General features: G+C 41.2%; 1 protein-coding gene across 1 annotated transcript; it reads right to left on the reverse strand.

Moving 5' to 3' along the window:
- Nucleotides 1-11,465: 11,465 nt before the first annotated feature.
- Nucleotides 11,466-117,259, reverse strand: LOC128745131 (echinoderm microtubule-associated protein-like CG42247). Its single transcript, XM_053842125.1, has 9 exons — nt 115,862-117,259; nt 34,241-34,435; nt 14,003-14,514; nt 13,781-13,930; nt 13,442-13,709; nt 12,888-13,025; nt 12,559-12,819; nt 12,084-12,504; nt 11,466-12,019 (listed from the first exon to the last, which is right to left on the reverse strand). Exons 1-9 carry the CDS (start codon nt 117,257-117,259, stop codon nt 11,466-11,468), a joined length of 3,897 nt encoding a protein of 1,298 aa, XP_053698100.1.
- Nucleotides 117,260-144,179: the final 26,920 nt, after the last annotated feature.

A 144,179-nucleotide genomic window follows, 5' to 3' on the forward strand; every position in this document is an offset into this window, starting at 1 on the left:
CTAGGTCCGAAAAGACTCGATTTTGCTTTATTTTCTTCTGAAGAACACATTAAACATCAATATGCATCCATAAACAATGGAAGCTGGTTCGTTCCGAAAACAATACCAAGCAACTATTTCGCGACTAACGCTTGAAAAGGACCAATAAATCAACGGTAAACAAATTGAGCGGGAGCTCGTTGCTTGACTAGGTTAGTCCAGCAAAAAATCCAGCTTTTTACGAGCCATAATAAGGTTTTGCAAGGTGACGTCACGAATGAACCGGAATGAACGCAATTCACCCATCTGACATCCACTCGAGGTTTGTTTACTATTTGTTATGCGAAAGCGATATGCATAAATTGGAGTTAAACGTATTAAAAGCGTAGGGTAACCAACCTATTTTGGACCCCATCAGCAGCTGTACATAATTTGGACACTTCCATTTGATTTTGCTGTAAGTGTCCAAATTATGTACAGCTGCTAAAGGGGTCCAAAATACGTTGGTTACCCTATTATCCAGCAGTGTCGCCCTCAAAACTACTCGGAATGGCAGCTTTGTGCTTTTCCGACTGCCGTTAAGACCTTTAAGCAATATTCAGTTTCAATATGTCAACCCATGTTCTAAGTCCATGTAAACAAACCACTGATAGACGTCAAAGAAGTGAGGTTATGCTCGCCCGTGCAAAACCTTATGGTGGACGTGTCCGTAATATTTGAACAGAATTTTTGACATTTCCCTAATAGATCATTACACGGGAGCTCCTAACCACACTTTTTCGACAGCACTTGGTGGTTTGTTTACATGGTGTTAAAGTTTGAATTGAATTTTCTATCTTTGTCCGGCAGATAATGATCAAGAATTATAGTTTTTATTTATGAGAAAGCACCTTACATGCATTTTAAAGCAACTGATGCAGTAATCCTTCACGAAATTTTAAATCGAAACTGCTGGATGTAACAAAAAACATGTAAACAAACCACCAAGTGGTGTCATTTGACGGCAAAATGACGTCATCGCAAAATGATCTATACGACGAACGTTTTCTTTCCGCGCGTTCACGGTAAAACTAAAGGAATGTACGGAAAGAAAACGTGCGATGAACTAGGGAAATGTCAAAGATGCTGTTTAAATATTACGAACTCGTCCGCCATTATGGCTCGTAAAAAGATGGATAACTCTCGGTCAGTTTGTTTACATTTGTCGCATTTGACTGATCGAGATGATTTGACAGTAAAAACGGTAGAAACAACAAATTTTCCTCAACAATTCTGTCGATTACGAAGCATTTAGCTTTAAATTTTGAAGCAATCTAGTTGCCTGGTATTATATTAGAATATTGATGTTTAAGTTAATTGCGATGTGTTTTCTTTTTTTCTGTTCTGTTTATTCGGATGGTGTCAGTTTAGAGAAGGAAAAATGAGAAAATGTATTGCAGCTTATCCGCTCAAAGTTGGTTGTCAATTTACACTAAAAATGTACCCGACTCAGAGTTCGCCTTGTTCACAACTATGCAAACAAAAAAAAAAACAAAAAAAAAATTATAAAGCGTCCAATTTTTGTTAAATTTTTTACCACAAACGACAATTAGGTTAAATTTTTACCGAGTAGACAACAAATATATCACTAGGTCTGGTTCGACAATTGTTAAGAATTGCTTTGATTTCAACTTTTTTGAATGTTGCGGCTTGAAAAATTTCTGCGGTAGAACTGTAACCACTGTTCGCCCCTCAAACTATACTACAGACTACTAGGTAAATTATCTATAAAAGAAGTGAATCTTTTCTTCTTCTGTGAATAAGTGCCCGTGTGAGAGTGCTTTGGTTTTAGAAAAATCGCTTTACATTGTTATGTTTTCTCATGTATACAACGATAACGCCCATTTTGATTAGCTTTTCGCAGGAAGAGGCTAGGATGCGTTTATCACTGTGCGTATCATTATGTGTCATTTTTGACAAGCTAGCTGTCAAAAGGGGCACAACAGATGCATTGTTATGTATCGGTTTTGCATAACTACAAATTCAAAACGAAGAGTCCAGAACGGCAAACGAATCAGGCAAGAGGACGGCGTATTCAACGGCGCCCTCTTCATCTTCCAAGGGCGAAGCAGGAAATGGTTCCACGGCTGTCACCGAGCGAACACTGGGAGGAGCCCGGCGCGACGAGCGAGACCGTAGGCGCCGGGGACGTTCATACAGCTGGTGATGCTGCATGTGATGGGGCCCAGTTGCATCCTCGCCGTCCGATTCATTTTCTCCCTCATCATCGCCCTCGTGTTCCAGTTCCTGCTCCTCGTTATCATCATCATCCTCCTCGGTACCAGCGGCTGATTCCTGGTGCTGCCGGTTTATGGTGACAGAATAGATCCCGGTTGGGTTTAGAAACGGTTGGGGACGATTAGTATGTTGTAACATTGGTGGCAATGAACTGTTGGATTCAGATTCTATCAACTCTGCCAGAGTAGAAGACGAATTCAACAGATGCAGTTGACACCATTTAGAGTAAAGGTTTTAATAAGATGAGAGCATGGCGATAAGAAGCGTGGTGAAAACGGTGGAAAGCGAATTTGGTAACTGTGTTGATAATATGGTATCGAATAATTATTGTAGAAAAGTTTTCCAGCTTTCTGGATCCCAAAACCGAGAGAAGGCTATCCATTAAATAAAAAGAAACATTTTGTGGTTGACTGTTTGAATCTCGATATTGATTGTGGTTTACAGAAAGCTGGACGTAATTTATTGTTTGTGAAGCCTTTGGTAAATCTAATTCAAGTTGGATAGTCACAGCTGAGTTATTGAATTTTAGTTTTCATTCCTTTTTTTAGCAATTGCCAAGAATAGACCAGGCAATTTTTCACAGCTGTTACCATCCAAAATTATGATACTACTAAGTCCAATATGTTATTCGATCTGAATATGATGGATGATTCAAATCTACGTTGCGGTTGCATCTGTATCGGATCGTTGTAGCTCGTGGTCGATCTATCAAAATTCGGCGTGGATTTTCGCAGTACAGCTCAATCAGGTATATACTAAATCATGCCAATCATTCCATAGTTTTATATCATTCTCGTGTATTGTAATACGGTAGATAAAAAGATGAAAAATATGATGCTGAGTTGTCAGTTATAAGGACATTCAGAACGCGAGGTAAATAAGGTTAAAACAATTATAAGTGAAATGTGGAAGAAAATAGATGGAAAGTGAAAAAACAACCTATAATAACCGTGGTTGAAACTATAGAAAACAGGCATGCTTAAAACACCGAATCGATTTTGCACGGAAAGCACATTTGCCTACAGACACGCAACCAAAAACAATTCCATATTACCCTTTTACATCAGTGTCTATTGGCAAATCAATGACCCGGTAATATTTTTAACCCCGGTGCTTAATGGCTTCCTCAAACACTGGAGATGAGTGTTTCCTGTTTTTTCAATACTTAACTTTGGTGTTGAAACAAGGACATGGAGGGATGCTTGGTACCTGGAATTTCAGATCACAGATCCCTAAATTTCGTGGGTTGCGACAAGATACTGCTCGATCAGTTAGAACCCCGAATGTTTGGCATCGTGGCATTGTATCTGTCGCAAAAACGAGAAGGTGTTGAGGATCCGTGGCGGCTAGGCTCAATTTTACCGGAGTGGTGGAGCGACCAACGGTTCGCGTAATTAACTGGAAGGCGAGCAACGAGAGCATGTGTATGTTGAGGATAACATCCTATGTGCAGCTGGAGGCAGTGTTCTGCACGGGACATCAAGATCGTCATCGGGGATATGAACACTCGGATCGGCAGGGAAGCAATTAACGGCTTTTAACGAGCCATAATGGCGGACGTGTTCGTAATATTTGAACAGCATTTTTGATATTTCAGTAATACATCGTACGTTTCTTTCCGCAAGTTCCTTTGGCTTTGTCATGAACACCCGGAAACAAAACGTGCGATGTATTACTGAAATGTTATTGCTCTTTGCATTGAAAGTTGGATTTTGAACACACTTGTCCAGTCACACATTTTGTAGGTGAGAAATGTTGCCAAAATTTCGTGGGAAAAAAACCATGAATATCTTGGTTGATTTCTATTTAAATTCTAATGCTTACGTAGAGTTGTTATCGACGCTAAGAATAATATAAAAATAGTTTCTAAATACATAATTCCACTCATAATTTATAACTTGAATAAATATACAGCATATATGTAATAAATGAAAAATTAAATACTATTTGCTATTCCTACAACTGGTACTGGCGCCAGTGCTAAATCAAATGTCAGCTCAGATGGGAGAGTTGTAATGATGGGAAATGTCGGTCAAAATCTATAACGATTATTGATAAAGTTTTGTTATCGTTAATAATTAATAACGATAATATGGCAGTATAAGCAAAAATACGTAAGAAATAGAACAAAAATGTTAAAATATCAACAAGCCAAGAAGAAGATTTCACTTTAAACCCTCCAATTTTCGATATTCTTCCGTGACGATAAAGTTTGAGGGTATTATCGATATAAGATTACTAGCGATATTATCAGTAGCACACTTTTCATCACAGTTTTGAAGGTTGCACTTAATAACTGTGCAGTCCAATTGAGTGTGAAGAGCGCAATAAATATTACGAACACGTCCGCCATTCTGGCTCGTGAAAAGTCTGCACACCGATACTAACCTATAAACATAAACTTTGCAGTTTCCCAAGACCTGGTGATCCGAAGTACTATTTTCCCGCAAAGATATCCTCAAACCCACCCGAAGATCACCTGACCAACGAACAACGAACGAAATCAACTATCCAGCTTTTTCCGAGCCATAATGGCGGAAGGCATAATCCGTGTTCGTATTATTTTAATATAGTCTTTTTGACATTTCTGATTACATCGCACCTCGCACAATTCCTTCCCCCACGTTCTTAAGGCAAAACTAAAGGAATGTTGGTAAAGAAAATGTACGATGTGAATAGCAATGTCAAAAGGTGTGTTAAAATATTGCTAATTGCAAGCAAAATTGTCCAATCAATAAGTGTCAATAAGTAAAAGGGCTATTTTAGCTTAAATCGTTTCGGTCCCTTTGGCGCACTTATCCAGCTTTTTACGAGCCATAATGGCGGACGTGTTCGTAATATTTGAACAGCATTTTTGACATTTTCCTAATACATCGCACGTTTTCTTTCCGCGCGTTCACGGTAAAACTAAAGGAATGTACGGAAAAAAAACGTGCGATGTATTAGAGAAATGTCAAATATGCTGTTCAAATATTATGAACACGTCCGCCATTATGACTCGTAAAAAGCTGGATTGCTTGGAATGTAACGAAAAAGTGCGCCGAAGATACCGAAACGATTTACTGTAAAATAGCACTTTTACTATTTGAGCGAAATCGCACTTTCGAGGCTACAATTTTCCTTGTAATCAGCAATAATACGAACATGGATTATGCTTTCAGCCATTATGGCTCGTAAAATGCATTTTCACCTGAACTAGGGCTGTGCATTTGGCAACATGTGAGCGAAGTCGCGTCGTTCAGTTGGCTGCGAAGTCTGTCGGTAGAGAATGGTCAAGTCTTAAAACCATTATGCCCGAGGCTTTAACTTTTTTCTATCATTCTCTCTTACCCAATTTTCCGCTCTTGCCCTTCATGTCTTGTCCCTCCTTGAGATACTATCAACACCTTTGTTACACCACTTTCTTTCATCATTCTCTCCGTCCATTGAAATTGTAAACTTTATTAAAAGGTCAAAACAACAAACATGAGGGTTTTTTTGTTTATTAGAGATGTTTTAAACCAAAACGGTTCATTCGCTTGTAATCTTCTATCCAGCTTTTTACGAGCCATAATGGCGGACGTGTTCGTAATATTTGAACATCATTTTTGACATTTCCCCAAAACATCGCACGTTTTTTTTCAGCGCGTTCACGGTAAAACTAAAGGAATGTACGGAAAGAAAACGTGCGATGTATTAGGGAAATGTCAAAGCATTTTTGACATTTCCCCAATACATCGCACGTTTTCTTTCCGCGCGTTCACGGTAAAACTAAAGGAATGTACGGAAAGAAAATGTGCGATGTATTGAGGAAATGTCAAAAATGTTGTTTAAGTATTACGAACGCGTCCACCATTATGGCTCGTAAAAAGCTGGATAAAAAAGGATTTCTGTCTGTCTGTCTGTCTGTCCGTATGTTCCTTATAGAATCGAAAACTACTGAACCAATCGGCGTGAAAATCTGAATGTAGAGGTTTTTGGGGCCAGGAAAGGTTTTAGTGATGGTTAGAGACCCCTCCCCTCACTAAGAGGGGGGGCTCCCATACAAATGAAACACAAATTCAATCAAGCAAATAGAACAAAATTTGGCATCTGGGTGTTTTCGGTGACAAGAATTTATTCTATGGTAAATTGAGACCCCTCCCCTCTTTATAAGGAGAATTATAACTCCTCTCCCCTTTAAGAGGGGGAGATTTCTATGATAAATTGGGACTCCTACTCTCTTTAGGAGGGGGGGCTCCCATACAAATGAAATTCAAATTTCCTCATAACTCGAGAATTAATCAGGCAAATGGAACCAAATTTGGCATGTGAAAGTTTTCGAGGGCAAGAATATTTTCTATGGTGAATTAGAACCCCTTCCCACTTTAAGAGGGGGGGGGCTCCTATACAAACGAAATACAAATTTCCCCATAACTCGAGAACTAATCAAGCAAATGGAACCAAATTTGGCACGTGGGTGTTTTTGGAGACAAAAATTTTTTCTATGAGGAATTGGATCCCCTCCCCACTTTAAGAGGGTGGGCTTCCATACAAATGAAATGCAAATTTCCTCTTATCTCGAGAACTAATCAAGCAAATGGAACAAAATTTGGCATGTGGGAGTTTTAGATGGCAGAAATTTTTTCTATGGTGAATTACGACCCCTTCCCCTTTTAAGAGGGGGGCTTCCATACAAATGCAATTCAAATTTCCTTATAACTTGAGAACTAATCAAGCAAATGGAACCAAATTCGGCATGTGGGAGATTTTGGAGTCTTGAATTTATTTTACGATAGTTAGAGACCTCTCACCCCTGTGGTAGGGGGATATGGACTCTCATGCAAATAAAACAGAAATTTTTGCGTAACTCAAAAACTAATCGAACTCGAGAAATTTTAGACTTTTTCATAAAACATTAGTCAATAACATTAGATAATTCAACGCGAGACGGCCGCAGGCCGCGAGTGTTGCCGGCGGTAGAGATCGCTTCTATCTAGGTTTATTTATTTTCCTAGATCTACTGACCTCTATTACTTTCCTTCAGTTAGATCACCCGTGCGAAATAGCACTTTCTACGAAAAGATTTTCCGTGAAATGGTACATCCCACGTAAGGTTTTTCGCGAAATGGTATTCTGCGAAACTCTATATTCGCGTTATAGTCAACCGAGAATTGGTGTTCCGCAAAATGGTTTGTAATGATGGCGAATATTTAAATGCTATCCGCTTTATTTTATCAGGCTGAGCCATGGGGGTAGTTGGTTTTCTACTTTACTGTGAGGAAAATTTGTATATTAAAACACCTCTCCTCAGAAACTTGCAAAACTCGAGATTGTAACAAAGGTCATCCGAGATTCACGATTTCTGTACAACACAGTTTAATTTGTGGCAATCCAGCTTTTTACGAGCCATAATGGCGGACGTGTTCGTAATATTTGAACAGCATTTTTGACATTTCCCTAATACATCGCACGTTTTCTTTCCGTACATTCCTTTAGTTTTACCGTGAACGCGCGGAAAGAAAACGTGCGATGTTTTGGGGAAATGTCAAAAATGCTGTTCAATTATTACGAACACGTGTTGCGTGATGTACATTGGCGCTACTTAAGTAAATTTACTTTGGAATGATCCATATGCAAAGCGAACTACTATGAGAAGGTAAAATAAGCATTAAGAGTATTGATGAAATGTTATTTTTAACCAATTTACTGAGCGATCGTGCAAGTGGAACAAAAGTAGCACAATGTTATATGACAAACAAAAACTACATGGCTGGAAATTATGCACAGTTGAACAAAATTCACTTCATGTGAAACTCACTTCTTTAGGTAAGTTTTGCAAGATCAATAGCTCGGCAATTCAGAAAACACTGATTTTATACAACATGTGAGAAAAACCTCGTTTGTTAAACGGCAGGCTAATGCATACCGTCGGTGTTTCGCGTATTCAGCTTTTTACGAGCCATAATGGCGAACGCGTTCGTAATATTTGAACAGCGTTTTTCACATTGCCCTAATACATCGTACGTTTTCTTTCCGCGCGTTCACGGTAAAACTAAAGGAATGTACGGAAGGAAAACGTGTGATGTACTAGGGAAATGTCATGCTGCTCAAATATTACGAACACGTCCGCCATTATGGTTCGTAAAAAGTTGGATAGGCCCCAAAGTGGTTCTCAATCTCTTATCCAGCAGCTGCAATCCCAATCTTTGCGTGGTATCATTCGGTATCCAACTTTTTTCGAGCCATAATGGCGGATGGCATAATCCGTGTTCGTAATCTTTGAACAGCATTTTTGACATTTCTCTAATACATCCCACGTTTTCTTTCCGCACATTCCTGGTGGGGTGGATTACGGCTAAAGGTGTTGGCAATTTAGTCTTCATCGATGGCATAATGGATCAAAATGTCTGTTTGGACATTTTAAAGCAAAATTTGAAGTCAAGTGCCCACAAAATGAGATTTAGTCAGTGGTTCAAGTTTTTTTTCCTGTGTGGACTCATCACTGCGACCAGTATAGTTGATCTATTGTGATAACGCCCGGGTGTTTGCTATATAACCTGCACTGCATTTCTTTTTGCTATAATCGCTATTGAATGAGCGATATGCTTATTAAATTTTATGCGTGCTTGTGTGTATTGGGGTTTACCCTTCCTTCAAAGCTTGATCTACCTTACCCACCTATTCCTCACTGCCAGTACTATCCCATATTATAGCCGTCCCTGGCGAGGGCTCATTCGTTCCTCTGACACTTAACTATAGGAGGGACTTTTGCACTGTCAAGAGGCTTCAGTGGGAAAATATAGAATTCAGTATGAAGGAAGGGTAAACGAGGGGGGCCTGAGAATAAACCCATGCTAAAGTCACTTGATATCGAATGGCTTGATTCTACTAAGATTCAAGTTGGTTCAAGTTTTACTGAGACAATGACCCAAAGCACAAAGCGCTTAAGAAACGCACATGGTTACTTTACAACAGCTCAAAACTTATTGATACTCCACCACAATATCTCCAGACAATAAACTTTTGGGATATTTCGACAAGAAAGTTATAAACCATCCAATTTTTAACAAAAATGATTTTAGAAAGCACTTGATGGACGAATGGGACCAAATTTCCACCTTATACACGAAAAAACTTGCATAATTCCGTACGAATAGGGAATTGTATCACTGTACGCTCCCAATGGGATACCACATTGACTCAAATCAATACATACTACCGGTACATGTGTGTTCAAAACTATCGACGGCTTCTAAAACGTTGTACAACCATGTTTTCTCTATCCCTTTCGCTATTCTTTATTTTGAATCATATGGAAGATCCGGAATAAGTATATCCTCTATAATCAACCATTTCAGCGTATTTAAGCACAAGTTTAGGTACCTTTGGGACCACTAAACGATGAAGGAGGAAATAAAGCGTTTGGAAAAACTAACAAAGTACTGTTACAATACTTGTTGTATTCTTCTCATCAAATTCCAGGCTCGTCGGCCCGATTTCCCGCTTGAATGCGCCGCTGGGTCTCTAGCGTTGTAGTCCGTGGTTACCAGCGATCCCAAAAACACGAACTCATCTACCACAACTTTAGTTCGTTTCCGTCAACGGTTACTCGTCAGAATCACGCGTAAGAATAGATACTGAGAGCTCAGCTGCTTTCATGACGTTAGATGGACTGAAGTGAAGCAAGGGGATGCACTCTCTAGCCTACTATTCAACATTGTCTTGGAAGGTGCAATATGAAGAATAAATGTCGATAGGAACGGGCCTATCACCACGAAATATCATGCTTGGTTTTACAGATGACGCCGATATCACCGCAATCAACCTTAGAGCAGTGGAAGAGACTTTTAAGCTTTTGAAATTGGAAGTAGCGCGATTTATTATTAACGAAGTACATGGTTCTTGACAGGGATTATAGAAGTCAAAATGGTGTTGGTGCCGAGGTGGAGCCGGATGGGGAACGGTATGAATTAGTGGCTCATGACATGTGGCAACGAAGTAAGAGGATGAAGTACAGCTGCGAATCGGGCTTTCTACGGATTACGTAGTCAGTTGAAATTCCGTAGTTTGCAAATTCGCATTAAACTGGAGCTTTACATAACACTTATCCTCCCGGTGGCCCTTTTTGGACATGAATCATGGACGCTAAAGGATGATGAACGACGAGCTCTTGGGGTTTTTTGAGCGTAAAGTTTTGCGATGGAGTGTAGCGCAGACGCATGAACCACGAGCTGTATCAAGTACACAAATATGCTGATATAGGGACGGTAGTACAATGTGACAGGCTGCGGTGGGCTGGGTACGTGGCCTGATTGCTCTATGAAAGAGTAACCAAAACTATTTTTAGCAAAAAACCATGAATAGGCCGCAGTTCTCTCAATAAATTCAATAAATGTGCGCTGTCGAAGACGATTCACGTTCTGCTGGTGTTAGAAGCGATTGGAGAACGACAGCCCATGGCCGACAGTACTGGAGGACCATAATTCGTTCGGTGCAGGATCAGTAACGGTAAATCAGGTTTGTTTTTTTTTTATTGTCCAATTCGATTCAAAATTTCGTGTGAAATGTGACTACATTTTATTAAATAGATTACCAAGCTTTGAGAAACACAAGAAGCGAATTGTGAATGCGCTAATCATGCAGCGGTTAAAAGATGAAAACAAACAGGCATAAATTAGCCGTCTGGATATGAATCTAGAGAGAGTTAAAATAGAAAGATACTAAGTGATATGTGACGGTGGCTGCTAGTCTAGCGAGCAGAAAACCAAAACAGTATACACAGGAATGGATCAACGGATATACTGAGATAAACTGGCTGAACGCGTCACGTTCTGGCTTAGTTAACTTTTGGTTTTTGGTTCTTATTTCATAAATACCCATTGATCAGCTGTACCGTTTGCAGTATCCGCAGCTGCAGCATTTGCCGGAGTAGAAGATACGTTGCTGGACTGCTGCTCGTCGGCCGGTCCGACGGCGGCTACACTTGCTGGCGTTTCATGATGTTGTTGTTGTGGTTGTTGAAGTGAAGTTGATGGTTGATTTGGAATAGGATTATTACTAGCGCTTGGATCGTTATTATCGCGACTGAGAGGATTTTTACTAATTATCGGTGAAGTGGCGGTGATGTGATTTTTTGGGACTTTCTTATTAACCTTTTGATGATTGAGAGCTACAAGGCTAGTGTTAGAAGGATTACCTGGTGACGGGGACAGTGGCGCGGCACCTGAACGCCACGGTGGCCACAGTGGCTATTCTTCGGTGAGTTCCCAGATCATGAGGGAAGCGTCGGTGCCACCGACCGTGACCAAGCTATGATTGCCGTGCAAGAATTTCACACATGCCAGCGTACCGGAGTATACCTTAGCTTCGGTAAACTCGGCTCGCGGAGTAATACACGGGTAGCGGAACAAACGCAGATAACCGTCACCGTCGCCGCTAACAATGAGATCCTGAGCGGCGTTTCGCGATGTGGTCGTAATGATGGTATTGGATGGCGATGCGTAGTAACGGTTGTTCCACATTCCAGCCACCATGAAGCCAACCGTATTGTTGTTGGTCATCCATTTGACATCTTTCATGGCGATTGGACTCTTTTCCGGCGAGAGGGATTTCACGTCCCAGAAGAGCAAATCGAAATCCACAGTTACCGACTGGAGGAAGTTACCTTCCGAGCTCCAGTCGAGATGCGTTAGCGGTTGCGAACCACGGATCTTGTTGATCTTCTTGTACGAGAATCCGTCACGCGACACGCGGAACAGATAGATGCTACCGTTCTGCGATCCAATGGCAATCATGTCACCCACTGAAAACGAAATGTCATTGTTCACGGGGTTTATCGGTATTAGTAAGGATGAATGAAAAACTACCTTGATTGAATTCCACACAGTTCAACGGGGACCCGCACACGCGAATCGTCAGCATGGTTGCTCCATTTTCTGCGTTGATCACAATCAAATGACCTTCGGAGCTTCCCGCTGCCAGAGCTGCACCATAAGGATGGAAAGCTAGCGAAATAATCTCGTAGCCCACCGACGATGTCCAGATCAGTTTGTGCCTTCGCCACATCGCGACGTATTTATCGTGACCTCCCGTTGCGAAGACCTCATCATCGGGATGAGCAGCCAACGCCCACAGTTGTTTGCCGTGACCGAAGATGACCTGGTTGAAGCGACGCTGTAGTGACCCCTCCAGGATGTTGTTTCGTGTTGTGCCAACGTAAACATTTCCATCGTTACGACCGGGACGCTGCGGGTAAATGGTGCGCACTCCACCGGCTGTTTCTGGAAGCTGTGGTAACGTGATTAGTGGAAGAGAGTTTCAAAACAATTTTGTATCGTGTACCTTGATATCGGTTATCCTCTTGTAGTTCTGCAGGGAGTCCCACGCCGCAATTTTACGATCCTTTTCTCCTCCGGATATTAAAGTACCCTCGGAAAGCATCACCAAGCAGGAGATGGCCTTGCTGTGTGCCTCAAATTCCATTCTAACAAAGTAGGCCCCATCTGCATCTACGCTGTAGATTGTAATGAAACCATCACTGTCTGCGGTTATGACGTCACCGTCTGGTTCAAACTGCACACACGTAACGAATGTTTTCGATGGCTTTAGAGGAAAATGATGTTAAAAAGTTAGAAGTTTCCGGTTGTAGAAAGGCTGCAGAAGACACTTACCGGTTTGATGATGTCCGTCTTTTCGAAAAATCCATCCTTCCGGCGATGCCAGAATGCCAAGTGCCCTTTGCCATGTGTGATCAATAGGTTGTCGTCCAGTGGGTGGAATGTTGCACCCCAGATTCCTTCTTGCAGTGTCTATTTTTCGCGTTCCGTTCCGGTGGAGGAAAGAAGAAATGAAAATTAACACATGAACATTATTTAGTTTGAAACGTTTTCGCTGCAATGTAATGTTTGGCGCCCAAGAAAAGCGAAGAATGAAATGTGAAACTTTTGAGTACTTCCGTCCCACGGAACCGTCTGTTTTGCGTCATTGCATGACTGTAAGGCGTTATCGTCCGAAAAAGTTTTACTATAGTGATAGTTTGTTTTGCCACCAGCTTTCTTCGTCATGTGTACGCTTGTCATCAAGTAGGGTGGTTGTGGTCAAACTTTGCACATTTGTTAACAAACATTGTGGTATTAATTTAAATCCAGAACCACAGAACTAGGGCAGTAGTTTTTCGTTTCTATTCGAATGTAATGTTCGATAAACATAACCAACGTGTACTTACCGCCACTTTTCCTAATAGATGGCCCCACTGCCATTGCCACACGGACAGTATGCTTTCACGACCGGCATCTACGGCCAGAATGTAACTGCCACCGTTAAGTTGCGAAAAGGCTACAGCTATGACACCAGAATCCAGCTCTCCCATACCGAACACGTACAGCGTCTGCAGCGATTCTGTACTCCAGATGCGTACGTGAGCTTGAGACTTACGATCACGGCCACCTCGCTGGCCAGAACCGACCAATTCTCGCGAGGGGTGAACTTCCATGCTAAACAGAAAACAAACAAAGAATTTCAGAATATTTTAAAACGAATCTCCAAAGTAAGTAATGGCACTGACCATGTAATATCTTCCGTATGTCCGGTGTAGTGTCGCTGAGCTTCCTCCTCTCGATCGTATAGAACGGCGACAGCGGCCACATAGTACAAAAGCTCTCCCGAAGGCAATACCCAAAGGTTCCGTTTGGAGTCGATTCCACGATAACCGTGCCTAAGAAACGGTAAGTCGAATGATATTTTGTTCAAGAGCAAAACCTTTTATGAATTCAAAAGGAATACTTACACCCAGAAAAGCGTCAACTTCTTATCCGGTGGTGCATTGTCTACCGGCGGGTGATGCATTGGTGGATAGAACGTTCGACGCAGTCCTCGTATGGTGATACGAGTTGGTTCCTCCTTCATCGCGTCCAATAGCGGATAATCGGAAGACGCACGCACCAGTTCGTTTTCCGGAGCATACAGAGCGCGTGGTCTGCTTTTGCTGCGCGCACGCTGACGGGCAGTGGTCTTCGAGAGATCATCCGGGACGGAGCCCCCCAGCCGGGAACGGGAACGACGCGCTGGCGACGGTGGAATCACACCGGGACCGAGGGCCCCGATCGGCAGGCTGGGAGTGTTGCTCAGGTAGAACGTGTCTACCTCTGCGAACTCGTTGCGCAGCTGGGAGAAACTGCGCACCTCCTGGCCGTGGTTGGTATACATCTTTTTGGCGCCGATCATCTTCAACACCTGTCCGAGGTCCTCGAGAACCTCTTCGAATGGTTGCGATGTACGTAGGTTTAGCAATACGCGGCACTGTAGATTTAACACAAAAATGGGTATTACTTCAAATTTGCTTTAATGTAAATAGAACTGGGACTCATCTCGAATAGGGATTGAGTTTATCTTATATTGTTTGTTTAAGAAATAAATGAAATTAATTTCCTTTCTTAGCGTTCTTAATTTTTCTTATGACAATCTTAGCGTTTTTTACAGATCTTAATGTTCGTGCCTGATTGGCAAATGATTGTATTCATGTAATTAGAGTTTTTACTTAATGTAATGAAAACCTCCACCTCCAACTGACAGTCCAGTTGTTACAATAAGTCATCGACAAATTTCACGACTGCTGCAAACGCAACTTCTTGGTGATTAGCGTGGCGAAATGCTCAGTAATCACTTTTACAAGAAAAAACACCCGATTCAATGGACGTACATGATAGGAAACGAACACGTAGATAGAATAAACGTAGTTCGTGACCTTGGGGTTATGCTAGACTTTGAATGGAACTTTTAGGAGCATTACAGTCGCATCATTGCCAAATCCCGAAGAAAGCTTGCGTTCATCCTCCGCGTCTCAGTTGAGTTTCGTGATCCATACTGCTTGCGCGCGTTTTACTTCAGCCTGGTTCGATCAGTCTTGGAAACAGCAGCTATTGAATGGCTGGTAAACGGCTTGGTAATGCGTACCATCGGTGCCTTGTGCACTGGGCATAAAATAGACCCCACAGTGATCCACAGCCTCCTACCTAGCAACTCCTACCCCTACCTCCTTGTGGTACCAGCCGGGATACGAGCAACCTCGGTGGAGATCGGGTAACCAACCCCGGTAGAAACCAAGGTCGTATGCTGACAGGGGAGGAGGGCTCCTTCGAGCTACGTTGGCCCTCCGGCGATACTGTGGGGTTGGTTGCGGGCTTTGCAAGCCTGAACCACTAAAAAAACCAAAGCAATGGACTCCGTAAGTAATAATAATAACTCTAATCGGAACAATCGGCAAAGACCCAGGCGACGAAAACGGACTAATGATTGGAAATTAGGAACATGGAATTGTCGGTCTATAAATTTCCTCGGAATTACCCACGTGCTTTCTAAAGAAGTGAAGAGCTGCAAGTTCGACATCGTAGCGCTGCAGGAGGTATGCTGGAAAGGAACGATGGTACGTACGTATAGAGATTGCCATACTATCTACTAGAGCTGCGGCAATACACACGAGCTGGGCACAGCTTTTATAGTGATGGGCGAGATGCAGAAGCGGGTGATCGGGTGGTGGCCGATCAACCCCCGAATGTGCAGATTAAGAATCAAGGGCCGATTCATCAATATAAGCATAATTAACGTGCACAGCCCTCACCTCGGAAGTACCGATGATGACAAAGACGAATTCTACGCGCAGTTGGAGCGTGAATACGACCGCTGCCCAAGACATGATGTCAAAATTATCATCGGGGACTGTAATGCACGGGTTGGTCAGAAGGAGGAATTCAAACCGGTGATTGGACGGATCAGCGCCCACCCGCAAACGAACGAAAACGGCCCAAGACTTGTCGACTTCGCCGCCTCCAAGAACATGGCCTTACGTAGCACCTTCTTCCAGCATAACCATCGGTACACCTGGAGATCAGCCAACCAGACAGAATCACAAATCGACCACGTTCTGATAGATGGTCGGCACTTTTCAGACATTATCGACGTCAGAACCTATCCGGACGCTAACATTGATTCGGATCACTACCTAGTGATAGTAAGGATACGTCAAAAACTATCTGTTGATACCTACAACATATGATACCGGCGCCTGCAACGGTATAATCTAGCGCGATTGAAGCAACCAGAGGTCGCCAAAAACTACGCGTTATCTCTCGAAACCGCGCTGCTGGAAGAGGGTGAGCTGGATGAAGAGGGGCTCTTGAGGACTGTTGGAATGCCGTGAAAACAGCCATTAACAGCATAGCGGAGAACGTCCTAGGCAGTGTGGCACCGAATCGACGTAACGAATGGTTTGACGAGGAATGCCAGCAGATATCGGCTGAGAAGAACGCAGCGCGGGTACAAATGCTTCGTAGAGCCACCCGTCAGAATGTGGAGCGATACAAACAGAAGCAGAGGCAGCAAACCCGACTCTTCAAGGAGAAGAAGCGCCACCAAGAGGAGAAGGAGTGCGAAGAACTCGAACAGCTGTACCGCTTTCATGGCACACGGAAGTTCTATCAGAGACTCAACGGATCTCGCAAAGGCTTCGTGCCGCGGGCCGAAATGTGCAGAGATAAAGATGGAGGTATCTTGACTTACGACCGTGCGGTGATCGAAAGGTGGAAGCAGCACTACGATGAACACCTTAATAGCGTGCAGGCGGAAGACCATGATAGCGGAGGAAGTGACCACATTGGTGTAGCAAGCAACGAAGATGTGCCAACCCCATCGATAAGGAAAGTTAAAGAAGCCATCCAGCGGCAGAAGAACCACAAAGCAGCGGGAAAGGATGGCATTGGAGTGGAACTTATTAAAATGGGCCCAGACAAGTTGGTCGGCTGTCTGCATCAACTGATTGTCAAGATTTGGGATACAGAACGACTACCGGAGGAGTGGAAAGACGGGGTTATCTGCCCTATCTAGAAAAAAGGTGATAAGCTGGATTGTGAGAACTACCGAGCAATCACTATCCTGAATGCCGCCTACAAAGTGCTGTCCCAAGTCACCTTCCATCGACTATCGCCAATAGATAAAAGATTTGTGAGAAGTTACCAGGCCGCCTTCATGGAGGGTCGGTCTACAACGGACCAAATCTTCACCCTGCGGCAGATCCTCCAGAAGTGCCGCGAATTCCGAGTCCCCACGCAGCACCTGTTCATCGATTTCAAAGCCGCATATGATAGCGTAAACCGACAAGGGCTATGGAAAATTTTGGACGAAAACGGCTTTCAGGGTAAGCTTACTAGACTTATCATGGCTACGATGGATGGGATCCAGTGCTGTATGAGAATCTCGGGTGGATTGTCGGACCCATTCGAATCTCGCAGGGGACTTCGACAAGGAGATTGCCTTTCCTGCCTGCTATTCAACATTGCGCTTGAAGCTGTTATAAGGCGAGCGGCGATTGAAATGCGGGGCACGATTTTCAATAAATCTAGTCAATTTATCTGCTTTGCTGACGACGTGGATGCTGTCGGCAGAACATTTGAGGCGGTGGAAGATTAGTACACCAAAACGCAAATCAGAGAAGATTGGATTAAACATGAATACGTCTAAAACGAAGTACATGCTGGCGGCTGGGACTGAGCGCGACAGGGTTCGCTTAGACAGCTTACCGTGGTAATCCACGGGGATGAGTTTAGGGTAGTCGACGAGTTCGTATACTTTGGCTCACTGGCAACAGAGGACAACAATACCAGCCGTGAGATTAAAAGACGTATTATCAGCGGAAGTCGGGCCTACTACGGACTCCACAAACACCTGCGGTCGAACAATTTGAGCCCCCGTACAAAGTGCACATTGTACAGTGTAACGCTAATTAGACCGGTTGTCCTCTACGGGCACTCTACTGCTAGAAGAGGACCTACGAGCACTCGGAGTTTTCAAACGGCGAGTGCTAAGAACCATCTTTGGCGAAGTGCAAGAGAACGGTGTATGGAGGCGAAGAATGAACCACGAGCTCGCACGTCTCTACGACGAACCAAGTATTTAGAAAGTGGTTAAAGCTGGACGGATACGTTGGGCAGGACATGTTGCTAGAATGCCGGACAACTATCCTGCAAAAATGGTATTCGCATCAAATTCGGTAGGAACATGACGAAGAGGGGTATAGCGAGCGAGGAGGCAAGACCAGGTGGAGCGAGATCTGGCGAGCACTGGGTGCCCGCGGAACTGGAGATCAGTTACCATGAACCGAAACAGATGGAGAAATTATACTGCGCAGGCCTTGTCGTAAGACGTTAGGCCAATTAACATAACATAACATAACATGAATGGAGCCCGTTCCGTAGTGTTTGGACAACTAGAATCTAAAAGATCCAATCACGGTTCATAAAACTTGCCTTCAGATTCCTTCCATGGCGAAACCCAGATGAGCTACCGCCCTTTGAAACACGGTGCCGTTCCTGGAAATGGACACCCTTGAAAAGCGGCGAAACATTCAAAGGACGACCTTCGTCGGCAAAGTTCTACTGGGAGAAATCGATGCACCTTATATCCTTGCCAGAATAAACCTCAATGTACAGCTACGCCATCTCCGACATTGGAATATTATGTGAGACTACAACAACACAGAACAGAAAGAGCGCTCTTTTTGCTACCAAGCGGGTAGCAGCCTTATAGCGCCATAAATACAAAATGCACAGTAATGCTTACTTCAGCAATATTATAGATTAAAACAAGTTCTACAAACGCCCCATACATCACTTTTTCAAATTTTGCTTGGGTGAGGAGCAGTAATCAAAAGAGCAACATCAAAGCGAAAAGTGTATGCCAAGCCTGAGTGGCGGTATCCAAAAGTATCATTGCCCCAGTGAGCAAGCGCACTGAAGATGATTTAATACGAATAAATAAGCGAATAATACTGAAAAATAGCTTGGAAATTGAAACAAATCAGTGCTATTATCAGAGGGGCGCACCGTGAGATGAAACCCAAATCTAGATGGACAAAAGTAATTACGCTTAAACCATTAGTCGTTTGAGTAGTTTTTACGTTATTGACATTTGAAAAATGCATATTTTTTTTAGAAAAAATGTCTATAGCTACGGAACCGAAGGAGATAGCGACTTGATTCCTTCAAACATCATGCGCGTTTTCATTGGATGTGCAAGTGCTCTGAAGACAAGATTTGTGAGAAATAAACACGAAAGGAGATATTAAGAAAAAACTCCGTCCAAAAAACTTTAAATTGCTCCATTCTATCAACCATAAGAGATAGGACTTTTATTTCTTTAGCAAAGTAATTCAAAATTTAATGTTTAATTTGCTGAACATTTTATTCAGCTAACTTAAGCCATAAAAAAGTTTATGTTTTGCACTCGCTTACTATGGCGGTCACGTGGGTTAAAGCTGGTGCAGCGAAATTGATTATTACATGGAAGGATCCTAATGTTGGAAGGAAAATCTTAAAACCCCGGAATGCGCACAAGTGTCTCTGCTTGTGGGTCCGCCAAACCCCTTTTGGTCCTTCTATAACAGCATTAATGTGATATTCATTTGATAATCAAATTTGGATCTACTGTAAGTCTACCCACATACACTGGCAAGTCCTTGAAATGATGGTGGATTTCCCTCTTACTACTACTGCACTCGCTTACTATGGCGGTCACCCTAATATCAAATACACTAAAAAATGCGGAAGTTGAAATAATAAATTTTCTCCGAAGATACTATATACCTAGGACTAACGGTTTTAGCGTAATTACTTTTGTCCACTTAGATTTGGGTTTCATCCCACGATGGGGCGCTCCCCAACGGATCAACTGTTTGTCTTACGACCGATTCTCGGTAATTCTTGAGATATCCGTTTATACGTTTCAAGGCAGCATATGATTCTATTATTTAGTAGTAATATATGTGTGCTTATAACTATCGACGCTATACTATTCGCGACAAAGCCATTCTCCTCGACTAACAGTTTTTGGCCTTTGGGCAACTCGTATAAGCTGCCGAGAGTGACGCGTACCGGCTGGATGAAACAACTACCTTCCTTTGTGGAGTTAGTTGATGAGGATGAGGTAGTGTATTCTCAATTGCGTGGTAGTAAACGTGGCGCTAAGTTAGGGCGCGAGCTGCGATGCTTGCTACAAACACAGGATGTCTTGTCAGGGGTCTGGTTCTCGTTACACACATAATAAGGCACTTATAGTATTAGATAAGTAGAGTTTTCAAAGGCGTAAATGTAAATAAAAAAATTAGAATGTTCAGAAAATTTTAGACCATATTCTTAAGTTTGACGTCTAGAAGGGTGTGCCTGTCTGAATTGGGATGGTCTCAAAAATTGTTATTTGGGCCAAATTTTCTTCCATTACAAATTCATAACTTTTGAACCACTGAACCGGTTTTAATGATTTCTATATAAAAGGATACGCATTACCGGAAAAATTCGGGTTGAAGCATTTATTCAATTTTTTCACCTACACACGCAATGAATTTAATTTTTTTACATTACACCACGGTAGAGCATACACTTCCTATTCGTAAAAAAAAGTAGCTAACTAAAAAGTAGCTGATTGATCATTTGGCCATTGAAGCCACCGAAGGAAATGAATGAAAATTTCCTCTCGCCTCGTCGGTCACTTCCTATTAATCGCTCAGTCCAGCAAACGTAAAACGCCAGTATACAACAAAGAAAAATGTGGTCAGGTGCAGTACCGGAAGCATTCAATCAAGAAATTTGCATGTCGACGCGTCTCCTTATTAGCTATTCAAACATTATTCCAGTGAGTAGCGGCCATAGGCCTCAGCAGCATGGCATTCTACTGCATGAACTGAAAGCAGAGCAGGGTTTCGAGCGTATCGATCGATTTAATCACTGAGCCGCCGGTGCCACCAAATGGTCAGTCATGTTCGGTAGTAGTTTGTACGATGCTGCAGCATGTTTGAAACAACCGGTCAGTGATAGGCTTTCTCCGCCATGTCAGAAATTCGACCAGTCGTGAAAAACTTTTGAGGTAATTTATTACCACTTTTGAAAGGCACCAATTGGTTACGCTCCTTCTCAATCGCAGCAGCGCAGCGCAGGGGCCGAGCCTTTTCCTGCCACACGCCACAAGTTCGGTCATATCCTGGCGGAACTTGCCGACTTGTGTGCTGACCTTGAACTGTCGTCTTTACACATGCACACACGACACGTCCCGAGTAAAATGAAATGTACCAAAGATAGCTATAGGACTACTGTAGCGAATGAATTCTGACAATAAATAAAAACAAATCTTGCTTTGTTCACACGTTCCGCAGTGCACGTGCAAGCAATTAAGATAGGCACTAAAGACTTGTGTGTGATAGAGATTGACTAGAATAAATCTAAAAATTGAGTGAACTTAGTAGTTCAGAGCTGTTAGGTGGTTTAATCCGCTGCTTCCCAACGCCCCCCATGCAGCATGAATTCTCTTAATTAGATAAATTTCGTTGAATATTTTAACTGTCAGTAATTCGCGTTCAAATGGGCGAATTCATGAGATCTTCGAATATTGAAATTTTTGTGCTTGATTGGTTAAAAATTATTAAACACTTATAATTACACTTCCAGAAGAGCTGTCCGGTATTCCAGCAACATGTTCTGCCCAACGTATCCGTCCAGTTTTAGCCACTTTCAGAATTCTTAGTTCGCCGTATAGACGCGCTTGTTCGTGGTTCATTCTCCGTCTCCATAAATCGTTCTCTTGCTTGCCGCCAAACCCGCCGTTCGATAACTTCAAGTACTCGTAGATCCTCTTCTAGCATTGTCCACGTTTGGTGCCCGTAGAGGACAACCGGTCTAATTAGCGTTTTGTACAGTGTGCACTTTGTACAGGGTCTCAGATTGTTCGACCGCAAGTGTTTGTGGAGTTCATGGTAGGCACGACTCCCACTAATAATACGCCTTTCAATCTCACGGCTGATATTGTTGTCCTCTATTGCCAGTGAGCCAAGGTATACAAACTCGTCGACTACTTCAAATTCATCCCCATTAAAAACCATGGTAGTGCCCGTCAGTGAAGTTTAGCTGTAGCCGTATTTATCATCAACCCAATCTCTGCTTCACGTTTTAATGTAGTTTACTGATCTTCCACCGGCTGAAATATTCTGCCGACAGCATTTACGGCGCTACAGCTAACCTCGAACCTAAATGAGCCAACTGCGAAGGAAACCTTCGCGCCAGCAGCGCGATTGTAGTTCAAACAGATTTGACCACAAGCATCAGCAAACAACCAGCCTAGTCGCAGGTGCACTGATCGCCGACCTCCGGTCATAACGGATACCCAGTTTTCTGTTCTTCAGCTTCGTCGGTAGATCCCAATCCCAAACCTCCTTCAACCAACCAACGAATCATAGCCACGAATCCAGCAGCTCTTCAAACGGCCTCCAACTCCCGTTCAGTCTAGCACCGCAGCTACCAGATCTAGGTTCTATCCCTGCGTCTGGTCTGTGTATTGCCTTCGATGCGCCCGCCGGTGCCCCCCCACCGACGGATGAGCTAGTCCAACTCATCTTGGAAGCTATCACCGTTAAGCGTTCCTGTAAAACCTTAGCTGACGCATTCTCCATAGTTAAGCATTGCATTGTTTTTGAGGAGCAAGCATATCGAGCTGCTCGAATCCCTCAACGTGAAGAACCTACCTACCAACGCTCCTCAAGCCAAAGATTAGCATCCACCGTTCCGATTTTAGACTTTTGAGACTCGATCGAACAAGTGCAGGAGGTGGGGGTGTAGCTATTGCTGTGAGACGCAACATAAAATGTGCCGTGTTTCAACCTGAAAGTCATCGAGGACACAGGGATCAGCACGTTATCGTAATAGAGGCCCACTGTCCTAAACAAACCAGAACCCGGGACGGTACTGCCGCTCATTTACGGTCCGATTTGGGCGAACTAATTCGGCGGCGAAAAAAGTACGTCATTGCCGGTGACCACAATGCTCGACATTATGTGTGGGGCAATCGAAGGACAGATCAGAATGGGACCATTTTCGTGGAAAATTTTGAGGCCGGCCATTACAGCATCTTGGCACCTGACAATCCGACTAGAATCTGCAGGTAGGGTCATCGAAGAACTATCTTACGACCACTACCCTGTGATGTTAAAGCTTGCTGTCTCTACCGATATTGTGGACTGACTTTGGCTGTCCTACTTAACCGATCGATCAGCCTTTTTCAGCGTCAGATGTCCCTCAGGGCTCCCATCTTGGGTGCTTAATTTTTATTCTCTTCGTTAACGATCTGTGCAGCAGACTGCGTTCTTCTAGTTTTATGTTCGCAAACGATTTGAAGGTATTTCGTTAAAGCAAAACCTTACTTGACTGTTGTGCCTTCCAGGAATATATCCATTCTCTTTTACGCTGCACAGTGGCGCCGAATCGCAAAAATGCGATCATTAGCATTTGCGTAAAACCGCGTATGTTTTGAAGAGTGGTATCTTTGAAGAAGGTTATTAATAGATATAGCGTATCTTTTTGCACTGATTAATGTGATTCCACTCACTATTCATAAAAAATTTCAAACTGAGGTCCAAGGTTGGGACAAACCAAACAATTGTTGGAGAAAAGTACTATGTCTACAAAAAAACTTCAACCAACAGCATTCCTCCACCAAATTTAGGTCAATCCTCGAAAATACAGGGTGTTCAATAAGTTCGAATACAACTTTTCATCGCTGTGTAAGTGCGCATCATGTGTATTCTGTGTATTGGTATTGGTGTCAGATTAAGCCTTATATATAGGCTAACCGACGCGCAAGGTGTCGACTTGATGTCATTTGTTATTTGTTTACCGCGCGCGATGAAGCAGTATCGCAACGTCGTAGTAAAGTTGTTTGCGATGGGTGAGCGACCCGGCGACATATTGCGGCGGTTGAAATCCCACGGGGTGGTCTATAACACCATCCGTCGGTACCGGGAGACGGGCTCGGCCAAGGACCGTCTTAGATCCGGGTGGCCGCGTTCGGCGAGGACGCCAACAGCCATCAAGGTGGTGAGGGAGCGGGTTCGTCGAACAATGAACCGCTCGATCTGGAAGACCGCTGTTGACCTGGATGTGTCGATCGGGACTGCCCACACCATCATGGCGAAGGACCTGGGCTGCAAGCCGTACAAGAAACGCAAGGTTCACGGGGTAACGGAGGCTACAACGAAGAAGAGGCTGGCCAAAGCAAAACTGATACTTTCGCGGCACGCTGGTCAGGAGTTCGTGTTTTCTGATGAGAAACTCTTCATCTTGCAACAGCCGCACAATGTCCAAAATGATCGGCTGTGGGCGCCGACGTTGGCCAGCATTCCCCCGTCCCACATAAACATCCCGCGGTTCCAGAGCGCCGCGTCGGTGATGGTTTGGGGGGCTGTATCCAGGCGTGGGAAGCTTCCACTGGTGGTTATCGAGAAAAACATTAAAATCAACGCCACGTACTAACGGGTGACAACTAAAATTTTGGATTTTTTTTCTCAAGCTGTCAAAAAAAGAAGATCTGGTTTACCGAAATTAAAGATACCTTATCCATTGTAAAAAAAATAAGTGTACATTTGAAAACGGTCCGTAATCGGCTGTTCGGCGAAGCTTTCGTTTGTTGTCCGAACAGGAGCGTTGTACGGCCGTCATGTCAACTTTTCGAATGCATCCCTAGATTCTACCAATCAACTATTTGCAATTCGTGGCTCTCCAGTTATTTTTGTACACCAAGGAGCTCATAATCCCGAAGAAATCTTCGATTGAGCACACTGAGACAGATTTGTCGGATTGTGGTTTTTGGGTAAAAATGGGATCGAATGGGTATTCAGGAACGATTGTGTTTTTTGGCGTAATGCGACGATGCTCTATCCGGCCAAAACACGTATTGTCTATGTGCATGATCAAGCATGGAAAAAATCATATCAAACAGCATTCATTTTGAAATCATCGACGAACCTGCTCATCGTAAGGTTTCAATCGCACTGACCATCTCTGTACAAAATTGCACACTCCTACGAACGAAGAAGAACCAGCAAAGCAAAGGAAAATATGCGACAGCGTTCGTTGGTGGTTTTGTTCACGCGATGGATCTTTCGTGCGGTGTGTTAATTGCACTACGAACGCTCGGCAAAAGATTCATTTTTGAATGCATTCACTCAGTCGCAAAGAATGTTCACAAAACAATCATTTGAATCTTTCTTGCGCGATCGTTCGAATGTTTCTTGAGCGTTCGTTATTAACCCCTCTATGCGGTCGGCGCAGTGCGGTCAATGAAATAATCGTAATTTTTCATGGTTTCCAATATTGTTTCACCAAATTTAGAAATATTCTCTTCATAATCCCTACAGATCGTGACCATATGTCATTCGGTTCTGGATAGGGTTGGGATAGCGGCCGTACCGGAACCGGGAAAACCGCTAATACCGGCTGATTTTCCAATACCGAATACCGGTACCGGCACGGGAGAATACAGATTGTTTCGGCACCGACCAATAATGCAATTTTTCTAACATTCGCCCACAAAACCGAAGTGGTCGAACATGAGGAACGGGATTGGCGAAGTTATTAGTAAGGCACCGCCGAGCGTTGGTTATGCGAGTAGAACTGAAGGAGAAATTTGAAAGGACTGTAGAAGTACAAGGCAGTGGCAACTTGAAGGGGCTCGATTAGTCCCGTATTCCAAAAAAATTTGGCTATATGAATTGACTTACTTCGAAACTAGACGTTTGAAGGCAAGTATTTGACTATGCTTATGATATACTGTGTACAGTCTGTCCTACGATGATAGATTTCGAGAGGAGATTTTGGGTGTCGAGCAATTTTGTTACAAAGGCTTATTGCCACATGGAGAATTTGAAATGCATTGAATATTATGTGCAGCTTAAAGTCGAATTTTGAAACCGCTAATTTGATAAAGAGCCTGTTATCTTATCTAAACCGGTACCTTAGTATTATTTCCGGACACTGTGCTGTTAACTTTACCTAGAGTTAGTAGAACATTTTCATTTTCTTCAATTTTTCCATGAAATAAGTTCATATAGGCTATCGAAACTATGTATTCTGAAGAGTATTAAATTGTTTTTATAACCAGGTGGTTCCATCTGTACCGGAGGTACAGTGAAGTTTCGAATTTGGCATGGTTCGATTTTAGCATGCCTTGATTTTGGCAACACAAAATATTTCCCTTACAAAAATATGCTTATATATCAGTCAGTTTCCGCACACATGCTTCAAATGACGCAAAAATGATGTCCTCAGAATGTTCATGAAAAAAAGATTGCTGCTATAGAATGTTTCGAATAATATTTTTATTGCCGTAGGACTACGTCTTACCGCAGGTTACCAAAAACTTACTTGCACCGGACAGATTACTCTTGGCAGACTTTTCAAACATAAAACTGTTGCAATCGTTGATTAATAATATTTACTCAATTTCTAACGCATTTACATTCAATTTTTTCATATCAAAAAAGGGTCTCGATTTTGGCACCGCTTCGATTTTGGTTTCGATTGCCCAACATAGGCGACACGCATTTGTTGCCAAATTCGAAATCCCACTTAACGAATGAGGAACGCTAACTTTATCTCGGTATGTTGGAATTCAGGCAATAGAAAACGTTACTGTTTTCAGCAAAATTAATCAGTAGAGCAAGATCTTAAGATCGGTGGACAAAGTTTTATAAATTTGTCACCAGGCAACATTATTATTTGCGTGGATTATGCGAGCATGTCCGTTAATCGAAGTTGGTATGTGTATCGAAAGGTTGAAAACTCTTGGGTACCGGTATTACTAGTATTATTGATGTTTCCAGTACCGAAATACCGGTTTTCGAAAAATACTGTCGGCACTCCCAACCCTAATCAGCACTCAGTCCAGGTTTGAACCGCATTGAACATCTCTTGAAATATGATTTAAAGGCAAAGTTTTCTGTTTTGTTTTGCTACATAACTAAAAACCTAGATAATATCATATCTATAATGAGAAATCAGTCGGTTTGTAATCAAAATGACTTAACGAGAAATGAACAGTCATTAACTTTTCGTTAGAAAGCCCAATTTCGGAAGCAGTTTTTGGGCCAAAAACAGGAGTTTGTTTCTTAAAACTATATTTACTGCATTTTTCTTGCCAATCGGAACATAGAAATATATTTTCATGAACAAAATTTTTGTTTCAAACAAAAAACTGCTTTTGAAATTTACAGAATCAACGACAGCTCGTTTCACCGAGCTCTTGTATAAATAGGGTCAGCAATTCACACAGCAATATTTGAGAAATTGGTTAAACGGACTGATATGACGACAGTCATATGATTTGTTCAATGATTTGTTTAAAAAAAAAAAATGTTTCTAGCAAATTTTAGAAATTCGACAAAAAATCGTTAAAAGCTACATGTTAACGATCATCTGAATAATTCTGGGCCGAATAGCATGTGGCTTAGGTCTGCAGGAAAAATGCAATTAGGAAAAGCATTTCAAAAAAAATTCCCAAAATGAGTAAAAAGTTTTGAAAAATTAAACTCTTGTACCGGAAAGTTGTCTCTATGGTTTGATACAGGCATGCTTAATGATTTTTGTAAACATGCTAAAAAAGCGCAAAATCAGGTTGAATTTAAGGAGAAATGACTCGTCATTGATCCTGTAAATTTCAAAAGCTTTTTATTTGAAACAAAAATTCGCTGTGTTCAGATTGGCAAGAAGAATACAGTGAATATGTTTCTATAAACAGAACCCCGCTTTTGGGCCCAAAAACTGCTTCCAAAATTGGGCTCTCCGATTATTTTTAATGACTTTTAGGATTACTTAGAGAAGTTAATATTTCGAAAAACTACAAGGTATACAGCCCTAAGGGTTGTACGAAAGGGTGACGTAGGACTATATCAGATCATCAGATCAAAGACTAATGTAAACTGTATTTCTAGCATATGTATGTTTACAAGAATCTGTGAGTGCCATTGTTTAAGTGAATGTTTAAAAGAGAAGAGCGAAATATTCAGATTCAATTCTTCATTGAATGCAATGGTGGCTTACAAAATACGTGGACGGGGTTTCATAAGTACAATGCAGGAAACCTTTCTGACGCAGAGATCAAAAAATCACTTGTGTACATCATAAAGGTTGAAATGGTAATGATCACTGTCTTTTGCTCCGAGAAGGTTTTACTAGTTTACTTTCACAGCTTACCGCTTGTTACATAGCAGAAAATATGGCGCATACACAAAAATTTCTGTTTTATTTGTATGAGGGTCCTTATCCTCCTACCACAGGGGTGAGGGGTCTCAAACCATCATAAAATAAATAAATTCATGGCTCTAAAAAACCCCACATGCCAAATTTGTTACCATTTGCTTGATTAGTTCTCGAGTTCTGAGGAAATTTTTGTTTCCTTTGTATTGGAGCCCCCCTCCTTACGCCCTCCTTAAAATTGCTCTCTTACCGCCCTATAAAATTGCTGGTTATTTTATCTATCCAACGACATATAAGTTGTTCAGTTTCGTTCAGTAGTTTAGTAGTTATTACCATTTGAAATCTTTCATTCAAACGTTATACTTCTATTTTCATTTTCACAAAGTGCTACCCAGCCCCAGTATAGTAAACAAAAAAGTTAATCGACCCGATCGCCAATTAATTAACCGTTCCGAGAGTCTACTGTACATCTAACCATCACTGTTATTCAGCAAAAATCACTTTGAAAATTGTTTTACTTGATGCCATACGTGACCAACATCGTTAACATGATAAAACATGAAATAAAATCATTTAATGGACAGATCGGTCACACAAAGCCTGCACGACCAATTTACATCATTTCATTTTTATTGAGCCTGTTAATAATGAGCGATACCTAAATACATAAAACAAAAATGGCAGGATTATTCCGTCAATACCATTACAAAATCTGCTAAAATATAAGTTTCAGTCAGTGCCTTAGTTTAAAAACTACATTGAATATTCCTTGCATAGCTACGCATTGGGCGGTTTGCGCTTTACCAACCCAGCAGCAAAGATTCTTTTATTTCGTTCAGTAAGAAGATCGTTGAACGCAATCATTTGGATTCACAATCATGGTTCGCAGATGATTCTTTCCAACACAATCTTTTGATTCAAACGATTCTAAATGAACCTCGATACAACAGTTCCGATCTTGTTTGAATCATTCGCATTCTCTCTGCTGTTGGTCGGCAATTCATCGGTGAATTCACTTTGTAGGGTTCTGTTCGAGAGCTTGCATGTGAGCGAGAATGATTGAAAGCAATACTTCGAAGCAAGCAATATATTCACCAAAAATAATGTGAGTGAATGAATTTTTCCATGCTTGTGCATGATGTTTTTGTAGAAACTGGATGAAAATTTTGTTCAAACATTCGTCTGACACATCTTAATTGATAGCCAAACCAGAGGGCTTGTTTTTGAAGGCTCGAGAAAGAGAATGATGTCCTTTTGCGTCCATAATTTTGGCTGGTCTTCCACTACCTTGCTTGCGAATAGTCTTTGGGCATCTTAGGATATGGTAAACAGTCGAAGCCGCAACATATTCGCTTTATAAATGATGTACCGTATACTTTTTGCCGAGACTTCTGTGGCAGTTCGTAGAAGTGTACAACGTGCTCCCGAAATGCTTCTTATTTCGACGTCGTTTTAAGCAAAACGAGCATAAACAAAACAAAAATATTGACAAAAAGAGGAGATAGAGAGAGAGAGAGAGAGAGAGAGAGAGAGAGAGAGAGCGAGAGAGAGAGAGAGAGAGAGAGAGAGAGAGAGAGAGAGAGAGAGAGAGAGAGAGAGAGAGAGAGAGAGAGAGAGAGCTAACACATACATACTCTCATTTCTCTCTGAGCTCGTTTATTGTTAAGTATAGGAGCCTCGAAAAAATTCCAAAATTTTAATTGTCACTCGTTATAAGACCGAGGTGCTGGAGAAGGTTGTGGCCCCGGCACTTGGTGACCTCTCCGGGAAAGATCATTACGTCTTTCAACAGGGACGGCGCACCGGCCCACATGGCGAATATCGTCCAAGCGTGGTGTCGGAAGAATTTGACTGATTTTCTCGATAAGACTTTGTAGCCTCCCAACTCCCCGGATCTTAATTCCCTGAACTTTTATGTATAGTCGTACTTGCTGGCCAAGCAGAGCGAATATAAAGTAAGCACTATAGACCAATTTAAGAAGCTCATTTCCACGATCTGGGAAGATATGCCCATGGACCAGGTGCGTGCCGCGTGTGATTCTTTTGAGGAACGTCTCAAGCTCGTCATAAAGCACAAAGGAGGGCTGCTTCTACCAAGTATGTCGTAAAGGTTCTCAATAAACACTGCTTCAATAAAAATTGACTCACAAAAGAATATCTTGTATTTTCATTTTTTAAACACATTTTTAAAGTGTATTCGAACTTATTGAACACCCTGAATAACGGGCGGCAGTAGTTTAGTGAGTAAAACATTCGGTTACCAGCCGAAAGAACGTGGGTGCGATCCCGCATATATTATTGGTCTATTTTTGGCCGCTTTTAACGATTTTGCTAACTAAATGTGCGAGTAGTTAAGTTTAAGTCTTGCTTGGACGCCATTTTGATAACTGTAGAGTAAATGTCCAAATTAAAATAACGATTTTATTCACGCACGCATCAACGATGTGAAGAAATAGGTTGTGAGTGATGATACAGAATTGCCGCGTTATTAAGTCTGATGATGGCCGACGGAAAATTGTAGGCAGAAACGTCACATCAAATCAACAGTTTTTGATTTTCACCGAAAAGAATCAACAAGTTCTAATAATAAATATGAAGAAATAGGTGTTTAATTTGTTTGTTATTTACTTACTTACTTAATTAGCCTAACGTCTTACAACAAGGCCTGTGCAGTATAATTTCTCCATCTATTTCAGTCCACGGCAGCTGGTGTCCAGTTCCGCGGGCACCCAGTGCTCGCCAGATCTCGTTCCACCTGGTTATGCCACCTCGCTCGCTGTGCCCCTCTTCGTCTTATTCCAACCGGATTCGATGCGAACGCCAGTATTGCAGGATAGTTGTCCGGCATTCTAGCAACATGTCCTACCCAGCGTATCCATCCAGCTTTAACCACTTTCTGAGTACTGGGTTCGCCGTAGTGACGTCCGAGCTCGTGGTTCATTCTTCGCCTCCATACACCGTGCACTCCGCCAAAGATGGTTCTTAGCACCCACCGTTCGAAAACTCCGAGTGCTCGTAGGTCCTCTTCTAGCAACGTCCACGTTACGGACAACCGAAACCGGTAGAGGACAACCGGTCTAATTAGCGTTTTGTACAGTATGCACTTTGTACGGGGGCACAGATTTTCCACCGCAAGTGTTTATGGAGTCCGTAGTAGGCCCGACTTCCGCTGATAATACGCCTTTTAATCTCACGCCTGGTATTGTTGTCCTCTGTTACCAGTGAGCCAAGGTACGAACTCGTCGACTACCTCGAACTCATCGATTACCACGGTACTGTCCAAGCGGGCCCTGTCGCGATCGGTCCCGCCCGCCAGCATATACTTCGTTTCAGACGTATTTATCTTCAATCCAATCTTCTCTGCTTCGCGTTTTAGTCTGGTGTACTGATCTTCCATCGCCTCAAATGTTCTACCGACTGCATCCACGTCGTCAGCAAAGCAGATAAATTGACTGGATTTATTGAAAATCGTGCCCCGCATTTCGATCGCCGCTCGTGTTATAACACCTTCAAGTGCAATGTTGAATAGCATGCAGGAAAGACCATCTCCTTGTCGATGTCCCCTGCGAGATTCGAATAGGTCCGACATTCCACCCGTCCAACATTTTCCATAGCTCTTGTCGGTCTACGCTATCATATGCGGCTTTGAAATCGATGAACAGGTGATGCGTGGGGACTCGGAATTCGCGGCATTTCTGGAGGATCTGCCGCAGGGTGAAGATTTGGTCCGTTGTAGACCGACCCTCCATGAAGCCGGCCTGGTAACTTCCCACAAATCTATTGGTCATTGGCGATAGTAGATGGAAGATGACTTGGGACAGCACTTCGTAGGTGGTATTCAGGATAGTGGTCGCTCGGTAGTTCTCACAATCCAGCTTGTCGCCTTTCTTGTAGATAGGGCAGATAACCCCGGCTTTCCACTCCATCGATAGTCGTTTCATATCCCAAATCTTGACAATCAGTTGGTGCAGAACTTCCGTGTGTCGTGAAAGCGGTACAGCTGCTCGAGTTCTTCACACTCCTTCTCCTCTTGGTGGCGCTACTTCTCCTTGAAGATTCGGGTTTGCTGTCTCTGTTCGGGCTTCTGTTTGTGTCGCTCCACATTCTGACGGCTGGCTCTACGCAGCATTGGTATACCCGCGCTGCGTTCTTCTCAGCCAATATCTGCTGGCATTCCTCGTTGAACCATTCGTTACGTCGATTCGGTGCCACACGACCTAGGACGTTCTCCGCAACGCTGTTAATGGTTGGTTTCCAGCCATTCCAACAGTCCTCAAGAGGGGCTTCATCCAGCTCACCTTCCTCCGGCAGCACGGTTTCGAGAGATAACGCGTAGTTTGTTTGTTATTTATTTATTTTATTTTTTATTTATCTCTTTTCAAGTGGCTTCAGTGAACTTAGTTAAACAGAATTAAAATTAAATATAGAACCAGGAGTATGTTAAAATATTTAATCTAGTTTTCACAGTTTGTAGAACAGAAGTGCGCGGAATGATTGGTTAGCAATCATCGACGTTGTTTATACATTCAACAGTTTCCGCTTTGGAAATTTCGGTGATCATCAAGGGTAACCCAGCGGGGGTGAAAAACATCAGAAAACGTCTCTTGACTAACCTTGTATAGAACATTGTTGCCTATATATTCGGTATATGCAGAAACAAGAAGGCGATTCCTAGATGCCTTTTCCAGTTCCCCCAGTCTTCGCATCAGACACTTCATCCCTTTCCAAAATAGTTTCCATCATGACCGCGTATAGTCATATATGAGTAAATAAAACCTCAGTCAGTCAGGCATCCAACAGCTTCCTGGGCAGAAATTTTATACAGCAACCGAAAGAGGAAAGGTGCCCGGCATTTTTAAGCATATGAAACTATCGAAGTTCGCTTAGAAATATTGCCATTTCTGTCGAAAACTGAACTAAGCGACGTGCGACATTCGATTTATTCCTACGCTGTAGACCGCTGTATTTGTACCTGTAGCTTTAAAAACTCATTGCAACCGGGAACGAGGATCTGGTAAAACGTCTGCCAACTTTCTGCTCGTTTGTTCCGAGCTGTTTTAGTCGGATTTGGTAACTGGTCATTACGGAATGAAGGCAATAGAGTGATTTGCGGTCAACAACGTGCAGCTGGTGGCCAAGGACAAGGACCATCCCAACTCACCAGAGATCCACTTACTGTTGGAAGCGACGAAAACTGGCGTTCTATGGCTTTATAGAATCTGACGGTCGGAATTGTTCCAGCAATTCCAGCAACGTTGGAACGAATGTTCCAGCAAGACGTACTCAGTTAACCGGAAGCTTATTTAAACGTTTTTCTGTATTTTCTACTAATAGGACACCGCCTCTAGTTTCTGATTATAAATAACAGAAGTTGGCGCAAGTCGCAAACATATCAGCTCATGGCTCTCGGTCAGGCTTTTCATAAAGCCCTATAAATGTATCTTTATAGGGCTTTAGCTTTTCAGGGCTCTCGGATGACTGGTAGTAAGATGCTATGGAGAGGTATAGGAAATGTTGGTTTTTTATCAAAATTAGGCAGAAGTCATGAACATTAAGTATAACAGAGTAACTGTAGTACAAATAAAATATGATTAGTGATTGTTTTTCAGGTAGGTAAACATAAATGAGTGAGCAATTGATTTTACTACCACTAGAAAAGCGCCATCTTTTGAAAAGCAACGGTTCGTATGGTGTCCTATTGAACTTTAAAAGGAAAAATAATTTGATGTTAAAAAAATCAATCAATTTAATCCGTCCGACTCGCATTTTTGTTTCAATAAATTTTGATCGTAACACACTTTACAGCACAGAATCAGAATATTTTGGCTGAAAACAAAAAATCAGTAAACGATAATAACTAACCTCGTGAATGATTGGTAGGTATGTTTCGACTACCACCAACTCCCTTTTCATGAAATTCTAATATGATTTCTTATTGGAGATTGCAATACACAGAACGCACTTACCTGAACACTGTGATCGTGACTGTTGATAATCCGGATGACCCGACCGGCGCTCGGTTTCAAGCTTCCCGTCGGCATGTTGTCCACCTCGGTTACAGATGGTTTGCGGCTAAGGCGGCTGCCACCACCACCGCCGCCCCAGCCTTGGTTTCCGGGCGAAGCGTACCAGACGCCGTTTTTCTTACCATAGCTAGCGGGCTGCGTCCGTCCGTCAAGCGATTACGAGTTGCAACATTTCGAAAGGAAAATAAATCGTACATTAGTTAGTTGCTGGCAGTTTTCGTGCGAATATTGACGGATACGAAAAAAATTAACCGTTAAGGACCACACACACGGACAAACAAACCTGCATATTGAACCACGCTCGTCATCGGTGGCAACCCTGAGAAAAGTGACTGATTGCTAACAAAGTTGCTCTTGAAACTGAGCGCTCACGCCAGACCACGGTATCAAGTGGTGTAAAATTGGGTGCCTTATAGCACCACGCACGCAACCTTTGTGCGGCTCGGTTACGTTAACACGAACGGAATCTCCGAAACACCATAATTGGGCATGATGTGGCCGTTGCAGACGATTGTTCATTCAGCAATATTGGACAAATTGTTAGCCATTCAAAACTGGCAAAATCATCGACCAGCAATCAAGTTCGATTGAAACACTTTGCCAGTTGCGAGGAAAAGTATGTACCAAAAAAAAAGTTTTGTAAATGTCAACTGGAAACTGGAACACCGATTTAGTTTCAGCATGGAATACGCTTTTTTGTGTCATTTCGCTCCTCTTCAGCTTTCGGGAAACAAGCACGGAATGTCCACCTACTGGTAGCAGCTGTGCCCCAACCAATGTAAGCGGCAGCAAGCAAACGCGAATAGTTTAGTACCTCTTGGGGGTATTAAACAACGACTTTTTCCTATGTCGTTTAGTGAGCTGAAGAAAAGAAAAAATTGGAGCACTTCCATGTCACTTGTGCTACATGCTGCTTGGTAAAACGGTAGAGCTCGTGGCTCGCGACCTAACTGACCTGCCTGCGGCGTGGAAAATTTGTACCTCCGCCCGAGGTAATATTTTATACCGGCCGACTATGTGGTCCGTCCGTCCGCACGGGTTTGAAAGTTTCAACTGAGAAAACTGCGGTAACAGTTTCAACAGCAATAACAAAAAAAAAAACGCCAAGCTCCTTCTGCTGCCTTGTGGTAGAGTTTCCATTACAAACAAAATGAGCTGAAAATCCTAATCAAACAGAGGCACAACAGCCCATCGCCGGCGACGGCGGCAGGAGACAAAGCGAAGAGGAAATAATTAGTGCCACGCTCTCTATGTGTTCGGTCGGAAATGTTAATGAGAACGCCTGTCTGATTGCCTTCGCCCCGGAGAGGCGTGGCGCGTTCCACGTTCGAAACTGAAAGTGACTTGGCGGCTTTTTCGAGGAAATGGGTGTTTTCGGTAATTTCAATCTAACGGGGTCTACAGAAACAATTATGTACATACTATGGGTGCAATTTGATACTTTTAAACGATGCGTCCCCATTTTGGGTTGTCAAAGTGGCGCTGACGCATGGTGCTTTGTTAGAGCGAGGTTCTCTGCTTTTTCAGGTCAGCACCTTTTGGTAGCGGAAGTGGCTACTTTCAGTGTGCTTCATGCAAAACTGCTCAATTTATAAAACTGTGCGATCTGTCGAAGGTTACTAGAAGATTTTTAAAGCACTAATACGCTAGATGCACTAGCTTTATGATTTAGAATTATGTAGGGTAGTTGATCCAATAGTTGTGGTAGTACCAATAGTTGCGCTACTATTCATTATTAATGCATATTTTCGTCACCGCAGCATTTTAGATAAAATAATTACATTCATTATATAAAACAGGCTTTTAGAAGTATTGGTAGTTAAACTACACCATTTAAAATTAAAGCATTATTTGCTAAAATGCCAATTTTCCAAAATCAAACGCGCAGGTGGAGCGCACAACTATAGGCGCTCATCTATAGTTTTGCTACGATGTTTTTTCACTTAGCAACCTAGCAATGTATATGGAATAACGCAATTAAAGGAACATCAAACTTAATTAAGGAAACATTAGCGCAACTGTTGGTACAATATAATTGAATCGGAAAATTCATTTTTTCTTTATAAGGCTTCTCGTACAACGAAAGCAATTGTCTTGCCTTGTGACAAATACCTTGTATTTGATAAATTTATATCCCACAAGCACTAATTGAAGCATATATCTCAATAAACAAGCAAATGAAGTTATATTGTGCTTAGTGGCGCAACTAATGGATCATCTACCCTAGTTACAACCTTTCTGTGAATTTTGAGCTGAAAAAACAAAAATCTTAAAAAATCTCGAGGATATTTTGTTTTCAGTGGGTTCTAGTATCAAATCTATGAAAATATTCAGTATAAATTACTAGTTTTCCAAAGTATTTGTGAATTCCTAGGGATGGTACCGTTGAGAAATAGAATTCTACAACTATAAAATTGAAATATAGAACCTAGGGTAAGTAACGGATTAATCAGTGGCCGCCTATTTTAATCAGTTGAACATAAATGAGCTTAAAATGCAAGATTTTGTTCATATGTTCAGAACATTTTGATAAGAATGTCAACTTGAATCACTTAACCATAGATGTAATTTATACAAACACAATTTTCTGTGTTTTCCACAAGAAATAAGACGAATCATTTTTTTCCAAAAAATTTGCTTGTTTAGCTGCTGACGCGAATTGCCACCTCGTTTCCGCTGAAAAGGATCTCCACCTCGCTACTTTGAGCACTGATTACAGCATTTCTAAAGGTCAAGCACTCAATTTTAACATACTATGTAATAGAAATGTGAGCGCTTGCGTTATTTGTACAGAGACTATAGGTTACAGAGACGTCGAGGCACTCAAAATCCGCTAAATTTTGAATCAAAACGGAGAGTTACCTTTATATGTGGTGGTACTCTTCGTTTGGAATAAAAATTGAGCGGATTTTGAGTGCCTCGTCGCCTCTGTAATCTATAGTGTCTATAGTTATTTGATGCCATGGTCATAAGCTTATAACAGAAATAATTTAGGAAAAGTCAGTAAACTGCTTAAGCAAGTCAGTACTGCTTAAGCAAAATCACATGGTGACTAAAACGCATTCGGGCTGAATGAAATTGGTTCCAGCGCCTCTATTTTATATAACAACTAGCTGACCCGACAAACTTCGTATTGCCACAAATTAACCTGTGTCGTACATAAATCATGAATCTCGGATGATCTTTGTCACAATCTCGAGTTTTGCAAGCCCCCCAGTGGGCGGCGCTTCCGACGGCGGGTCACCGCCAACACTCGTGACCGTGTCGTCCTGAATGATCTAGTGTTACTATAGATAGTTTTTGTGGTCTTGTATTGACTGATGTTTTATGGAAGAGTCTCGAATTTCTCGAGTTCGATTAGTTTTTGAGTTTCGCAAAAATTTCTGTTTTATTTTTATGAGAGTCCATATCCCTCTACCACAGGGGTGAGAGGTCTCTAACTATCGTAAAATAAATTCAAGACTCCAAAATCTCCCACATGCCAAATTTGGTTCCATTTGCTTGATTAGTTCTCAAGTTATAAGGAAATTTGAATTTCATTTGTATGGGAGCTCCCCTCTTAAAAGGGGAAGGGGTCGTAATTCACCATAGAAAAAATTTCTGCCATGTAAAACTCCCACATGCCAAATTTGGTTCCATTTGATTGATTGGTTCTCGAGATAAGAGGAAATTTGCATTTCATTTGTATGGCAGCCCACCCTCTTAAAGGGGAGATGGGCCATAACTCGCTTTTTAAAGAAGAGAGGGGTCTCAATTCACCATAGAAAAAAATCTTGCGTCCAAAACCACCTACATGTCAAATTTGGTTCCATTTGCTTGATTAGTTCTCGAGTTATGAGGAAATTTGTTTTTCATTTGTATAGGAGCCCCCCCTCTTATAGTGGGGAGGGGTTCTAATTCACCATAGAAAATATTCATGCCCTAGAAAACTTTCACATGCCAAATATGGTTCCATTTGCTTGATTAATTCTCGAGTTATGAGGAAATTTGCATTTTATTTGTATAGGAGCCCCCCTTCCTAAAGTGGGGAGGGGTCCCAATTCATCATAGAAAAAAATTTTGTCTCCAAAAACACCCACGTGCCAAATTTTGTTTCATTTGCTTGATTAGTTCTCGAGTTATGAGGTAATTTGTATTTCGTTTGTATAGGAGCCCCCCCCTTTTAAAGTGGGGAGGGGTCCTAATTCACCATAGAAAATATTCTTGCCCTCGAAAACTTTCACATGCCAAATTTTGTTCCATTTGCTTGATTAGTTCTTCAGTTATGAGGAAATTTGTATTTCATGTGTATAGGATCCCCCCCTCCTAAAGTGAGGAGGGGTCCCAGTTCATCATAGAAAAAGTTTTTGTCTCCAAAAACACCCACGTGCCAAATTTGGTTCCATTTGCTTAATTACTTCTCGAGTTATGAGGAAAATTGTGTTTCTTTGGTACAGGAGCCCCCCCTCTTAAAGTGGGGAGGGGTCCTAATTTACTATAGAAAATATTCTTGCCCTCGAAAACCTTCACATGCCAAATTTGGTTCCATTTGCTTGATTAGTTCTCGAGTTATGAGGAAATTTGTATGGAAGCCCCCCCTTTTAAAGAGGAGAGGAGTTATAATTCCCCTTATAAAGAGGAGAGGGGTCTCAATTTACCATAGAATAACTTCTTGTCACCGAAGACACCCACATGCCAAATTTTGTGCTATTTGCTTGATTAGTTGTCTTGTTATGCAGAAATTTGTGTTTCATTTGTATGGGAGCCCCTCCTCTTAGTGGGGGGAGGGGTTTCTAACCATCACTAAAACCTTTCCTGGCCCCAAAAAACCTCTACATGCATATTTTCATGCCGATTGGTTCAGTAGTTTTCGATTCTATAAGGAACATACGGACAGACAGACAGACAGACAGACAGAAATCCTTCTTTATAGGTATAGATTAAAGCACAGTACAGAGGTAAAGCAAAGTAAAAAAGTCAAGCAAAGTAATCACTTTAAGCAAAATAAAAACAGTAAAGTATAGTACCATGCTGCATCAAAATCCGGACGGTACCAATATCCGGACACCTTCACTAATTTATCCTTATTAAGTAATAATAAATGAAATTTATGAGGTGTAGCTATGTGGATTACTTTGCAAATATATCTAAGATCGTTTAAACATAATCGGTGGTTAAGTAGGCTGCGCGAAATAACTTAAATAAATCCAAACGTAACGTTGGTGTCAAACAGTGTCTTTTTTCGGCGAGTTTTTTCTGATTATTAATAGGTAGTGCTTTCGCGATTTAAGGTTTTCGGAACATATTATTATAAAGAAACCAACTTTTTAGGCTTAGTATCAACAAAGAAGGTTAGTTTTAATTAATTGAGACGATGTCATTCATTAATGTGTTGAAATAAAGTGTATTTCTATAAATAATTACGCTGTCCGGATTCAAAACCATGTTTCGAAATCCGGACATGTTTGACTGACTACCTAATGTTTTTCTTAGAAAATGCGAAAGGACACGTTGAATCAGGCAGAATGTGTGGTAAGAGAAGGAGTCTCGATCCATGGAACCGTCAAGATATTTGGAAATCCAAAATACTTTAAGGCATTTAATGTAGAAGTACTTAATCATTTTCGTTCTCTGGTTAGGTAAGTGGAACAGTGTAGCACTTAACTAAAATCGTACCGTTAATGACGACAAAGTGGCATTAAAAGTAAAAAATATACAGAGAGCTGATTATTTAATACTACATTTTACAAATGATAAGTTGTTTACTTAAAGGCATACATTTCTTAGACAAAATTCGAGAAAGTTTTGCCTGTCCGGAAAACGGTTCAAAAGTGTCCGGATATTGATTCACTGAGATGTGAGGTGTCCGGATTTATGAACAAGACAAGCCTGTTTATTTCTTTTATTTTAATGTATTTTTTTGAGTGTTCATTATATAATTGACGTGTTATTGCAAATTTAAGCTTTATATTTGATTACAGTACAAAGCAATTACTAGAATGCTGCGAAATTATTGTTTACGGAGCATATTAAACATATGACCTGCTTAAGTGTCCGGATACTGATGCAGCATGGTAACAATAGTAAAATAAAATAAAAAATTAAAGAAAAAAGTAAAGTAGAATAATAATATAAAATAATAAACTGATACGTAAAATGAACAAGTAAAGTAAAAAGTATGGCATAAAAAGGAAAACAAAATAGTAAAGTGAAAAGATCTTGTGAATACAGTAAAAAAGTAAAGTAAAAAGGCAAAGTAAAACTGTAAAGTAACAAGCCAAAGTTTAAAAGTAAAGCAAAAAAGAAATGTATAAGAATATAGTAAAAAACTACAAGGTATACAGCCCTAAGGGTTGTACGAAAGGGTGACGTAGGACTATATCAGATCATTAGATCAAAGACTGCATCAAAACTGCATTTCAGGCATATGTATGTTTATAAGAATCTGTGAGTGCCATTAAGAGCAAAAGTGAAATATTCAGATTCAATTTTTCATTGAATGCAATGGTGGCTTTGACAATACGTGGACGGGGGTTCATAAGTACAACGACTGCAACCATTGAGATATAGAAATTTCTTTTAAAAATCACTTGTGTGCATCATAAAGGTTGAAATAGTAATGAATTACCAGCCCACAGATTATTGTATTAAATATGATTATGCGTAGCTTGACATGTTTCAATAATCTTACTTTAATTCCCTTGTGGTCTTTAAAAGGGCCATTGATTACAAGTAACATTAAAGCCAAAGCACGTTCATCGTGAATATGACGTGCCATTCGAATGTCCTTTTCTTTTAACATGAATGGCAACAGACACGTAAGTTAGCTGCGTCGATTCACTATCTTTTACTTCGAGAAGGTTTAACTAGCTTACTTTCACACCTTACCGCTTGTTACATAGCAGAAAATATGGCACATACGCAAAAATTTCTATTTCATTTGTATGAGAGTCCTTATCATCCTAGCACAGGGGTGAGGGGTCTCAAACCATCATAAAATAAATTCATGTCTCCAAAAACCCCCACATGCCAAATTTGGTTGATTAGTTCTAGAGTTATGAGAAAATTTGTGCTTAATAAGTTGTAGAGTTATGATCTTTCATTCAAACGATACACTTCTATTTTCGTTTTCACAAAGTGCTAGCCAGTCCCAGTATAGTAAACAAAGACGTAGTCCTACGTCAAAAGTCAAATAGAATAGAGCTAGAGCTAACGCTGCCAGTAGCGGACCTTTGCTGATGAACTGCACCGTGTGGCTTCATAAAAAAAAAAGAGTTAACAGATGATGGGGGATCCGGACCCGAGCTGTTTGTCACAAGCCAGGATAAAGGAGGAGTGTTGAAATTCAACTCTCGGCATGCAGCTCCGAGTGAGTCCATGAACTATGTGTGGTGGATCCATCCGAAGCCACTCTTCGAGTCTCTTCCGCGTCAAGTCTTGTGTAAGTAAAATAAATAAGTAAAGTAATAAGCAAAGTGAAAATGTAAAGTAAAAGAGTAAAGTAAAGTAAAGAGGTGAAGGTTAAAAATAAAGTAGAAAGTAAAGCAAAAAAGTAAAGTAAAACATCGAAGTAGTGACATACGGTAGAGTAGAGTAGAGTAGAGTAGAGTAGAGTAGAGTAGAGTAGAGTAGAGTAGAGTAGAGTAGAGTTGTGTAGAATAGAGTAGAGTAGAGTAGAGTAGACGCTGAACTCTAAAATCTTAGATCTAGGATCTAAAGTCTAAAACCTAGTTTGAAGTCTTAAATCAAAAGTCCAAAGTCTTAAGTCCAAAATCTATAGTCGAATGTCATAAAACTAAAATCTAAGGTCGAAAGTGTTAAGTCTGAATGATAAAGTCTAAAGTTTACGTGATACGGTCTGAAGTCGAAATATAAAGTTTAAAATTTAAAGTGTGTAAAGTCAAAGGCGTAAAATCCAAAATTTTCAATCTAGGACTGAATTCCAAATTCTAAAGTCTAATGTTTAACCTCGAAGAAAAATTAGAAAGTCAAAAAGTCCAAAAACCAAAATATCGAAAAGCTAAAAAGTCAGAGTCAAAAAGACCGCACCGCATAAAGACAAGAAGTCGAAAAGTCAAAAAGTTAAAGAGTAAAAAGTGCAACAGTGACAAAGTCAAAAAGTTAAAATGGACAAAAAAGTCGAAACATTCAAAAAGTCAAGTCAAAAAGAATCAAAATTAAAAAGAACCAGAAAGTCAACAATCAAAATTCAGATTTACGAACTACTTTTTTTATTTCAATTTTAAACAAGAAAATTTCAAATTAGAAATTTGGTTTTTAAAACAGGATTTTTAAAATTAATCTATACCTATAAAAATGGATTTCTGTTTGTCTGTCTGTCGGTATGTTCCTTATAGAATCAAAAACTCGGTTCAGTATCGGGGTGAAAATTTGCATGTAGGGGTTTTTGGGGCCAGGGAAGGTTCTTATGATGGTTAGAGACCCCTCCCTCCACTAAGCGGGGGGGCTCCCATACAAATGAAATGCAAATTTCCTCATAACTCGAGCACTAATCAAGGAAATGGCACCAAATTTAGCATTTGAAGGTTTTTGGAGGCAAGAATTTTTTTATGGTGAATTAGGACCCCTCCCTATTTAGAAGGGGGATCCTTTACATATGAAATACAAATTTCCTCATAACTAGAGAACTTGGAACTAAATTTAGCATGTGGTGGGTTTCGAAGGCAGGAATATTTTTATGATGGTTTGAGACTCCTCACCCCTGTGGGGATAAGCACTCTCATAAAAATAAAATAGAAATTTTGGCGTAACTTAAAAACTAATCGAACTCGAGAAATTGTGGACTCTTTCATAAAATATTAGTCAATAACAAGACCACCAAAAACCATCAATAGTAACATTAGATGATTCAGGGCGAAACGGCCGCAGGCCGCGAGTGTCACAGTGCCATCCACAGCGGGGGGGAGCAACCCCCCCCGTAGAGATCACCTCTATCTAGGCTTATTTATTTTCCTAGATCTACTGACCTCTATTACTTTCCTTCAGTTGGGTCACCCCTGCGAAATCTTTCCACGAAAAGATTTTCCGTGAAATGGTACATCCCGCGTAAGGTTTTTCGCGAAATGGTATTCAGTGAAACTCTATATCCTGCGTTATGGTCAACCGAGAATTGGTGTTCCGCAAAATGGTATACGGCGAAATGGTTTGTAATGATGGCGAATATATAAATGCTATCCGCTTTATTTTATCAGGCTAAGCAATGGGGCGAGTTGTTTTCTACTTTACTGTGAGGAAAATTTGTATATTAAAACACCCATGAATATCTCAGAAACTTGCAAAACCCGAGATTGTGACAAAGGTCATCCAAGATTCACGATTTATGTACAACACAGTTTAGTTTGTGGCAATACGAAGTTTGTCGGGTCTGCTAGTTCCCAAATAAATTATTATCTATCAATATGAGAAGCGCTTGGTACGAGAGGTCCACGCCTTCTTCCTTCCTTTTAATTTCAAGGAGTTTAGTGGAATCAGGTAGGTATTATTCCAGGTTCTTCATGATTTCATGGAATTTTCTCTGCGGTCCACGCTGCGCAATTGACTTGGCCGTTGACAAGAAAAATGTTTGATTCAAGTAGTCGTCATTTTCCAGAATGCTTTCTAAGAATCGGCTGCGTTAGTGTGAGATTAGATTAGATTAGACAAGAAGTCAGAATTCGAAGAAAAAACCAAAATTCAAAAAGACAAAACAAGCAAAAAAGTCGAAAAATCATATAGGTAAAAAGTCAAGAATCAAAAGTCACAAGGACAAGAAGTTGAAAAGTTGAAAAACAAAAAGATAAAAAGTCACAATTCTGAATTTGTCGAAAAGTCATAAAGACAAGTAGTTGAGAAACACGAAAAATCCAAAAGTCAAAAATTCAAGGAGTCAGGGAGTCAAAAAGTTGAAAAATCGATGAGTCAAAAATATTTAAAGGCCATAAAAACAAGAAATCAAAAAAGTCAAAAAATCAAAAAACCGAAGTGTCGGTAGGTGGAAAAATTAAAGAGTCAAAAAGTTAAAATGTCTAAAAGCCAGAAAATCAAAAACGCAAAAAGTTACAAATTCAAAAAGTTAAAAAGTCGAAGTCGAAAAATCACAAAGTCAAAAAAGGCAAAAAATTCGAAATGTCAAGAGTAAAAACAGTCAAGAATCAAAATTAAATTAAAATTCTGAATTACTTTTTTTCAATTTTCTAACATGTAAATTTCAAAATAGAAATTTGGGTTTGTAAGCAAGATATTAAAACTTAGAGTTATTAAATGTTTCTAATCATAAATGTGTAATAACTTCATCGCAAAGAACTTCAAAGAAGGTGATTTGGTGTTGCGCAAAGTAATAAAATTGCACATTAAACATAGAGAACTGATTGTTTGTTTAGGTCTTAGGAATTGGTTTAATTTTGCAGGCCAATCAGGCTGGTAAAAATAAAATATGTTCGAAAAGGCCACAATACTATATTGAAAGCGACACATGAGACGGCACCCTGCCGAAGAATTGGTTTCTGGGTCACGAGATCGATATCACTGATATGTCGGACAGAGTGGTCTAAAGTTTGGTAAAGTATTAAAACTAAATTTACAGCATTCAAAATTAAACATCTAGCGCTCCGAAGAGGTCCACAGACAATCATCACATTTCTTAGCTTCAAATGAGTTGGAATCTGTTAAAAATAATAAATAAAACCTCCAATTTCAAACTGAAAATTTAACCCAAACCGCTGGTTATAAAGATGAATGAATTTTTTTAATGATTTTTTGTAGAATCTTGCTTTGATGAACTTCAATGGCCAACCTGCACTCAAAAAAATTAACAAGTCGCATCCACGTGAAAAATCATGTAAACTTCTGTACAACAACTTACATGAACTTCATGTACTAGTTAATGGGAAAGTTGATCAAATTTACCGGTATCGCACGTAAACTAGTTAGTATGAGTGCGAGTTACCAACAATTCACGTGAATGTTACATGAAAAGTGTGATGAATGAGAATTACCTGTGTTTTCACGTAAACTTGACGTGCCGATTTTTTTGAGTGTAGTTTTTCGAAGCAGTTCAATCGATTAGTTGGCTTTAATGGTAATTTTTGAGATAAATAGCTTTCAACACAGTTTAGCCGTCTGTAAACTTTATACTTATATATGTTCCGCCTAATGGATCAAACATATAAAGTCGTTGTTATAACAGAGTAGATTTCATCTGGACAGCTTTCTTTTGCTTATTGACAGAATATTCACTTGACCTTTGTCGGAGAAACAACATGACTTACAGTGGCTAAAAGGATTAATTTCTAAACCAAAAATGTATGATAATTGACGTCATAAAAACCATTGTTGAATTTCACTTTTATTTAAACTAATTCTATCGGTTTCTATCGGTGTTATTAGAGTAATATAAAATATAACCGTTATGCTGAAGGTTTTTTATGAACTCAATGCTTCTCCGCACGTTTCGACCAACACTTCGGAAAATAATTGGCCTTAATTTTTATCACGTTTTAATATATGATTCATAACTTGTAGATTGCATCTGGTACTAAAATATCTATTAAATTTAGCTTGGACGAAACATTTATGGACCTTCGGTGGTGATAATTTTACGTTCACTTGCCTATTATTTATTTACTGTCACATTAAAACAGCGATCGTTTCACTTGATTGCGTTAAAATTATTTTATTTGTTTAAGCAACTGAAACTGATTATTTCCTATGTTAGTTCCCATAAATATTTTAAATTGCAGTTTTTGACATTGAAGTAGAACAACCAATTTCATGAAAAATCCAATTAAAATGTTGTTTTCACGAAGATACTCAACTACTTTAACATACTTTTTAACAAAATATTACCTTATGAATGTATAAGTAAAATAAATATAGAGGTCATTCTGTTCTCAGAAAACTATTCACATTTCGCCCAGTCTGGGACCGCCATGCAACGTCGTCGTCGTCCTCGTCGCCTTCGACGCATTGTTGTTTGAAAAGTACTACAATCAGTTGATCTGGGTTTTCGCCGTTTTCCCAGGTCACGCTATAGGCAGTACCTGCTACTTTTACAGCCTAATATTATATGGCGTATACTAAAAACGCGGTGGCTAGACCACACACAAACACACACACACATACACACACACGATCGTCGTAATTTAAACATATCTTAAGCGAAATTAATTGTGCCATGATTTATTAACCTCTCGGTAACCGTAATGATGGTGGTGGTACATCGGTGGCGTCAACAAGACAAACGCTGATTCCTCCTCGCTATCAAACATTTGTGCTGGTGGTGAATTTTTATTTTAAATATTTCGAAACGCGATTTCGCACTTTCGGTTTGACACTTTTTTTTCGTTTTCGCACTTAATCAAAGGCAGTAGTAGTTAGTATAAACATGCACACTTTCGTCTGCTCTATTCTTCCGGATGTTCACACTGTTCCACTGGTGAAGGACTCTACGGACGATCACACATAGTTCCAGTCAAGCGGACACTAGGCACACCGCCACAAGGGACGGACCACGTGGTCGCGGTCGGTTCGCACGGTTTGAAGTTTGGAGCGCGAATGCGGCACGCGCCAAGTCCATTCTGGGCTTGCTTCAGGTTGTGTCCAGTGTGCAGCAACACCAGTAGTAGCGAACCGGGCGCCGCTCGGCTTCTTTCGGTTTCGATTTCGCGGGCTCGTGTTCGCGTTCTTTGTTTTTTTTTTTGCGCGAAATAACCGAAACGACCGGAAGGAGTTTGGGAAGCAGGGGCAGTGGCGAAAACGACGAAGTGGCATGTAATTATGTTTTTCTTTTGCCTCACGAGTGGCACCAGGGATATTGTTGACGGTGGCCAAAGGGAAAGGGCGGTTGAAGGAACAATGGAAGGGTTCTACTTGTAGAATAGAGAGGCTCTGCGAGCGTAAAATTATCAATCAAGTTCAATCTATAGAAGAGGAGAAATGAATTCCAACGGCTGCTGAAGCTTATTTTCGGCTAAGCAAATATGCGAGTAATTACCGCACTATTTATGATTTAAGCGGTTAAGGTTCAGCTCCAATGCCAGCTGAATCACGATTTCGTGTTCTTTGCATCCCCCTTAGAAATGAATACAAGGTTGTAGGCGAGAAACATAATTATTGGGAATAACGTAACTGACTATTTCCATTAACATGAGCCACGAGATCCTTAATCAATTGTAATTACTGAGAGCAACTCGGCGCGGGTTTGCCAATCAGGCCGGAGTGACCTTCTCCGATTCAATTGAAAATCTACGACACACTTATTCACTAGGATCCATCATGATGTTTAGTACCTCCCTTTCGAATCGTGACTTATACAACTTCATTTAAAAGAAAATTGTATACATTTACCTTTGGTACATTTTGAGTATACTTTTAGCAGCAAATAATTAGTAGAATTAAAGTTTCTTTTTTCACTGGGTACAGAGTCACAGAGCATTTTGTTTGAAAGTTCCTTAAAAATTAATTTTTCATGATTAACTTTTGTTAATACATTGTTCCTGGCAAACATTGAAGCACTCAAAACATACATTTTTGCAAAAGATCGCAAATCTCTAGGACCTCTACTTACAAAGTTATCGTACATATATTTAAGCTTAATTTTTCCTGAATTTCACGAACTTATTGGACTACCTCCTTTTCCTACAGGTTTGGAGAATTTGCGCCAAGCTTCAAGGTGAAGAACTGATTTCATGTCTCCACTTGTACCAGTTTATATCCTATAGGCTCACGAAGTAATGGAAAAATAAAGCTAATTTTGCTAGGGAAGGTCCTAGAGATTTGCAGTCTTCCGATAAAACGTGCATTTCAAGTGTTTTGAGAATTAACTGGAACAATGTATTATTGTAAGATGCAAATAATAAAAGTTAAGTACCTAGGAAAAACTAATTTTCAGGATACTTCTAAAGAAAATGCACTTTACGTGAAGGGCGGCTCAAATAGCGTCTGTCTCGGAGCAAGCAGCAGAAGCGGTCTGTATCCCGCAAGTTACACCTAAGATGGCAGTTTCATTAGCGGGATGTGGATATCGCGACCCCAGTAAGGTAGTGTATCGCCAGAGTAACCGCCATCTGTAGCACCTACATTCCACGTCTGAATATTCGAAAACACACCTGGAGGCATCCAAGTGTGGACTCTAGCTCTCGACACTTTTCGGGGACCAAATATCGACTTTGATTACTATCTAGTCATATGTAAGATTCGCGTTAGGTTGTCGAAAGCGGCGAAAGCTAACAGAGAACGCTACGTTACAACATCCTGCTTGTTCAACGAATCGCAGAACAGCAGAAAGAAAGGGAAGATATAAGTGGACTGTGGCGGCACCTCCATGGTGCCATCGAAACAGCTGCGAGAGAGGTGGTAGGCACGACGCGTGGAAGACAGCGTAAAAGCTGGTTTGATGTCGAATGTCAGAGAGTGACACCTGAGAAGAATCAGACCAGGAGTCGCATGCTTACCGCGACTACACACCAGAATAGAGAAAAAAAAGACTAGAACTGCGGAAAAAGAGCACACCGAAAAAAATTAGTGTGCTGTAAAACGGTAAGGCTGCTGAGAAGGAAAGTATTCCGGCGGAACTTCTAAAAGCGTGGAGCGAGTGGCTGTACGAAGCAATTTACTAGACCATTGTCAGTATCTGTGAGGCAGAACAAATGCCAGAGGAGTGGTTGGATGGCCTTATTTGCCCTATTTTCAAGAAAAAGCAAATCGACTCCAGTATAAAAACTATCGAGGAATTACATTGTTCAATCCTGCCTAAAAGATGCTTTCACATATTCAGGTCTGTAAACCGTTAGCCCGTTATAATCTCGTGAGGGTCTCTTCACGACGGATCAGATGTTTACCCTGCGTCAATTACTAGACAAGTTCCGGGAGTGCCACTTGCAGACTCATCATCTGTTTGTGGACTTCAAGGCAGCGTACGATTAAGTCAAACTAAATGGGCTGTGGTAAATAATGCAACATTACGCTGATTCGTGCGACATTGGATAGGTCAAAATCATGCATCAGAATTGCGGGTGAGACCTCAGCTGCTTTCGTGACTGAAGCAACGGGATGCACTCTCTAAGCTGCTATTTAACACTGTCTTGGAAGGTGCGATACGAAGAGCAAACGTAGAAAAGAACGGGATTATCATCACGAAGTCTCACATGCCCCTTGGTTTTGCGAATGATGTCAGTATCATCGGAATCAACCGTAGAGCAGTCCTTTAAGCCTTTTAAACAGGGAGCAGCTAGATTGAGACTTACCCCTAACACGGCCAATGTGAAGTACATGGTTGCTGGCAAGGAGCGTGCAAGTTCAAACGGTGTTGGTGCCGAGGTGGAGCTGGATGGGAAACGATATGAAGTAGTTGAGGAATTCATATGTCTTGTGTTGGGAACACTGGCAACCCTAACCCAGAAGTTACCACAGGGCTCACCGTTGGCAGGTAACTGCCATCCGGATCGATGTCATATGTATTAGTACTCATGTCAGACAGACCGATTGTTCCTTTTCATTTCCGACAATGAGCAGACAACACGTTTTAATGTATCTCGTAATAAAATATTTTATATAGTTCGTCACGTTACGACAGTGGCGACGAGAAAGCGAGTGTGGTGAATGTTTTTTCGCCGAAAAATCTCGCGTAGGAAAAACATGATCGAGTTCTAACCACGACGCTGCCGCCGAATAAAGGGAAGCGCATCCGCAACAAAATGGACGATCAGCGGCAGCCGATTAAATAGCACCAGGGAAGTGGTTTGCTCAGTCAAAATCAGCATCCAAGAGCCAATTCACCCGGTCCGCACCAGCAGTACCATCAGCAGTCGGGAACATAAACAGATGCCACCATTTTCCAAATTTTCAAGCAGCTCCAGCTACATCAGGTAGCAACAAACCAGTTTCTCCAGCAACTGCGCGGATCTGTTCACAAGCAGCAGAGTTTCCACAATAACCGGAAGCCCTTTTCCGGAACGCGATGTCGTCTATCAACGCTAACGTTCTACAAAATCCAGAAGCCATTTTGGATTCAATAGCCGAAGCCATGGATTCACTAGGACTATCCGTCCCACTAGATTATCGGTCGTCCAGGATTGCATTATATTCGCGCACAGGCTTGTGATCCCCGCCATCTACCGGAAAAGGTGGGAATGCAACATGTCACCACGGCACCCTTCCATACACAATCTAACGGCCAGACCGAAAGATTTGTGGACACGTTCAAATGAGTAGTCCGCAAAATTCAAGAGAGAGAACGCAACATCAGGCTAGCACTGGAAATTTTTCTACTCGTATCGGACAACATCCAATCCGAACGTTCCAGATAAGAATTCGCTGGCTGAAGCAATGTACGATCGGCCACTGCGAACATCCCTGGATCTTCTGCAAGCACCTCAACAACAAATTTAAGACACCGCACGTCAATCTGAATCCAACCAATCGAGAACGTTTGCACCGAAGGGAGCTGTATACTCCAAAGTCTACGCACACAACAAGTGGACTTGGGCGCCTGGCACAGCACTGTGGCGGAGAAAGTTGGCAAGGTCATGTGCAACATCTGGTTAAACAGTAAGAGGATGATACGGTACCACGTCAACCAGCTTCGGGTCCGAACTCTGTGAGGACCAGACATTGAGTAGACGAATAAGTCATCGAAGCAGTTACCAATCAACATTCCGCTAAATGAGTGGAAGCTACCATACCTTTTATCGCCTGTGTTGGTACCAACGTCGCAACCGCCTGAATCACCAATGTAACCAGTAGATCTGCCCGTTGCCTCCATAGCATTCAGTAGTCAAAGCGCAACATCATCCTCAACAACGAAATCTCTAATATTATTTATTTATTTATTCATCTTCAACATATAGTTGCACAGACTGTTTACTAAATTAATGCCTTAATTCTAACTTTGTAGGTAGCCTTACTAATGTTAAAATCAAATACACTTGACGTTTCGTTAAAAGCTCTACAGCACATTTCCCACGGTTCATTACGGCCATAGTTGGTACGGTGGGGACGATGCCATAGCAGAGTGTAGTTACGCAGTTGCCTGTGAGGGATATGTATACATATCAGGCTAAGAAGAGGGCTGCAGTCAATATCGCCGTTGATTAGTCCGAAAACAAACATTCGCTGAAGTAGTTTTCTCCTGGCTGACAATGTATCGATATCGATAAGCTTGCATCGTTCGACGTATGGAGGTAGATTCATTGTATCGTTCCACGGGAGGACACGTAATGCGTATCTTACAAAGTTCTTTTGGATGGACTCAATTCTATTTGCATGCACAGCGTAATAGGGTGCCCATACAATAACCCCATACTCAACAACGCTCCGAACGAGTGTGCAGTATAGCGATTTCAGTGCATAGATGTCTTGAAAGTCATTAGTGTTCCTTTTCAAAAAACCGAGTGTTGCGTATGCTTTAGCAATAATCATGGAAACATGTGCCGTGAAGTTGACTTTGGTATCAATGACAACGCCCAAGTCCTTAGCCGTGTGGACACGGAGCAGGCTACTGTGTCCTAAGCTATACTCGTAATGCAGGGGGTCGCGTAAGCGGTTAAATGATATAACCCAGCATTTTGATGCATTGATTTGCATACCGTTCAATGTACACCAGTATATAAGAGAACGAATATCTTCCTGGAGGACGCAGCAGTCAAGTGTGGTTTTGATTTCACGATATATCTTTAAATCGTCTGCGTACATGAGCTTAGAAGACCGCAGTTTACTGCACAGATCATTGATGAAGAGAATAAAAATTAAGGGCCCTAGATGGCTACCCTGAGGGACACCCGATACTACTTACTTACTTAATCAGCTCCAGGCCGTGGTTTCCTCTGCTGTACGAAGAAGTCGTCTCCATTCTACTCGGTCCATGGCCGCAATTCGCCAGCCACGTAGTCTACGTAGGGTCCGCAGGTCGCCTTCCACTTGATCGATCCATCTTGCTCGCTGCGCGCCCCGCCGTCTCGTTCCAGTCGGATCGTTATTGAGAACTTTTTTAACCGGGCAGTCGTCCGACATCCTCACGACATGCCCAGCCCATCGCAGGCGACCGATTTTTGCAGTGGCAGCGATGGGTGGTTCCCTAAGCAGCTGATGCAATTCATGGTTCATTCGCCTCCTCCACGTTCCGTCTTCCATCTGCACTCCGCCGTAGATGGTGCGCAACACCTTCCGTTCGAAAACACTAAGGGCGCGTTGGTCCTCCACGAGCATAGTCCATGTCTCATGGCCGTAAAGAACTACCGGTCTAATCAGCGTCTTGTAGATTGTTAACTTCGTGCGGTGGCGAATTTTGTTCGATCGCAGCGTCCTACGGAGTCCAAAGTAGGCACGATTTCCTGCCATAATGCGTCTTTGTATTTCTCTGCTGGTGTCGTTGTCTGCGGTAACCAGTGAGCCCAGATACACGAACTCTTCTACCACCTCGATTTCATCACCGTCTAAATGAATTCGGGGAGGGAGGTCAGCATTCACTTCTTTAGAACCTCTTCCTTTCATGTATTTTGTTTTCGATACATTAATGACAAGTCCTATCCGTTTGGCTTCAGCTTTCAGTCCGATGTACGTTTCCGCCATCCTCTCAAAGGTACGTGTAATGATGTCAACGTCGTCAGCGAAACCAAGAAGCTGGACGGACTTCGTGAATATCGTGCCACTCGTGTCTATACCCGCTCTTCTTATCACACCCTCCAAAGCGATGTTAAACAGCAAACATGAAAGCCCATCACCTTGCCGTAACCCTCTTCGAGATCCAAAGGGACTCGAGACTGCCCCTGATACTCGAACAACACACATTACTCGATCCATCGTCGCCTTGACCAATCGCGTTAGTTTATCCGGAAATCCGTAGTAGTGCATAATCTGCCATAGCTGATCTCGATCGATCGTGTCGTACGCCGATTTGAAGTCGATGAATAAATGATGCGTGGGCACGTTGTATTCGCGACATTTCTGCAACACTTGCCGAAGCGCGAAAATCTGGTCCGTGGTGGCACGGGCACCCATGAATCCCGCTTGATATTGCCCCACGAACTCCTTTGCAAATGGTGATAGTCGACGACATAAAAGTTGGGAGAGTACCTTGTAGGCGGCGTTCAACAGTGTGATTGCGCGGTAATTGCAACAATCCAACTTGTCGCCCTTTTTGTAGATCGGACACACGATGCCTTCCGTCCACTCCTCCGGTAGTAGCTTATCCTCCCAAATCTTGACAATGACCCAGTGCAGCGCTCTAGCCAGTGCGTCACCACCGTATTTCAGCAGCTCGCCGGGTAGCTGATCAGCCCCAGCCGCTTTATTGTTCTTCAGCCGACCGATCTCTTCTGCTACCTCCTGGAGGTCAGGGGCTGGTATTCTGTCGTCTTCTGCACGTGCTCCAAGATCTATTGCCATATCGTCACCTCCATGTTCAGAGGGACACCCGATGGTATCACAAAACTAGACGAGCTAACACCATTAATATTGACGAAGGCTGAGCGATCAGTTAAGTAGGACAGCATCCACTGAGTAACCCAGTCGGGCAATCCCAGGCATTTCATTTTGTCAACCGCAAGTGCATGTGGAACCTTATCGAAGGCCTTGCTAAAGTCAACATATATCGCATCGACTTGTCGCCTTTTTTCGATGCTGGATATTAGCGAGTTTACGAACACCATCAAATTAGTCGTCGTGGAACGTCTCTTTACAAAGCCATGTTGATGCTCAGAAATTATTGGTTGAACTGCACGATAAACCACATTATATACCACCTTTTCGAGAGCTTTAGGAAGACAGCTTAAAATGGAAATCCCACGGTAGTTTTCAATATTGTGGATGTTGCCAGCTTTGTGTATTGGAGTGATAGAGGCGACTTTCCACGCTGTCGGAAATACTCCACTAGCTAGCGACCGGTTGAAGATAATTGAAACGGGTGAGGCAAGTGAAGTGGCGAATTGTTTAATGAACGATGGCGGTAGATTGTCTGGACCCGGACCTTTAGAGGAATCAATGCGTAAAAGTACTTCCGTCACTTCTTCAACCGATACGTTCAATTGCGGTAGATACATATCGTAATGCACTATACCGTTTATCCAATCACTATATTCGTCCCGAGAATGAACTGGAGAGGTGTTTGAGTATACATTACCGAAAAATTTTGCAAAAAGTTCTGCAGCGCCTTCAGCAGCATCAGCGCGAGCATCTTTATAGAATACATCGTGAGGTACACCGCCATTACGCCGCAGCTTTTTAACGAACATCCAAAAATATGACGGATCTTGCTTAGCGTTCGACTCAATACGTAGTATGTATTCGTGGAAGACTGTATTCAGTCTGCTGTTAAAAAGTTTCTCCATGTCACTAAGTAACCGCTTGTTTTCCTCCGACCGTTGTTTGAAATAGCGTTTCCTAGTTTTCCGCAGTTTGTTACGAAGATTCCGAAGTTCGGGCGTCCACCAAGGTTGGTTGTAAGGAATACTGACCCTGCGTCGTCGAATAGGAGTATGTTCGTGGATGATCTCGAAGAGTTTATCATAAAACCGGAGAACAGCATCGTTGACATCACAATCCGCCAGTAGCGTCGTCCAGTCTATTGAGCGTAAGCGAGTTTGAATCGAAGGTTCATCGCAAGAGCTGAAGTCGTAATTAAACCAGTCTTTTCCAATGTCGTTAGTATTGCGAATACAGTCAAGTTTAATAATAAAAGGTTTGTGATGAGCGTCAATTTTTAAAAGTCCGCAAGGCGATTCAAAAAGTTCGATTCTGTCAGTATCACTAACGAATGCTAGGTCAAGTAATCTTTCGTTTACATTCCGCACATGCTGAACTTGTTGCAGTCCGCACGCAAGAATCGATTGCGTCAAAGCAATTTCTTGTTCAGAGGAGGCATTGGTAGGGATGTAAGAATTTAAGTCACTATCAAATTCCCATGAAAGCCTCGGCAGATTGTAATCACCCAAAGCGATGACAGTATCCGTATTACCTGCCAGTTCACTTAGCTGTTGAATACAGGATGCGTGATCGGAGTACACATCCGGGTCAGAATTGGGCCTAATATAAATGCAACATATGTAGACCAGCTGCGTTGGCAACGTTATACACACCGCAACTTGTTCTAAATTTCCGGCATTTGCTAGCGGGATCAGCTTGCATCGTAAATGCTTTTTTACACCAATCAGCACGCCACCACCACGTAGAAGTAGGGATGTAGAAGGATTGCGATCAAGGCGATGAATCACATAATCGGTCGAGAATTCAGAGTTAAATATATCACATGCGAGCCACGTTTCCGTTAGTGCGATGACGTCGTAGTCACTCGTTGAAAGTGCCAAGCGGAGTTCTTTAGTTTTAGTTCTTAATCCACGGACATTTTGATACAAAATTGTTAATGGACGGGCACGGTGAGGGTTAGGACAAGGTGAGGCTTCAGCTGGTTCTGTAGGACTAAGATTAACACCTACATGTCCATTGCCGGAGTCACTGATGTTGACGATTGTAACGGGTTCAGCAGTACTGGCCGTAAAAAATCACGTTTTTTACCAGTGTCCTCAAACTCCCGAAATCTTATACCAGATGGCCATGTATCCAAACACATTGCTTTTGATTTCAGTTCCTCTGCCATCCCGACTTTGTAAGATACAAAACTAAGGGTACGTAAATCTTTTCCGCGAGGAACGAGTTTGATTACCGTAGCATCGTTGGTTCCTAAATTCGAATGCACCATATTCGTAACCGTTTCATCACTGACCTCCGGATGAATGTTAGACAGGTACAACCAAAACTTGTCGTTCCCTTGGCTAGCCGGTGCAGCAGCAATGTTGGATTCTGGATTACAAATTCCAGTCCCACAAAGAAGTTTCGTTGGACGGTGCGAAATATCGTCGGTGTCATTTTCGTCTCTCTGCCTCTTCGAGCGGACAGAAGAAATTGACGGGAAACGCGGTCTCGAAATAGGAGTTGCTGGTACTGAGTCCATCCATGATTTAAAATCGGAGCGAATTTCTTGACGTAAGTCGTTTAGTATGCTGTCACGAATTTCTTTTTTCAGTGACTCAACAATACTGTCGTTAGTTGCATTGGTAGAAATCATAGCGTTGGAGAAACGCGCTTTAGCCAGCAAATTTTTGCAAGCGGTACACATCCAAACTACGTGATGATTATGTTGCAACGTTTTTTTGAGATCTTCAGTCATGCCGGAACAACGAGAGCAAAAATGTGACGAACAAAATGCTCCACACTTGAAAACTTCTCCTGTAATTTCATTCGCACACTTTTCGCAAGTACTAGTCATTTTGATAACGTCTGGTATCGAAAGGGTTAAAATTTGAGGTTGCCCTACTCGACACTAGGTGGCTCAGTGTGAAGTTATCTGATGTAATTCGGTAGGTGGAAATATTTGTGGCGCGTATGATACACAAGTAAACGATGACAGTTGTTTTCGATTTCGACTTACGTTGTCTGGTGCGAATGCTGTTGATATTTGTTGTAGTAAACAGCGAACGAACGGCGGTGAAGATTGTTTACGTGCGGTGACTCGAAGCAGCGAAGTGAAACAGTGAATATCCGTAGCGGTGTGCGAATTTCGGCGTAAATCAAAACACGGTGGCAAAAATCTGGTTTATTTTGCCGGCTAGTGAAGTTTTACAGTGATTCTCTTCCAAGTGACGTAAATTGCAGATGATATAGGTGCGTGCAGCAACGGTTAAGTAGCGCAGGTTTGTGTTCGTTGCACTAAGGCCGATTTTTATTTAGTTTTATTTTATTTCGTTAATCAACTCATCTCCAGCTAGCTAGACGCTCTTCTCGCAACCGAAGATCGCCCCAATACCGCAGGTATTAAGGTAAGGAGGGAGATGTTGGGAACACTTGCTACCCTAACCCAGAAGTTACCACAGGGCTTACTGTTGGCAGGTAACTGTCATCCGAATGTCCACGAATTAATGCTATGAATCGGGCTTTCTACGGATTACATAGCCAGTTAGCAAATTCGCACAAAACTGGCGCTCTCAGAACATTATTCCTCCCGATGGATCCCGATGTCCCGTGCGGACATTAATCATGGACGCTAAACTTTTTTGAGCGTAAAATTCTGCGGTCGTTACTTGGTGGCAAAATGGTAAACGGAGTATGACGCAGGAGCATGACCCTCGAGCTGTATCAAGTATACAAATATGCTAATATAGTGAGGGTAGCACAATGTGGCTGGCTGCGGTAGGCTGGGCACGTGACCAGAATACCCGACGAAAGTGTAAACAAAAATATTTTCAGCAGAGAACCAGGAATAGGAAGAAGACTTAGGGATAGACCCCGCACTCGATAGATGTGCGCCGTCGATGACAATGCACGGCTAGCTGGTGTTCGAGGAGATTGGAGAACAGCAGTCCAGGACCGACAGTACTGGAGGACCATAATTCGTTCGGCGCAGAATCGATGACAGACAAAATTATTATTAGGAACTATAATGCTCAGGTTGATCAGGAGGAGGAATTTAAACCGGTGATTGGACGGTTCAGCGCATATCCGCAAATGAACGAAAACGGCCTAAGACTTGTCGACTTCGCCACTTCCAGGAACATGACCATACCTAGTACCTTTTCCCAGCATACCCTCCATCATCGGTAGACCTAGAAATCACCCAGCATCTGTGGCTCGAGTAGCACATTCCTCTGGAGGTCACTCAACCGGACGAAATCAAAAATCGATCACGTCCTGATAGCTGATTAGCACTTTTTAGACATTATCGACGTCAGAACCTATCGGGGCGCCAACATTAATCCGGATCAGTACTTAGTGATGGCTGAGATACGGTGAAGACTATCTGTTGTGAACAACATACGGTACCGGTGCCCAAGCTACGCGTTATCTTTCGAAGTCGCGATGCCGTACGAGGGTGAGCTGGATGGAGACCCTCTTAGGGACTGTTGGAGTACCGTGAAAACAGACATTAACAACAAAGTGGAGAACATCTTAGGTCGTGTGTCACTGAAGCGACGTAACGAATGGTTTGACGAGGAGTGTCAGCATATATTGGATGAGAAGAACGCAGCGCGGGTACAAATGCTGCGTAGAGCCACCCGTTAGAAGGTGGAGCGATACAAACAGAATCGGAGACAGCAAACCCGACTCTTTCAAGAGAAGAAGGAGTGCGAAGAACTCAAGCAGTTGTACCACTTTCACGACACACGGAAGTTCTATCAGAGACTCAACGAATCTCTGACAGAAAAATGTGCACAGATAAGGATGGAGGTATTTTGACTGACGACCGTGCGGTGATCAAAAGGTGGAAGCAGCAGTACGATGAACACCTGAATGGCGTGCAGGCGGAAGACTATGATGGTGAAGGAAGTGACTTCCTTGGTGATGCAAGCAACGGCAATGTGCCATCCTCATCGATAAGCGAAGTTAAAGAAACCATCCAGCGGCTAAAGAAAAACAAAACGGTAGGACAGGATGGCATTGGAGCGGATCTTATCAAAATGGGCCCGGACAAGTTGACCAGCTACTTGCACTAATTGTTTGTCAAGGTTTGGATATGGGTCGACTACTAGATGAGTGGATCACTACCTTGAATGCCGCCTATGAAGTGCTTTCCAAGTCATCGACTACATCGACTATCATCAACAGCCAGATAGATTCGTGGGAAGTTATCAAGTCGGACTCATGAAGGGTCGGTCTATAGCGGACCAAATCTTCATCCTGCCGAAGATCCTCCAGAAGTGTCGCGAATTTCGATTGTTAGTCGTCCAGAGCTATGGAAAATTCTGGACGAAAATGGTTTTCTGGGTAAGCTTACTAGACTTATCATGGCTACGATGGATGGGATCCAGTGCTGTGTAAGAATCTCGGGTGGATTGTCGGACCCATTCGAATCTCGAAGTGGACTTCGACAAGGATATGGTCTTTCCTGCCTGCTATTCAACATTGCGCTTGAAGGTGTTATAAGACGAGCGGTGATCAAAATGCGGGGCACGATTTTCAATACATCCAGTCCATGTATCATCCTTGCCGACGACGTGAATGCTGTTGACAGAATATATGAGGTGTTGGAAGATCAGGCTAAAACGCAAATCAGAGAAGATTGGGTTAAAGATGAATACGTCTAAAACGAAGTACATGCTAGCCGACGGGACCGAGCGCGACAGGGTCCGCTTAGGCAGTACCGTGGTAATCTACGGGGATGAGTTTAGGGTAGTCAACGAGTTCGTATATCTTGGCTCACTGGCAACAGAGGGCAACAATACCAGCCGTGAGATTAAATGACCTATCATCAGTGGAAAGCGGGCCTATAACGGACTTCACAAACACTTGCGGTCGAACAATCTAAGGCTCCGTACAAAGTGCACATTGTACAAAACGCAAATTAGACGGTCATGACCTTAGTACATGAAACGTGGACCTGCGAGCACTCGGAGTTTTCAAACAGCGGATCCTAAGGACCATCTTTGGCGGACTACCAGAGAACGATTTATGGAGGCCAAGAATGAATCACGAATTCACGCGTCTCTATGGCGAACCCAGTATTCAGAAAGTGGTTGCGAAAATGGTTTTCGCATCGAATCCGGTAGGAACAAGACGATGAGGGGCACAGCGGGCGAGGTGTCAAAACTAGGTGAAGTGAGATCTGGCGAGCAATGGGTGCCCGCGAAACTGGAGATCAGCAGCCATGGACCGAATTAAATAGATGGAGGCAGGCTTGTTATTTCCTCACTCATTGTGCAAAAAGTGCAACTTTTTTTGTTCAACACAATGAGCAGAACTGCTTTCAGAAATGAGAAATAAATCCACACAATGAGAAACAGACTGAACATAATGAGAAAAACTGACGCGCAGAAAAACTTCTTAATGCGCTCTTTATATGATCAACTTTCGGTTTTGCTCCCGGTCCTCTCGGTAGCTACAGCAGTAAACGTGAAAACAAAACAACCGGAGCGTACAGCAACTATAGACTCAGAGGCGTCAAGACAATCAAAAGTCGTTAAATTTTGAATCTTAGCGGAGAATTACCTTTGTTTATAATGGGACTTTTCTGTTGGTGCGTGTCAAGAAGCAAATGCATGGGAATTTAAATGTTGTCATATCTAAATAACATTGTTCGCACTGTTGCCGTTGTGACATGCCTAACCATATGATGCAGTTGCGTTCACGGGCAGCCAAACTGAACTGAATATACTAAATGTAAGAATCATGATTCAACTGCATTAATGGATTAATATTTTTCTGATGGCAATGACCGCTACTGACAATCGTCGTTTTTTCTCAACGCACTACCCATATTAAAACTACCCGTATTTGTCATACGTCAGCGCATCGCATCAACGTATTCAAAGTGTATTAACATTCTCCTCAATGAGTAGCACAGTGTGCGGTTGCTCATACAACTGCGTTCAGCAAGAAAGAGAAAAGTTAAAATGAAACGGAGCAGAATAAATCGCGTTGAAGACTGAGCACAGTTTGAATTTTTCTCTTCTCGTTTTTTCTTCTGAGGAGGAACCATCCCTGGATGGAGGCCAACTAACTAAGTAAGTAGATTTCAGGTTTAACTCGGAATTAAGTCTTGATGACTAAATTAAAACTCAAAATCTCCTCTTGCAGAACCACCCCAGGTCCGGACGGATCCTAGCGTATTCTACTCCATCAGTTAGTGGAAAATATCGACCCTAGCTGTGCAAGCTGACCCGCATTCCGGTCGTCTCTTAGATGGTCGTCGTCTTTACCGTCGCCGTCCGTCGTTGTCGTCGTGATGAAGTACTATCTTCCTCTTTGTGCAGTACCCCTTCTTCTAAGTCGTATGTGTGTTGGATTGTTTTGTTTATTTTTCGGAGCCGTTTTTTGCTGTGCTGATGTACTTAGTAGATGCCCACAAACGCTGCCTGGCTAGCTAGTGGAACGTGGATTGAAAAGTCCTACAGGATATGCACAGCAAGACCAGAGCAGAGGGGTCATGATGGTCGGCTGCCTGGAGGGATGGGAGGCCAGTATTGCATGTCGTTTGGGCATTTTTTGATTTGTTTGTTCGTCGTACAAGTTTCCCCGGGCACACTTGCGATAAGGAATCTCCGCATTCGAAGCCAGCGACGAGAAAGAAAAAGCGAAATGAATTAATTTAAATGTTTTCACTATACTTTCTCTCTCTCTGAATTGAATTCATTCACGCTGTGAATCGGATGTGATTGCAGTTCGATTTTTTTCCTCTGTTCGACGGTGGAACTCGACAAAAAGCTTCGAAAGTGCTATCTGGCAGCGTGGCACCCGTTTCATATTTGAATAAATCAACTTTAATGAGTCTAAATTGCAGCCAATCGGTTTGGGCTGTAAGTGTGAGTAAGTAAGCGTATGATGGTAGGGGGAGCAACGGCATGCGCCGTCGAAACTAGCCCAAAATGTTGACCGGTAAGGTCAATAACGTACTTATGCTAAACATTTCCTATCTGGCTAAACTACTGTACCACCGTAAGGCTGTGCATGCGGTTTTCGCTGTGCACGTGACGGACAATTTGGCACGAGAATTTTCAGGGTCAGTTCTGGATACGAAATCGGTAAACTGTTAGTTGATTCGAACCCAAGGATTGGTAATTTTGGGTAAATGAAGGGCTCTGCAAATACATTGCAATGTAATATATTTTCATCAATTGGGTTTATAGAAAAATTATCATAATACCGGTTGAATTTCAGTAGCACCAGAACCAGAATAATAGGTATTTTACTCTTGCCTTTTGCTGACTGATCCGCATGATTGGGGCTAGCACAAAAATAACCTTCAACTTATTGGTAAGTGCAGGTTAAAAATAGTGTATAATATAATTCCTAGACATCGAGCTAAATCGGCAAAGCTGCCATGAATTCTTATGACTTTTCTTCTGTATTTCGACCGGGCACTTTCCGGCTAAACCATGAGTGTACAGAACATGATGGATTTAGCGTCTATAAAAAATTAATTTGTAATGATTTTCAAAGGTTCATAGCAGCAATGGTGAATTAGCACATGTTGCTTGTGAAAGCGTTTTACCTGCCCTTCAACTGATTGTTCGTTACCGCGAACACGAACACGAAAACATTCCATTGCCGAGGTTTGGAGCTATCACTGCTTTTATTAAATAGATGGACGGTAAAGTGTGGCTGAGCTAAGATTTAATAATTTATCCATCTTTTAACGTGCTATAATGGCGAAGATACCATAATGCATGTTTGTAAATTGAATGGCATTTATTTTGCAACACTGTTTATGTCAGCTGAGCAATAATTTCCACATTTTCCCACGGTAAAACTAAGGGAACAAGCAAAAAGTAATTAATTTTAATACTTGTTGACATTTTCAGCTGAAAAGATTGATTCAAGTTTGTCATGTTGGCTCCTTCATCCGTAACTAAAATTAATTACACTCAGCGAATCCCAAATTTCCAAAATAGCATCACTACCGTGCACCCCCGCTGGAATGACCTTCTTTAATCTGAACATTTTGATTCTGAACCCCGTTGGTATGAATGCGTATGTGAAAGTGAATAGAGTTACCAAATATTAAGATTAAAAATGAATTCGCCTGATCTGAACGAGGTGTTTTTCATATTAGCGGGGGTTGAGTGTATATTTTTTGTCTAAATTTTTAGGATTTCTCATGAAATGTGTAACCCACCCCGGTGGCAACTTTGACGTTTGCAAACAAAATAGGTGAAGCCAACATAGCTGGATCACTGGATCACTTTTATACGTATCGGATCACTAGTGTGCGTGTAAAAGAACGATTCACACGATATTTCTGCAGCGCCACACGTGATTTTCGCTGCATTATCATTTATTTCTTGTCCTAAAGGCGACGTTTTCTGTTAGTTGGAAGTAAATTATTTTTAGCGATCAATTGTTATTGAGATTCATATAAAATTCTTCACTTCTACGTGATTATGTTTTGTTGGCTTGATCGCATCACTTCACTGCTGTGTAAATGCTGCTTATTAAAAGCAAAACGTCTGTAGCGCCACCTCATTTTGTGGCGGTTTCAGGAAACATAGTAGATGTCCACCCAAGCAACCAAAAGTTCGAATATTACTTGACACGCGAACTCGAAAGTTCATAATTAGTTCAGATTCAGTTCCGTAGAACTTTCTTGCTGATTAGTAGTGTATATCAAGTATACGTGGAACTTAATGTTTTAAGAAGTGCTGCGAGTACTTCATAGATACTTCAAAGCTATTAGGATGCTACATGAAGTTCTGCAGTAACTTTAGTTGCTAACAAGTTCTGCGTGCTGCTTTTTTGTTTATATTTCTGGTGATCAAACCAGCAGAACCTGAAACTATTGGAGATTAATTATTTTTATTTCACTTGAATAAATTTAATCCTCGCACATTTCTAATTACAAATATAAATTAGAATGTAATGCTCTTCATTATTGTGTTGTGTTGTGTAGCATATGCTGTCGGTATCTCACTACTATAGTTAATTGCCTGGTTCCAAACTTTATGTTCTATAATTAACTCGCGCTGCATAAAGCTGCTGCAAGTTCTGAAACGAACTTTTACTTAACAACTCATTGGCAAAATTCACATCGCTTGTATACGACAAAGGTGACGCAGTGGATCGGTATAGGTTTACAACGCGAAACACCCGGGTTCAAACCCAACAGCAGGCAAATGCAACGAATATAGAAGTTAGGTAGAAGTATAAAAATATAACATAAAAGTGCTGCTAAATTTGTTTTTTCTTAGTTTTTGACAGTTTATTTCGAAGCTGCTTAGCGTTCTATGCAGTGAACCCAAGACAGCTTGAAAGTTCGGTTAATTACTTTAAAGTGACGCTGCTTAGCAAGTTATAGGTTGATATACATAAAGCTGTTTAACCCTTGTTAGACACCATTATTCGAACTCTTGGTTACTTGGGGAGGGTTGGTGTAACCTCTCGATATAAAACAAGTTAATACCCCTGGTGGTGTGCAGGGGTGCGAAATTGTCAAATTTTTGCGAACTAAACATCCATGGACGGCGACAACTTGGAACTAGCCAGTATACCGAAAATAACTAATATTATACATAGTTAAATTATAACTAAAAGGCTGTGTTTAACTGCTTTCTAATTAGTTTCAGTAGTCTTAAAATGAATAAACCTTCAAGTAGGCACCAGAACCAAAAGTACCAAAACCATAACCGTGTTCATAAAATCATTGACTGGAATACCACAATCGATTTCATCAGAAGCGGTAGTTTGGCAAAAGCGACTGGATAATCGAAATTTCAAGTAAAAGCGTATTCAGGATTCACAGCGCCTATCGGAATCCAGCGTTAAGATACCCGTCAAGCAACACCAACGTTTTCCTCTCGGCGTAACATGTACCAGATGACAAATGCCTGCGAAAAACAAGCGACAGCCTTCCCGACAGAAAAGTGAAATGAAGAGCGACCACGAAGAGGATATCGAACAGCGGGAGGAAGTTTCCTGAACCTGTGCAGCCCTGAAATACTCAGAGGTGAGAGATACGATGAAGCCGCCATCTTGGGAGCCAATCGAGCAGCGAGAGTTGTCAAAAGGGAGCCAATCGAACACGAATACTGTTTGCTTAAATGTTTGATTAACAAGTATTGAAATAGTTATGAAATCTACTTAAGCTATTGTCACGCACCTTGAATATTATACTCGGACACAGTGTGTATAAAGCTTTGCAATGCATTTTACACTGATTAAGTTGAATGATATATCGCTCTATTGTGCAAAATTGATGTAAACAAAACAGAAGCGGATCATGTTAAGAACAATCACACAAGTCACACTGCTACAGCATTTTGCTCCGCAGCAAGTACTGGCAGTTTTTGTACACTGATGCCAAATCTTTGGCTTTAGTTTCCGCGTATCTCTTACTGTGAGTATTTCTAGTGCAGCCGGAATGCGATCCAATGAGCGATTATTTCATCCTAAACCTGAAGAGCTGAAGCAGTTGATTCCTGTTTTTACGGTGGGAACAAGCGTTGCAGACTAGATCGACATACAACGTTATATGCGTGGACTGAAAAATCGACGCTACTATACGTGACTTGCAGATTGGGCGGAGCGGCACAGCGAACTATGGCGCAAAGCTGGCCAAAAGTCAAAAATCCAATTTGAAGTGTTTGCCATTATCATATTTTTATCATTTTCTGGAATAGTTTGGGAGCTTAACTTGAAAATTTTAGCCAGTTTGAAGTTAAAATGAATTTTTGACAAATATTGGAGAATGATATTTTGTTCTTCCATACAAAATATATGGGAAACTAAACACCAATATTCAGCGATCAAGAAAGCAATGTTGCTATTCAGCGATAAAAGTACTGATTCGGTTCGAAACACACTCAAAAGTGATTCCATAACGTGAAATTCTCGGGCAATGATTTTCTAGCTGAGAATTATTTAATGCGAGTGAGAGAAAAGCGAATTACCACTCACTCTTTTTCATGCAATGATTTGATCGCTAGTGATGCCAATCAAAAACGAATACCTCGCGTTTTGACTCATCGCGATGAGAAGCTTTGATTTATCAATTTTGGAAAACATGCAAAAGCGCTATCGGATATTGAATTATACCGTCAAAAAACATGTACCTAACATTTATGTTGGTTTTTCAGTTCGACTATTAGCACCTGAGATACTTGGAATATACATTTTTGCGACATAATACATAAATGCACTTCAAAACATCAACGTTCTTCTACACCCAGAAGACTTTTAATCTCATAAACTTATTTTAACATGCTATTCATAATTTTTCAACATTCACGTTGATGATGATCAAATTTTGAATAGTAGCCGACGATATTTTTATTATCAGCCTTTATCGGTAGTCACACAAGAAGTAGATCTATTATTTTTCAAAACTTCGAACCTTCGAGGCACCAATTAATAATAATAATATTGCACCAGGTTTGCATTTCATTGAAACTAAATCTTAAAACCATTTTGTTTGTCCGTGTGCCGCTTGAAGTTACTAGTTGTGTATGGCGTTGCAAGTATCTGTTGACGTTTGACAATTTCATAATTATTATATGTGATACGAAAAACGTTTTATATTTGAACGAGCAATATTTCTTTTGTAATTTGCCAAAAAATATGTTTGTTTACGTTTCATCGCGAAATACATTCTCGGTTGGATGACAGCGATTAACGATGATTATAGCGATGAGTGTGAGACAGAGATACCGAGCGAGTATTTTCGAGCGTAATCAATTCATATTTTGCTCACCAGTTTTTGCGTCGGCGATTCATCGCGAGCAATCAGGATACGATAGATTTGCCAGTTGATAAGATTTAAATCGCTGATGAGCAGGTGATGAGCCTTCATCGTGATGAAAATTTGCAACATTGCAAGAAAGTATGATGGGAAACGTCAGAAAACGATCACGTGAAATGCATCTTATACGAAATTTTCTCTACTTTTCGAAAAACTAGGTGGCTTTCTGCGCTTTGCTGCGCTAAGGAAGGAATATCGATTTTTTGGTGGGTATATTGGAAGTGATTTCTCCTCGTTTTATGAAGAAATAATTTTCTCTTCAATAGGAATGGGAAATTCTCGTCAATAGGAATGAAATCACTATGAAAATTATCTTTTCAACCCAATAATCAAAAAGGTTAGTATTATGCATCATTTAACTTCTCCGATAAACCGATTATTTTGTGTACTCATACTTGTATCACAGACAAACAGACGAGACACTCGCGTTAATTCCATCGTCCATTCAAAAACTTCTTATTTTTCAAAAAAGCATGTTTCGCAACATCGCCACACCGCGGCGCTCGAGTGTTGTTTCGAGTTTTCGGTATAAAACCGTTTAAATGTAAAAAACCTACAGTATAAAACCCTGCAAATGTAAAACGCCTACAGTATAAAACCCTGCAAATGCAAGCTACTCCGCAACATGCATAACAGAGGATGCTAGTGTGCAAGCAAAATGTGTAGGACGATGGTTTTTAAAGGATTTTCTTCTATGTGTCATGTCAGTTCGTCAGTGCTTGTATGTATGTGTGCATAATTATTCCTCAATGACACATTCCAGTGTTGCAGGATACAATTAGCAACCACTTTTGCTGTGTGAACTGGTTCCAGTTTTACCAAATTATTGGTAACTAACTGAAAATAAACGTAACTAAAGGTGGCCTAGGTGTACGTTGTAAGCCGGCGATTTGGTGAAATCGGAACTGATTCACATAGTGCGGATATTATCCCGTAACGCTGAAATTTGTCAATGCGTAATCGCCTGAAGCTCAAGCTATGATTTTTCACATAACATTTCTAAAATTATTTCAATTTTATTATGTTTTGAACCAGGCCAAAAAGCGGTTTTTTTAAATTTTATGTTACAAAATTGAAATTAGTGACTTACAATTTTCAAGTTTTTTTTTCAATAAAGTTTTTTATATGGTTTATGAACCACCCTAATGCATTACGATACATGTTTTTATGCTTCCAAGGGCAACTACAAATTTGCCTTCTCAAAAAACAACAAACAACAATAAAACAAGTAAGGCGACATCCATTTAGTACGTCACGCAAATTTTGACCAAAATCACATTTCGTCACACATTCGTGACTCCCCCTGAGCAAGTACGTCACGTCACGGCAACCCCCCCATACTTCACTACAAAAAAAAATTAAATATTCATTCCAACCTTTTTATTTAGAGCTATCAAATGAATTTCTGCAAATAAAAAAAGGAAAATTTTTGAGCTTATAAGTCATCGCTTCACGGATTTTGAAGATGATCTCCAATTGCGGCAATCGGATCCGCTTCAGAAGTCACTGATGTGTCGTCGATTAATGTGTCGCGCATATCCACGCTCTTTACATCCATCCACTCAAATTCGTCTGATCTAGTTGAAAGAATCAGGACTCTTGCAGCAACACGCCTTGGAAGAACTTTTCTGACGGATTTTGTCATTTTGTGTATTCATTCAATCGTGCAATCATTCAACACTACCTTAGATGCGATATTTAATCCGTAAGTGGCATAAACTCTATCCTTCAGAGAGCTTTTGAGTGAGGTGCAATATAAATTATACCGAAAAACCTTAAAAGCAGCCATGGAACTTCGGTATGAGTTTTTGTTCATCGATCGAGTTCAGCACGAATATCAAGGGAAAACATTGCCATGGGTCTCTGGTAGCATCCCATAGTCCTTCAAGAGTTTGTGCGACTGCTATTTGCGGTTGCGAAAATTTTTTAGGCGGGACGGTACTGTAGCAGCTCTTCAGCGGTGTACTGTATATTCTGTAAAGCCTTAATCTCCATACTCTCATACTACAGCTCTCCATACTACATAAAATAAATGGGTCCTGTTCACACATATATGTTAAAAAAAAGTTTCCATTCAAAGAATTTAACTATTGGTTTTAAAATCCATCAGTACGTTAATTTTATAGAAGCCTTCAATAGTTGTATCTTAAAATGAAGGCTAAATTATAATTTCCTGAATAAATTTTCCATTCGATTTCTTTTCATGTGACGTCACATAACTTCATACGGGGGGGTATGAAGTTATGTGACGTCACATGAAAAGAAATCGAATGACCTAATCGTGACGATTTGTGACGTAGGGGAGAGGGGGGTCTCCCCTACGTCACAAATCGTCACGATTAGGTCAACCCCCCTATAAGCGTGACGTACTTTATGGATGCCCCCTAAAAAGTAAAACTATTTTTTTAAATTTTGTGAACCACCCTAATGAGCGATCATGTTTTTCGATTTTTGAACCCTAATTTGAAATCAGTGACCCACACTTTAAGTAATAAAGATGTTATTTTCAGTCAATTTGAAGCAACTTTCGACTTTTGGCCAAGCTTTGTATGGAGAAGCGCCACTGTGCAGCGCACAGCAGTGGCATTTGGGTGAATATCTTAATCTAGATTGACACCCATCTTCGGAATGGATTACTAAATACGTTTGCTATGATATTATAGCATTTTCATTGGGACAAACGAACAAAAAAAACTATCGTACGTCAATTCGCGCATTGTGATGTATACTATCGTCCACTGAGCGAAAGCGTGACAAAGTTCCATCTAAAGCTTTTCTGCTGGAAAAGCTTGGGAAGGTGCAGGTAAAATAGACATACACAGCGAGTTCAACAGTTTGCCTTTTACGCGGCTCAAGTTTACGCTTATTAGTACGTATTCATCAGCGCTTTATACTGATCATATAATTCTAGATAGAATTAACAAAAGGGCGAATGTCGCAAATGTAAACAAAACGAGTGAGAGTTACTTTTTGCTGGACCAGCATAGGAAAATCAACCCTCACTCGGTTTGTTCACGCTTGCGACATTCGCCCTTTTGTTAATTCTATCTTCAATTCAGCACGATCTACTGTCACATTTACAATATAGTTTGTTGACATTGATCGGTTTTTGATACTTCGATGTCATGACTTTACTTACGAAAAAAACAAAATTTTACATTTTGAAACAAGAATAAGTTTATGCTTTCCTAAAAATCTCAGGATTCTGCTTTTACATAATAGTAGAATAAAAAATTCCTTTGCCCAAACATATCACCCAAGGCTCGTTTTATCCCTCGTTCCTTCTTATTTTACGTACTCTAGCGGCCCCAAAGTACAGTGACGCAAATATCTCGTTTCACTTGTCGGTTATTGCATACCTACTGCAAGTAAATCGAAACGTAATTTGAATACATTAGGAGTTTTCAGGTAAAACCTCGGATGGATTTTAGCCAGCCATTCCATAAATTTCACTGTACGCCGCCGTGCAAAAATAATGACGATGACGAACGTGCGAGAAATTGCTCAAAATATTTGCATCTATAATTGTGGACCACCTTTAAGTTATTCCGCAAAACAAAATGTCACCGTCCCACCAGCTTTATACAGTAAAAGTACAGTAAAGTAAAACTAATCCACCTAACGACCGGAGTGTGCCCAGACATAGATAAAAAGGTGGTTCAACCCAATGATAGTACATAGACAGGTTAGGAGGAAAGACTTGTTTGATTATATTTGTAGAGACGTACCTTAACATCATATACAACAACACGGCGTGATAAGATATACCTGACGAATAAGTTCGGTACTTTGGGCGGTAATCGGGACGCGAGAGTAAGTTTGAAGGAAGCAACGGTGATAGACGCGTTTAGAAAGTGCGGAACAAATAAAAGTTAATTTTAAATCGTAACTGTGTGATTTAGCTGAATAATTCCGAAAGTCAACCCTCTACATCTGGCGACGAGGATGGAGAAAATCGTAAGTGAAAAACCGAAAATAATGAACAATTGTGTTGCGAAGAAAGTGAGGTTACGTGTCTCACGGTAAAAAAAGTTCAATTTTGAGAAAATGAATTGACGCTAATTCTGAGGAATTAAGGCGGCGGTAAAATATACGGTTACGATTCCTCCGAGGAGGTAAATGAAAAGGGATTCCTCTGAGAAGGTGGCATCTGGCATCTCTGAGGAGGTAAAACCTAGAATATTCGGAAATTAAAAGAGAAAAAAAGAAAAATGAAAAATCGGCTCTGAGGAGCTACGTTTTGGACATTCGTTGTATAGGGATGTTCTATATTCAATTACGGAATTCCTAAAGATGTTTATTAAGTAGAAATACGCCAGACTAAGGTTGTTGCGTTATTCTTTCTTTCTAGATTGATGAAGCGCGAGCGCTTCCGGCATTCCGATGCGTAGAAATTGAAACGAATCATTTGGCAAAAGAGTGGAGGGCTTGGAAATCCGCATTGGAAATTTACTTCGAAGCGTACGACGTGAGACGTGACGGACCTAAGAAAAATGAGAGTTAAATTGTTGCATCTCGGTGGACAACAGTTGCAGCGCGTGTATGACAACGCGTGTATGACAGCGATAAGATCCCGTTAGTGGCAATAAAAGCTAACTGGTAGAACGTACCTGTGGAAAAGCTGGACGCATACTTTGAGCCGGGGCGTAAGTATATACTAGAGCGCTGTCGATTGGAAAAAATTAAGCAAGAGCAAAACGAACGATTTTCACATTTTGTTATGCGAATCAGACAACAACTTTCTGATTGCGGATTAGAGAAATATTCCGTCGAAGTAAAAGAAGTTTTAACGAAAATCTTCGTGATTGACACTATTGTTGAAGGATGCAGCTCTGATGAACTGCGATGTCGAATTCTACCAAAAGACAGATTGTTATCGGAAATCGCGGAAATGGGTGCAATAACGGAAGGAGTCGAACAGCAAATTAAGGACATTAGGACATTGAAAACACCGGACACACCAGAAAAGATTTTCCAAGTAAAATCGCAGCAAACCCTAAGAAACGTTTCCAACCTCAGAAAAATCTATCGTTTGTTATCGTTGTGGAACGAAGGGCACGCGACCAGGTTTGCCATTGGTGTAAGAAAGTTGGATATTTTGAAGCTGTATGCCACAAGCGTCTCTTTGAATCGGCTCCTGCATCGGGAACCCAAAACCCAGGAGGTTCGTCTAATTGAAAGTAACGACGCTCAGGAAACCCCTAAAGTAGAAAGATTTGAACAGATACTTTCAAAAGATTCCCGTGATTCAAAGGTGTACTATTGTTTTTACGGAGGGAACGAGACAAATGTAATCGAATGTTGTGTAGGAGGAATTCCCCTTAAACGATTGGTAGATTCCGGCTCCGACATCAACGTGATAAATAAAGAAGCCTGGACGCTTCTTAAATAGCAATGTGTTAAGGTTGTTAATATGCACAAGGGATCTGAACGAATCGTTGAAGGGTATGGAAGCGACACACCACTAAAGATTTTGGGAACTTTCGGTGCTGATGCATCAGTCGGTTCACGAACGATACAGGCAACATTGTTCGTCGTAGAAGGAGGTCAGCGTTGTCTTTTACGATATGTCACAGCCAAGGTACTCGGGATTTTAAAAGTCGGTATGGATATAAACCAGGTGCAAAATCGTGATGCGACCTTTGGAAGAATCAAGAACGTGCAGATGCAAATACATATGGACACATCCTTCAAGCCGGTATTCCAACCGGTGCGACGTGTTCCTATTCCATACGAGATTGCTATTAACAAGAAGTTGGATGAGCTGCTTACGCAAGAAATAATAGAGGTGAAGATATTAAATAACTAACTGAAATATCTATACCACAGACAAACAGACGAGACACTCGCGTTAATTCCATCGTCCATTCAAAAACCACGTATTTTGCAAAAAAGCATGTTTCGCAACATGGCCACACCGCTGCGCTCGAGTGCTGCTTCGAGTTTCCAGTTTAAAATCATACAAATGTAAAAAACCTACAGTAAAAAACCCTGCAAATGTAAAAAAACCTACAGTACAAAACCCTGCAAATGCAAGCTACTCCGCAACATGCATAACAGAGAGCGCTAGTGTGCAAGCAAAATGTGCAGGACGATGGTTTTTGAATAATTTTCTTCTATGTGTCATCCCAGATAACACAAAATCATAATAGAAAGTTCACATAAAATCGTTTACATGTCAATTTCAAATTGGAATTGTATAATGATTAGAGTATGTCAAATCGAAGTGAACAATAAGTTGTTTTGCAGTCGTGCGTGTCTTCATATACAATTCATGACTGTGAATTATAAAGCAGTATAGACGATTGCAATATTTGATTATATCTTAACCATATATTCAGGAGTATTTAGTTGCGTGTTATAAAAACTACGCAAAATAGAATTACAAATAATTGGAAAAATTTTCGCACGTATATCGCCTCCACTTTGGTACATATATGTTCTTATATGACGTGAAATATAACTTTTTCGTTGAGATATAATTTCGTATATCTCAGTTGCAATCGAGATATACAAACCAAATGGTTTACTGGGATGTCAGTTCGTCAGTGTCTGTACTGTCACTGTTAGCGTAATGCAATATCATTTTTAATTGACTCGAGAGAAAGGACAATAAATAATTTAAACAGGTCCGAAAACGTGGGTGTCACCGTTGGTAGTGGTTGACAAAGCCAATGGTGAGCCTCGTGTGTGTTTGGATTTAAGAAGAGTCAATGAGGCCGTGATCAGGAAGGAATCAATGCCAATTGTAGACGAGCTGTTGGCTCGAATAGGATCAGGAAACGTTCGTAGCAAATTAGACATACGCGATGCATTCCTCCAAACAGAACTCGCACCAGAATCTCGTGATATCACTACGTTTATCACACAACGCGGTCTCTTCCGATTTAAGCGGCTTCCCTTCGGATTAGTATCTGCACCAGAAATTTTTCAAAGGGTTATGGACAAGATTCTGTCCGGTTGGGAGGGAATAGTCTGCTATCTAGATGATATATATGTTGAAGGACAGGACAAAGAAGAACACGATAACCGTCTAAGAATAGTATTCGATCGTCTTAACAAACGCGGGGTTATGCTAAATTTTCAGAAGTGCATAATCGGCGTATCCGAATCACAGTTCTTGGGACATTTAATCAGTTCTAAGGGAATTCAGTCATCTCCTTCCAAGGTTGAAGCATTGCTGTCTTTCCGTCACCCTGAGAACGTGGCTGAAGTCAAGAGCTTCTTAGGGTTGGCAAATTATACGAATAAATTCGTACCAAATCTAGCTGCGGTGGACGAGCCCCTCAGAAGGCTTTTGCATCAAACACAAAAATTCGTATGGACGCAGGAGCAGCAACTGGCATTCAATACGATCAAACAGGCGCTGGCGAAAGAGAACAACTTGGGGTATTTCAACTGTAACGACACTAAGTCGGTAATCGCCGACGCGTCGCGACGCGAGCCCCACCGCATGAAGAGCCGCTCTTATCCAGACGAACAGTCAAAATGAACACCGCGTGATTTGTTTTGCTTCCAAGTCTGACCGAAACGAAGAGGAGATATTGCCAGACAGAAAAAGAGGCATTGGCGTTAGTCTGGAGTGTGGAGAGATTCCAAATGTACCTCCTGGGAGAGTCATTCGATCTAATAACAAATTGTAATGCTTTGACATACCTATTTAATCCGCGCTCGAAACCATGTGCGCGAGTAGAAAGATGGATTCTTCGACTCCAGGGTTTTCAGAATAATGTTAAGCACAAGGGGTCGGTCACTCGGCACAGCCGTTTTTATGTTAGGCGACTTGAAACGAACCGAACTGTGCCGGTGCTGTACCGAAAGTGCCGAACTGGAAGATTTGTTAAATTATTTAAAATCTGATAGATCTGGCAACCGTGCGAGATGATTTTGACAACTGGCAATGCTCCCATTTCATATGTAAAATTGAACCGGAGGTGTGTAAAGCCCTATAAATGTTATTTTTATAAGGCTTTAGAGGTGTGCCGTTTAATATCTCTGCAGTGCCGGGGCACTAAGTGCTGAGTGTCCGACCCCTTGGTTATGCACATATCAGCAGAGAAAAATATGATAGATGCGCTTTCTAGACTGTCTACGTTGAAACCAGGTCCATTCGATGTTGCAGAAGAATTATACGTGAATGAAGTAGGACGCGCAGCAGCTTCAACTGCGGGTATCCGTTGGGAAGAAATAGACCGCATTTCTGAGCAGAACGAAGAAGTATCGAAGATTTTCCAAATTCTAAGCAACGGACGTTTGTTTGAACTACCCATGGAATACCGCATCATAGGTAGAGAGTTGTGTCGCGTCGAAAACATGCTGATGAGAGGAGACAGAATAATTGTGCCTAGGAATCTGAGAGAGCGAGTGTTAAGTCTGGCTCACGAAGGACACCCGGGCACCCGGATGATGAAGAGTCATCTTCGATCTTCGGTGTGGTGGCCCAAGTTAGATTCCGATGTTGATTCATATGGGAAGCGCTGCAGAGGATGCTTGCTTGTGTCTGCTCCAGATGCGCCGGAGCCGATGAGCCTACGACGTTTACCTACTAGTTTCGTTCGATCCCGTTTCCCGTTGGACCTCCGTGTTCAATTTTCTCCCTCCGTTTTCTTTTTTTGCTGTTCTTATTTTTCTTGCTGTCGTATTTACCGTTATTTCTTATCTTTATATCTTTTTCCTCCCGTTTTTCCTCCTATTGTGTTACGGTTTTTCTTTCTTTTATGTCAGCTTTCCTTCTTTTTGTTTCTCGCATTTTCCTCCTTTTCTATCCCATTTGTTCAGTTTTTGTCATATTTTTCCCCATGTTCCATTCCGTTGTAAGGTCTGGTGCTGCTTCGTGGTAATTCGATTGTTTAATGCATGAGTAATGTCTCATTTATTCATGAAGAACACTTCCAGGAACATGAAATCAAATTTATTTTTGTATTTAAATCATTGGCGGAACTAGGGTGGCTAAGCCCTTTCTAAGAGAGATTTAGCCCCCTTAGACAAAAATAGACTTGGATTTTTAAATTTAGGAAAAAACTGTAGTTGCATAACACTAGATAATATAAACTTAAGAGTAATGAAATGGTCGAAAAAACCTCCCTTCCCTAGTAATGAACGCTGAATGAAACTTTTAAAATGATTCATCAGCCTAAAATTGTCTTTTAGGTTTGAAGTTCAACCTACGGTCAAGACATCTATCTGTCACTTGATTGCACGTCCTCACAATTATTTACATGTCGTCGGCGTAAAGCAGACGGCATTCGGGACGCAACATGACAGAAAGATTAATTATTTATAAATAGAGAACAAAAAATGGACCCGAAATCACTACTCTGGGGACGCCGGAAACATTTGTAAACACCTTAGAATGAGAAGCTCAAAGTGTCAGATAGGATCTGTATACAGACTCCGGGTTTTTCTAGTTTGTTAAGCAGAATTCCGTGATCCAATCGATCAAATGTTGCCTTGAGATCAGTGTAGACAGCTTCAACTCATGCGCTATTACCCGTAGTGTGAACGCAGAGTGACACAAATTTGATCTTTGTAACAACTGACCTTAAATAGAATCCATCTTCCACGTTGAGGATGTAAGGCTTGTTGACGACAAAATTTGGACATCCTTAAACACACACAGCTTCGGAAATACATTAACAATGAGGAATATATTTTGCAGAGTGATAGACGTATGTCTGTTCTTTCTAAAAATATAACACTTGTTTATATTCCAAGCGCTCAGCGTAAAATGGCGTCGAAAGAAGAGCAACTGCGAAAAGCAATTGTGTACGGTCGCAATGAAAATCCGGATCTCTCGTTGAGAAAACTTGCCAAAAAGCTTGGATTTCCTCCAAGCACCGTTCACAGTGTTTTAAAATCGTTCGATACTCGCTTGACAACAGCTAGGAAGAAGGGAAGTGGAACAAAAACGAATCTGAGGAACCACCACAAGGATGCGAAGGTAAAACAAATATTACGGAGGAGACCAGATCTTTCTGTACGTACCATTGCTCGTAAAATAAAAATGTTGCCAACATTCGTGCACCCTTCTGAGCAACGACAAGGCATGAAGTCTTTCAAGGTGAGGACTGTGCCAACCCGTAATGATAAGCAAAATACGACGGCCAAAACACGCGCTCGTAAGCTTTATCGTGAATATTTAACGAAGTTTCCAAGCGTTATAATGGACGATGAAACGTATGTCCTACCTAGAAGATTTTAAACAGCTTCCTGGTTTGTCTTTTTACACAGCCATGAAACGAAATGGCTTTGCAGAGCATTTTAGGACAAAGAAGAAAGCCAAGTTCCCCAAAATATATGTAGTATGGCAGGCCATATGCAGTTGTGGTCGAGCAAGCAAAAGTTATATCATTACGGGAACGGTTAACAAGGAAATATACCGTGAAGAATGCCTGCAGAAACTATTGCTACCGTTCCTACATAGCCATGATGTACCCTCGCTGTTTTGGCCTGATTTGGCATCCTGTCACTACGCCAAAGATGTTTTGGAATGGTATGATGCTAATGGAGTCCATATTGTACCGAAGGAGGCGAATCCATCTAACTGTCCAGAGTTACGCCCCATCGAGCGGTATTGGGCTTTGGTGAAAAGAGAGCTGTCCCAGCACAAACAACATGCAACAACTATAGATGAATTTCGAAAATCTTGGATAAACGCAGCTAAATTCGTTGCCAACAAGTCAATTTTTCATGCAGACCAAATAAGTTATGTTAATTTGTTTGATAATTATTAACGATACACACATAAATGATATAAAATTGTTTCATGGATTAAACTTCTAGCAAATTTGTTTTATTGCAAAATTGAGGTGTCCAGATTTCACAGGAGCTGAATGTGCTTCATTAGTGACGACCTCAAAAACTTAAGAAAAAACGGCACAAGAAGGTGATACCTTTGTGATTCTGAACGGCTCTCTTATCACGTTTCCAGGAAACATAAATAAGTATAACCACTCTAGGGTAACCAACCTATTTTGAACCCCATCAACAGCTGTGCATAATTTGGACACTTACGTTTGATTTTGCTGTAAGTGTTCAAATTATGGACATCTGCTGATGAGGTCCAAAATTCATTGGTTATTCTATTACTCCTCCCTGGTGCCAAACTGCGCTTCAGTTATGAAAACAAGCACCTCGGAATAATTCTGCATAAAAAACTGAATTGGGCTGGCCACCTAGATAGGGCAGCAGCTACGGATCTTCGAGGAAGCACTAGGGCTTGAGAGAGCCACACCTATATTTGACGCTCCTTCCATTTAACTCTCCCCATTTCATACCCATTGCTATGCTAAATTGTGCTCAAATTCATTGACAGAATTCTTTTACCCCATCTGCAATCGAATTTAGCTTATTCGTCCTACGAATCTGGCCAACCATATTTGTTCCGGTAGCCACTAAAGAAACGCACATTCTATCTTCAATCTTAACTCTTATCTGCTGCGGGTAGTATAATAAGGCTTAGTCATGCTATCCGTGCAGCCTTGGAACCGCCAAAGTCGCATTTCCAACCCACCATAATAGCTCAAGTCCATTCAACTGGATTTTGAATCGTTTGTCAAAACCATTCCTTCAGCCGGCACCTACCGATTCTTTGTAAATCGTTTAACGATGCGGAAAGAACGACCAAAGGGTGGGATGCAATTTCCGATCGAGTCGCTGAGATAAACAGCAAACTTTTGTCGGAGCCGCCTGATCCTTATCAGTGTATCAACCTTGAAATTTCGCGATCACCCGTGCGCGTGGTGCGAGGACCTCGCTTGACGCTCGTTCCGTTGCAACTAATGGCGACGCTCGAGAGCCGTCGTTTCGTGTGCGAAAGCCATCAAATTAGACGAAATGACTTGACATCCTTTTTCCTTTCCGCTCTCTCTCTCTCTCTTTGTTTCATGCCGCACAAGCCGCAAGGTTTGGGTCATCGTATTTTCCACATAAATTAGGCGCCGTGTCCGAAATTTTTCACCTTCGAAAACCGATAAGATGCTAATTGGCGTTGTTTCGGTTGGGTCAGGGACAGTTACTAGGAAAAAGCTGATGCTTTGTTTACTGCACGAGAGGAAACAAATTGACAGGTTAGCACAGGTCGTTGAAGTAGTTTTTCATGCAACGTGTGTGGGAATGGAGCCTATCATTTATGGCCTTGAAAATAGTTCCGGTTGCTTTATGGTTCTACCACGGTCATTCACTACACTGACTGCGCTGTTTTCACGGGAAGCCACACACACACACACGGACGGACGGACGCCCTCAGATATGCAAATACCGAACAATAAGGCGAGCCGCAGGATTTTGCACGGCCCTGACCAACGACTTCTTCTTTTTTTTGTTGGAAGTGCACACACGTAGGCAATTTAGCAGCACGTGTGCACTCCTGCCGCTGCTGCATACGCTGAACTGAACTTTAAGGGCACTACTGCAGCCGCAGTCACTCGTTTTCTCGTTTCTGGGATGATATATTGTTGAGCCTTCGAGTGTGCAGCGGACATTAGAGTAAAGATGTTATCTAAAGCAGATCTACAGAAAGTGACTGGTTTAATGGTGAAAGTAATTGACTTACTTTTGATGGAATTCGAAAAAATTACATGCATTCTTTTTCTATTTCATAGAATGCTGACGGTTGAAGTGTCAACTTAGGTGTTGCGTTATGATTAGCTGTTGTATTAAATAGTCTAGCGACATAGGGGATATAGTAATTAAATATGAAATTATTCATAATTATTTACGATCGCATGTGAACTCAAAGTAGCTATTATTCTGGAACGAAAAATTTCAATGTGTTGAATTCCAAGCGCATGTACCTAATTGTTTAGTGGGGGCTAAGATTTATTACGCTTGTTATTATAACGGAGCAGCAGCACTATTTGGCAGTGTTCTGGACTGGAACTAAAATAAAATAAGTATATAAAAGGTGTTACGATGAAAATTTGATCGACTTAAATTTAACGCATTTCTTTTAATCGTGATTTAGAAAACCTGAACGTCCCTCAGTTCGTAACTCATGAACCAAAACGTCAGGTTGTACGAGCAAACAAGTAATTATGAAAATGTAAGTAAATTTTCTTAGCATATGCATAGCTGGACTAGCAATGGCCCTAGAGGTAGTCCGTCTTTTGCTGGCGTCTCTCCTGGCGAAAAAACGGGATAGAGCTCATGACAAAAACTGGACAAACGGAATAGCAAAAGAAAAGGAAAACACAAGAAAGAAAAAGAACTGGAACGAAAAAAAGAAAAATCGAGACACAAAGGGAAGGAAAACGGGACGTACAAAGAGAAAAAGTGAAAAAGAAGAAAATGGACGAAAAAAGGTAAACGAGGCAAAAAAGAGGAGATTGACCAGAGAAAAAGGGAAAACAGAAGAGAAAAGTGGAAAAACTAGAGAAGGGAAGGAAAGTTGATAAAGAAAATGAGGTAAACTAGATTGAAACCGAGTACAAACCGTACAGAAAAGAAGAAACGAAAGAGACAAGAAAAAAAGCGGGATAGAGAAGGAAGTAAAGAAAAGGTGATAATACGCCAGCCGGGAAATTGAGAGACACGAAAAGACAAAGACAAAGTGGAGTGAGACAAAAATTGAAAACGGAATGGAATAAAACGAAAGCCAGAACGTGACAGAAAAGAAGAAAAAGTCGCATATAAGAGGAAAAGGAAATAGAAAATCAGTTAAGAAGTAAATGGAAGAAAAAAGACAACGAACAAAACAGAAAAACCAGAAGAAAATTAGTATTGAAGAGGGCGAATATGGGACAAAAAGGAAGAGAAAAAAGAAATACGGGGTAGAAAAAAGGACAAAAGGAGATAGAAAGAGGGAAGTCAAAAAAGGTCCTCTATTTGGGACACAAAAAGAGGGAAAACGAGACGAAAAAGCGGAAACGAAACCAAAGAGAAACCAAATGGAAAAAGAAGAATATTGAGAGTTAAAAAAGGCGGAAACGAGGAAAAAGGGAGAAAATGTTAAACGGGTTACAAAAGGAGAAAGATGGAATAAAAAGGGGAAAAACGACGGGAGGATGGGACTGAGAACGAAAGAAAAAAAACATTGAAATGACCAAATAAAAGAAAATTGTAGAGAAAAAAAAATGAAAAACGGAAAGGAAAGCCAGAGAACAAAAAAGGCAGCCAAGAACAGAATAAATGTGACAGAAAAGAAGAAAAAACGGGATCCAAAACCAAAAACATCCGAAACAGGAAAAACGGAACAGACGAAGACAGAAAACTAGGAAGCAGAGTTTGAAAAAAGGGAAACTGGAAACGAAAAAGGAAAAAGCGCAGATAAAAGAGTGAAAGAGATGTACAAAGAAGAGAACAATAGGATGGGAAACAAATAAAAACGAAACAATGAAAAAGAAAATACGCAACAGAAAAATGAGAAAAATCAGAAGGAAAAAGAAGCGTCCCAGATAACACAAAATCGTAATAGAAAGTTCACATTAAATCGTTTTCATGTCAATTTCACATTGGAATTGTATAATGATTGGAGTATGTCAAATCGAAGTGAACAATAAGTTGTTTTGCAGTCGTGCGTGTCTTCATATACAATTCATGACTGTGAAATCTAAATCAGGATAGACAATTGCAATATTTGATTATATCTATATCATATATTCAGTAGTATTTAGTTGCGTGTTATAAAAACTGCGCAAAATAGAATTACAAATAGTTGTCAAAATTTTCGCACGTATATCGCCTCCACTTTGGTACATATATGCTCTTATATGGCGTGAAATATAACTTTTTCGTTCAGATATGATTTCGTATACCTCAGTTGCAATCGAGATATACAAACCAAATGGTTTACTGGGGTGTGAATGAGTGAGAGCAAAAATCAAGAAAACTATACAGAAAGAACAATGGAACAAATGGAAGCACGGGACTGGAAAAAAGAAAAAAGGGAAAGATATCAGAGGGGTTCTGTGCAAGACACAACCGCATAGGTGACGTAGGACTACGAAGGTCTCTCTGTAGTGATATTAGCATGTAATAATACAATAATTCAATACAATAATGTAGTGATAATGAAGAATACAATAATTCTTCATGTATAAACGCTACACGAAGCACATGTTACATTTATCAAAGTCGTATCATTGTATACATTCAATCCTAAGTAACAAGTTTTATTACGTTCGTATAATGGTTATCATGACCAATTTCATAAAACCGCTAATAAAACTATGAGCCCCACCAGAACTTTCTGATGACCGCTATAAAACTGCCTTCTGACTAAGTGGCCCACTCTTCAGAAGGTTTTCATAACCGCTATAAGAATCAGGTCATAAGCTCAAGTAGTCGTATCACACTCTGCTGAAAGCAGCAATAAAACCGGTTAAGCTTTCGCTGCTTGGCAGCCATCGCCATAATTTAATAAAGCTTTTCGCTTTTCGCCTCTGGTGAAAGCTAAACAAGTTCGTCAGCATTATCAACTTGAAAATCCATGCGCGTGCAGCAAAGTTATAGCACTGACGAACTGACATGACACTTAGAAGAAAATCCTTTAAAAGCCATCGTCCTGCACATTTTGCTTGCACATTAGCACCCTCTGTTATGCATGTTGCGGAGTAGCTTGCATTTGCAGGGTTTTATGCTGTAGGGTTTTGTACATTTGAATAGTTTTATACTGAAAACTCAAAGCAAAACTCGCTCGCCGCGGTGTGACCATGTTGCGAAACATACTTTTTTGAAAAATGAGTGGTTTTTGATTGGACGATGGAATTATCGCGAGTGTCTCGTCTGTTTGTCTGTGGTTATAGTTTTGCTGTCAGATTATTCTTATCGATTTGGTTTAGGTATAGCGACCATAGTAAAATAACCCATAGAATATTTCATAAATTTTAAGCAATTTCGTTGGTTTGCAGCATGTGCGCATTTAATTTCATCGTGAATATTGATAATATGACAGGTGGATAAAATTAACGCGCCACACGCTATGTCCGAAGGTACTTATTAGTTAACTTACATGCATCTCAGATTTTTCTTCATAGGATGTTAGTATTAATCAAAACAATTAATTTAGAGAAGGTCTTAAAATATTCTATCTTGGGTTTTTTGAAAAATTCAATTTTCAAAGTTATTTAGGGGTCATCCCCTCTCAAGAGATCAGATCCGTTGTAATCGACCACCTCCGATTTCAACCAAATTCGGTATAATTGCCTATTCCGACCCCACATTTAATTTCTCTAAGTTTTGTATGGATTGAACAATTCCCCTTGCAGTGACATGCAGTAAAAAAGGAGTATTTTCGAAAATCTGGGAAAAATGGAGAAGCGTCACTGCAAGGAGGATTGATCAACCCGTACAAAACTTTGGACAAATGAATGTGCGGTCGGAATGAGCAATTATACCAAATTTGGTTGAAATCGGATGTGGTCAACTACAACGGATATGATCACTTGAGAGGGAATGACCCCTAAATAACCTTGAAAATTGAATTTTTCAAAAAACCCAAGATAGAATATTTTAAGACCTGCTCTAAACTAATTGTTTAGATTAATACTAACATCCTGTGAAGAGAAATCTGAGGTGCATGTAAGTTAAATAATAAGTGACTTCAGACACAGCGTGCGCCACTAAAATTTTGCAATTTTCGAAAACTGATTATTTTAACAAAATAAATATATTCAGTTTGTCAATCTCAATTTCTAGCAAAATCATTTTAGTTGCTTCCTGTGGCTGGAATTCCGATTGATAATAACTTTCTTTCTGCAAAACACTTTGCTTTGATGAATTTCTGTTTGCGAGCTAAAACAAAATACTAGAATATGGCAATATGGCCTCGCATAAAAAAATGATTTTGGTGTTGAACTGCGGTATTCTTCATAACAGCAAAAAAACTGTTTGGTCAGGGTGCTACCGATTTAATAGCTCTATAAAACTAACAGATTTATTGCGGTTTGACAAGCAACCGCGATAAGATCAATTTTGTTTGGTGCGCCATTTTGTATTGCTACGCCAACTTATGGTAAGTTTATAAGAGACGTGGTACAGCCAACAAGTTTTAACGTGGTAATATAAGCAACCACAATAAATTTGCTTTATTAACAGTTTTATTATTGTTTTCTAGCTAGCTATAAGTGTGTTTGGACTCGTATCCTTTCGCTATTGCGCAATACCACAATAAAACTAGAGGTGTTTATTATCAATTGTCACCGCCGTAGTTTGCGATTGGCCAGACTGGCCCCCGTCAAGGGTGGTAGCTCTTGGGGGCGCTATAAACGGCCTGTGAATCGGCCTGTAAAAAACTGGACTGATTTTAGCGATTTTTCAAGTCACGTTATCTGTTGATTTGCATGCAACAGCCATGGCGAAAACAGTCAAATAACTGCGCTTGACGCTTTGTTCGTACTGCTAGCTCCATCCCGTAGCGAAGAATCTGGACCCGGTGAAGCACTTCGTATCCGCTGAATATAGACAATCTGGCATTTAGGCATTTACTGGCCTCTCCCGCGAGAAAATCGATAGCGTGCAGCGGAAGCTGAAAATGAAGACTGAGAGCAAGGACTCATCGTTTTGCGCCTTGGGCCGGGAGGTCAGAGCAACCAGCCAAACGGTGAAGAAGTACTTGGCCAAAATGAACATGTTTATGCAGATGCGTTAGTCGAGGCTGCCTGTTTTTGAGTAGCAGGCAATCGCCCAGAGAACGGCTGAAGGTGCTGGTCTTTCCGGCGAAGCACGAAGTCGTGGTCATAATGGGCGACGAAAACTACTACTAAGAAGGCAAGTATATTTTCGTCCCAAGTTCCTGAAGAAGATTCTTCAGTGACTGGCGATCAGCGAAAGGAGAATCAAGCCGCTGTTCTTTCATGCAGGGTTTACAATGAACGAGGAGATACGAACATACAGTACGAAGTATCTACCGGAAGTTGCCGCCTTCATCAAGAAGTATCGCGTAAAGGATGTGGTCTTTTGGCCGGACCTGGCATCGGTCCATTATGCCGAGATATTAATGGAGGAGATAAACTGGCTGAAGATAAACGTTGTACCGACGATCACCGAAGAGTTGGTGACGTCCTCCAACTGCAATCCACTATCGTAAATTTTTTTCCGTGTAGTTCACGATGGTGAACCCTCCGATGTTTGATGTTTTTGTTTGTCTCAAACATTTATTGCAGAACTCGTAAGACAATCTAGCTCGTAATTGATGAAGCAAAGGACGCGTTATAGAAAGCGCCTTCAATATCAAGGAAAACACAACGTGCCATCTCTTGACATTTGTACGGTTAACGGTACAACGCAGCGCAGTACAGTTTCCATAGATTTACCGTGTGCATGTTGATTTACATGCAACGGAGCGTTCTTTAAAAACTCATTGCGGATATAGTTATCCGCGATTTGCTTTACCAACTTGAGAAGCGTTGTTGACTTACTGACCTGAAAGCCTTTTGCATTGCTTTTTCTTTTTATCTGGCTTAGGTATCTGCCTACTTTTCGCCAATTCTCCGGGATATGTCCCAACGTGAAACTGGATCGAAAAATATTGATAAGCTCGGATATTATAACACTGTCCATTTTCTGTAAGAAAACGGGTAGAATACCATCCGGATCTGAAGAATTCATTGGTTCAAAAGAACCAAGAGCCTATTTGATCGAAGCCTCCGTAAACAATCAGAGTACAACAAAGCCGAGTCATTTGACACATTACGTAACGACACATTCCAGAGCAGCGAGGGCTTTTTTTATCAGTTGTCCTAACACTTTACACCCTATATCTAAATGAAAGAGGAAAGGAAACAATGGAAATCATGTAAATATTTCTGAACTGCCAAAGGTGTTGTATTCAGCTAGGGATTGTCTACTAGAATTTTTAACATTTTGCTCCAGTCATCACCAAGCGCGAGGCTCCGTTCCACCGCACTGGTTTGCCGGCCTAAACGCCGGCTCTGAGTGTAGATAACCAAAACTCGTCGACCGCACATGTTCTACCGACAATGTCAGACCTACAGACGAATTAACTAGATATGATAAAGCTCGTGTCCCGCGTGTTGATGTCCGCTTAACGAAACCCCCTAGTGAGATTCGAATAAACTCAATAATCCACCTGAAATTCGCACACAGCACTGCGTACTATTCATCGCATCGTTAATCAGACTAGTCCGCTTCGCAGGAAAACCGTTCTCGTCCAAAATTTTGTATCACTATTTGCAGCCGATAGTATCATATGCAGCTTTGTAGTCGTAGAACAGGTGCTTGGGGACTGTCTATTCACTGTCTTTTTGGAGAATCTGAAAGTCGGTGGAGTCGATTTGGGAGAGCATTTTATAGGCTGTGTAAAAACTCTTTTCATTCGTGGTGTCAGAGCGTCGTGGTTCGTTACAAAACAGGCGGACACTGTGCGCCAGATCAGACTACCAGTAAAAATTTGTAATACCAGCGGAGTCCGAATATGTTGAACATTTCTACGGACTGCGACGTAACAGTCACTCTCCCATGCGGCGTACGCTGTATAGTTATTTCAAATTTATCATTGGTCTCCGCTTTTTAATGAAAGTTGTAAGTTAATATTCGGCAATGCCGATCATAAATAACTGGTACTAGTGTTCAGGCAAAATGTGCTTGGCGATAATTTTTGTTAATTTTTCTTCATGTTATGTCTGTTTGTCTACTTACTTACTTAGGAGGCTCCCCGTCCTAAGACAAAGCCTGTTGAACAAAGTTTCTCCATGTAACTCGGTTGAGGGCTACCGCTCTCCAGTTCCTCGGACACCGAGTACTCACCGCCAGATCTCGCTCCACCCGGTTTAAACCATATTGCTCGCTGCGCTCCTGGTCGTCTTGTTCCTACCGAATTTGAAGTTAACACCATCTTTGCAGGGTAGTTGTCCGAGATTCTTGCAACATGTCCTGCCCATCGTATCCGTACAACTTTAGCCACATTCTGGATACTGTATTTGCAATAGAGCTGTGCGAGTTCATGCTTGTTCCTCCGCCTCCACACTCTGTTCTCCTGAATGCCGCCGAAGATCGTTCTTAGCATTCGTCGTTCGAAAACTCCGAGTACTCGCAGGTCCTCATCGAGCATTGTCCATGTTTCATGCCCGTAGAGAACAACCGGTCCAATAAGCGTCTTGTACAGTGTGCACTTTGTACGGGAACTTAGTCTGCTCGACCACAATTACTTGTGAAGCCCATAGTAAGCACGACTTTCGCTGATAATACGCCTCCGAATCTCACGGCTGGTATCATTGTCCGCCGTTACCAGTGAGCCAAGGTAGACAAATTCGTCGACCACTTCAAACTTATCGCTGTCGATCAATATACTTCTGCCCAAGCGGCGTCGTTCGGCCTCGGTTCCGCTGGCCAGCATGTACTTTGTTTTAGACGTATTTACCTTTTCCCCTATCTTTTCTGCTTCGTGCTTTAGTCTGGTGTACTGTTCAGCCACCGCCACAGATGTTCTGTCGATAATATCCATGTCATCGGCAAAGCAGACGAATTGACTAGATTTGTTGAATATCGTGCCCCGCGTGTTGATATCCGCTCGGTTCATTATACCTTGTAGCGCTATGTTGAACAGCAGGCATGAAAAACCATCACCTTGACGAAGCCCTCTGTGTGATTCGAATGAACTTGACAATCTACCCGAAATCCGAACACAGCACTGCGTACCATTTGCCGCAGTGTAAATATTTGATCTGTTGTAGACCGACCTTCGATGGAGCGGGCTTGATAAATTCCCACAAATCTGTTCGCAATTGGTGATAGACGGCGAAACTGATTTGGGACAGCACTTTATATGCGGCATTGAGAACGGTGATCGCTCGATAGTTCTCACAGTCCAACTTGTCGCCCTTTTTGTAGATCGGGCAGATAACCCCAGCTTTCCACTCCTCCGGTAGCTGTTCCGTATCCCAAATTCTAACAATTAGTCGGCCAGCTTTTCTGGTCCCATTTTAATAAGCTTCGCTCCGATGCCATCTTTCCCAGCTGACTTGTTGATGGCCTCCTTAACTTCACCTATTGTTGGGGCTGGCACCTTTTCCCCGTTTGCTGCACCGTCGAAAGCGCTTTCCCCGCCGCCATGGTTCTCTGCCTGGGCGCCATTCAGGTGTTCGTCGAAGTGCTGCTTCCACCTATCGGTCACCTCACGATCGTCCATCAGAATACTATCAGTCTTATCCCGACTCATTTCGGCTCGCGGCACAAAGCCTTTGCGTGATTCGTTCAAGTATAACTTTCACGTTTCTTGAGAACAATGCAGCCGCTCCAACTCTGCATATTCCTGCTCTTCCAGGATGCGCTTTTTCTCCCGGAAGATTTGGTTTCGCTGCATTTTCTTCTGTTTGCATCTTTGCACGTTCTGACGTGTGGCACTGCGCATCTTGGCTGCCCGCGCAGTGTTCTACTCATCCTTCACCCTCCTACATTCATCGTCAAACCTATCGTTCCGCTGATTCCGGATCACATGCCCGATGGAGCTCTTCGCTACACTGCTGATGGCTGTTTTGATGGTGTTCCAACAGTCCTCGAGAGGGGCTTCGTCCTCTTCCGGCAGCGCAGCTTCGAGTTTGCGGCGACGTCTGGCTACTTCAGCCTCGCAAAATCTAACCGAGGCTGGCGTCGGTACCGAATGTTGTTCACAACGGAGAGTCTTGGATGCATCTTAACCATCACTAGGTAGTGGTCCGAGTCAACGTTAGCGCTTCGATATGATCTGACGTCGATAATGTCTGAGATGTGCCGACTGTCGATGTCTGTTTGTCGGTAGTAATAATTGGTAAAGCCACTTTAACACCCTTAAACAACCTTGAAGCAATATGATGTTTATGACTGTCTAGAAGTGGATTTTTTGACGCTAAGCTTGTTTATCAGCTTTTGGGAGAGAACCAATTTGAGAAACTTAAAGTAGCTTAAACATCGCTTGGTCATACATCATTTTATAGGGCTTACTTTATGCAGCTTTGCTCACTTCAAACCAATAAGTGAACAATCAAATGAAGTAACAATATTGGTCTTGTAATTTAATTGCCGTTGCTACTTGGGTTTCTGGAAAAACTGACGTGAATTTTTTTAATATACGATAATTTCGAAATATTTTCAATAGGACACCAATTAGTGACTTCTGCTTAATTTTGATAAAAAAAAAAACGAACTGTTGCGGTAGAAAGCCGCATTCGCGACTACGAAAGTAAGAGATTTTTAAGCCTGTTCCCTCTTACACGAAACCCCATGCCGAACTGTCAGAACTTGCGTGAAAACAAAAGCAAAAATACTTCCTTCTTTTTTTTTCTCACACAAAAACCAAACAAATATCAGCAACTTCGTAGTCCCGAATTGTAATATTCTATTGTCCTTCCGAATCTAGTCACAAAAAACTATTGTCCGTTCGACTGAACGGGATACGCAGGAGCTATATGGAAAAAAATTAATTTCGCAACATGAAGGCAGTGTTTAGCTAGAGTGACTATATACAGAGTGGCGACAAGTCATCCCAAATGTATGCAATGCGGTTTTTCCAAGGTTTTTCTTTCTCTTTCCTGCATACGCGTTGGATAGGTCGTCTGCTTGATTGGAATGACACTGACAGATAATTATCATTCCAATTTTGACATTGTCGCCACTCTGTATATAGTCACTCTATGTTTAGCAACTATTCATTGGTTCAGGCACAGAGAACAGACTACCAGGTAATCGACAAAAAGTGTGTAAAAGGTTTTTATGTAATCTACGAGTAATCCTTCAATAGAGCACCCCTCGAACAGTAAGTGGCAAACTAAATCTTGATGTCGCTGCCATCGCTGCTATGTAACTCCAGCACAAAGAAATATAGATAAAGGTACATGGATATATTTTTATGTGTTTGGCAAACTATTTCTGGAGGGCGCTACCGACAGATTTTACACACAAAAAATCGATTACTTCCTTCGAGTCTGTTAATCTGTTCTCTGTGGTTCAGGTGTCAAACGTTGTGTTGCGATTAGTGATAAGCACAATGCATGCGAAAATAATGTTATTGCGATTATTATTTCTAAAATTTTTCTTTCGTAGGTTAAGTTGTGCGCCTAACAGTTGCGCGCAGCTTTGTTCTGGTTGCTCGCAGTCAAAGTATCTCTTTTACACTCACACGAAATCTCGTAAGAAACTGTCAACGCAAGAGTGATGAGAAAAGCAACAATATTTCTCTCTCGCTCATCAGCTGAATACTATGGGTAGCTTGCTTCGTGTTTGTCCGTTCAAACATGGACCAATTTTTTACAAACGCAATCAGCATTTAAATTTTATCATTTTCGGTTAACGTAAGACATTCTAACTGTGTTGTTTGTAAGTCTGTACGTAATTGAACAAAACAAATGTTATCTAAGCAAAGAATAAGAGCAAAACATAGAAAACTTACACGTGCTTACTCTGTCAATAATACATGATTTACCTTTGCGCACAACTATATAAAGCTGAAAAACGAAATATTTTCTCGGGAAGCACAATACTGCGTTGAGTAAATTTATTGTCGCGCAAAGTTCAGCTGTTTCCGAAATGTAGGGGAATGTCCCCGGTTATGAAACAGGTTTTGTTTTTTGGTCATAGCTTTTGATCGAATCATCCAATTTCAAATATTTTTGAAGCATTGGAAAGTTTGAACGTATACCTATCTGTTTGTCAAAGGAAGTATATGATTTTTGTTTAAAACACAAAAGTTGTAGTAAAATTTCAAAACTTAGTTTTTTGTGGCTAAAAGAAAAGTGTCCCCGGTTGTGAAACACCTCGGGAAATCTTTAGAAAAGAAAAGAAAATATAGATATATCGAAGGAAAATCAAAAATAAGAATCATTTATTCATGGAAAATACTAAAAATACAAAATAAACAATCAATTTTTTCGTTTAATCATCTTAATCTGAATCGCAATGAATGCATGTAAAAAAGCAAGCAATCATATTGGCGCATTTCAAATGCATTGACCTGTTACACATGTTACAAAGAATTGAGTTTTTGCTAAACTTAAATGAATCCTGCGGCCATAAAAACTCGTAATGCCCCAATTGAAGCAATGTACGATCATTGAAGTATACAATAATTGATTTTCTAGATGTTTCACAACCGGGGAACTCGGCTGTTTCATAACCGGGGCGGTGGCCATATTGCAAAAAAAAAATTGTATAATAATTTTTGAGTCAATTATTTCACCTAAAATTTGTCTGTGTGATGAAATAGAGGTCCAAAACTTAGCTTGTATGCCTTTACCTGAGCTTTTTATTCCATTTGGTACACAAAATAATCAATTGCTAAACATGCGAAAAAACTTTTTTGGGTGTTTTTTCAAACATTTTTCCTACAAAGCATTGTAAATGTTGAAGTTTGACCGTTGTTTGCTCAAAAGTTATATTACTATGCGACTAGACGTTGGTAGTAACTTAACTGCACTAGGATAATAGAAACGTTAAAAATTACGGGTGTTTCACAACCGGGGCCGTTTCACAACAGGGGACAATCCCCTACAATATGCGTTACAAAGTAACGACATCTCTTGTTTTCTTGTTTGGGAAACATTGATAGTTTCAAGCATACTCTCACGCATGGCGCTTGATGAAACACTAGCGCCAACTTCTGTTATTTATTATCAGAAACTAGAAGCGGTGTCCTATTGCATTAGTGTCCCGTTCGTGGAAATTTGGAAAAGCATATATTTCATTACGAATAAGCCTATGAGCCTGTGTCATTTATTAAAACAAAAGGCATCATTTACTAATCATCAAATGCACGAACTCAAACTTTAAACACAAGGTGTGGGCACGTGCCTCAGTGTACCCCATTTTAGGCACGCCAATGGCAGTGTTACTAATCAAGCAGATATTTCACGTTTCTATCCTGTAGTAGCGTAGTTTCATTTGCTATCCTGTAGTAGGGTGCAACTTCCTTGGTAGCTAATTACTATTAAATTACTTGTCCTAACATAATCATGTGCTTTGATGTAGACCTAAGCGAACCCTGTGTACCTTACAAGCTAAGCTTAGAGTCCAATTACCCCCTACAGGCAAGGGTTCTTTTCACAACTGTAAACATCAGGCTGTCACGATTCAAACTAGATAAACTGCGCGCTCGAGCGCGCTCTAGAGGCGTACGGACATAAAGCAAAGAAGGGCCACGAGTGCTTCCTGAGGCCATCGGTCGTTGTCGGTCACTTTTAACCAAGACGCGAAGCTTATTAGTTTCCGTTATGATGAAGTGAAATGGCTGCCCTTGTTGTTCGACGATGATGAGCGATATTCGCACTACGCATTTGCCAAATAACAGCACCGACGGAAGTCAGACCATCCTTGGGACCGTGCCATACGGAAGGCCATCGGCACCGCGCTCTGTACCACAACAGGGAGGTTCACCGTCCGAGCACCGTCCGGCTCTGGTCAAGGTTTTCCTACCGTTGTTTATGGTTGGCAACTACTTAGCCGGGGTAAGGGAGGGGATAGTAGGCAGTGGGACGGAAACTACGTGATCAAGATAAAGCTTGTTTTGCGAAAAGAAAATCCGATGGAATAGACGAAACAAAGTGAAAATCGTTGGGTCATGGGGATTTCCCAAAATCGATGTTTCCCTCGGTACGACCAATGGATGGTCGTTCTACAGTACAGGCAATTAAGCTCGGTCGGTAAGCTGTATGATAGTGACAAGGTCAAGCTGCCGCCTGTAGAATGAGTTGGATTTTGACACCTCTTAAAGAGGGACACACTAATGGATAGATGTAAATTATGTACAGTATTGAACGATTTGCGAGTGAAACAATTGCAAGTAGTTTTCTACGGTGAAGATGGTGATGGTCGAACGTTAGCTCTTTCTTTACCTGCTTGATGGTGATTGATTGCAAACAGCCAAATACATACCGAAAACGAAACGATTTGTAATTGGAATGTGAAGGTTGTGCCAAAATTCCTGCTTCCCTGGCCGATTCCCTCTCGCCGGTTGCTTACGTGAGGCGGCAGCCAACGATTGCTAGTCAATCAGATTTTTCAGCTGATTAATTCCGTAGCAATCGTCGACCGCCAATCACAACCTACCGGCGGGTATGCGGTATCATGCTCATTCGAGGAGGTAACCGAATGTCAGGTGGATTTTGGAAAAAGATGATGATTACAACGGTAATGGACAGTCTGGTGGCTTAAACAAAGTGCTCTAACGTTCAACGCTTCACTCACCCAGGTCCGGTAGAGAAGGTCGCCCCTGGACATGGCGTTATCGAAAAAGGGACACTTTGATCCCGCGCGGGAAAAAGTCAGAGAAAGTTAACGACGAGAAGAAAAAGAAAAAAAAGCATTATTAGTCGGTGTCGGTCGTTCGCTGCCAGTAGGATTGCTCGGATGGCAACAGTGCACGCAATGCATTATGTGTAGTAATGGTTATTGTATGTATCTGAATAAAACTAATTGTGATATCCCATTATAATGCAGTTCACTAGCTAAATCAAAATCTTCGAGCCCTGCTGTGAAGGAATCTGTAACGGCTAGATTAACCTCAAATCCTTGGTTTCATGATTTCTGTTACTACCGCGCTTCCCGTAGAGCTATAAAGAGAATAAATCAAACGGTAAAGTTGGAAAATGAACCACTCGCTCGTGGCACGCCAGTAATAAAAATTCTTTCACTGGTTGTTGCCGTGCTGACACAAGGTAAATTATGAACGATCGTAAAACACCGGTTACGGTTACGATACGGTTGAAAGGAAAAAAAATATCTACCTCGGATGTTCTCAATTTCCCACAGCTGTCTAATTCAATAATCATGAACTTTTTAAAATTATAATCAATTTAATAACTGTAGTGTTGATACTTACGTATAGTTTCATACTAGTGTAAAATGGCCAGATTTTTTTCTGGATATTTGCGGGACATATTGAATGGTTTATTTGCCAACTTGGTTCTGTAGTACATTACAAATTTATTTAGATAAAATTCAATACAAAATTACATAAATTTATTTAACAGATCAATGTACTTGTTACAATTCTTTGTAAATTGAGGACTCCTTGAAAAACTCTCCGAAATTTCTGTATAAAAAACTGTCTCACCTGTAGCGATTCGCTAAACGTTTCAATATTCAACTGGCATAATAAAAAAAGTTAATCAATGCGAGACACTTTCTGGGGTCCTTTGTCATCCGGAACTGTCCGTAAAACCCGGGACGTGGTCTGTTCAAAGCAAGCAAAGGTCACAGAACAGAAGTGGAAGTTGAAATCAAAACCTGTAACTCTAACTTTCTACATATTAATATGATCAATGAATTTGAGCATAAATTAGCATTGCATACATACAGGGTGTGTAGTAAAAAATCGAAAAAATCCTGTAAATTTACGTCTTTTGACATGCACATAAATGGAGCATCGCAAATGATATAAAATTACATGTTATTTCACATATAGGCTTATTTATTACATTTGGCTTGATATAAAAATATGTCTTTATCATCGGGTTAGGTTATTTACGATTTGTTCAATGGAAAAATATATCTGATTTTAGCTTACGTCGAACGTGAGATTCCTTTTTTCGTTCTGTGTGTCAGTGTTTTTTGGACGTGTTGAATTAAAAATGGGATAATCACACTGCCAAAAATCTACTTCATTGGTTAATGGGGAGTTGAAAAATCATGATGAGCGTGCAACACCTCCCATCGCCGCATTCGGGAAATTCCTGTAGTTCTTTGAGTTTTATATAAAACTAGCTGACCCGACAAACTTCGTATTGCCACAAATTAACCTGTGTTACATAAATCATGAATCTCGAATGATCTTTGTCACAATCTCGAGTTTTGCAAGCCCCCCAGTGGGCGGCGCTTCCGACGGCGGGTCACCGGCAACACTCGCGACCGTCTCGTCCTGAATGATCTAGTGTTACTATAGATAGTTTTTGTGGTCTTGTATTGACTAATGTTTTATGGGAGAGTCTCGAATTTCTCGAGTTCGATTAGTTTTTGAGTTTCGCAAAAATTTCTGTTTTATTTGTATGAGAGTCCATATCCCCCTACCACAGGGGTGAGAGGTCTCTAACTATCGTAAAATAAATTCAAAACTCCAAAATCTCCCACATGCCAAATTTGGTTCCATTTGCTTGATTAGTTCTCGAGTTATGAGGAAATTTGTATTTCGTTTGTATAGGAGCCCCCCCTCTTAAAGTTGGGAGGGGTCCCAATTCACCATAGAAAATATTCTTGCCCTCGAAAACTTTCACATGCCAAATTTGGTTTCATTTGCTTGATTAGCTCTCGAGTTATGAGGAAATTTGTATTTCATTTGTATAGGAGCCCCCCCCCCCTCCTAAAGTGAGGAGGGGTCCCAGTTCATCATATAAAAAATTTTTGTCTCCAAAAACACCCACGTGTCAAATTTGGTTCCATTTGCTTGATTAGTTCTCGAGTTATGAGGAAATTTATATTTCGTTTGTATAGAAGCCCCCCCTCTTAAAGTAGGGAGGGGTTCTAATTCACCATAGAAAATATTCATGCTCTAGAAAACTTTCACATGCCAAATTTGGTTCCATTTGCTTGATTAATTCTCGAGTTATGAGGAAATTTGCATTTCATTTGTATAGGAGCCCCCCTTCCTAAAGTGGGGAGGGGTCCCAATTCATCATAGAAAAAAATTTTGTCTCCAAAAACACCCACGTGCCAAATTTTGTTCCATTTGCTTGATTAGTTCTCGAGTTATGAGGAAATTGTATTTCGTTTGTATAGGAGCCCCCCCTCTTAAAGTGGGGAGGGGTCCTTATTCACCCTAGAAAATATTCTTGCCCTCGAAAACTTTTACATGCCAAATTTGGTTCCATTTGCTTGATTAGTTCTCGAGTTATGAGGAAATTTGTATAGAAGCCCCCCTTTTAAAGAGGAGAGGAGTTATAATTCCCCTTATAAAGAGGGGAGGGGTCTCAATTTACCATAGAATAAATTCTTGTCACCGAAAACACCCACATGCCAAATTTTGTTCTATTTGCTTGATTAGTTGTCGAGTTATGCAGAAATTTGTGTTTCATTTGTATGGGAGCCCCCCCTCTTAGTGGGAGGAGGGGTTTCTAACCATCACTAAAACCTTTCCTGGCCCCATAAAACCTCTACATGCATATTCTCAAGCCGATTTGTTCAGTAGTTTTCGATTCTATAAGGAACATACGGACAGACAGACAGACAGAAATCCTTCTTTATAGGTATAGATTAATAGTCGAGCAGTTGAATCAAGCAGTCGGGTCGAGCAGTGAAATCGAGCATTCTAGTCGAGCAGTTGAATCAAGATGTTCAGTCCAACAGTTCAGTTGAGTTGTCCACTCGAGCAGGTTAATCGAGTAGTCTAGTCGAGCGGTTGAATCGAGCAGTTGGGTCGCGTAGTGAGTCGAGCCCCCAATTCGAGTAGTCGAATAGAGTAGTTGAATCAAGTAGTTTAGTTGAGCAGTCAAGTCGAGCAATTAATTCGAGCAGTTGAGTCGAACAGTCCAGTCGAGCAGTTGAATCCAGCCGTGAAATCGAGCCGTTCAATCAAGCAATCAACCCAGTCGAGCTGTCAAGTCAAGCAGTCCAGTCGAGCAATTGAACTGAACAGTCCAGTCGACCAGTCCGGTCGAGCAGCTATGCAAACAATTGAATCGAGCAGTTAAGTTGAGTAGCCCAGTCGAACAATTGAATCAAGCAGTCCAGTTGAGTCGAGCTGTCACGTCGAGCAATCGAATCGAACAGTCCAGCCGGGCACTTCTATCGAGCAGTCGGATCGAGTAAGTGGAGCAGTTGAACCGAACAGTCGGGTCGAGTCGTGCAAATGGGTCGAACAGTTGAATCAAGCAATTGAGTCGAGTAATCTAGTCGAGTAGTTGAGCCTAGCAGTTAAATCGAGCTGTTCAGTCAAGCAATTAAGTCGATCTGTCCAATCGTGCAGTTGAGTCGAACAATCGAATCGAACAGTCCAGCCGAGCAGTTCAGTTGAGCTGTCCAGTCGAGCAATCAAATCGAGCAGTTTAGTCGAGTCCAGTCGAGCAGTCTAGACTACCAGTTGAGCTATCGAACAGTCCTGCAGTCGAACAGTGAGGTGACTGAAAATAGAACTCATTGCTACGAAAGCCTGACGTCCTTTCAGAGACCCGGTTTTGGCTACAGACAAGCCTCTTATATATTTTGAAATTGAAATGAAATGAAATGAAATATGATCTTCGATTGATTCCATATAAAAAATAACGGGTGCACGGTAGGACTGAAAAGCAGAAGGTTGCTAAAGTTGAAAAACGTCGGTGACTCCGAAATTCTGTTTCCGGACTAAAAAATATTCTTACTACAGGATAAACATAACCAACAAACAAATCGGATGTACGCAGAACATCTATCAGATATTCCTCGGGACAAACTGGCTGTTCAAATGTCCCAGAATGTTTCCAGGGTATTGTAGTATGGGGATGTTTCTCCGAAAATTTGAAAGTTCCATTGCTACTCATTATATCTGGTGTTAAAATCAACACTAAATTTTACATCGACAATGTTTTGAAGAACCATTTGCGTCCCAGCGTCACAAAGCACTATAAGAATGCACCATACTGCTTCCAACAAGACTCTGCACCGTCTCACCAGGTAAAAGGTGCAGCTGAAGATAAGACAATTTCAGTGCATCGTTCTCTTTGGCTTTAATCCTCAAAGGAGTTAGACGTCCGAGATACCCGTAAAATTTACATTAAATTTTGTAGTATAAACAATGAAACAATCCGTCATTTTTATAGTAGAATCTCTCAAAACCATAAGAGTTATAATGGACTACAATAAGTTTGATGGTTGGTTATCGTTTCTGACGGTAAGTTTTATTGTTTTTACTGTATTTTGTATCCTAATGTTACCATAATTTTTATCTTCGTGCTATGGTTATTTTTTTCCGGGTAACCAACAACCCAACAACGGTAGCTGAATTGTAAATGCAATTACTGTTTACGGGTTGGTTAAAAGCGATAAAAGTTGCATAAAGTAAGCACTTAAATGGTGTTTGAACAAACGACGTTTAAGCTACTTTAAGTTTTTCAAACCAGCTCTCTCCCAAAAGCTGATAAACAAGCTTAATAGCAAATTTTTTTGCTAAACAATCAGCTTTTAAACAGCTATAGACATCAAGCCGTTTTACGGCTGCTTAAAGGTGTTAAAGTCGCTTCATAAACCGGTACAAGCTTTCTTTAGGCTTACAGTTTTCAAACTAGTTTAAAGCTGCTTAAGGGTGTTAAAGTGGCTTTGCAAACTATTACCAAGCTTTCATTTGGCTCATCGTCTGTTTGTGGACTTCAAGGCGGCGTACGGTTCAGTCAAGCAGCGTTCGTGACGTTGGATGGACTGAAGCAAAGAGATGCACTCTCTAACCTGCTGTTCAACATTGCCTTGGAAGGTGCAATACGAAGAGCAAACGTGACTATCATCACGAAATCTCATACGCTTCTTGGTTTTGCGGATGACGTCGATATCATCAAAATCAACCGTAGAGTAGTGAAAGAGACCTTATTATTTGTCGGAAGATTTGACCACTGCGACCATTATTTTGATCTATTGTGGTATAAAAGAGACCTTTAGGAGAGATTTACATCCAGCTTTATACGAGCCATAATGGCGGACGGCGTAATGCGTGTTCGTAACATTTGAACAGCATTTTTGACATTGCAGTTATACATCGCATGTTTTGTTTCCGCAATGTACGGAAAGAAAACGTGCGATTATTACTGAAATGTCAAAAATGCTGTCCAAATATTACAAACGCCGTCCGCCATTATGGCTCGTAAAAAGCTTGGATTGACATTCTAACGTCAAATGCAGCCAGTACGATCTGTCAAATGCAGCCAGTCGTTATCGTTTACCAAAAATGGAAACGTATTGATAATTCTCATAAGTTTTCTGCCGGTGTTTTTTGTGAAAAACACATTTGGAATTGAATTAGTCTTGTTTTTCTCAATTGTAAATTAACAATTTTGCAAAAACTGAAATACCCGTGGGCCAATTAGCACCAAAATATGTTATTATAAAACGCACACTTCACACGTCCAACGAGAAGTTCACGCACAAGTTTGATTTATTTGCCCGAAAATGAAAGCAAACGTATCCAGCTTTTTACAAGCCATAATGGCGGACGGGTTCGTAATATTTGAACAGCATTTTTGACATTTCCCTAATACATCGCACGTTTTCTTTCCGTACATTTCTTTAGTTTTACCGTGAACGCGCGGAAAGAAAACGTGCGATGTATTAGGGAATTGTCAAAAATGCTGTTCAAATATTACGAACACGTCCGCCATTATGGCTCGTAAAAAGCTGGATAGAGAGCCTTAGAGTCGCCATCTGAAACAAATAATCTAGCAACAATGCAGCTGCATCTGTCAGTGTTGCCGCACGCACAGATTATTCTATGATCAACAGACATTTGGAATAAATAACTTTTATAAAATCTGGATATGTAACTATTTTTCATGATAATTTTAGCACAGTTAATGGTCGTACCGTAAATAGTTATGCTGCAGTTGTCTGTTATTGCTAATTCTTTCGAGAACCAGCGATTTAAATTAAAGATTTCGAGTTTCTCGATGCTATATATAATAACAATATACTCGAGGAACCTTTCTCTGAAGCTTTTATTTTGAGTAATTCATAAAAAGCTGCTAAAAATTCAGAAAAATCTGCTCAAAATATGTTCTTGATTTGAGATGGCGTCCCTCTTTCTTTAACAGGCTCTATAGTCGTTACTCTTTTTAAGGTTCTTTAATCGGTGTTTTGACAAGTCTCCTGTTCGATTGGACTTACTTTTGACAACTGATTCTGTTCGATTGGAATTTTCGGTTTAAGATGGCGACTCTCTAAGGCTCTCTACAAACGTAATAGGAAGAAGCAGAACATCCAAAGAATGAGAAAAAGAAGACCATCTTCGCGACTCTCTCTCTCAGGTTTTACCGTTTTACGTGCGGAAAGAAACCGTGCGATGTATTTAGGAAATGTCAAAAATGCTGTTCAAATAGCGAATAGACTAAGCGGTCCGCCATTATGGCTCGTAAAAGCTGCATTGGGCTTTCTACGGATTACGTAGCCAGCCCGTAGAGTCCCGTCTCCCGTACTTTGCAGTTTCGCACAAAACTGGCGTTCTACGGAACACTAATCCCTCCGGAGGCCATTTACAAACATGAATTATGTCCGACGAGTGGTTAGAATTTTTAAGCGAAAATTCAGTGATCAATACTTGGCGGCAATGCTAGTCGGGTTTACTGCTGACTCCACAAACACTTGCTATCGAACAATCCGAACACCGGTACATAGTACACACTGTACAAAACGCTAATTAGACCGGTTGTCCACTAACGGCATGAAACGTGGATACTAATAGAAGAGGACCTACGAGCACTCAGAGTTTTCAACCGACGGGTGCCAAGAATTATCTTCGGTAGCGTGCAAGAGAACGGTGTAGAATGAGTGAAGGAAGCGAAGAATGAATCACGCACATCTCTGCGGCGAACGCAGCAAGTAGTTAAAGCTGGACGGATACGTTGGGCAGGACATGTTGCTAGAATGCTGGATACCTATTCTGCAAAAATGGTTTACGCATCGAATCCGGTAGGAACAAGACGAAACGGGGCTCTACGATCGAGGTGTCACGAGCAGGTGGTACGAGATCTGGCGAGCACTGGGTGCCCGCGGAACTGGAGACCAGCTGCCATGGACCGAAATATATGGAGAAATTATACTACGCCTGGCCATAATACGTTAGGCCAATTAAGTAAGTACTTGGTGGTAAAGTGGAAAAAGGAGTGTAGCGCTGATCCGTGAACCACGAGCTGTATCAAATATGTATACAAATATGCTGATATAGTGATGGTAGTACAATGTGGCAGGCTGCGGTGGACTGGGCACGTGGCCAGAATGCCCAATGAAAGAGTAGCAAATCTATTTTCAGCAGAGAACCAGGAAGAGATCGTAGACTTTGGGGCAGACCTCGTATCCGATGGTTGTGCGCTGTCAAGAACGATGCACGTTCAGCCGGTATTCGAACGGGTTGGAAAACTGCAGCCCGGAACCGACAGTACTAGAGGACCATAATTGCATTCGGTGCAGGATCGATAACGAACCGTGGCTACTTCTTTTTCTTCTTCTTCTTCTTCTTCAGCATAGAGCCAAGGTGGCTCGTGCTGTTTCAAGCACTCGTCTCCATTCTACTCGATCTTGAGCCACACGTCGCCAATTTCCTAGTCGTCTCAGAAGTCGCAAATCGCTTTCGAGCCATCGTGCATGTTGCCCCCCCTGTTCCTGGTGCCGGTGGGGTTGTTGAAGAGGACTATTTTCGTCGCACTGTCGTCCGGCATCCTTACGTGTCCAGCCCACCGTAGCCTGCTAACTTCCGCTAGATGTACGATGGGAGTCTCCCCAAGCAGTGCCTGTAGCTCGTGATTCATACGCCTCCGCCACTCTTCGCTTTCAGTTTGTATTCCGCCAAATATCGTCCGCAGCACTTTCCGCTCGAACACGGCAAGGGCGCGTATGTCCTCCGTGAGCAGCGTCACGGCTTCAAGTCCATAAAGAACTACCGGTTTAATAAGAGTTTTGTACATTGTTAGCTTCGTGCGGCGGCGTATGCTTCCTGATCGTAACGTTTTACAAAGGGCAAAATAGGCCCGATTTCCCGCCTGGATGCGCCACTGGATCTCCTTACTAGTGTTGTTGTCCGCGGTCACCAGCGATCCCAAATACAGGACTACTACCACAGAACAGAAGTGGAAGTCCGACCGATTCGGCGATCAAAACTGGTAACAGAGTCTTTTTTGTTTTTCTCTTTCTTTGGGAAGGTTTTCGCATAGAAGCGAATAACAGCAATAGAAGCAGAACCCTCGCTACCAATCGCATAGCAGCTTTCACATGCTTTCGTGTGCATTCGTATGCGTTCGTGTGTTTTCGTGGAAAAAAGTGACTCGCTATCGCCAGGCTCGCTAGTATCTGTACAAAGTAGCATGTACGTGTTTGGATTTCTACTTCCACTTCTGTTCTGTGCTACTACCTTCGTCGCCGTCAACGGTTACCGTCCGTGGAAGACGCGCGTTTGTTTCCTTTGAGCCTCTTCCTTTCATGTATTTGGTCTTCGACGCATTTATTTTTAGCCCAATTCTCTGCAAGTCATCTGCAAAGTCTAGAAGTTGGCTACCCTTTGTGAAATCGTGCCTCTCGTTTCGATGCCCGCTCGTCGGATCACCCCCTCAAGAGTGGCTACTAAAACAAGCAATGTAAAATAGTAGCTTTGGAACCGAAGAAGCTAATGTCTTGAGTTTTTCAAAGAAAATGTGCGTTTTTGATGGATCTTAAAGTGCTCAGAATGCGTGATTTGTGAGAAATGTAACTGACGGGGTCGTAATTACCCAGCACTTACGAGACCCCATCAAGCCTCAGGGACGGCAAACATTCGCGACTTATTGTCAAGAAAACACCTGAAAACCTTCTGCTCAAACTGTTCCCTTTATTGACGTATTTCTCCTTCGGTAACTCCTACCTTTTGGTTGGTTTTGGTTTTACTTCCGACGGAGATCCTGACCGGGATCCAATTGCGGTCAGGTCAGCGACGTTCGGGCACAGGGTTCGATGAGTTACTCCCGGCGTTCCAGCTGCGGGCACACTCAACGTTCTGGTTAAGCGCGGTGGCGACGACGCGGCGTAACTGCAATGGCGCCGATAGTAGGGACGCTCTCTCAGCTGCAGGGTTGACGGATCTGGTGGCAACGGCGGACCTTTGCGGACGTGAGGACCAAAATCGGTACAACTCAGGTGCAGTTTCGGTGCCAGTCTCTCGCTTATCGTTTTCTTGTCTCGTTGTCGCCACCCGCAATCCATGTTAGCTTTGCTCCATCTTCCGCCCCCTGGTGGTGGGTGGGTGGAAGCCGTTGACGTATGGCTGCGTTCGTCGTCGAGGAAAGCTGTTCGCTTGGGGTTTCCAGTAAGGCGTGTAAGTGCGTAGAAATCACAGATTACTTTTGTAATCATTTACGAATTAATTAGGTAATCAGCAGAGTAATCAATGATAATCTTAAGTAATCATTGGTCATCATGATTAATTTATAGTAATCACAAGAGATTGACTACTGGTAATCAGAGGTAATCAGTAAAGTAATCAAAAGTAACTTTATTCAAAGGTGCGTAGTAATCATTGCTGTTGGAAACCCCGCTGTTCGCAATAGAGTATTTCGTGGTTCGCGCCCTCCAGAAATAGTTTGCCAAAAACATACAAAAATATGCATACACCTTTAAATACCAATATTACTTTGTGCTGGAGTTACATAGTAGCAATAGACCAAATCAAGGTGACGTCATCTGGCAGATACTGGCGCCCTTGTTTACAAACAGACCGCAGAATCCAAAAAAGTTTCATGTGTTTAAACGGCAAGTTTGTTGTTTAAACCGAGTTTAAACAGCATTAGGATTAAATTTAAAAGCCATTTCGCCTGTAAAATGTTAAAAAACACGCTACATTCGCTATAAACGGAAAGGAAAGTTTTCCAACATGTAAACAAGGGCGCCAGTATCTGTCAATTGACGGTATGATGATTTGGTCTATGGCTGTGACATCAAGTTTTAGCACAGAGAACAGACTACCAGGTAATCGTCAAAAAGTGTGTAAAATGTTTTTATGTAATCTACGAGTAATCCTTCAATTTGTTATTTGTTATTTATTGATTATTTCATCCGACATAGGTTGTCTTAATGAATATTAAAATCAATAGAGCACCCCTAGAGCAGTAAGTGGCAAACTAAATCTTGATGTCGCTGCCATCGCTGCTATGTAACTCCAGCACAAAGAAATATTGATAAAGGTACATGGATATTTTTTGATGCGTTTGGAAAACTATTTCTGGAGGGCGCCACCGACAGATTTTACACACAAAAAATCGATTACTTCCTTCGAGCCTGTTAATCTGTTCTCTGTGGTTTTAGTTTGCCACTTATAGCTCGAGGGGTGATCCATCGTGGGAATTCTCGTCGATTACATAAAAACTTTTTACACACTTCTCGTCAATTACCTGGTAGTCTGCGCCATAACACTACATATTTCGACAGTATCTAGTATTGTGGAGATTCCACCTATTTAGACTCCCACGCGAAAATTATTCGCGTGGTTTTTTTCTGCGTCTCCCACATACGGTTGTAGTTTAGTAATTTTGGCTTTTGGTCATTGCCTCATCTCTGTATCCCTGCTTGTTTCACAAGCTTATTTTCAATTTATTAGTAGGCACGCGATTATTATTACTCAAATATGAATTTGCGTTGGACTCGTATAAATGTTGCATGGCACAATATTCTGCTCTGAAATTATATTTACAGAAGCCGAAATATTATAATAAACAGAAATTGATGTTGAATAGGATTTTCTCTAGAATATGTACTCACAAGAGTAGCTAATTTTTTATTTGATGATTGAGTATCATGAGATTAGATAGCATTTTGATGGACAGTCGGAAAACATTTTGCAATTTATAGAAAGCGTCAATAACCGACGATTGGATGGCTTCTCTCTCTCTCTCTCTCTAAAAAATGCGGAAGTTGGAATAACAAATTTCTCCAAACTCCATTTTATCAAACTCTTTATTTCAAAACCGGCAATCTTGAATAATGTATCTAGGGGAAAAGTGTATAATGTGCCCCCCCTAAGAATAAATGGATATATCTCCGTTATACTTCCCCAAATTAACGTTACAACTACGTGTATATGTTGGTACTTAAGCTGACAACCAATTGCAATTGTTTATTTCATTTAGTATTGTGGAATAAACATGCTAGGAATTATTTAATAAAAGCACCTAAATGTTGTGTTTCTCGTCTGCGCGGGGTAAAATGCCCCACCTGCGGTATAATATGCCCAATGCGGTAATTTGAGTATTTCTACCAGTGACAGACCAACTCTATTTTGTAGAAAGTAAAACTATTTCCTTTGTTTTGCAAAATATCGTTATTTTATGTAAAATAAACCTAGTTTCGGCCTTCTGGTGCACTTTTTCTTTTCTGCATGGGGCACATTATACGCAGCTGTGGCGTTTTGTACCGGGTAGTTGAATTACCTAGAATTTGGACGTTGGTAATAAATTATTCCCATCACGGTTACTCTACAATACTAATTGAATTAAATAATGGCAATCGACTTCAACTTAGATCTGTTTACATAGTTTTAAAGCCACATTTGCAAGGGGGGCAAATTGCACCACCGCAAGTGGGGCATTTTGGCCTGCTTTTACTTATTTGAAAAAATATTAAATGTTAAAGCAAGTCAAGCGTTTCATACCGTTATTTTTAGCAGGGATGTCATTTTGAAGTTCACTTTACGCAATAGAATCGCAACAACCGGTTATTTACAGATTTTGACAAGAAAATAGCTTATGGAAATGACGCCAAAAGTTACATCGGAAGCTGCTCAAAAACAAATTTATTTTTGTTTTGTTTTTACAGCATGTGACAACTGTCATACTTGCATAGTAGGCTAGTTCCATCAAATACTATGATTTCTGGGTGGTTTTGCATTTTAATTTCGCTTGTTTAGCGAAAAACGAAGGGGGGGCACATTGGCCACGGGGGGCACGTTATACATAATTCCCCTACATTTTTAAAAGTTTCACAACAATTCAAAACTTTTAAATAACCATTTTGTTCAATGTAGGTATGTCCAGCAATATTTTCATCATAACCAATCAACCACCTGCGCGGATCCCATCATAATGATGGAATCCATTTTCCATTTCCTCCCTTTTCGGTTTGTGGTTTCAGACACCCGACAACAGTGCGAAGCGCTAAACGGAAGGATGCCACTTGTCAAGTATCATTTGCGCTCAACGGTACGTAACGTGCCAAGCCTGAACTTGTTTACTCCAGCCGTCATACGATTGGCCACACTCGGCTGTGGTTGTGTTTACAACCGTGAAAAATCAAGTCACCCAAGTGAGGGGAAGTTTTCCAGTTAGCTTTGTGTGTGCGCTACCCCAATTGTATAGCAGAAACAGTGTCGTTTGTATGAGTGAGAGCAGCAGTCCATTTGCTCAGAGAGCGTGGCATTTAGTAGAGAGACGAAGAAAAGAAACAAAAACCGAAGATTACCGAAACGCTCGAACATGAACTCGGCCAACTATGGTCAGTTGGTCAATCGTCCCCCTCACCCCATTGTAAGCCGGATAGGTTGGAGTGAAGGGGGTTGTTTGCGGAAAATCAATGCAAGAAGTGGAATTTTTGACGTTGCTTGAACGAAAGTGAAGTCCCCATGCGAAAAAGAGGCTAACTCTTGCGGACCGGCCAAAAGAAGGTTACTGGATTCGACTGCGTCCGATTTCGACCTGGCTCGGGCTGTCCAAACAAGAGGGGTGATGCGAAGAGCTTGATAAGGAAGGCCTATAGCGTCGTCGTCGTCGACGGTATACGGCTTGGAGGGATGAAACAAAAGAGGGTTAATTTTCACCTGTGTTAATAGTACACCTCAAGGACGTCGTCGTAGGGTCTGCAGGAATAGAGAAAATGAATGGAAATGCTTCTACCGCACCGGAGGAATTCTCGGCCGGAGTGGGTTAGACATACAGTCCAGTCCATCCACCAGGTGGGCTGCTAGGGTTTGTTGTTGATTTTCTTACTTGTGGAGTTCTATACAATTAACAAACGGGGTCAATGTTGCTCCGGTGGACTGTGATGCCGTTTGTTAGAGCTAATATCGACCACTGAATCAGTGCGGATCGGTGGAGGAATGCTAATGGAGGGTGAATTAGGAAAATTGGACGCAATTTGTATTTGGTGGAATTTTGTTGCGTTCCTTTGTGCGGAGTTTTGTACTGTTAGAGAATTGTTGGCACGAATGTTCAGTGCATAATTGTGCTGCAATGATATTCGTTTTGCAACTGCAGAACTGACAAACCTATTTCTGAATGTCGGGCAGCGTAAATTGGAGGATAATGGTAGCAACAATCGAAAGTACTGCAACTTACTTTCACTCGGACCTCAATCCGCATCGATGTTATCTTGCAGCTGCATGAAATTACTTAAAAATTTACATTGCCAATATTTACACACGAATCATCGTGGGAACTTCACTGCACAACACAACAATAATCGCACCAATATCAAAGATGGACTAGAAAGGCCACTATTTGTTGCTGACTGAACTACACCTGTGTTGTGACCAACAGTGTTTCAGTTTTTGCGCCATGCTTCACCCAAAGATTGTCAACGACCGATAGGGCAGTCCGTGCACGCAAACTCCAAAAGTTCCTGTGACCAGCGTCGGAGTCGTCGCCTTTCACAGAAGCTGCTCGGACCTCCTCCCACAATAGCAGTAGTATTCAAGTGCGTTCAGCAAACCAACACACTAACGACAGGCAGGCAGAAAGTGGACACTTGATGCGAAAACTTGACGAAAAAGGTTCCAAAAGTGAAAGTGATAGCTTCAATTCACCGAAATATAATCAAACATGGCACTAACATTAACGGAAAGTCCGTTTCTTTTGACCTTGTTCTCATTTTGAATTTGCGTCAGATCCGTCAGAGCAGTTTGTTGCAAACTCATTACCCAAATTATAACAAAAGGCGATTCTGTCTATGAACACTATAATGCGGTAAACGGCGCGCTATACTAATCAGGCAAATTGAGTCCACCAACAACTGTGTGGTGCCGCGCCTTGAAATGGATTCCCTGCCAGACCAGCAATCTAAAGCTATTAGATTGAAAATAAATTGCTCTGGGAAGAAAACCAAGGAAATGATTGATTGTCCATACGGTTGCGCCCACTTTTAGCAATAGAGGAGAAGCAACGAATAACGTACTGCCAAGAAATATTGCTTTCCAATTTATTAGCATGTCTAGGTTCCGGGTGTAATTAGCCTATCTGGAAAGGTTACGTAACAAACCGTAAAAAAGTTAGTTCGGGAACAGAGAAAGGTCGTTAGCAACTAATAAACATTGATTTTAGATACGACCAAACCTTGTGGGTTCGTTTTAGCTTAGAACATTATGCTATCGTACAAAAACAGTACGTAATAGTGTTAGCACATTTTCACTTAACTAAAATTATAATCAAAGCTCTAGCACAAGCGAAACGTGAAAAGGGTAGTCAAGTTTACGTAATCGAAATTTGACGAGCTACTGTCAATAAAAGCATTTGTATGGAGTAATTCACGCATAAACGGGGCCACTGCTGACATGAGGTTTTCAAATATTGGAATTTTTGCACTTAATTGGTTGAAAATGGTCAAAAAAAATGAGAATTACACTTTTAATGCCTCGAAACAGTGGACCCCTCGTTCGCCAAGGGGCCTAACAGTTTCAAAAAACGATGAATTTTGAGCAAACCTTGACATCTATATCATGTAATATTCCATAAATTTGCAATGAAACAACTAACAAATAGCCCGTTTCTGCAAACAAGAAGAACAGGGCTTTCAAATGGAGTAAAATTTTTTTGGTGGCCATCTTGGATTTGATCACCATATTGGATTTTATAAAAAAATCACTGTTTTCACCATGAGCCCCCCAACCGGTTTTTATATTTCGTTTCGTTTAATTAATGCCACTACACATCTAATTTGATGTATATATTATATCCAGCTTTTTACGAGCCATAATGGCGGACGTGTTCGTAATATTTGAACAGCATTTTTGACATTTCCTTAATACATCGCACGTTTTCTTTCCGTACATTCCTGTAGTTTTACCGCGAACGCGATCATTGCTGTTGGAAACCCCTTGACTATTTTCAACTAATTAAGTGCAAAAATTCCAACATTTGAAGACCTCGTGTCAGTAGTGGCCCCGTTTCAGCGAGAATTACTCATGATTAAAAAAGCAACTTATCTTTTGTAACGATAGATGCGTTGCCCAAGCAAAAATTTCTATTTCTCCGTTCTTTATGTGCATTTGAAAGGTCATCTGTTTTACAGATAACCGTAATTTTGATTTTGGCAGCGTCGTTACTCTGCCTATAGGCGCACACTAAAGAAATGTAAATGAACCGCGCAGAACCGTCAATCAAAGCAAACAAACATTGAATTTCGGCGATTATATTAATATAACAAATGTCAGGATACCACATCCTCCCCTTGCGTAAAATAAGCAGGTTAGCATATGATATTGTTTCAGATCAAGAATCAAGAAGATTAATTACATCAAGGCCAAGGAAATTATTTACATTATGTATGTTGATTTCAGATAATCGCCGCCACCGCAATGTTTGTTCGATTTAATCGACGTTTTTCGGCAAAATAAGTATGAGGATTTTTACGCTAGGCTTGGGTTTAACCCTGCTTAAATCGTTTCGCTTGGCTTGAGGTTAATCCTGCGCTCTTGAATGATTCTCCCTTTATGTAGGTCGGATTTAGTTAAAGCTAGGTTGAAACTACTCAAAATGCCCTAAAAGTACACAAGTGTACAAACTCAAACTTTGGGTAAAAATTTCAACCAATTTTGGCTACTTGCTACCGATAATTGAATTATTCTCTATGATAAATAACGCACTTTTAAGTTCCTACTACCAATTTTCTAGTTGAAAAACTACTCAAAATCTGAGTTTGTACACTTTAAGGGCATTTTGAGTAGTTTCAACCTAGCTTTAACTAAGTCCGACCTATTTACAAGTAGAATCATTTGAGAATGTGCTAAACTTTTCCCGCTTGGCTTGGGCTTAACCTTGCACAAGTTGTTTTGCTTGGTTTTGGGCTCATGCCTACTGCATTCTCTCCGCTTGGTTTGGGCTTCTGCCTGCTGCAGTCTTTCCGCTTGACTTGAGTTTAATCCTGGTCAAGTTTTTTGCTTGGTTTGAGCTTAACCCTGCAAAAGTCTATCCGCTTGGCTTATACTTAACTCTGCTCAAGTCTTTTCGCTTAGCTTGGGCTCAACCCTGCTCAAATCTACCGCTTGACTTGAGCTTAATCCTGCCCAAGTCTTTTCGCTTAGCTTGTACTTAGCCCTGCTCAAGTATATCCGCTTGACTTGCGCTTAACCATTGGCGTAGCTAGGAAAGTTCCCTGGAGGGGGTCTACGGGGTGCCTTCTAAAAAAAATTTCATTCATCTTGTTACTCCAACTGTCACCGATAGTACAAACGTTTTGTAGAGAAATACCAGGCGGGTTTCATGAGGGCCCGCGCAATTACGGACCAGATGTTTACCATCCCACAGATCTTGCAGAAATGTTGGGAGTACAAAGTGTTTACGCATCACATCTTTATTGATTTCAAAGCAACATACGATACAGTCGATCGAGACCAGCTATGGCAGATAATGCACGAACACGATTTGCTACAACTGATCAGAGCTTTGGATCGAGTGATGCGTTTCGTGTGCACCTCGGCGATGCTTTCGAATTCCTTTGAGACACGGTGAAGGTTGAGACAATCTGACGGCATCCAACTAGAGGCAATTAGGGATCCAACAGGGAGGCTCAAAGTGCAAGATGGGTCGACCAGGTCCAAAGTGATTTGCGACTTCTGAAACTGGGAAATTGGCGACGAGTGAGAATGGAGACGACTACTTGAAACAGCATGACCCGGGGTGGTTACTAGGCTAGACTATTGAAAAAGAAAATATCTACGCAGCGGGAACATGTACACTGAACTTTTTTCCGGTTTTAAAATTCCAATGGGGAAAATTTCTGGAGGGGGCCTGGTACCCCAGGCACCCTCTTTAACTACGCCAATGGGCTTAACCCTGCACAAGTCTATCCGCTTGGGAAGAGCTTAGCTCTGATTAACGGAGGAGCAGGCTAGAGACCGTCGCAAACAGAGCCTTAGACTTCGAATGAAGGACTAAGAACCTCTCGTCGCCGAACTGGATGCTGGGACGCAACGACAAAGAATTTGGACACCAGAACGCATCGACCTAAATGTCATGGAACTCCACAACTTCTCTGCAGTAGTTCAGCCATTTATTCCTGTCCTGTTCTCAACAGCAATCCCGGCCCTGCGTGTAGTTATAGCGAGGAGGGCTTCCAAAACTCCTCTCCAGGCAAGCGCACTACCGCCAATTTAGATTCCACCGCTAGCATATCGTTATCCAACCGGCCACTGAAAAGCATGCGTGATGTTCAACACAACATCCACATTTATTACTAGAATGTAGGTGGAATGAGCGCAAGCGTCCAGGACTATAATCGTTTTAGCCGAAATCTGGCTTGACGAAAGAACCAACCCCACAAAGATCTTCGAACCGAACTACGGAGTCTTCCCCTGCGCCCGGAATGTACATAACACTCACAAATCAACGGGTTGCGGCGTTTAGTAGCAGTTTAACGCCAACTCCAGGCTTCTGTCTTGAAACACAATAACCTGTCGAGCACCCTGTTGGCTGACTATAAAATTATCCGATCACTCTTGCGTCGGTTGCCTCGACTAAACCTGTGCGTCGTCTATTTCCCACCGAATCGGGTAAGGGACGCCGTTCTTCTTAATGCTCACATGGCATCGGTCTCCAAGATCTCTTCGATAGCTTTTGTTTTTGACGACACGCTTGTTTCGGGTGACTTCGACCTTCCGGGTATTAACTGGTGCCAGCGCGGTAACGGCTATTTATTCGTCGACTTCAGTTCTTCAACACTTCCGCCGATCACCACAGAGCTGTTCGAATGCGATTGTACTGCTACTGTGCAGCCAATTAACAAGCTCTCCAATGAAAACGGACACTGCTTAGATAATTGCTTCGTTAGTGTTTGCTGCCAGGCTCCTGAATGTGCGTTGGCGCCTGCTTCACTCGCTAAGGATGCTCTCCATTATCCTCCGCTATTAGTTGAAATTCATCAACATACACCATGCAAAATGACCGATGCCCCACTGTCCGTCCATTATGATTTCAATGTGCTGATTTCAATGGAATTCAAAACCTTTTAAAATGTTTCGATTGGGATGCAACCTCGGATGAGAATGACGTAAATGAAGCCGTCTTGACCTTTTCGCACATTTTTAATACTCCTAGCACACATTTTCGTATGCATATCAGAGTAACAAACGAGTTTTATGTACCTATATATACCCTGAAAAATCGTATTTGATGCACAAAATAGCATTTGCGTACTAATTTGGAAGCCATATACGTACTACAAAATATACATTAACAATTCAACTTTATAAATCTTTGTATGCGATAACACCCGACTCAAAGCGATTAGTTTTATACTGCTATACAATTCTGTACTGGAAATCGCAGTTCAATCACTTGCTTTCGTCAAATACGACAGAATATAAACTTGTGTGCATTTCATTAGGCTATATTTACGATACTGAATTTATTAAAAATCAATAACGATAATTTACGTACATTGATATACGAGTTGGTGTTTGCTGGGATATCATTGCCAACGCATTGGCGCCATGTGCCTTCAAAACGATACGCAGAGAGCTGCATCTACCTTGGATAAACGTGACGTTACGTCGCATTAAATCCAAAAAAAATCTGCTTTTGGGAGGTACTAAAAGTATAAGACCCAACACTGCGAAACCACTACCTGGCTCTTAGCAAGCGCTACAAAAAGTTAAGTCGGCACTGTTTCCGTAAATACTTAAAAAACGTTGAGCGTAGACTGAAATGCAACCCGAAGTCGTTTTGAAAATTTGTTAGTATCCGACGGAAAGATGACGGTTTTCCAGCAGCCATGTTCCTTGAAGACGACATTGCTACAAATTTAGATAGGAATTGCCAATTGTTCTCGCGAAAATTCTCCAGTGTCTATGTAGATGAAAAGCTGTCTGAAGCAGAAATATCTACCCTGCCACCCAGTATAGTACCCAGCCAGCACAATGTCGTATATCAATGTACGAAAATTATCGTAAATATCTCTTAACAAATTCGGAATTGTAAATAAAGCCTGGAGCGCGCACAAGTTGATTTGTAATGATAGTAGTTGACAAACATACGATTTTCCGCACAAAGTTGTATAGCTGTATGTATCTTATCGTATAGAAATACCAAAGTAGGTGTATCGGTTGAAACTAAAAGCGGGTTTTGCGCGTCGAATACGAATACGATATTCTTTTTTTTGTAACCTTAGTATACATATGAAAATGCCAGCTGGGTAGGCAACAACCCCAATCTTGGCGATTCCCTCACTAATCTGACCATTGACGATTCTATGGTCAAGCTGGCCGCTTTGAAATTAAGAAGCTAAACGTCCAGTGGACCAGATGGCATCCCTTCAATCTTTTCAATTAACTGTATCGATGCTTTAATAGCTCCAATCCGACATCTATTTAGCTCATCGATAAGCTCAAGTGTATTTCCTTCTGCTTGGAAATCCGGTTACATGTTTCCAGGGCATTAAAAAGATAACAAAAGAAACGTAGACAACTACAGAAAGATTTCCGCTTTATGTGTATTACCGTAACTCCTTGCGCTCATTGTGATTGTGCCAATCTCCTCGTTCGTCCAACAGTCCAACATCACCGACGAGCAACACGGATTCATGTCCAAGCGCTCAACGTCTGCCAATCTACTAACACTCACTACGCAATGGATTGCTTTGACGATCGTTCTCAGACAAAAAGACGTCAATGTTCAAGGACCTCTGGTCTGCCTTTGATAAGCTGATTCTTCAAATCGCCATCGTAAAACACGTCAGAAAAACTCGGTATTGATGAGCCGCTTCTCCAGTGCAGTGATTTGAATCGTGTCTGTCGAACCGTAATGTATTTATCGGCGAGTAATTTTCGCCAGCTTTCAGTGCTTTTTCCAGAATCTTGGTCCGTTGGTTTTTCTTATTTATTGAATCCAATAATATTCAAATACCGACTACGTTGGTTCGGTCCCGTATGGAACCCGTATTACCAAAATGAGGTCAGCCGAAACGAAGCGGTGTAGCGGAGCTACATTCGCTTTACCCTCCGATGGTTGTCAGGGGACGACCCGCTTCGGCTACCAACCTATGAGCAGCGATGCAGATTAATCAACCTGGACACCCTGCAAATACGTCGGGGCGTAATCAGAGCTGTCATCATATTAGATGTTTTGACGTCCCGGATCGACTGCCCTTGGATCCTAGGAAGACTCGAAATCTAGGCTCAAGCAAAGCAAAGCCATGGGTATAAACGTTGAGAACTTGACCCTTCTTTATCGACAGACTTCGCAACCGGTTATTAGAGTACAGGACAATTACGGGGCTAATGCAACGATCCTACTGACTCTATAGCAGCACCTCCCAGGCGAGATTCGAACATACGACGACTGGCCTGTTAGGCCAGCATCATACCCCGAAGCTAACTGGGCGTGCCAACATCTAGGATCGGTCTTACCCAATACGGAATTGTTGCATACACCGCACCGGAGAACTCATTACAGCTCCTTCAGTACTATAACCGACTTACAACGCAACTTCAGCTGACGTCAGCTGCAACGTGCTGAAAACGTGCTTTAGGATACTAGCTAGTGGTTTTTAAGTAGTCAGTAGTTAGAATACAATTCTGTTAACTTTTTTAGTGATAAACTAAACTAGAGTGATTCGAAGTAGGCATCTGGTGCGACGGCCTAGGGACTGCAAAATATTATTTTCCGACGAAACAAATATTTTTCTTACACGATACAAAGCGATGTCAATGTATCAAATGATGACAACCGAATTCCAGATGCTTTCGAGGTCTCGATTTTCTCTGCCGCAATCCGTATCGGATGCCTCATAGCTTCAAATTCAAACTCTTTGCATACAGACAACACAGTTGCGGTCCTCCGTCATGGTTCATCGCTTCTCTCCCATTTCTGTCACTAGCATCTTGAGTTTCTCGAATCGGAAAGAGATGAAGGATGGTCATCGTCTGCCTCATGATATCGATTTGGTCAACTGAGTTAACAAACGATTCGTGCATAATTGCAGTATGAAACGTTGTGAGTCGATGCAGTACTCGAAGAATGATTCGAACTTGAACTTACAGCTCAAGAAATAGCAGGTAACTTTTGACTAAACGACCAGCTTAGCAACAACCTCGTAACCGCCGAGACCGGTTGGAGCTGAAGCTCTACCTGTCTCTAGCTCCTCATTTGGGTGGGAGCTGGGAGCGGTTGATGCGAAGCGCAAGGAAAAATTTGATAGATATCTTTTGTTTTCTAAGCAAACCATCCAAACAGTCACTCAATCCGAACTCTCAACCACTTACCCATGTGACAATCGATAATATTCCTATGCATACGCTCACACCTAACCACCTTCTGGGGTCCCCCCTGAAGCCCTTTAGTACATCGAATGACACCGGCGTCCTTGAAAGGCATAACTGACGACCATCTCAAGTGTTGTCCACCCGTTCTGTTCCGTTCCGTTCCGACTATCTACCTAATCTTCCTGAAATCACAAAACTGGCAAAATGATTCGTCGATACAAAGCCTATTGCTCTGGATGATGTTGTTGACATTGTGGTTGTAAACAACGGTGGTTGGTACCGTTCTTTTTATTCTGGCCGATATGCCATTCGATTACGACTTGCAGACTTCACCAACGTTTGTTTCCGAACTATCTGTGTCTGTGTAATTCGAAAGCAGACACTGATTAAAACTGCCAGTCTTAGGGGAAATACGTATCGGTCAGTATAAAATAATAGTTGTATTTGATCGGAAAAAAGTTCGACTACATTTTCTTTCTTACAAATAGTCCATTCCTACTTGTATTCAATCCAATACAAGGCGAGCATGACCTATAAATTTATCTACTTAAAAAACTAAGTTTATGATGGAATGCTAATAAGATTTTGCTGTAAATAGTTTGTTATTCAAATCTCATGGCATTATATTATATTCTGACCGGGCAACAGTCAAATTGTGCTACCTTTGCCACTCACCTTGACGCTCAAAGACCTCATTTTAACTCTTTTTTTGCTATCAACAAGTGGTACAAGCATCCGCCATAGTAATTCGTTTGAATCGAAACTGAATATTGCAACAGGCATGATCGTTACAAAGCTTAATCAATACTGCAGCAATAAAAAAAGCTTCTCTAGAACTGGAAATGTTTCCCAAAAAAAAAAAAAAAAAAATGTCAACGTGATTTCGCACACCAAACATACATCGCGCTTGCGTCTCAACATGCTTCTTCTCCTTTAAAGAAACAACGAATAAGTGGCACATTATCCGGTATTGCGTGCATACAAGTTCACAAATACACACCAGATCGAGAAAGGACGACGACGACGAAGACGATGACGACGTCGACGTCAATGGCGACAAGATTGGTCTACCCCATTTGCATTGCTAATTACCCACGAGTTGCCCCCAACCCACGCAACACGGAGTGTAAGAAAGAAGAAAAAAAACGTGTCATAACCTAGAAAGTTAAACATCACCCCAAATGTGTGATTCCCTGCTTTAGTTTCGTGGCTATTGAGTCAGCCAGGCATTAGCCAAATTTTGCCACTCTATAGAGTACAAAAAAGTTTTTCGACAAAATGTAATAGCCTTGATATTACCCGGTCAGTTAGTGGGTGGTCCTGTAAAAAAACACATTTTTCATACCTATACTAGGGTACCTACCTTGAATACTTTGAAAGATGACACTACGTAGCTGGAACCGTCCTCCAGCTCATCCAGCGAGTACTTGCGGTCACCGTCCATCGAGAAAATGTAACGGGCACCTCGGGGTAGATCCATTCGGGCGGAGATCTTATCCAGCAGCGCCTCCAGTGTGCAAATGTCACGTCCGGGCTTGAAGCGGAACTCCACACCGGGAAAGAAGGGATCGCCATTCCGATAGAATAGCACCCGTCTTGCCTTCCAGAACGACAGGTTTGAATATCTGGATTGCGGATTGCCCCCGATGGTGCCGGGTACGCCCGGATTGTGCGGCAATAAGCCGGACGGACCGGGAATGTTTTCCAAAGAATCGGTGCGCGACGTAGTCCGCGCGACCGCACCACTAATAGCCGGATGAACCGGTGCCGTTGGCTGTTGAGAGGAAGAGTTTTCACTCGGAATGTCCATCGACAGCGGCACACCTGCCGCTCCAGATAAGGCCACTGCGGAACCCGGTATCAACGGAGCACTAACACCAGCACCGGAAGGACTTTGCAATAGCGGACTGCCGGTAGCTGCTGTACGACGTTGGTTTGCACCCCAACCACCACGGCCACCACCACCTATGGCTCCACCACCACTGGAGCCGATTTTATTGCGATTTACTACAACGTTACTCGTTATCACCGGATTTACACCCTGTGCGGCGGTCCCGGGACCACTATCTTCGTCGTCCGTCGGTGAAAAGTTACTGTTAAATGTTTCACTTTCAGGTCGTGCTTTCCAGCCACCTTTACGTGGCTTTAAACCACCACCAAGGGCACGCGTAGGAAAATTTGGATTCGAGGGACCTCGTATCCCAATCCCATTTCCTGGTGAATCCCCTGCTAGTGGTCCAGGCGACTCGTTATCCCTCAATGGACTTGCGTCAAAATTGTTACCATTGTTGTCCCGTAATGGTGTGGTTGGTTTACTCACTATCCGTTTCAACGGCAATGGTGACACCGATCCCTTGCTCTTGATTAACGGTCTTGGTTTTGGCGGAAGGGCAGCGGCAGGAGGTGGCACTGGTTCACTTTCGTTGGCCTCCTTCTGACCACTGTTATTATTGATACTGTTTGCCTGCTGTTGTTGTTGTTGTTGTTGTTGTTGTTGCTGTTGGGCCAAAGACGGTCCTGCAGTATTACCACTCGTAGCAGCTGCGACTCCGAACGGTGTGTTTCTCGGAGATGTTTGTAAACCACTGACTGGATTCGCCGGACCTTTCTCTCCCGAAGCCATCGGTGGTGGTCCGCCAGTGGATGGTGTGCCTGTATTGGTACTGCCTCCATCGTCGCCACCACCAGCGTAAATGTTGTTATTGTTGTTGGGGGGCGTTTTCAGGCTTCGTTCGGCGTCTGCGCCGATTTCAGTGGACATTATTAGAAAATTGTTGTGGTTTGGGTACTCGCCTTTTATTAGCTGATGCTGATAGGGCCTGTAGCTGGTGCTGCCGTGCCACTCGCGATGGTTCTCACGCGAATCTGCTAGGTAGTGTACGGCAGGTGCGCCATTGATGTGGGTGGCATCTACCGGTTGATGGTGATTCCCTGGTCCAACCGAGGAGGCCCGATAGCCGTAGTTTCCACCGACGCGATAGTACTTGTTGACATTGTATGAACGAACTGGAACGTACGGTGGTGGATCCGGTGCTGCCACCTGGTACTCAGTGGCCTCTATCTGATCATCCTCCTCATAGTACTCACTACTCGAGACCGTCTCCGAAGGCGAGCTCTGGGGTGGTTTTTCGTTCGTTTGACGCGTTTTAGGGTTTTTAGATTTTTATTTTTTGGTTTCACAGTAGGCGTAGGAAGAGAAGCAGGTCAGAGAGAAGAAAAAAATAAGGTGGAAAGGCCATTACCAGCTACTGGGCTTAGCATCAGAAAGTTGTTCTCAATTTCAGTACAGCCATTTTTAATGCGTTCAAGCGTAACAGCTTATGCGATTACATTTCAAGCTAGCTTAATTAATGAGATTTCATGCCGAACACGCACATTCACTGGTGCCTTAATGTTGTTAATCAAACCAAGCGTTAAATACAGGCGGTGTGCGCATTAATTCCAATCTAAATTGGCAGCTGAAATGTGTACAACTAAATGAACCTAAAAAGAGTGCATTAGGCCAATGTCAAAGCTAACGAATGATGGTTTTTGATTCGGATACGATGTGTAGAAATACGAAATATATACAACCAATTTTTGGACAGCACTTTTTACGATTGAAATTTTATTGTTATTTTTTCGCTTCGAAAAGCGTGAAAAAAAAATATTTATAAGAATACAATGATCTTTAAGACAACAGGTTCAATTAGCGGTTCATACAACCAATTTGGAAATAAAGTGTGACGGATTTCACGACAACTTACCTAGAGGATGGTATGATCAATACAGAATCAAATGAAACTTGTTGAGTATTATAAAAACTTGAAATCGATTTGCCAAAATTTGCCATCTCAGAAATAATTAAATTTTTTTAGGCAGATACCTAACCCTGTGTCCTACATTTCAAGATGTACAAATTTGAGTAACGAAAATTTTTCATGTCCATACTGAAAAACTTGTTTCTGTTTCAGTGTATAATATCAACATGAAAACCAAAGTTTATCGCTCTGAAATGATCATTTTGATTAATAAAAAAATCGTAGCACTCGAGGCTGAATTTCTGTTTATTTTTGGCATAATAATATAGTCGGGACCGGTTTGACCAAATTCAACCGGTAATAACTTCAACAAAATAAGGCATAACAAACATTCGACGGAGAAAGTTGGCGAGATTTGCAGTACTCAGTGGATACCGTAGATATTGTGTGTTATCCGGTGTTATCCGCAGATATGTCAAAAATTATTTTTTGCATCGCTTGTATTTTTTCTGTCATGGAAATTTAATAATATTTATATATTGTTCCAAAACTAGACATCATTCCCAGTCGATTGGTGGAAAGAAAACAAGTTACGGCCATTTCCTTGAAATCAGTACCAGTAAGGTAGATGTACCAGTGGTTGTGGGTGTACCAGTAATAGTGGAAACTCGAAACATTTCATAATTTTGGCGGATTTTAGTATGATTTCGATAGAATATCAATTTTCGATTGTTAAATGTATATTTGTGAACAATTTTATCTAACGTATATAGTTAAAATTTAAGATGTTGGTGCAGAAGTTACAAATTCCTTTTGAGTGAGACCAAAACGGTGCAATTACCTAAGAAATTCATAACAAACCATAGCATTTAAACAAGCCTACGTTGTTATCCACCAGCTGCCATGCACACTGCAAGCGTTACTAAGGGCGGTAAATAAAATTCCACTATTATAGGCAAATTTTCCACTATTATAGGAACATTGCCACTACTTTAGGAGCACAGACTAATGTCAGTAAAAGCAATATTTTAAACATATTAACCAACAGAATGGTATAATTTTGGTATGTATATAAAGCCAACATTATGGAGCACCATATTATCATATAGTTCAATTGGAAACTGGTAAATTGAGCATTCTAATTGTCTTTAAATACTATCCCCTGACATAAGCCCTCCATTACTGGAGCATCTACCCTAACATCTATTACTCTGACATGACGCAATCAATATATGGGTCATTTCACGTGAAATGTCCGAGCCCCGTGTAATCGAACTTCAAGAATTTGAATCAAATTTTGCCAGATTGTTCGTTTTCGGTCAGAAAGCAAAAATCGAAAATTTGGTGCCGATCGGAGTTTAAAAATGTTTGGCGGAACTGGTGCTCAAAAATGATATCTTTCTCGAATTCCTTGGGTAATTTACTTTAAAAATGTGACAATAGTGTCTTTCTAAACTCCATATTTCCGGAGATATACAATCAACCATAAAAGTATTCGGACAGCAGCGCATAAAATTTTCTTTTAGTAATTTTGCACAGTATTTTTGCAAAGAATGGCAACACATATTTTTTAAAACAATATTTAACTAAAGCATATTTAGATGCACAACAAAAATTCGGGGAAAAGCTTTCCGTTTTGAAGATAGGGTACATATAGTTTGAATTGCTCAAAAATGCAGCCAAAAAAGTATTCGGAAAGTTAACTAGGGTAGATGCTCCAGTAATGGAGGGATTATGTCAGGGGATAGTGTGTAAAGACAATTTGAACGCTCAATTTATCAGTTTCCAATTAACCTACATGATAATATGATGCACCATAGTGTTGGCTTCAAATACATACCAAAATTATACAATTCTGCTGGTTATTATATCTCAAAGATTGCTTTTCCTGACATTAGTATGTGCTCCTAAAGTAGTGGTAATGTTCCTATAATAGTGGAAAATTTGCCTATAATAGTGGGATGTTGTTTACCGCCTTAGCAACGCTTGCAATGAGCATGGCAGCAGGTGGATAACAACGTAGGCTTGTTAAAATGCTATGGATTGTTACGAATTTCTTAAGCAATTGCACTCTATTGGACTGCTGAAAAGGAATTTGTAATTTTTGCACCAACATCTTGAATTTTAGCTGTGTATCTTAGATAAAGCTGCTAACAAATATATATTTAACAATAGAAAACGGAAATTATCTCGCAATCCGCCAAAATCATGATATATTTCGAGTTTCCACCACTACTGGTACTACCACAACTACTGGAGCATCTACCCTATTAGTTGAAACCAATGTCCTTTCTCGCTCAACTACTACCTTGTAGGACCATTTACATTCTTGATGACCTGTTTTAATCTGTTTGGGATAAAATAAACAATTTTTCAAATATCCCTCTGTGAATTGCCGACCATTTTTTTACAAGAGCTCGGTTTAAGTCATTTTGATAAGAAATCGAATGATTTCTCATTTAGAAATGAAATTATCTAAAAAGATGTTCAAAAGGGTTCAAATCTAGACTGAATACTGATGTTTCGGTAGCTCTAGGACAATTGTATGATGCCTACCGCTTAGAATTATCGACAGTTTGTTTAGATTCAACATCCTGGTACAATATGTATGTACCGCACAATTACAATTTTGCATTAATTTCACCTAAAATTGTTCAGATAATTGAGTTTACACTTAGTTCTATCCAAAAATATATATATCTTTGCTACCTCGGGGCTTTCCATGCATCCCAACAAGGTATGACACTAACCCCTAACCGCATTGCTTGTTTACTTGCTGACGAGTGATTTTTCTATTGTAACTCTTCTCTTAAAGTTATTCTTGCATAAGGGTTGTTGATGTCATACCTTGTTGGGGTGCATGGAAAGCTCCGAGGCAGCAAAGATATATATTTTTGGATAGAACTAAATGTACATTCAACTATCTGAACAATTTTAGGTGATATTAAAGCAAAATTGTAATTGTGTGGTACAAACATATTGTACCGGGATGTTGAATCTAAACAAACTGTCGATAATTGTAAGCGGTAGACACCATACAATTGTCCTAATGCTATCGAAACATTAGCATTCAGTCTAGAGTTGAACCCTTTTGAATATCTTTTTAGATAATTTCATTTCTAAATGAGAAATCATTCGATTTATTATCAAAATGACTTAAACCGAGCTCTTGTTAAAAAACCTGATTTAATCCACCTAGTGGTGAAAGGAACCTTTGTTATACGATCTTACTTGCTATTTGAGATAGAAATCGACACGTTTGGCTTACATGAAATTTTTGGAAATTGAATAAGTTTACAAAATTTGAACCAAATAGAAGCACTTATAAATTTTGATAGTTCCTTTTCTCATGAAATTGCTGAGTAAGTTGTTACTGATGAGGGTAAGTCCAAGTAAAAGTGAGTTGTAAGATGAAATATTATTCTTTAACATATGCATTGCGTAATAAAGGTCTAAGTTTTTGAACTATGCACAATTTCCTGTAATGCCATTCTATTTGATTCACAACAATAAAGTTTTCTTGAATAAATTTCATCAATTTTTATTAACTTTCGGTTACTCACGCTGTTGTATTTTGTAAAACATGTGTAGGTTTTTGAATGTCATATTGTTATAAAGTTACAAATCGTATATTACGTATATACTAACGTATATTCTTCAGTAAACTTGTTATGAGCAAAATGTCAGAATTATTCAATGCATTAATACTTTAAATTGTTAGGAAACAAGATTAGCATAAACCGACATCACAGAAACGAAGCAAGTAGCATGTGAGGTGTACTGCAATTGGCCCCAACTGGAATGTTCTTTCGTTTTTTCATATGGAAAAATGGTGTCTGTGTGCAGCAAAACTACCAGCAAATGTAAAATGTTTAAAATGTATCCGTCGGTTGGTAGTCGAGTAATTCGGGGTCAAAATCAGGGTATTTTTTATAATCAAAGTTCTACAGTTCGTAAACAAGGAAACATACAGGTATACTATGTTCAGCAAAGTTGTGTATTTTTATTATTTATACAACTTTGTAATACATGAAAAAGTCATACAACAATTACAAAAAGAGCTAAAATAGAAAAACTGATTTTTCAAATTCATATACAATAAATAAGATCTCTTCGTTGAAGAGATAGAAGGTTACTGTCTTCAGCAAAATTTCTTATAATAATATGCTCTAAAACTTTGCAGAACACATCAATGTGTTATATTGGAACTGAAGGAAAATAATTTTTTTATTTCACTTTTAGGGGGATTAATCAAAATTCAAATTCTACCAGACGATAGAGCATTCAATTTCAAGAAACTCTTCCAAAGGTTCGATAAACTTAAAACCAAGTTTTCCTAGTCAAAATTCTAGTGCGCACGTTTTCTTTGGTTTTGGGCTATTGTGCGCGCGAGTAACTGTGTTATAAAAGTTGGCGCGAGTGTTCGAGGGTTAATATCTTTTGACCGGTAAAACCAATTCTTATGAAATTTTGCATATATATTCGTAGTGTGAAAACCTCTCGTTTGATATTAAAATAATTGAAATTAGGTTATTTTTCTTGGTTAAAATCATTATAAATTATTGTTAATTTTGGTGTGGTGTATTGAATTACTCATAACTTTCAAACAACATCCAATCAAAAAACCATTCAAAAGTGATCTATCCGGCTATATTACCTGCCAAATGAAACTAATAGCACGTAAATCGGTTTGGCCATCTCTGAGAAACAGGCGATCATTTGAACCTTGTCAAAACTGGTTTTTTAAGCATAACTTTTAAACCACTTGTTTGTTTTCAATAAAAATTGGTGTGAACTTTAGCAATAGTAAGAGCTTTTATTTAGTACTAAGATCGATGAAATCGGTTATGTGGTTCCGGAGAAAATCGTGTCACGTAATTTTCACATTTTTGCTTATAACTTTTAAACTAAAAGTCAGACCACGAAACCATTTAATAGTGATATACTAGGTAAAAATACCTTTCAAATAAAAGTTATAGTAGACGAATCGGTTCAGCCATCTCCGAGAAATAGGCGATTGAAAATTGAAGCGCACACACATACACACATACACACACACACACACACACACACACACACACACACACACACACACACACACACACACACACACACACACACACACACACACACACACACACACACACACACACACACACACACACACACACACACACACACACACACACACACACACACACACACACACACACACACACACACACACACACACACACACACACACACACACACACACACACACACACACACACACACACACACACACACACACAGACATTGCTCATTCGTCGAACCTGATCGATTGGTATATGTGACACGGCCCTCCGGGCCTCAGATCGACTTCGTGTTTTTCGACCAATTCCTAAACCTTTGTTATATTGTATAACAAAGGTAAAAATGGTCAACAATTCACAGAAAGATATTTGAAAAATTGTTAATTTTATCCCAAACAGATTAAAACAGGCCATCAAGAATGTAAATGGTCCTACAAGGTAGTAGTTGAGCGAGAAAGGACATTTGTTTCAACTAATAGTTAACTGTCCGAATACTTTTTTGGCTCCATTTTTGAGCAATTCAAACTATATGTACCCTATCTTCAAAACGGAAAGCTTTTCCCCGAAGTTTTGTTGTGCATCTAAATATGCTTTAGTTAAACATTGTTTTAAAAAATATGTGTTACCATTCTTTGCAAAAATACTGTGCAAAATTACTAAAAGAAAATTTTATGCGCTGCTGTCCGAATACTTTTTTGGTTGACTGTAAGCAAAAGACAAAAGGGGTTTTGACAAAATCGGGTATTTTCCTTAAAAATAGAGGCGCTCCCATTAATCGAGGGAATGTTCGATCCGTTCCAAATTTTGGATTTTTACTTTCTGACCAAAAACGAACAATCTGGCAAAATTTGGTTCAAATCCGTGAAGGTCGATTACACGTTTGAACTTTTTCTCGGTCACTTGGCATGGAATGACCCACATGAATATTGAACTTTAATATTTTATGGTTTTATGATTCGTGAGTTAGTCTGGACCAATTTCGGAACTAATTATGCCAAGTTTCTTAATAAGACTAGGTCTTTACCCCTAACATGCCAAGACACAATCAAAAGGTTGGGCCCCCACCCTTACAGAGGATTTTTTGGCCTGGAAAAACGGAATAATCGTAGCATGGCGAATTATTATTACTTACCACAAATATGTAGGTCGATTGGGTTTAAAACTTCGGATTTTCGGGTGGAACTGGATTTAAGATCAAAGTTGAAATTGGACTTGAAATCAAACTTGACCTAGGGCATTTAACTAACGGGTGGCAACTAAAATTTTGGAATTTTTTTCTCAAGCTGTCAAAAAAAGACAAAGATACATGAAGAAGATCTGATTTACCGAAAGTACAGAAACATTATCCATTGTTGAAAAAAAGTTAGTGTGAATCCGGCCAAAACACGTATTGTCCATCTGCATGATGTTTTTGTAGAAACAGGAACAAAATTTTCTTCAAACATTCGTCTGGTGCATCTTAATTGATAGCCAAACCAGAGGACTTGTTGTTGAAAAAACTTGAAAGAGACCACTCCACTACCTTGCTTGCGAATAGCTGTTGGGCATCTTAGGATATGGTAAATAGTCGAAGCCGCAACATATTTGCTTTTTAAATGTTGTACCGTATACAGTAATCCCCCCAATAAGGACGCTAATAGGGACCGCGTTAATGGAAACCGTGTTAATGGAGTCTACGTGACATATGGGAATTGACTTAATTGGTTCCAACATGGAATAACTCGTGATCTTGACCGTATAGAACGTTGGTGTCTTCGACAAAGTTGTTCAGCAGATCGATGGCTTTTCGTTGGGATGTAGTATTTCGGAATTGCCTCACTACGTGGCGCTAGCGTATATGTAATATTTTTGTATAGGCTGTATCTTGCGCTGCTGACTATCTAGAAAGTTGCGGTCTTCGGGAAGATTACTCAAATGACACCTTCAAGATGGTATGGATAATAATGCAGAATTGACTCAACGGACGGCGCTAGCGTATTTGTGATTTTTTTGTGTTTACCATAATTCATGCTTTTGGTAATGTACAAGAAGTTGCTTTCTTCGGTAAGGTTGTTTAAGTGACAGAGGTTATTTAACCAGTTGGAAAATTAGCTAATATTTTGCTCGTTATCTAACACGATGCTAGTCGCTTATAAAAATTCTCTGCAAAATGCAACGTTGGCAGTCGATGGAATTCCTTAGAATTTTTTCACTCCTCGCATTTAACTTGCAACGGACAAGAAAAATATACCGCAACACAAGAAAGCTGAATTACTAAAAGTAACATTACGTATGCCGTTGATTTCACATTATTAATGCTGTGTGACATAAACGCCTATTAAGTTGCAAGTTTCGATTAAAAAAAATAGTGATAAAAATGAAAATATAATTGTTCATGAATCATTGAGAATGTTTAGAAAGTAGCTGGAAATGTGTTAACGTGACTGAAACTAATTGAATAAGTGAGTTGGTGGGATTTCTCTGGCCATTTTGGAAGTAGCATTAATAGTTGGTAGATTTTTTTGCAGGCAGTAAATGTTGCTAGAGAATAAAATTGAGTGTCGAGCGTTCAGCATCGCAAGACACAGCCTGTATAAGAATACTACATGTACGCGCCGCGAGTGAGTTTTGTGTTATTTTCCATACCACCTTGAAGGTGTCAGTCATTTGGGTAACCTTCCTTAAGACTGCAACTTTCTAGATAGTCAACAGCGCAAGATACAGCCTGTCTAAGCATAGCACATATACACTAGCGCCCCGTAGTGAGTCAGATCAGCGCTATTTTCCATGCCATCTTGAAGGTGGCAGTCATTTGAGCAACCTTCCCGAAGACTGCAACTTTCTAGGTTGTCAGCAGCGCAAGATATAGCCTGTATAAGAGTGTTACATATACGCTGGCGCCACGTAGTGACACAATTCCGCAATACTATAATCCAACGAAAACCCGTTGATGTACTGAACAACTCTGTCGAAGACACCAACCTTCTATACGGTCAGGATCACGAGCTATTCCATGTTGGAACCAATTAAGTCAATTCCCGTATGCTACGTAGACTCCATAAGGACGTTCAACCGCGTTAATGGAATCACTCGAGACCGTCCTTATTGAAAACGTTCTTATTCGAAACCGCGTTATTCGGGGGACTGCTGTACTTTTTGCCGAGATTTCAGTGGCAGTTCGTAGAAGTGTACAACGCGCTGCCGAAATGCTTCTTGTTTCGACGCCATTTTTAGCAAAACTGGGCAAGCATAAACAAAACAAAAAATATTAACAAAAAGAGGAGAGAGAGAGAGCTAACACATACACACTCTCATTTCTCTCATTCTTGAGCTCGTTTGTTGTTGAGTATAGGGGCCTCGAAAAAATTCCAAAATTTTAGTTGTCACCCGTTAGACTTGAATTTGGACTAATTTAGGCTTGAAACTTTGCTATAAATTAAACTGAAAACTAGACATAAATTGGATTTGAAAATAGATTTAAAATCGGAGTAGTTTAAACTGGAAGTTTTACTTGGAGTTAGACATGAAATCGGACTTAATACAGATTTGAAGGTTTTATTTAAAATTGGTATTTAATTAGACTTCGAATTAGATTCAAAATTGCAGATGAAATTTGACTTGAAATTGGATTTTAAATTGGAATTTAATTTGTACGAGAAATTGGACATAAATTATTTAAATTGGACTCGAGATTGGACATGAAATCAGAGGTTAAATTTGACTTAGAAATTGTAGACGATACTCCAGGAAACTCATTATAACGTTTATTCGTACGCTTTTCGAAGGTTAATGAATGATTTTCACATGAGCGTCAGCTTTTTATAAACTTCTGCTCTACGCTCTGCCCACTATTTCTCCTAAAAATTTGAATGTAAAATTGAATTAAATTAGACATGAAATTGGGCTTAAAATCAGACATGCAATTGAACATGACATTGAACAGTAAATTAGACTTGAATTTGGAGTAATTTGAACTTGACATTTTACTTCAAAGCGAACATGAATAAGAAATTAGACAGGAAGTTTTACTTGAAATTAAAATTGACAATTTTCGTCTCATTCTCTCACAGGTTTAATCTCTTTTTTATTCCTCTTTTTCTCTTTACCATTTTCCCCTTTTGTTCCATGTTTTCTCCTTTTCTGCACCATTTGTTTTTTGTTCTCACTTTTCAATTTGCATCCGCTTTTGGCCTTTTTCTCTCGTTTTCCCTCTTTTCTGTCCCGTATCTCCTGTTTCATAGTTCCGCTTTCCTTCGTTTCCTGTTCCATTTTTTCTTATCTTCAGTCTCGTTTTCCGTCACGCTTTCCACATGTTCTTTTTGTCTCCTTTTCCTCTCATTTTTCGTCTGTGCCGTTTTCCTCTTTTTGAATCCCCGTTTTATCGTCTTTTCTTTAGTTTTATTCGGTTTTAGTTTATGTTTATTTGGTTTTCCTCTCCAGTTTTTCTTCTCTATCACCCGTTTTTTTACTTTTTGTTTTCTATTTGCGTTTTTCTTTTGTCAATTTTTCCTGTTTTTCTTTTCTCCTTTTTCTGTCTCATTTTCCCATTTTTTATCTCAAATTTCCCCTTTTATGTCCCGTTTGACCACTCTTTCTCTTTTTTCTCGTTTCCTGTATCGGTTTTCTCTTTCGTTATTCTTCTTATTTCTTTTGATTTTTCTTGATTTCTATTCGATATTCCCTTTTATATTTCATATTTCTTCTTTTTCCCTTTCGTTCTTCCTATTTACTGTCCACTGTTTCCTCTTCTTCTGTACCCTTTCTCTTCTTTTGCTTTTCTGTTTTCTCTTTTTTTGCTATGTCCTGAATTATCTCTGTTTCGTTTTCAGGCCCGTTGCACCTCTTTTGCTGTCCCGTTCTTTATTATTTTCTACTCCGTCTTCTTTTGTCTCCTTTTCTGTTCCTTTTGCTATCCCGTTTATCGTTCGTTCGTCGTTCTTTTTTTTCGTCCGTCTGTTCCGTTCTTCTTTTTACGTCCTGCTTTTCCTCCTTTTCGGCCACGTTCTATTTTTCTTCTCAGTGCATCCTTTTTGTCTTTTGTTGTCACTTTTTTCTCCTCATTTTATTTTAATTTCTATCCCCTTTTTCTACATTTTCTAATTTCACTTTTCCATCCTCCTGCTATAGTATTTTCTTTCTTTTCTTTTCCTCCTTCTATCATGATTTTTCTCCTCTTTTGTCCTGTTTATTCTCTATTCCTGTTCAGTTCATCCTCATTGCCTTTCTAAATTTCTTCGCTTTCTTCAGGGTTCTTCCTTCTTTTCTCTCACTTTTCTTTTTTTCTCTTTTCTTCTTCATCTTTTTCTGTCCACTTTCCTCGTTTTTTCTTGTTTAACTTCTTTTTATCCCCCGTTTTCTTTTCTACTTTTTTCTCTCTTTATGTCCCGTTTTCTCCCCGTTCTGTCATGGTTTTCTTTTTTTCATACCAATTTGTACTATTTTCTCTCGTGTATTTCCTCTTTTTTAACCCGTTTCTACAAATTTGGACTCTTTTTCTTTTGTTTTTTCTCCTTCTGTCTCATTTTTTCTTTCTACCTATGTAATAAAGTGGTCGAAGAACACGGAGTTGATGCGAGGACCAGTGTGTGCGTGTGTGTGTGTGTGTGTGTGTGTGTGTGTGTGTGTGTGTGTGTGTGTGTGTGTGTGTGTGTGTGTGTGTGTGTGTGTGTGTGTGTGTGTGTGTGTGTGTGTGTGTGTGTGTGTGTGTGTGTGTGTGTGTGTGTGGTGATCAAATAAATATTATGTTTTCTTTATTAGACAAAGTTAACTGAGAAAATAAGGGTAAAATGTTTAATTTTGCCGCGAGCAAATGCCCTGCCATCGGAATCTACATAAAGTTAGCTTTCTTGTGATGAAAAAAACGGTTTTATCCCAGCGGGTTCCAGAGTTATTGATCAATACATCTGTACTCCTAAAAAAGCAGAGTTATATCCCCTTCATTTGGCCAAAACTGACAGGAAACACACGCGTGCCGTAAACAAGAGCCACACCATTGAAATCCTAATAAAAATAAATTCTTTTGATATCAAAATATTGAATGTAGCCCAGCGGCATTTAAAGATATTGAAATAAAGAACTTTTTTTGCAAAAAACAAATCCGCACTGTGCAGTGGATAAGAATTCATGAAAAAAAAATTTGAATCGATGAATAGGGTAACCAACCTATTTTGGACCCCACCAGCAGCTGTACATAATTTGGACACTTGCATTTGATTTTGCTGTAAGTGTCCAAATTATGTACAGCTGCTGAGGGGGTCCAAAATACGTTGGTTACCCTACCACTTGTGAACATACACTATTCGCCTGTCTCGCCGATAATGCATCCATCGGTTTTGCATTTATCACGAACATAACCTAATTGTGAGCATCGAAATTCGTTCAAAAATTGAATATTGAACATTGAATGTGGCCGATTTAGCGCATAAAGGAAGCCCGGCGATGCCGGAAAGTATTCAAAATAATATCAATACGAAAAGAGAATAGTTTACAGTAGTGTTAGTTGTTTTAGAAGCAGACAAAGGTGATATTTCGCACTTTTTTCTATAGTTCCCAAACAAGCAAACATAGAGGTATTCTATAATCAGCAATGTTGTGTATTTTTACTATTTGTACAACTTTGTAAAACAGGAAAAAGTCATACAACAACTACAAAAACAGGTAAAATATAAAAACTGATTTTAACGATTTTTCATTTATGAGAAATAGGATTTTTCTATCTTTGCTGTAGAGGTTTGCAACTTTGCAGAACACATCAATGTGTTATATTGAAACTGAAGAAAAATAGATTTGCTATTGCACTTTTAGGGGGATTAATCAAAATTTGAATTCCACTGAACGATAGAACTTTCAATTTTAAGAAACTCTTCCAAAGGTTCCATTAACCTAAAACCAAGTTTTCCCGCTCAAAGCTAATGCGCACCAAAAAAGGTTCTGTACCAGTGTGCTGTGCCCGGTTCATTGAGCTTTCGGTTGACCAATTGAGGGTTAAAATTTAATTTTTAGTAGAAGTCTTCGCCATTGCAAGTCTTGAATTATGAAAAAATTTCGAAAATTAATTTTTTTTCCCGATTTTGCTAGTTTCCCCATTTTGTTAGCCCAAAATTAAACATGGGGCTGACAAAATCGGAATATTACTGCATTATTTTGTCACTGCTTGGGAATAATGTTGGGAATTGAGCGAAAAATCAACCATGCCTACTCACACGCGAAAGAGTTTGAGAAACATAGCATTCAACGTTTACGCCGCACACGCAGGCATAAAAGAAACAGCAGCCGGTGCTGTGTGCAGGCATTCTGCTACCCACACACTCGCGCACGCATATCCTCACCTCGTTTTTCTGGATGGCTTATTCCCGTGTCAAAAAACTCATCGGTAATCAGCTGCCCGTGAGGCTGGTGGCGCACTGGGATACAAATTTTGCATTACTATTTCTTCTTCTTCTTCATTTTCGCCTTCGAGCCTACTCACGGCCGTCGTTAGTAAACGGTATCAGCAGATCGGGCTGCAACGACGAACGACGAGCGACGACTGTAGCTGTTAGCTAAACACACTCGCAAAACTCGTTGCAGTGCATCAAGAGAGCGCGAGTTTTAAAGGGATGCTTATGCCGGCGTATTCATTAGAATGAGTACGTGTGTGTGAGAAAATTAGACCACACGAGTGCGGGCTGCACAACACTGCTTGGGACACAAAGAGAGAAAATATATGTAAAAAAAATGCAAACGAATTAAATTCGTAAAAACCAAACGTGACAGAAAAGGAGGAAATGTAGGACATCATTAGAGAAAGAACTGAACAAACGCAAATAAAACAGGCAGTTAACGGGACATCGGAGAGGCCGCTACCGCAGCACTAAGGAGGACACAAAATGATTGGTTTGATGGGGAATGCCAACAAACGGTGGAGGGGAAAAACTGCTTGGAAAAATTATCTAAGTATTGCCACTAGAGAGAGTCTGGCCAAATACCGACGAGCTAGGAACCAGTTGACCACGATCCTGAGGAGGAAAAAGCGCTAAAAGTAGGACAGAGATCGTGAAGAATTAGAACAACTATTCCGAGCTAATGACACGCGCAAGTTTTATGAGAAGGTGCAGTTCTTCGATGAGGTGTTCAATGGCGAAGTCGCAGAAGGAGGCGGAACGGAAATTAACCTAGGAGCGCCTATGGAAGATAATAATATCCTAGCACCTGATCTCCAAGAAGTCAAACGAGAAATCGGGCTGCTGAAGACCAATACAGCCGCTGGGAAGGACCGCCTACCGGCAGAGCTTTATAAACATGGCGGAGACTGGGTTATTTCGAGGATTTGGGAGGAGGAAAAGCTGCCGGAGGAATGGATGGAAGCAGTGGTTTGTCCCATCTACAAAAAGGGTGATCGGCTAAACTGCTGCAACTATCGCGGTATTATGCTGGTAACTGTTACGCCGGTTGTCACCGATAGCACAAGGTTTCGTAGGGAATTATCAGACGGGTTTCATGGGGGCTCGCACAACTACGGACCAAATTTTTACTATCCGATAGATCTTGCAGAAATGTCAGGAGTACAACATGCCCACGGATCACATCTTTATTGATTTCAAAGCAGAATACGATACAGTCGGTCGAGACAAGCTATGGCAGATAATGCACGAACACGGGTTTCCGGACAAACTGACGCGACTGATCAGAGCTACATTGGATCGAGTGATGTGTTTCGTACGCATCTCTGGGATACTCTCGAGTCCCTTCGAGACGCGGCGCGGGTTGAGACAAGGTGACGATTTATCCTGCATGCTGTGCAACATCGCTCTTGAGGGGGTGATCCGACGAGCGGGCATCGAAACGAGAGGTAAAAATCGTACCTAGGGTAGCCAACTTCTAGTCTTTGCAGATGACTTCGATATCATAGCCAGGAACTTTGCGACGGCGGAGGCAATCTACGCCAGACTGAAAGCGGAGTCTAAGAGAAATGGGCTAAAAATAAATGCGTCGAAGACCAAATACATGAAAGGAAGGGTCTCAAAGGAAACAAACGCGCGTCTTCCACGGACGGTAACCGTTGACGGTAGAGGATTGGTAGAGGAGTTCGTGTATTTGGGATCGCTGGTGACCGCGGACAACAACACTAGTTAGTAGATACAGCGGCGCATCCAAGCGGGAAATCGGGCCTACTTTGCCCTTCGTAAAACGCTACGATCAGGAAGCATACACCGCCGCACGAAGTTAACAATGTACAAAACCATTATTAGACCGGTAGTTCTTTATGGACTTGAAGCCGTGACGCGGAGGACATACGCGCCCTTGCCGTGTTTGAGCGGAAAGTGCTGCGGACGATATTTGGCGGAGTACAAACTGAAAGCGGAGAGTGGCGGAGGCGTATGAGTCACGAGCTACAGGCACTGCTTGGGGAGACTCCCATCGTACATCTAACGGCTACGGTGGTCTGGACACGTCGTAAGGATGCCAGCCAGACCTCCGGCACCAGAAACAGGGGGGCCCAACGTGCACGATGGTTCGACCAGATCGAAAGCGATTTGCAACTTCTGAGACCGACCAGGAAATTGGCGACGAGTGGCCCAAGACCGAGTTGAATGGAGACGAGTGCTTGAAACAACACGAGCCAACCCGGCTCTGTGCTGACGAAGAAGAAGAAAAAGTTAACGGGACAGAAAATAAAAAAAACGATATTAAAAAAGAGGAAAAAGGAAAAACAGAACAGAAAAAAGGAAAATCAATGAATCCAAGATCTAATTTAATGTCCAATGACAAGCTCAATTTCAAGTCCCATTGCATGTCCGTTTTAAAGCCTAGCTTGAAGTCTAATTTATTTATATTGGGGCTGTTGTAGAATTTTTTAACTAATTTGTAACTAGTAACTAATTTACTAGTAACCCCTTAAACGGGGTGACTTGCAACAAGCAATATTTTTTGAAAATTGAACGAATTTAATGATTTGTATGAGTTTCTATTGACTTGAATATGCAAAAGATAATCCGACTTGCGATTTTTAATGCTTTGGCTATGAATATAGGCATAAGCGTCCTATGTCACGTTGGTGAAAATAATTTATGAGTCCCGTAACGGAAAATTATGAATTGAACTTTTTATTTTATTCATGCAGTTGATATTCCTTGTCTGGACCCGATAGAACTGCCTTCTTTAAGCCTTCTTTATTTCACTTATTATGTAACGCACTTAGTAGAGCGGGAGTTGTGTAACAACTCATTACACGTCGTATATCCACTATGCAAAATCGCGTCATAAAGTGAAGTGAGGAAATTAAATCATCGATATCCTGGTTACGTAATGTATAAATGTTCATTACGTAACGAGTGATCGTAATTACACACTGTCATATTGCTGGTCGATTTCTCTCAGTGAGGATATATTTTTAGCCTCTTCTATGGCCATTTTCGGTATATCCAGAGAAAACTGGCATATTTCCGACTTACCGAAAGTATCTTCAGTTCAGTCTTCAGTTGTGCTTTAGTATTGTTTGATGCAAAATTAAATGATAACTTGCCTCGTGAAGTTAACGGAACGCAACTTTTTATATCTACCAGTTGTTGCAAGCTACCCCGTTTAAGTGCTTGTTTTACGAATAATGTGGTAACAAGCAGGATAAACAAAACTAGTCATCATAAATCAATTATTTTGTTTCCTTATTATTCATTTTACTATAAAAAATGTATGTGAAGCTTCTTTTATTTGAAGTGCTTGTGGGCGACCCAAACGTTTTGCAGACGAAAAATTGACGATGAATTTGACATCATCTTGGGCGATTTTTTACAAATCTGATTTTTTACAAAATTTTACAAATTGTGATAAGTAACTCTATTTTCCAGGCCAATACATATTCTTCTGAAAGGTCGGTTGCCAATACTTTCTATTTATGTCTGACCACGCTAGTGATTTTGGTCAACGATATTATTTCTCAGCGCAATCAACTGAACTGGATTACGTTCTAAATTAAACTTTTATGCTCGCAGTCACAGTTTAAGGTTTTGATTTGATATTTGCTTTGTTAATAACGGGTCATAACGAGCGAGTAAAAATCACTCGTAAAGGTACCTACTTTATTGTTTTCACCTTCATTCCACCGATTAAAGGAAATTAATGCTATAAAAAGCCGGGTACCGGTTAATTTAATCAGGGAATGTCAGGGAATTGGTTTTTGGATCAGAGAATATAAGGGAAAATCGAAAATGAATCGGGGGGATTAATAAATGTGTACTCAGGAAGTTCACAGGAAGTTCACCGTCAAGGGCATTCTGATTCGTAATAACTTGAAGAATGTTGTAATGATATTATTTATTATTTAATGGGCACATTTAAGGTTTAATGGGTGCTGCGCGTAAATATGTCTAAGTTAGCTAGCATCCATGACCATGCGTCTCCATAAATTTAATTTTGATGGAAGCGCTTTTTACTGTGAGACGAGAAAAACTTTAATTATGGTGGATATGCTAAACAACTTCAAAAAAATCCTGCTATTCGTTGTGTGAAAAATTTTTTTTTAGTTGTCTCCTTGTATTTTCAAGCAAATGAAGTGTTATATCAAATTTATTATCCATTGAGTTTTATTAACATTTCACTTCAAAATTCAAATCAAATTAGCTTCTTTTCAACATGAAACTTTTACGCCGAAATGTCCCGGCACACTTTGAACCACTCTCACGAGATTGGTCACGGTCATCTGGAAGGCGAAAAGCTCCAGCACTTTAATCATGACCATAAAATTTAAAGTTCCGAACGGCAGCAAAGCCACTAACTGGCCCGATTGCACTGCGGCATTCGCTCGCTCGCTCGCTCGCTGGCTCGAAATCAAACCAGTCAATTTGCATAAATTATTTTCCCGTTACCAAACCAAACAGGATCTCGAACAAGTGGAGTCATTTGCGTGTGCGACTGTGGGCCATTCCGGTCCAGTAGCGGCACCGTGTACTGATTAATTTTAATATTTCTTTCGGAAGGTACTTTCACATTGACAACTAAGCTTTCGCGAGCAGCATAATAAAACGGTCCCTGCGTGATGGCGGAAAATTCACCGTAATATTCCAAGCATACTCATTACATGATAAGTGGCACTCAAAAACGCCACGAAAATGAAGGTCAGTTTATCAAACAGCTTGGGGTAATAAAAATTCATAGATTTTACACCGCAATCCGACTGTCGAACTGAGGAGGCAAAAAGTGAAATTTTAATCGCTTCGGGATTTCTGCTCTGGGATTCAATTATGTTTGCTTTATTCCCTCTTCAAAAGGGTAAAACAGGTAAGTACAGGTATGTGGCACGCTTTGGGGCAAATTTGTCCACCATCGGGACGGTGGGAGATTGACGTGCCACCGCACCGGTACCGGAATCAAGATAAGCGCGAAACCATTTCGTTCGTTCTTCATCATACCGGCGCTGCGGGCGATGGAATATGTATATGAAGCAGAAATATGATGCAGAGGCTTTCATGCACTGGCTCTCAAAAGAAACTGTCGTGATAATGAAACGTGCAGGAAATCTGGAAACAGGTAAATCGTTTAAAAAATGGTAAAGCAAAAAGCAAGCAGCGTCCTAGCCGTAGGACGAAAGTATGGGCGTTGGTGGACTTCGGACAAGGCCACAGAATTGTTCTTGTTTTTTGTTTTCGTTCGATCTTTCAGGTGATGTCTTATGGATAAAATTGCATTTTACTTTGTGTGGACCGGAAACGTTTTTCCTTTGAACCGAATGGAAAACGCCATTGATCAGAACAATTTCTCAACGCGACGTTACATATTGTGCTAGCTTTCCAAATGCAGCAAGAGTTTTCCAGTCATGTTTTTAATTAAGTCCAATTTTTTTCTTCTCGAAACATAAATTCGGTAAAAGCTGCAACATGGACTGAAATTTGAACTAGAAATAAAGTTGCGTTCTCTGACCTATGACTCATAATTTCAACGAAATTGGTTATAAATTTTCTGACCAACAACGGTCCGGTCCTGCAGCGCTAGTAAATAGCACTCACTTCTTGTGAAAATTTAATCGAAAAAGTGCCCTATCGCATTTGTCCTATTAAAAGTATTATCCAAGATCCAATCGCAGTGCTCTACAAAGCTCCAGCTTCTACGGTACTGTGGGTGGGTACAATGTTGGTGGTCCTAGCTGCGGTCTACGGGTGTAGTGTGTATGTGTAACCTATTACGTGGCTGTGAGCTAATAATTTAAATATGAACCTAATTTTTTAATAAGCACCAATTAGCTATTCTCGTTTCCGCGGAAATTAAGACCGGCTGGGGTGGACGGTTTATCGTTTGACACATACACGGTTGGTTCCACTGTTGGCTAGTGTTGTGATGTTGTTGGTGAGGCTGCCCTCCCGCCCTGTGGGACACGATGAGTCAGAAGTGTCGTGATTGGTCGGTGTATGTTGTGTGGCGCATTTTGGTTTTCCCTTGCTGGACAGGTATTTTTGTGAACAGAAATGTTCTGCAAAGCGTTTTTCGTTGTAATTAACTACAGGTCTGTTGTTGTAACACTGCTGCTTTTTCTTATTCTAGAACACAAGCCATATCAATCATAACGGGGTGACAGGCAACATTCAACCTATAATGATAAACGAAATAAAACCAAAGTTAAAACATAAAAACGCGGAATCTAAAATCAGACAAATGCGGAAAAAGTGTACGCTCACAAATAACAAGAACCGGTGCGGTTGAAACAACATGCGAGAGAATACTTGTTAAATTTCCTTCAGCATTTTACTTACATATAAATATATCATGAATGCACTCTACGCTACGGGAAAATGTTCTATCCTACAAATGTAGAAATTTCCATCTTTGACATGCATTAGTAGTTACGAACCAGTAGCCAGGATACTTGTATAAAGTCGAAGAAAATATGAAAATAAAGGAAAGTGCTTTTCATGTAGAGCAGGGCATACGGGGGCAAGTAAGCTCTAGTAAAAATGATTTCTGAATCGGAGAAAGATTAAGAAATATATAGCAGTAGAATCGGGAATATGAAGCTACGAGAATGCAGTAGTAGTAAAAAGGAGCACATACGTTCTGGGACACGAAAGTATTTACCACTTTTCGCGGGCCTACTTTTGGGTTGCCAGTTTCGGAGTAGGTGTGCTTTTTCCAATTGTCCACAATAGATGCCAATTGCAGTGTGGGGGAACAATTTTGTTTTGCAGGATTTGCGGGTTTAGTGGGATGATTTTCCATGTTTGGTCCAATGGTTCTGTGGTTGGCTTGAGTGCTGTAGGTACAGGAAACTACTTCCTACTGCGTGGGGTTTCGGATTTGTACAATTGCGGTTAGACTTTGTTCAAAAGCTTACTTGATTTAATGTTCACTGCTCTAATGCTGAAACAGATTTTGCTTTCTTTATTTATCTAAGATATTTTAAAAGTTTATGTTAATGTTGTTTATACCGTGAATGCAATTGAAATTTTGTTTTAGTGTCACATACTTGTGGTGATGAAAATGTCTGATTTTATGGAGACGGACTGTTTGAAACAGCTTGAGTCTCTCAGGCTCTATGATGACGACGATGTTATTAAGAGTAACGGAACATTGATTATATAAACTCAAAACATTGGTTTTCATGAGTTATTTCTGAACATTCTTGATAGTATAAAAATTCTACTGGACTTGGACTTGGGCCTGTACTTCGACTTGGAGTGCAACTTGGAGTAGGACTTAAATTTGGTCTTGAATTTGGAGTTGGACTTGGAGTTCAACTTGGATTTAACTTGGGTTTTAACTTGGATTCGAACTTGCACTTGGGCTTAGGCTTGGACTTGGATTTGAATTTGGATTTGGACTTGGACTTGAACTTGAACTTGGATTTGGATTTGGATTTGAATTTTGACTTGGATCTGAACGTGGACTTGGAGAAGGATTTGGACTTCGACGTGGAGTTAAACTTGGACTTGGACTTGGTCTTGGATTTGGACATGAAGTTGGGGACTTAGACTTGGATTTAGACTTGGTCTTAAACTGGGACTTGGACCTGGGGACTTCGATTTGGTTTTGAACTTGGAATTGGACTTGGTCTTGGCTTGGACTTGGACTTGGACTTGGATTTGGATTTGGACTTGGACTTGGACTTGGACTTGGACTTGGATTTAGACTTGGACTTGGACTTGGACTTGGATTTGGACTTGGACTTGGACTTGGACTTGGACTTGGACTTGGACTTGGACTTGGACTTGGACTTGGACTTGGACTTGGACTTGGACTTGGACTTGGACTTGGACTTGGACTTGGACTTGGTCTTGGATTTGGACATGAAGTTGGGGACTTAGACTTGGATTTAGACTTGGTCTTAAACTGGGACTTGGACCTGGGGACTTCGATTTGGTTTTGAACTTGGAATTGGACTTGGTCTTGGCTTGGACTTGGACTTGGACTTGGATTTGGACTTGGACTTGGACTTGGACTTGGACTTGGATTTGGACTTGGACTTGGACTTGGACTTGGATTTGGATTTGGACTTGGACTTGGACTTGGACTTGGACTTGGACTTGGACTTGGACTTGGACTTGGACTTGGACTTGGACTTGGACTTGGACTTGGACTTGGACTTGGACTTGGACTTGGACTTGGACTTGGACTTGGACTTGGACTTGGACTTGGACTTGGACTTGGACTTGGACTTGGACTTGGACTTGGACTTGGACTTGGACTTGGACTTGGACTTGGACTTGGACTTGGACTTGGACTTGGACTTGGACTTGGACTTGGACTTGGACTTGGACTTGGACTTGGACTTGGACTTGGACTTGGACTTGGACTTGGACTTGGACTTTGACTTTGACTTTGACTTTGACTTTGACTTTGACTTTGACTTTGACTTTGACTTGGACTTGGACTTGGACTTGGACTTGGCCTTGGACTTGAACTTGGACTTGGACTTGGACTTGAACTTGGACTTGGACTTGGACTTGGACTTGGACTTGAACCTGAACCTGAACTTGGACTTGGACTTGGACTTGAACCTGAACCTGAACTTGGACTTGGACTTGGACTTGGACTTGGACTTGGATTTGAACTTGGACTTGGACTTGGATTTGAACTTGGACTTGGACTTGGACTTGGACTTGGACTTGGACTTGGACTTGGACTTGGACTTGGACTTGGACTTGGATTTGGATTTGAACTTGGACTTGGACTTGGACTTGGATTTGGATTTGGACTTGGACTTTGACCTGGACTTGGATTTGAACTTAGACTTGGACTTGGATTTTGCCATGAAATTGGATTTGAATTAAGACTTGTATTGGATTTGGCCTCGAACGGCAGTTGGATTGAAACTTCAACTTGGATTTGGACTTTAACTTGGGCTTGAACTTGGATTCGAACTTGCACTTGGGCTTAGGCTTGAACTTAGATTTGAATTTGGATTTGGACTTGGTCTTGAACGTTTACTGGGAGTAGGATTCGGACTTCGATGTGGAGTTAAACTTGGACTTGGATTTGGACTAGGACTTGGACTTGGATTTTGTACTTGGACCTGGACTTGGACTTGGGTTTGAACTTGGACTTGGTCTTGGACTTGGGTTTGGATATGGACTTGAACTTGAACTTGGACTTGGACTTGAACCTGACCTTGGACTTGGACTTGGACTTGGACTTGGATTTGAACTTGGACTTGGACTTGGACCTGGGCTTGGATATGAACTTGGACTTGGACTTGGATTTTGGACTTGGACTTGGACTTGGACCTGGACTTGGACTTAACTTGGGCTTGAACTTGGATTCGAACTTGCTCTTGGACTTAGGCTTGAACTTGGATTTGAATTTGGATTTGGACTTGGAGTTGGAATTGGATTTGGATTTGGATTTGAATTTGGATTTGAATTTTGACTTGGACTTGAACGCGGACTTGTGGTAGGTTTTGGACTTCGACGTGGAATTAAACTTGGACTTGGACTTGGACTTGAGCTTGGACTTGGACTTGGACTTGGACTTGGACTTGGACTTGGACCTGGACTTGGACTTGGACTTGGACTTGGACTTGGACTTGGACTTAACTTGGGCTTGAACTTGGATTCGAACTTGCTCTTGGACTTAGGCTTGAACTTAGATTTGAATTTGGATTTGGACTTGAACTTGGAATTGGAATTGGAATTGGATTTGGATTTGAATTTGGATTTGAATTTTGACTTGGACTTGAACGTGGACTTGTGGTAGGTTTTGGACTTCGACGTGGAATTAAACTTGGACTTGGACTTGGACTTGGACTTGGACTTGGACTTGGACTTGGACTTGGACTTGAACTTGGATTTGAACTTGAACTTGAACTTGGACTTGGACTTGGACTTGGATTTTCCCATGACATTGAACTTGAATTAAGACTTGTATTGGATTTGGCCTTGGACAGCAGTTGGATTGAAACTTCAACTTGGACTTGGATTTGAACTTGGACTTCGACTTGGTATTGGTTTTGGATTTGGACTTGGACTTGGACTTGGACTTGGACTTGGACTTGGACTTGGACTTGAACTTGGACTTGGACTTGGACTTGGACTTGGACTTGGACTTGGACTTGGACTTGGACTTGGACTTGGACTTGGACTTGGACTTGGACTTGGACTTGGACTTGGACTTGGACTTGGACTTGGACTTGGACTTGGACTTGGACTTGGACTTAGACTTGGACTTGGACTTGGACTTGGACTTGAACTTGGACCTTAGCTAGAACTGAGACTTAGACTTGAATTTGGATTTGGACTTGAACTTGGACTTGGACTATACTTTGCTTTCCTACCGACTCGAGCGTGCATATCCACAATGATCATCTTAAAATCCCGTGGAGCACGTCTGTCGTCTATGTAGTATAGAAAAAATATTTAAAACAAATAACCCATTTTTTGAGGAACTAATAATATCATATGAAAGTTTAGTTAAGCAGGGTTTGATTTTGATTTTTCGGTATAAACCAGACACTAAGACAACCTATGCGAAAACAGACCCTGTCCACAGTGCCGTAGCATGCGGTTGGCCAGACTGGCCCACGCCAAGGGCGCTAGCTCTTGGGGGCACCAAAAAAGGTCTGCAGCTCAGTAAAGCATTAGCAATAACATATAAGTACATTAAAAAACTGTATTATTATTATTAGAACTTGTTGATTCTTATCGGTGAAAATCAAAAACTGTTGATTTGGTAAGACGTTTCTGCCTACTGTTTTCCTTCGGCCATCATCAGACGTAATAACGCGTCAATTCTTCAATCATCACTCACAACCAATTAAAAAACTAGACTGATTTTAACGATCTTTCATTCCACGTTATCAGAAGATTTACATGCCATGACGAAAACAGTCAAACAACTACGCTCGATGCATTGTTCGTATTGCCAGCTCCACCCTGTAGCGAAGAAGTGTGACATGGTGCAGCACTTCATGTCGGCTGTATAGACCCAATCTGAGGAGAAAGCATCAATTGAAAGCCAGGTTCCGGCCGTCCGACAGTGCTGCTGTTCGACCGTAACGTGTACCAGAAGCTGAAGATGAAAGACCGAGAGCAAGGTGGTCTCATTGTTCCGCGCCTTGGACCGGGCCGGAGCAACCGATTAAACAGTGAAGCAATACTTGCCCAAAATGGATATTTTTATGCGGAAGCGTCAGTCAAAGTTGGTCCAGTCTGAGTAGCAGGCAATCACCTGAACGGCTGAAAATGCTGGCGAAAAGCAACATTCCAGCGAAGCACGATGTCGTAGTCTTAGTGGGTGACGAAAACTCCTTGACACTGGACGACAACGACTGGCAGAGTACTTTATGTTCTCCACTAAGAAGGTAAGCGATGACGTCAAGTAAATTTTCCGCGCCAAATTCCCGAAGAAGATCCTTCTGTGGCTGGCGATCAGCAAAAAGAGAATGTTCAAGCCGCTGTTGTTTTGTTCGGGGTTTACGGTGTACGAGGATATACGAAGATACAGTACGAAGTACCTACCGGAAGTTGCCGACTGCATCAAGATGTATCGCGTAAAGATGTGGTCTTTTGGCCGAACCTAGCCTTGACCCATCATGACAACAGATTACTAAAGAAAACGGCTGAAGTTAAACGCTGTACCGACGATCACCAACTCTCCCAACGTTCCTCAACTGTGACCAATAGAAATTTTTAGGACGAAACTCAAATGGAATTTATTCCAATAATTTTGTGGCCAAAACGAAGAAGGAGCTGATCGCTAAGGCCAGGAGACTATCGTAAATAAGGAGCAGTGGTGGCTTGGGTGGCAGGCAGCAGGGAAGTCTACAGATTCGGGGATCTAGAAATGGTTAGTGGCAGAACACACAGTAACACACTGAAGGCTGGTAAACATGCCGGGGCATTTAGCATGTTTCCTTAAGCGTTAAACCGTCACCTTATGAACTGGCGCTTCAGGCGTTTTGCTTTAAATAAGCAGAATTCACACAGAAACGAAAATAATTCGATCAAGCCAATAAAACTTAAGCACGTATGCATCAATTATGTGATATTGAAGTGAAGAATTCTTTAGGATTCTTAATAACAGTTCATAACCAGCAATAATTTATATTCGGCTAACAGAAGACATCACCTTTTGGATAACGCAGCAAAAATACAGGCGTCTACAGGGCTTTAGGTTATATTGAGGTGGAAACGGTAAATACATTAAAGTTGAAAAAATATTTCCATAGAGAAAACTAACATATTTTCAACAGTGTCTTGCCCCTCGGCTACACCTATTTTTTCGCAAACGTCAAAGTTGCCACCGGGGTGCTGGTAAACGACTGAAGAGTGCGTGCCATCCAGCGGGGTGCTATCCCTATCTTAACGAACGGTGTTTGACAGTCGACTTAACGAAGGGCGCTATTGCAAGAAATGCAAGAAATAGCGCCCGTCTGACAGGTAGATTTGCTGCCAACCTTGTCGAGATGTGCTGAGATGTTGGCAACAAAAACATGGCACCCATCGCAAGCCCCTGGTGCCATCGTCATCGGTGCCTTGCGCACCTGTAGGATTAAATAAAGTGAACCTCTTTTTATTCAACAACTCCTATCTCGTGATGCCAGCAGGGATACGAGCAACCTCGCTGTTAACTAAAGTCGCACGCTGATAGGTAAGGAGGGCTATCTAGAGCTTCATTGATCACCGAAAAGACAGGGACTTGGTGCTGCAGGCCCTGCAAGCCGCCATTAGGAAAAATCAATTATTTACAATAATTTTTACGAGCCATAATGGCAGACAGCATAATCCGTAATATTTGAACAGGCTTTTTGGCATTGCAGTTTACACCGCACATTTCCTTTTCACACTTTCTCACGGCATAACTAAAGGAACGTGCGGAAATAAAATGAATTAAAAAGACAAAGCCTAGCCTGCTAACATAACCCGTGATACTAGCGTACAGCGCATAGCACACAACCCGCTGGCCAACGAAATGGGCCTAAGACCCATTGACTTTGCCTCCTTCAGGCACACGGACATATCACACTATTTTCTTCCAGTAGGTATAAACTCCTATACAAGCCAGCTCCTATACTAAATCAGACAGAAACGACCACGCTTCGTGGCAGATGCCACGAAATCTTCCAGTTCTCAAACATCAGCGTCAGACCCCATCGAAGCGCTAACGTTAACTCGATCCACTAACTAGAGATAGTTAAGAGCCGCCCTAATCCCTCCGTTGTAAACAACACTCAATACGGGCGCCAGCCCACGTTACATCTCGCGTGGCTGAAAAGACCTGCAAGACATCGTACATTTACTTAAAGCTGCGCAGCTGGAAGAGGACGGACTAGTTGAAGCCCCTTCTGAAGATTGTTGCAACACCATCAAAATAGCCATTAACAGTGTAACAAAGAGCGTCATCGGGCACGTGGGACGGATTTAGCGGAACAATTGGTACGTAGAAAGATACTGGATGACGAAACTCACCAAAACGTGGAAAGACATAG

The sequence above is a fragment of the Sabethes cyaneus genome, chromosome 1 (assembly GCF_943734655.1).
Source record: "Sabethes cyaneus chromosome 1, idSabCyanKW18_F2, whole genome shotgun sequence".
Lineage (NCBI taxonomy): Eukaryota > Metazoa > Arthropoda > Insecta > Diptera > Culicidae > Sabethes > Sabethes cyaneus.

Coding starts and splice junctions, on each gene's coding strand:
- LOC128745131 (XM_053842125.1), bottom strand. CDS start 117,259: ATGTCCACTGAAATCGGCGCAGACGCCGAACGAAGCCTGAAAACGCCC. Junction 34,436..115,861: donor CATCTTTCAAAGTATTCAAG/GTAGGTACCCTA, acceptor GGACGGACGCAG/CCCGCTAGCTATGGTAAGAA. Junction 13,710..13,780: donor CATACGGAAGATATTACATG/GTCAGTGCCATT, acceptor TTTTCTGTTTAG/CATGGAAGTTCACCCCTCGC.